At 40.1% G+C, this 144,179-nt stretch overlaps 4 protein-coding genes across 12 annotated transcripts; 2 read left to right on the forward strand and 2 right to left on the reverse strand.

Moving 5' to 3' along the window:
• The first annotated feature begins 3,786 nt into the window (after positions 1–3,786).
• On the forward strand, positions 3,787–23,102 carry mapk10 (mitogen-activated protein kinase 10). Of its 6 annotated transcripts, XM_054612964.1 has the most exons (13): positions 3,787–3,858; positions 5,056–5,225; positions 9,542–9,671; positions 10,158–10,216; positions 10,673–10,811; positions 11,438–11,603; positions 12,358–12,429; positions 15,918–16,100; positions 17,778–17,902; positions 18,757–18,783; positions 19,676–19,739; positions 19,836–19,913; positions 22,431–23,102. In XM_054612964.1, the coding sequence occupies exons 1-13, from the start codon at positions 3,793–3,795 to the stop codon at positions 22,571–22,573; spliced, it is 1,422 nt and encodes a 473-aa protein (XP_054468939.1). In that variant the 5' UTR covers positions 3,787–3,792; the 3' UTR covers positions 22,574–23,102. The 6 variants fall into 6 exon arrangements, with proteins under 6 accessions (XP_054468939.1, XP_054468933.1, XP_054468934.1 ...); XM_054612958.1 differs by lacking the exon at positions 18,757–18,783 and having other exon boundaries at positions 3,793–3,858; XM_054612959.1 differs by lacking the exons at positions 12,358–12,429; positions 18,757–18,783 and adding an exon at positions 14,650–14,721 and having other exon boundaries at positions 3,793–3,858.
• A 4,742-nt stretch (positions 23,103–27,844) lies between these two features.
• arhgap24 (Rho GTPase activating protein 24) lies at positions 27,845–87,842 on the reverse strand. 4 transcript variants are annotated; one of them, XM_054612658.1, is made up of 10 exons: positions 87,767–87,842; positions 79,348–79,572; positions 66,763–66,850; positions 39,475–39,597; positions 35,422–35,629; positions 32,982–33,114; positions 31,852–31,925; positions 31,638–31,759; positions 30,377–31,553; positions 27,845–29,940 (listed from the first exon to the last, which is right to left on the reverse strand). In XM_054612658.1, exons 2-10 carry the CDS (start codon positions 79,555–79,557, stop codon positions 29,676–29,678), a joined length of 2,400 nt encoding a protein of 799 aa, XP_054468633.1. In that variant the 5' UTR covers positions 79,558–79,572; positions 87,767–87,842; the 3' UTR covers positions 27,845–29,675. The 4 variants fall into 4 exon arrangements, with proteins under 4 accessions (XP_054468633.1, XP_054468636.1, XP_054468634.1 ...); XM_054612661.1 differs by lacking the exons at positions 66,763–66,850; positions 79,348–79,572; positions 87,767–87,842 and adding an exon at positions 54,344–54,759; XM_054612659.1 differs by lacking the exons at positions 66,763–66,850; positions 79,348–79,572; positions 87,767–87,842 and adding an exon at positions 47,801–47,952.
• A 9,664-nt stretch (positions 87,843–97,506) lies between these two features.
• Positions 97,507–99,227, reverse strand: esm1 (endothelial cell-specific molecule 1). Its single transcript, XM_054613055.1, has 3 exons — positions 98,794–99,227; positions 98,208–98,351; positions 97,507–98,112 (listed from the first exon to the last, which is right to left on the reverse strand). The coding sequence occupies exons 1-3, from the start codon at positions 99,101–99,103 to the stop codon at positions 98,018–98,020; spliced, it is 549 nt and encodes a 182-aa protein (XP_054469030.1). The 5' UTR covers positions 99,104–99,227; the 3' UTR covers positions 97,507–98,017.
• A 1,871-nt stretch (positions 99,228–101,098) lies between these two features.
• Positions 101,099–141,475, forward strand: LOC129102062 (probable E3 ubiquitin-protein ligase HERC1). Its single transcript, XM_054612004.1, has 80 exons — positions 101,099–101,187; positions 104,388–105,390; positions 106,443–106,538; positions 106,635–106,817; positions 106,930–107,142; positions 107,456–107,554; positions 107,659–107,755; positions 107,860–108,003; positions 108,228–108,355; positions 108,882–109,026; positions 109,167–109,338; positions 109,540–109,674; positions 109,935–110,100; positions 110,319–110,444; positions 110,920–111,144; positions 111,357–111,509; positions 111,600–111,732; positions 112,423–112,626; positions 112,804–113,025; positions 113,488–113,661; positions 113,912–114,026; positions 114,135–114,252; positions 114,530–114,731; positions 114,897–115,197; positions 115,321–115,369; positions 115,447–115,492; positions 115,967–116,220; positions 116,497–116,694; positions 116,889–117,009; positions 117,344–117,584; positions 117,714–117,880; positions 118,001–118,153; positions 118,266–118,363; positions 118,512–118,607; positions 120,060–120,227; positions 120,364–120,603; positions 120,707–120,790; positions 120,971–121,187; positions 122,248–122,542; positions 122,889–123,589; positions 124,312–124,525; positions 125,232–125,401; positions 126,015–126,098; positions 126,728–126,914; positions 127,038–127,165; positions 127,376–127,599; positions 127,720–127,979; positions 128,125–128,177; positions 128,286–128,483; positions 129,832–129,997; positions 130,087–130,336; positions 130,849–131,068; positions 131,169–131,446; positions 131,839–131,966; positions 132,403–132,530; positions 132,717–132,944; positions 133,523–133,650; positions 133,784–133,983; positions 134,185–134,299; positions 134,473–134,604; positions 134,758–134,856; positions 135,129–135,302; positions 135,396–135,680; positions 135,814–135,879; positions 136,057–136,182; positions 136,278–136,416; positions 136,585–136,766; positions 136,907–137,062; positions 137,160–137,282; positions 137,426–137,528; positions 138,005–138,174; positions 138,279–138,417; positions 138,518–138,687; positions 138,825–138,994; positions 139,192–139,357; positions 139,472–139,548; positions 139,662–139,914; positions 140,045–140,197; positions 140,518–140,823; positions 140,931–141,475. The coding sequence occupies exons 2-80, from the start codon at positions 104,419–104,421 to the stop codon at positions 141,114–141,116; spliced, it is 14,385 nt and encodes a 4,794-aa protein (XP_054467979.1). The 5' UTR covers positions 101,099–101,187; positions 104,388–104,418; the 3' UTR covers positions 141,117–141,475.
• The last annotated feature ends 2,704 nt before the right edge of the window (positions 141,476–144,179 follow it).

The raw sequence follows: 144,179 nt of genomic DNA on the forward strand, positions 1-144,179 counted from the left end.
ACATCCTGCATGTCACTGCTGCATTCTTAACTCTGATGCAACACTAAGCAACACTCCTGAGCTAGTTATACAGGAGGGAAAACCTATAACTAAGTGTATTTGATGCTGACATCATGTAAAAGTTATTTAATACCAATGCCTTTTAAGGGATATCTCCTCTAGGAAATTTTGGCACAAACGTCCACTTCGGACTTGAGGATGGTCTGATTCGATTTTGGCAGCAAAAGGTCATAACTCAATAATTTATATGCCAGTCATGATAATTTGACATTTCATACGGGTATGGATGTAAACAGCCCCTTGAAGAAGAGTCATTGTGGGTGATAGCTGCAGGATGTCTGTAGTTCAGGATTTCCTTTCCTCTATTCCTCCATTGCAATCTTTTAAGCTGATCACCCAACAAAAAAGCTCCACAAAAATTTGAAAATCTACATTTAAACCAAATTGACCCATTAGCTGCTCCTTCACAGTGAAATACTCCCAGCTTTGCCAAAACTTACTACACTACTTTATGCAAATGCAATACCTGATGGTACATTCTTTTGTTTTTCGGTAAATTAAAGGAAAAGATTTTAGCCAAAAAAAAACTGCTACGATTGCTGATTGTTGCGAAATAAACTCTTTAGTAGCACTGACAAGACCGGTGCAGTTTGAAAACACACAGTCACAGCTTTCATTAAGTGTAATTGCGTCATTAATTTGAAGGTAATGTCTCTCTCACTCCACCCCTGATACTAACTGATCCTCACCACTAAACACTTTACTCAGTCTCTGACAATCCTTCACAGACTTAACAGCAGGTCTACAGACGTCTACACACACAGCTGAAATGTGGTTGAAACATAACGAACCATACATGCCCATATCTTGTATATTTAGGTAGTTTGTGTTAAATATATTAGAAGTTTATGTGAATAATGATTTATTCTTTATTCTTTTTGAATATGTCTTCAGCTCTCTTGTAGAAAAGGGAAATTCAGCCTCTTCATCCTTTGCCAGTGGCTTGTACTGATGAGACATATTGTAGTCAAAATAATATATGGGCGTTTTAAGGAGTGGTGCTTAGTGTTGAGTTATCTGCAAGCAGAGCAGCATTTCAACAACGGTGACCACTATCAGCAGAATCTGGTCAGAGGGTTGAACAAGCAAACATAGAATCTGATGTCAGCTTCACTATGGAATAAATAACTGATTTGTCATTTCCGGTGCATCTTTGATTAAATGTCTCCATAATTACAAATGTTTCTTTTTCATGACATGGCAGTCAGTCGCTTCCATATCATTATTTTTGTTAAACTGTGTATCAGCTTCAAGGCAATTTGTTTATGGTCTTTATACAGTTAAGATGCGGTGAGGTTTTATGGTTCTATGTTCAAATATCTACATGACTGACATCACATATGAAGACCCAGTCCACTTATATATATATATATATATATATATATATATATATATATATATATATATATATATATATACTTAAAGCACACCACTGTCATTGCTCGACATAATTGGTTGTTTGACAGTTATATTTTGTGAAATATAGAAAAAATCTCCACAATCTACAGTGTTAGTGTATGAATGAAGCGCTTACTAGCAAGCTACATGTGTTCAGCCTAATATCATCTTCAGGGATAATCTGGGTGGTGTTTAAAGTATTACAGTGTTTACTGCTAGAAGACAAACATTTTGGCAATGTGAGAGGTTAAATATGTTATGTACACAGATGGCATAGATGTAGCTGGTTAGGAGGCGAGGTGTATTCATTGTTGACCGGTTAGATTAATAGCAAATATTGTGCAGAGATGTTTGTCATGTCAAACATACAGCTGTGATGTGAAATTACAACAGTGGATGGAGGAACTGTAACTGATGTGTGGACACACAAGAATCACATCTTTAAGCCCCTTTTCCTTTATAAATGTACCCTTCTGTATTATTTCTCTCTCGTGTCTCCCGTTCATGTTTTTTTCTGTTTCTTTTTCCCCTTTACTCTTATTTCCGTCGACGTATGATTATTCTAGTTCTTCTGGTATTACAGGTACACTCTTCAAATTGCTCGACATATGGCTCACACAAATGCAGCACTACAAATGTCAAAGTACAGTAATGTCATCCATTACTGTGCTTTGACACTGCAAAAGTATAAAGTAAAAGGTCTGGCTAAATAGGCCAAAGCAGAAATCTCACGCCTTTGTGTCCCACATCTCTTTTTTAAACGCCACCCAGCTCCCTTTGGATTTAGCAGAGACACTGAAGCCATCACATTATAGGAGGACTGGTGGAGCTAAGTGATACATTTGTGTCTAGAAAGTCCTAGATTCACCTCCTGAGAGCAAAATTGCAAAGCCACATCCTAGATTTTGGGAACATTTGTTGCTGTTTTATGACCACACGACTACTCTCCCCAGACCAGCAAAAATTGCTTTACTATTATTTTCAAGAACATTATGAATCAATTCATTCAGACAGGATCATCAGCACATCAGCACTTCACTGCCTGGAAACCCCTTGAAGAAGAGTCATTGTGGGTGATAGCTGCAGGATGTCTGTAGTTCAGGGTTTCCTTTCCTCTATTCCTCCATTGCAATCTTTTAAGCTGATCACCCAACAAAAAAGCTCCACAAAAATTAGAAAATCTACATTTAAACCAAATTGACCCATTAGCTGCTCCTTCACAGTGAAATACTCCCAGTTTTGCCAAATCTTACTACACTACTTTATGCAAATGCAATACCTGATGGTACATTCTTTTAAAAGGTTAGCGGCTTGTTTGATAGCGGTATTAAATGTAACCCTGTGAAACAGCATGCTTTATAAGGTTGAAGAGGTTAAAGAGTTTAGTGTAAAAGTGATAAAAAGTGAGTGTGGATACAATGTTAAAGAGGATGACAGAAGAAATGTGTATTATTTAGGTAGGTTGTTGATATTTTTATATGTATTTGCAGTGCTAAGATTGAAATCACTCACAAATTAATGGGGTTGCATAACTCACAAGTCACAGATTTTATTACTTTGACATGTATGTATTCTTTCAAAGGAGTAGCTCAAGATTTTTGGAACAAGCTCATGAGAAGTTTGAGACAACTCTTATGTTTGTATGCTTAATACGAAAGTACAGACAGCAGCTTGTTAGCTTAGCTTAGCATTAAGACGGTAAGAAGGAAAGGAAGAAAAAGAATATGCAGAGTATTGACATGTTGACGTGATATCAGCTGCAGATAAAGCGGAGTACTTGTTTGCCAAAACCTCATCAACAAACAATACCATATTGTTTTTTACCTCTTGACAGCACCAGCCGTATTCAGGTCTTTTTTTTTCAACCCACGTTACACCAGCATCTTGAAACACAAAGACATTGGATCAGGGTAGCTATGCTGTATTGTACTCTGATGAAGAATTGATTACATTGGTCTATTGTAGTGGAGCGAGTAGCGGCGACATGATGGTTTTCTCACTTATATTGAGAATGATGGGGACAGAGTAGAGAGAACACAACAGCAAATTTAATCCCACACCAGGAAAACATGGAAGTACAAGAACCCAAACAGCTTTTCCATCATTGTGCACAGGGTATAAAACAGCTCTACTGTATATTTGTGTAGTGTTGCAAGGGATTCAGGTTACATCCAGATGTAAATGAATGCACCACTACTCTGTAGAGTACGGTTAATATGTGTATAGATATTTATATAGGTGAGAAATTGCAGCTCACATACAGTAAGTTCCTGTTACTGATGTCCACATGACTTTTCACTCTGGCTCTGCTCTGTTTGTGTCTTGCAGGTATTTATGAGCAGACATTTCTTATATAACTGCAGCCAACCAATCCTGGATGTGAAGATAGCCTTTTGTCAGGTGTGTGTTCCTTACAGGTAAACAAGGTACAGTACTCATTCACTTCCATTTCCCCTTCATTGACCTATGTGTTGTGGTATTGTTGTGTTTCTCTGTGTCAAAAGCGAGATAAACATTAGCGACATTTACTTAAGAATAAACAATAATCCTGTTAACGTGAAGCTCAAAATAGTTTCCACTTTGGATTAGGAGCTTTAGTGTAAATATCCTGCGGAAAATATGTCTTTTCAGAGTGTCTAGCCTTTTGTTGATAATTAATTTCATGCACTGACACTGAGATCCTAACTAAAGACAAAACAGTGCTGAAGCTTAATCGCCCCTTCTCCTGTTGAGTTGTGACAGTGTATAAACAAACCTACTGTGGAGATGTGATTTCATAAACTGTGCAGTCTATAGCACAAGTCTGCGTTTGAGAGGACTGCATGCTTTGCTACAGGCTATTCTACTGTAGCTCAAATTATTTAGACCCTTTGCATGGGATGTCTGCGTTAAACATGCATGTGTTAGCTTGATGTGCAGTAGCCACTATAGCTGTCTGTACAGTAAAGGCTGCAGTCCAATGTTTTGAAATAATTCGATTCGATTAGCTTTGAATGACTTGCCAGCCATGGTGAAATTAAAATGTGTTACATCACATATATAAATTTTTCATGGTGTTTTATGGGAAGTGTTTCAAACTTGTGCCCCTCAGTGAAGCACAGTGGCACAGCTTTGTTTGGTGTGTGAGCTGTGTTGTAATTACCCCGTCTGTAATTAGCTGGTATTTTTGTTGTGACTCTGTTTGTTCGACTGCTCAGCCCAAGTAATTACAGCCTGATTATTATTATTGTGGGCACATTCATAAAATAATAATGTCATTTGTTCAGTGAATACAGTAGAGACATTAGTGAGAGAGTTTACATTTCTGCATGGAAACAGTCTAAACTCAACTGTTCTGTATGTCCTATCCTGTTTTTCCAGTTAACCTATTATCCCCTGACACACACTTTGTTGTTGTATCTTTTTTTATTCATGGTTGATGATTTACCAATAATAACTTGATAACATAAAATGTACAATATGAATTTAACCTTTTACTGTTATTGTGTAAATGAATGATGTCCTTCCAGATGTTTTATTACCTGCCAGGTAAGTAAATACATACATTTTCTTCTGCATCACTGACACAATCTCTCTGTTTGCTTTTGCTTCATGTAGGGTTTTGGAAAACAAGTGGATGTGTCATATATCGCCAAACATTACAACATGAGTAAAAGCAAAGTGGACAACCAGTTCTACAGTGTGGAAGTGGGAGACTCCACTTTCACAGTTTTAAAACGTTACCAGAATTTAAAGCCCATTGGCTCTGGAGCTCAGGGAATAGTCTGGTAAGTGCTCAACAGTGTGTCTCTTTTATGTCCTGTTTTACATCATATCCCGCTATTTGATGTGTTTCTTTATGTAATATTTATTGTGTGATTATCTCATTAAGGGGTTAGTTGTTTTTCTAATTGTTTGTGGTTTATTGCTGTGGGAGATTATTAAGGGAGGAGTCTGCTTCTCATTTTCACTGTTTTGATAGTTAAGGGAAGCAAAAAGTAATTTTAGGAAATTGCATGAAGTTTCCATGATTCATTCAGCAATCGGAAAGTCATCTTTTTAAAGTTCCCCTGAAACCCTGATGTGCCTCCATTATGCCTGATAATCATAACATCTGAAGGCACAGCATGCAGCAATGTGACTCATCTTTGAAGAATTGTTGTGATGTGCAAAGTGAAAGAGAATGAATCAGTTTGTTAATTTAGAAATGTCTAATTTCTTTGCAGGATTATTTTTTCATACTTTGGGTTTTAATATTTTTATGATATAGATATAGATAAATATTTTAGATTTTGATCAGGCACAACAAATTTGTATTTTAAACTATGTCAACATTTATAACTGTAAATATACTTGTGATTCACATGGTTAAAAAAGCCTTGTTTAGGGTTTAACTAAGCCACAAATTAATGAAGTAGTGCTGCGTTTGTTTTCCCAAAAGTAATTCAGGAAAATGGCATCAAGCCGGTGGTAAAGATTCAAAAGAATCTTTTCATCTCTTGATCGTTTTGATGAATTTGAATTGCCACTGATTGATTGACCTGATGGAGCTTTTTGAAGCAGAGCCCCCTACTGAGAAGCCCACCTGTTTCTCCTCATGAACTTATAAATAGGCCTGTGATATTTATTATACAGTTGAATTTAAAAGGTTAGAGGGACAAGGGACAACAAGAGAATTAAAGTAAAAATTTAAAACACAGTCACTATATTTAATAGAGGAATCATGATGAGCATTTTGGCATGATTTACTTATAAATGCAGGCTGTGGGTTGCTTATGATATTTGGATTCACTATAGGCTCATATCCTGTCCGGCGCTGTGAGCTGATGACTTACTGTATCTGTTGTTATAGAATGTGGATGTGTCGACCGTAAGGGCCTAACAGGATGAGCACTTAGGTGAATCCTTAATCCGGATTGCAGAGAGAGCTCATATTCATTGTAATTCATCTCACGCCGGCCGTGTCAGAATGCAGCGGTGCGGCTGCCAAGGCTCCACTTAAAGGAATGCATCTTACAGTCTTTGTCAAATGACCAAACCGATCTATAAGTTATATTTATGTTAATGCATGTCACTGAGGTCTTATAACTGCCTCAGAAGCTTTCGTTGGATGAGCCTATATTTGCATTTCTTATAGAGTGTTTAAAGAATTACTGGCTCTCAACACTCTAAACCCCCTTGCCCTCCATTCGCCCTCTTTCATTGTCCTTCCTTTTGCTTCCCATGGCCTCAGCCCTTCTCTCCTTCCGCTCCAAAGCAATTTTGTGCATTTGCAAAGGAGCTTGGGCAGGCTGCAACTGCTAATGCTGGGATTGTGCCCGTTTCAGGGATATTGTAGGGATGGATGGCAGGGAGAGACACTGCAAATCTAATTTAACCTGCTCCGCTGTGTGCTGTTTGGCTCTACCTATACAGCTGCCATCTGGTGTCATCTGGTGTCATCTGGTGTCATCTGGTGTCATCTGGTGACGGTATTACCACGACCTAAACCGCATGAAACCCCAAAGTCTGATGTAATATTCTACTGATTATAGAGAACAAACGGGACACACTATGGAAATAGTCTTATTTAAATGTTAACCGGCACATCAACAAAGTACAATGAGACCGTGACATATATTTATGTTTGAAGACATAATGTAATGATCAAATTATTAAAGTGATGTGCTTACTGTGCATTATGATCAGCATAATCCCCAATTGGATTACATAATTTCATCTAACATCTGTCTGATTTTGCACAGACAGTGGAATTCTTTTCTATCTACAGTTGTTTTATTTATCCTTTACTTACCTAAAAGTCCCTTTGAGATACAATATCTCTTTTGCAAGGCAATCCTAGTGAAGATTGGCAGCAAGTTAAAAGTTTGCTACAGAAAACATCACAAAGAAAATACAAACCGTGACAGATATCATTACAATGAAAAACACAAAACCTACAGGACTCAGAGGCTAAACATAACTACAAACATTACACATTTTAAACGATGTGCATTGGCATCTTCATGCCAGCCTCTCCTCGTCTAGGTACTGCTGTGCTTTTCATCTGAAACAAACATATATCTTGACAAAGAGGCAAAATCCCAAAGGTTCTCAGAGGCTTAGATTGTGTTCAGTCAGCAGAGAACTCACTTTGCTGTAATGACCTGCAAAATGGGTTGAGCCACTATGTGGATAAAAGAAACCATCAACTCTTAACTAACACTATCCCCTATATTTCACTGCATTGCACTATTTATTGTTGTTTATAATACAGCAACATCAATAATGTTTAGCACATAATATTAGTATAAAATATTAAGTATAATCATATATATATAATATTAAGTATAATCATATTAACGGATATTTCAAACTATGATTAGAAATGGGAGAAGTCAGCATTTATAGTAGGCTGTAGCATCTGAATGTGGAATTAAAGGAATAGTTCAACATTCTGTGAAGTTTGCTTTCTTCTTCTTAAAGTTAGATGAGAAGATCATAGCCATATCATTTCAAGACAGGAGAAAGATTTAAAGTTAAGTTTACCTTGCAGTTTGTAAGGAATCCATTTCCACTTTTAAAGATGGCGGCAGAGTTATAACATACTTCCGCTCACAACAGCTTGTATATAAATCACACTATATATACAAGCAGGGACTTATCCAAAAGATTATCAACAGTAAGTACAGTAAGTGTGCATTCTGCCTTTCTTATGCAATCAGACACGTCCTGCCCCTGTAAAGGCCGAGAACATGATAATGAGTGAACGCTTGTATCACTGGCCCGGCTCAGACTCACTCTGCCAATGTTGTCGCCCACGAGCATCCCAATCTGTGCACATCTCTGCCCTCCTGACTTGTGTGCTCGGTCAGGATGAGCTTTCAGAAGCATCTTAGGAGGGATGAAGGCTTTAAGTAGTTTAGCTGGTCATGACATCATCTTTCACTCAGCCGGGAAAGTGATGACAGGCTCAAATCCCTATTGGATCAATGCTTTTATGAAGGCTCCACTGTTTCCATGGTCACACACTATCCCTGGCCTGCAGTCTCCAGAGACATGACGGACCACAGTCGTATCCCATCCAGCCATCCACAAGCCCACACACCGTGTCTTATGATTAGGGCTGAAAGGAGACCTGCATACAGCATCGAAACTCAATTTGTAGCATCTTTTAGGGAGAATTTAACAGAAAGGGTGCAGTCTAATATATGGCTGAGAAATATAGATGAGAATGTGATGTGCATGACAGTTTCATGGCGGCCTTTTCTCGTCTAGGTACTGCTGTGCTTTTCATCTGAAACAAACATAAATCTTGACAAAGAGGCAAAATCCCAAAGGTTCTCAGAGGCTTGGATTGTGTTCAGTCAGCAGAGAACTCACTTTGCTGTAATGACCTGCAAAATGGGTTGAGCCACTATGTGGATAAAAGAAACCATCAACTCTTAACTAACACTATCCCCTATATTTCACTGCATTGCACTATTTATTGTTGTTTATAATACAGCAACATCAATAATGTTTGTCACATTATAATCAAGTATAATCATATTAACGGATATTTCGTACTAATGATTAGAAATTGAAGAAGTCAGCATTTATGGTAGGCTGTAGCATCTGAATGTGGAATTTAAGGAATAGTTCAACATTCTGGGAAGTTTGCTTTCTTGCTGAAAGTTAGATGAGACGATCAATGCTGCTTTCATGTCTGCACATGAATATGAAGCTTCTTCCAGGAGCAGTTATCTTAGCACAATAGTCGGAAAATAGAGAAAAACAGTTAGCCAGATATAAATATATATCTGCCTTCAAGCTATATGATCTACTGAAGTATAAAAATGACAATAGTGGTTTTATGGAAATGCTTACCAATACAACCTATAGTCCTCATAACAACCACATTGAGTTTCTTTTTTTGCTGACAACAGTTTTCCATATAAAATTCATGAATTTTAAACATCTGTCATCTATTTTCAGGTGTCTTTGTTTTCTTGGAGTTGTGAAAAATGATCATTTTGTTTTTGTGACCAATGACATTCAAGGTGGATTGTCACAGCATCTTGCAAAGTGATTCATCCAGCCGTAAATAATAGAGGAAAATTGTTTTGTTTGTCTTCTTCTACAGTGCTGGCTATGATGCTGTCCTGGACAGAAATGTAGCCATCAAGAAGCTGAGCAGACCCTTCCAGAACCAGACTCATGCCAAGAGGGCATACCGGGAGTTGGTGCTCATGAAATGTGTCAATCACAAAAATGTAAGTGATTCAGCTGACAGGGATTAGGAACGAATGCAAGAATAATGAAAACGTCTCCATTGTTAAAATGAAAGGCCGTTTCAAGCCATACCCCAGTCACTGTCTATTTTTGGTCCTTAATAAATCCCTTCGCTACAAAAACTGAGACGAGCGACTGCAACTGCGACTGTGCTAAATTCGATGCCTCCAGAAATGTACCGAAAAGTGGCAGGAGAATGAAACAGAGAGCACTTCAAGGCATGAATGTAATCTCCGGTGCCACATGTTATGACCTCCTTTCTTCTTCTCCATCTCTGTTTTATCTCCTTCATGTTTATCTCCGCTCTTTTGTTCCAACTTGCTTCTGTCTATTACTCAGCAGCGTCTTTCAACAGGGTCATTATATACCAACTCGTATCCCCGTCCATTACTGCCACTCAGATGTGTATGTGTATATTTACTGTCACAGCTATGTGTTGATCCTCTACATGCTCTTTTCTCTTTCAGATTATCAGTTTATTAAATGTCTTCACACCACAGAAATCATTAGAGGACTTCCAGGATGTGTGAGTATAGTTAACCCGTCTTTGCATTATTACATTTCCATGAAAAAAATGAATTTAGCTCATATTACAGGCAAAGAAGGCTACTTGTTTTCATTTAAATGATATCTCCAAATGAAAAGAAGGGGACTGATTTAACTATGTATTATGTGCTTGTTACTCCTTTGCACCTGCACTTGTGTGGTAGTCAGGGAAAGTACTGTAGGTGTAACCGGAGGCAACTGGAGGTATCCTGTTCTCATACTTAATGACAAATGAGAGTGTGTTCACGTTTAGAGCAATCTCTATGTAAACCGTTATGCCGAGGTATCCATGTGTCTTTTGTGGCACTTTTTTTCTGCCCAAATGTTAGGAATGCACAGTTTATGACTTTGACTTTAATTATTTAGAATTATTTTATTAAACAGCTCTGATAAGTCTGTCAACCACTCGTAAATATATTTTAAAAACTTTTTACAGGTACTTAGTGATGGAGCTGATGGATGCCAACTTGTGCCAGGTGATTCAGATGGAGCTTGACCATGAGAGAATGTCCTACCTGCTCTACCAGATGCTGTGTGGTATCAAACATCTGCACTCAGCCGGCATTATTCACAGGGTAGGTAAAGCAAGGCACAACAGTTTTCTTGTGTAACGACTAGATATGGTTTGGGTTGTGTTTCTTTTTTGGGATAGGAATTTGTGGTCCAACATCAGTAGCCATAACATTTGTCACCTTGGTTACCCAATTGGCAATCAAAGCCACAGAGGAAACATGGGTTCTAGTCCCTGATTCTTTGGTCTTTACTGGGAGTCCCAGCCAACACGTCTGGCAGTGTTCACAGGGGTGGGGTGGGGGGGTTCTGTGTCCCTGTTCATGTCCTTGGGGGGGGGGATCAATGCAACAGGAGATTTGAGGGAGGGATCATGTCCTTGTCAATGCAACAGGAGATTTGACAGGTTGGCCAGAGCACTTAACACAACAAGAAATGGGTCAACAGTGGTTGGCAGACAGATTGCCAAAGTGCATGGGGAAATGGCAAATCCACATTAAGAGAAAAAGTAATCATTACTATAAGAAAAATAAAGCTGAGAACTACCAAATCATGGCCCCCAGTTTCACTAATCAATGTTCATTTACATGACAAATAAGTAACATACCAGAGACCATTAAAACTTGTCAACAGAAAAGAGGGTTTGTGAATAAAATATACAGTTTCTCACACCAGTCTTTCCCATCTCCAGGACCTCAAACCAAGCAATATAGTGGTGAAGTCAGACTGCACCCTGAAGATCCTGGACTTTGGTCTGGCCAGGACCGCAGGCACCAGCTTCATGATGACCCCTTATGTGGTGACTAGATACTACAGAGCCCCAGAGGTGATCCTAGGCATGGGGTACAAAGAGAACGGTGAGAGTGCATCATAACTGAGTGTGTTTGAGCTTGCATGGATCAAATTCAGACATATTTAGAGCAGAATAACACTGAAGCCAATCTATTGTTTGCTCAATTTGTTATTGCACACAACCAATTCAAATTGTGCTTTGCCAAAGTCAGTTAAAACTACTTTGGGAGCCAACATGTACCTGTAGTTGACAATTTTTGAAGCTGTTATGTTACAAAGTCATTTTACTGTCGATAACATAAGTCCATGTGAGCTTTTCATGAGCGTTAATGGTCAGTTTAAAAAAAAGGGATATAATTACAAAAGTGTTATCTATTAATGATCCAAATTAACTGTGAAACTTCACAAACAAATCTGCTGGAGCCTTTGCAAATGAGCCGAAGTGAATTGAAGTGTTGGCGGTGTGAGTCACTGATTAAAAGCCCCCAGATCGTCAGACTTGTGATTGAATGCCAGCCCAAGCTATGACTCATTAGCCATATTCCTCCCACGTAGAAGCCTGTAGGCTCCAGGGCTTTTGAATTTCCTGCCGCTAGTTAGTCCTTTTCTTCTGCTCATCTTCTGCTCTCTGTCTGTATCTGTTTCATTCAAGTTTATCTCTAAGTCACACGCTCCTCGCTAATTAATTCTGCCTCACTGAATGACAGCTAATCACCGTTGCTTCTCCCAGAAAGCTTGATGTGTCTAACACTAACCGTTGCCTTTCCTCTCTTTTTCTTTTGCTCCCTCTCCGTCTTTCTGTCACCTCTGTGCGTGCAGTGGATTTATGGTCGGTGGGGTGCATTATGGGAGAAATGGTGCGCCACAAAATCCTCTTCCCTGGGCGGGACTGTATCCTTGTTATCTAATGGTAAAACTATTTCTGTTCATGGGTTTGTGTCTGCTTCTATATAATGTAGAATGAAATTTCAAAATCAATGATTCTATTTTTTAAATACGTCCAGTCTGGTTGGGTTTCAAGTATCAGACTCGAGATGGATTACGGCTTTTTGAAACTCTCTTAGAGTCAAGTGCTTGAAGCGTTTGGAATTAATGAAACAGTAGCCTCAGGCGAGTCGTCCATTATTCCTGTAAAGAATGTAAATGTTTAATTCATACGGTAATAACCATAACATACTTTGGTATCTTGGTCAATTCGTGCTTTAATTCCATAATTTTTCATTTCTTAGTTACATTTACTTTGAAGATTATTCTCTACCTGGCCTGATGTTCTCTGTATGTGACAGAGGTGAACTAAAACCACACTCACATCTGGCTTTGTCTTTATAACACATGTCCTCTTTTAACCCTTTTTATTCAACCTGCAATAACATCATAAAATAAGCATTGCACACTCTTGTTTTTCAAATCAGTATATATGAATCATAAGCTTCACTCAGTCTCATATTTCTGCAAGAGGGAGTCCTCTCTCTACTGTGCAATTTAGAGAGTTTCTGTGAAGGATACCTGGTGTGTTCTCCTGCAGTGAGGGGGCTGTAATCACATTTCCAAGATGCCTTTGTTCAGATTTGGATAAATAGTCCCCCATGCTGAGTTTGTGCACATGTGTTTAAAGGTGATGTACATTTTGCCATCTGAGGGTGCCCACATATATGAGTCAGAAACAGTTATTAAGCATTCAGTGAATTAATAATGAAGGATTTATTTAATAATCTTGAGCATCTGTAGCAGCTTATATGAACTCACTTTGTGGTGTTAGGAAAGTTGAAATGGTAAAGGCGTAGTCTGTTAGCATGTTAGCTAAAACAATTAAGACAGCTGCCATGTTGGGGAGGAATTGGGATGCTGCAAGACTGAAATCAGTTACATTTTATATTTTCCCATGTGTTTTCATGGGATTTGTTGACAATAACAAAAATATAGACCATCACCAGCCTCATTCTTCATAATGATGACACTGTGAGATGTTTAGATAAGCCGTGTGTGTCGGCAGATACTTGTGTCTAGTACTGTGGTCTCTCCATCCCCGAATGTGCAGTCCCTGAAAGATTAATGCTCTGGAGAAGTAGAAAACCCCTGCAATGAGCTCAGCACTATCTCTCTCCCTCTGTCTCTGCTCTCACAACGACCTGAAGTTCTTATCAACCTAACCCTCCATCCTTTCTTACTGTAGATCAATGAACTGTAGTCATGCACAGTTTTTTGTTAATCTTCTGCTTATAGATCAGTTTCTGGACTGGTACCCTGTCATTTCTGATCTTAATTCACTTCATTGGGTTTTCCAACCTCAAGTATTGACCTGGCTGAAGTTATCTGCACTTTCCTGATCGTTTGTCAAATGATGATATAGAAGAGCAGTCTGTCTGCACGGGTCACAGCACAGTGAGCCTCAGGGTGACTGGTTGTTCGATGGCCATTTAGTACAACAGCGTGTTAGATAAGTGGCTATGTGATGGAAAGGGAACTGTAGTTGTTTTTTTGGGTTTGGCTGACACGTTGAATAAATATAGACAAGCAATTACTGGTAAAATGCACAGATATGAGATGCCATGTAATGCATATTGTCATGTTGCAGAAGTAGTAGAAGTATAACCCAATTTTAGGATTTCATTACTCATTTTTGCTAATATTAGTATGTTAAATAGAATTAATAATGAATGAGAGGTATTTTAAATTAAATTCCACACATTTGATTGGAATCGCTCAACGGTAGACGTGACTTAGCAAATACAGAACGATGGAGCTGCAGAGGACTGTTGGCCTCCACGTTCAACTCACTCACCTGCTTTGTGAGGGGGAGGATGAGGGTGAAAATAATAAATCAGAGCTGTAATGTAAGCAGAAATGTAAAGGGACCATTAAAAGAAGTGACTCATGTGACATATTGGGACCCTACTTTTCCCCTCATGACTCATAGACCTGAGGTTCCCAGACATGAGGTCCGCAGTATTAATTATTATTTTGTCACATATTTAGCATGTAATAAATGAGGGATAGGATGAGCACTTAGGGAATGTATTTTTATGTACTTATATTTAAAGTAGTTAGGATCTAGTAGAGTGATTTATAATGCGAGTGTGCTTGTGCATGTGCCCGTGTGTTCGACCCCAGTGGACATGTGGTCAGTCGGCTGCATCTTTGGAGAGGTGATAAGAGGGACAGTGCTGTTCTCTGGGACTGACCGTATCCTTCCGACCTTCCACTGCTTTATCACTCTGTTTCACATGTAAAACTGAATATCGAAGAAAGCCCCATGGCATTTTCTAGAGGGCAAGTTGCATTCAGGTGCGTGATGTTTCAAGACATAAATAACTCCAAACACAGCGGCGCGCCGTGTCTTTTTGGCACTGCCACCTCTGGCTGTCTGAGTGAAACCAACAACTTGCTAAAGAGTCATGGATAAGAACCTTAGTGGATGAGAAAAAATTGCCTCTCATCATAGTGTGGATCATAGCCAATGTGCAACGGTGACAAAAAAAAAAAAAAAAAGGAGGTGGAAGTGTGCAGCGTTCCAGCAAGATGAAGTAACGGGGATCTCTGGTGGCCCTGGCAGCTAACTGCCTCGACTGGCACCCTCTGTGAGAACTAAGGGAGGGGGAGGGGGAGTCATTTGCAGTGTGTGGAGGGTTAAGAGAGGAAGCATTCGTTGCCAACACGGAAGGGAATCACAAGCTGACACACCCCGAAACCGTTCATACACAAAAACACAACCACATGCTTCATGTCTCTTGTTAATAATAATCCTGCTTATATTGGGTTCATTAGCAGGTCTGTTCTTTTATGACCCAATGGGTATTCAGTAGGTATTTCATCTATATTAAGCAGATACTAAATGAATGGGTTGTATGACATAATAGAGCACTGGAGATCTATTGGATTCCCAAGAAAATAATAATCCCAACAAAACAGTGTTTTTGGGGAAAGTGAAGGTAATAGAAATGAAGGAAATCTGGCGCATACAGAGGTCAAATTCTCTTCACTTAATAAGACAAACTTCAACCCTTTGTCATTTCCCACAGATGCATGTTTTGGGGTTAGATGGGACTCATCTGTTTGAGAACAAAAATAAGAGCTTGATGCGACTTGGGGGTCTTGCTTTTTAGCAGTCCAGTTGTTTGTATCTTTGCTGATGATATTGTGTCCAACAGACCCAGTTCTTTATTTATTTATTTATTTAAACATTATTCATTTTACTTGGTCTCACAACCTCCATTTTCATCAGTCAAACATTTTACGAGTTAATCAAAAGACAACCATGTTTGTCCTGAATACATAGACAACTGTATTGTGTGGTAGTAATACCTGAGTGGACACTGAGGCCTACAGGATGCTGTATATCCCACGTGTGTGTTTCCCTTAATCCTGACCCGCCACACCAGATATCGACCAGTGGAACAAGGTGATTGAGCAGCTGGGCACACCCTCACCAGAGTTCATGAAGAAGCTTCAGCCCACAGTGAGGAACTACGTCGAGAACCGGCCAAAGTATGCAGGGCTCACCTTCCCCAAGCTCTTCCCCGACTGCCTTTTCCCTGCTGACTCTGAGCACAACAAACTCAAAGGTGAGAACTTGGACTGCCTGAATGGACCGTACTTTAGCCATTTTATTAGATTGTAGTTAGATTATTTGACTAATAGAATTTGAAATCTCTGCATGTGCTATGCTGGGATTCTGTAATGTAGAGCTCTGCAGTATTTCAGGGAGGATCTCACAAAGTAGGTAAGAACTTCGTAATATCAGTCATAGGACTCTTAGGATGAACATCTTTGTTAACTACAGAAGCCCTGAAACATAAGGTGTAGAAAAAATACAGTGTATCTCCCATATATATATATGTATATATATACATATACATACATGTTCCTCTAACTCAGCGCACATCAATATTCTGCTGTTCTCCTCACCCGTTCTGTTTATATATATATATATATATATATATATATATATATATATAAAAGGAATAACATTTTTGTTTGTTCAACTTTTGCCCCCAAAAAATAATAATTGTATTTCACATTTTGCCTTTGGGCCTCCACATTTAATGAACCCCACTCTGTGGCCCTCAGTGAATGCAATCTATTCTTATGCAGAGTGTTAACCAAGACATAATTTATTTTTTCCTAGAGCATTCTCTCCTCCCAGCATTTTAAAAAGAGGAAATTCCTTCCATTGAGATATAGAAAAATATGCTTTTTTTCCCGTCGCCCTGCTCCTGCATCAAAGCTCCTGTCTGGTAAAGTTCTCATGAATCACTTTTGTATTCATGGCTGCTCCCCGCTGGAGTGACAGTGTTAAAGGAAATGCAGCTTAGAGAGAGAGAGGGAGGGAGGGAGATAGTGTGGGAGGGTTGTGAGGCCGGACTGAAGTGCTGCTGTTTTGTATGTTTTGTAGGTAGGAACTGAGACAGACATCCTTTGGGCTTTGGTTATTTTGAACCGTGTGAGGGAGACACAGACCGACAGTACTCGAGGATAGAGGGAGATGGGATGATGTATGGAATAAGGAGAGGTGGAAGGAGAGCCGTAGAGGAGTCGTTTTACAGGTTTACCATCCGTTTGTTATTGACGTGCTGATGCTGAGGAGAACTGCAGTGGTTGCGCCCCGGCTCATCTATCTTTCTGTTCAGAGTCTCCAGTCCTTCGCTGACGTAGAGCTATTTATAATGGGGTCAGTGTGTGTAGGAGAAGAGACAGTGTGTGGTTTAAGGGTTCTCAATTTTCGGATCATTCCAAAGAAGGCTTGAGCGACTGCTGATGCTGGTGCCATTCTTGTATGTTGAGAAGCTAAATGTTTTAAATAAAAAACTTTGCATTCTTCATACTGATGTCCTTATAAAACTACATTTAGAAAGACACAATTTGGAGCAGGTGACTTCTTAGATTTAATACATTACTTCACATCGACCTGTAACAAGTAGCACCAATACAATTTGCATTAATTAGAAATAAACAGTACATACATATTATCAATTTTGCAGTAAATACTCTATTTCCAAAGCTCTCACTCTGTAAAAAGTGTGTGTTTGTTCGCTAACCCACATATGATTGAGGCTTTGTGAGATTCTGGTTCCCTTTGACAAGCTGCAGTTGATTATTATTCTCTGACATTTCTCTCTCTTCCTCCCGTTCTGCCTTATTGTGTTCCAGTTTCCTTTTGGCATATTATTAGCAGAGAGAGGAATATTGTCTTGCCTCGTTATCAAAACCACATGTTTTTTTCCTTCCTTTTCAAACCACAGCTAGCCAGGCCAGAGACCTGCTGTCTAAGATGCTGATCATCGATCCTGCGAAACGGATATCGGTGGACGATGCCTTACAGCACCCCTACATAAACGTTTGGTATGATCCGGCTGAGGTGGAGGCGGTAAGTAGGCCTTTTGTCAGAGCAGTACATTGAGTACCATCCAAAGCTCCATCCTCTCCTCACTGTCTTTGATTGGTCAGCACTGTTTACTTTGTATTTGAGTTGGCGTACAAAAAAATAACGGTTATGATGACTCCCCTCATTTTATTATTATTATTTTTAATCAAAAGCACTTATAACAAATGTACAACACTTATATTGAAGTTTAAACTACAGTCTGTTCTGGATCAGTGTTAATTGCTGCATCAGTTCATTTATGATTGTGTTTAAACATTTTGGTTCACATCTTATTTTAATTTTCCTCTCACTCATGGTTTTCATTTTTATACCTGAACTCGAATACTTTTTTCTGTTCAGCAAAAAGAAACATTGATTTTTAGGACTCGTAAGATAAAGACTATTTGTAAAAGAGCGACTTAGTGCATTGTTCTGTTTTGTAATGTAAGAGTGGTGGTGTTTCTGGTTGAAGTCTAAGTTCTTCATCAGTGCCTCATTAGTATGAGGTGACAGTGAGATTGGGAAAAAGAGCCATCTGCAGCACAATACAGTTGCATAGATACCACTTCTACTTGCAGCAATACACTAAAGAGTAAATGACCAGCTGATGCATTTCAGCGTTAAATATCCTGCTGGTTAAAACTAGCTTTTGTACAGACGCCAACACACCTCCATTGTAGTTCATCTTCAGAGGATTTCATGACTTTGCACTTGACCAACTTGTTTAGCTGTTGATGGTTTTCTATGATGATACTGTTGTTAGAGTTGATGTGGTTTGTATGACATGGCTGTGAATGGCATTTAAACACATTTTCTGCTGTTTTCCCTTTCTCTAATGTCATCTCATGCTGATGAAGGCCAGAGATCTCATCCAAATATCCATGGTAAATAACAACCGCCCTACATCAAAGAAAATAATATAGTGGGTCTTTTGTTCATAACGACTGAAGAGAGACGATTAAAGGAGACATATTTGGTTCAGCACTGTCAATCATGAATTATGATTAAAACAACAAAATGATAATAGAATAGAATACAAACTGCATATTTGTTATGGATCTTTATTAGGAAAACTTCTTACATTCTGTCTTGCTTTAACTCCTGAATGCAGACATGTAACTGTCCCTGCAAGGTCATGTCAGAGAGGTTTATGGGTGGTCCTGTCACATGACGTGAGATAACGGTGCCAGAGTCCGGGGCAGGATCCCAAGGGTTGACTGATGGCATGTGTGTGTCCTGTTAGATAAAATGACAACCCTGTGGGGAAAGGATATAGGCTCTTTAGCCGGACAACCCACCAGATTTCCTCTAATCTCCCTGTCTGTCAGGAATCCAATGCTGATTTCTCTGTAATATTTTGATAAATGTGACATACAATGTATTTTGTATTTATGTAAATCACCATTTGATGTGATGACGGCTATATAAAGCACAGACTGTTTTATTTTATGTGATTTACATTATTTATTTCCTTCATAATCCACATGAGCCTACTTTGAAACCCAGCATGTCTTTGTTTGCACATGTTAAAGTGTCAATTTAATGGCAGGATGTGTTTCTGTTGTGCATTTTTTTTTTTACTTTCCCATCTTTGTATTTATTTGTCAACAATTGCATTTTGCTAAATTTGATGCATCATTATGTAAACTTGTATTTGTATATGTCTGGATTTTCCACCCGGAGATATCAGCCGTATAAATGTCAAGCTAAATTAATCACGTTGAGTGGGTTGTTAGCTAAACCGTTACTAAGACTTTTATACTCTCTCCCGTTTAGCCTCCACCTGCGATCTACGACAAGCAGCTGGATGAAAGAGAACACTCCATTGATGAATGGAAAGGTGAGGATTACTTATTTAAACCATAAACAGATACTGTTTTTAAACACTTTATATGTTTTAATAACCTCCTCTCTTATCTTTGCTCCTCATTTACAGAACTAATTTACAAAGAGGTGATGAACTTTGAGGAGAGAACGAAGAATGGCGTAGTGAAGGGACAGCCTTCACCTTCAGGTACTCTCAGTGCATAACCCTAATCGCTCTGTAAGTGAATTTACTATAACCTTACTGGAGTTACTTGTAAATAGAGAAACCCATCGTGTTGTTGACCATGTGTCTCTGTCTTTTGCATCTCCTTTTTTTTTTTAAAGTTAAACGTTGTTCAGTGTATTTGTGTATTTGTTAAATGGTATTATTGTTTGACAGCTAATAAGTAATTGCTAAGCTTGCCTCTTAATATATTTGATAGCAGACGCTGTGTGCACTTTAATGAGTGTGTATGTGTAAATGTATAACATGTCATGACTTAAGATTTGGGTCCTTTGGGGTCCATCACAGGACATTTCAGTCCTCAGCTGCAGGTGACATTTTAAACTGTTCTGCTGTCTGCTAAGGACCTCCAAACACATTAAATGCTGTTCTCATTGTTTGCCACATGGAGGCAGTATTGGGTCATGTTAGCACAGTGACCAGGCCGCCCAGACATCACTGTCAAAATCGATTATTGTTTTGTGAAAGAACAGCAGGCATTCTCCATTAAAAAACACACACAAAAAAAAATCCATTTTGGAGAGTAGAAAAGCAAACTGAAGCTAACTCCTGCAGAGACATTAGCATCTGCTAACCAGGAGAGGTAACGGCCACATGTTAGTTAAAGGGGATTTAAAAATGCAGTGAAGTCTGAACTCCGTCTCACACAATACACAATACCAACCCAGTGTATAGGAACCCTCTTCTTGCCTTGAGTATGTTTTTTGTTGCATCTCTTCAAGCTGACATATTAAAAAGGAAAGATGACAACATAGTCAGTGAAGTATTCATCGCAGCATTAATTTAACACATAATGCAACAGCTATACGTTTCATCTCTTCATCTTTACTCTGTTTCTCACACCGCAGCAGACACAGTGCAGGAGCCGCAGACGGCAGTGTTTTACTGCAGCAGGAAAACACAAGAGTTTATTGACACGCGATGCATCAGTCGTAACCAGACTGGCCCTGGAGCTCTTTCTGTGGTACTGCGTGTGTGTGTGTTAGAGATAGTAGCATCTTAAAAGATGTAATCATTATTTATAGAGATAGCACCGGGCCAGTGCTACAGTATTTTTATACTTGTATTATCTGTTATGTATTATAAACACATTACCTATCCTGGACTACAAAGATGAAAAGGTAGTTCACTTGAGTGCAGAGGGCGGCTCTAAAGTAAGATTGAGAAAAACCTTCAGGCCTTATTAGTGGTGACACAACAAAAGCTATAATCTCCCATCACAAGCTTTAGCCAGAGTGTCTCCCTAAATTAGTCTTCATTAAATTATGATTAACAAGCTTCAATAATCTTATGCTCAAATCATCTTTAAGATTAAGATTTTGATTCATATTGCACCCGCATGGTGACTTTTAACAGATATTTCTAATGTATTTAATGTGAGTAGACTTAGAAGTGAAGTGACAGCTGTAATTAATGCCAGCCATTAATCCTGCTTTGTTCTGTTTTTATTTTGGGTCAGCTGAAGTACCCACCGGCCTCCATTAAGCAATTACCTCCAACCGGGAACAGACACAAACAGCAGATTTACGGTTTCCCAGCACTGTACATGTCCTCTGTGAATAAAAAACGTGGCTGTTTTTCAATCTCCTCATACTGGCTTCACACGTATGTTCTCATCCTTTTAAGCAGAACCCACTCACTGAGGATTGGTGCTGTCCAAACCCACTGAGGTTGAGCGCTGTGGTTCCTTGACACCCTCTGATTCTCCATTTTAAAAATGGAGACCCTTAATAATGTGTTAAACCTTAAATTGACCTTTTCTATTAATGATTGAGTTCAGTTAGAGGATTGTCTTTACAGTCGCATGTCAGGTGCAGAAAGAGTCAGTTCATGCAAGAAAATCATCAATCAGAGATGTTGAAGGTCGTTGATGAAGAGTTAATCACATGATTAATGACAGAATAACAGCTGAGTGGACTGAATAAAGAGCTTTAATGAAGTTTTAAAAAAAAGTTTAAAGCCACCTGCTTCCACCTTTGACTTCAAACCAGATCAATATGAGAAAATAGGATTGTAATTAAAAACAAACAGTGACCCAGCCATAGCAGACACCTTTAGTGATCCGTGAATCATAAACGCTGTCATAGCAACACATCTTTAGGGCATCAAAATAAAATAACAATATGCCAGTATAAGATAAAATCCTATCAAAGGTTTATACTGAAACTATCTAGTAGCTATTTGCTGACATGTAATGCAAGCCCACCGTTATGGGCTGTTGAAACGCTGCAGCCTTTGACGTATTTCCTGTGAAATCCACTGGACCCAAACCTTACTTACTCCTGTTTCACTATAGACACACTGTGATTGTGGTGTCCCACAGGTGTTGTTCATGTTGTTGACATTTTGATATCATTGAACAAACTAAGTCACAAAATGTCTCATCTATGTCACATCTCCTCTAGTTGTATTCTGCTACTGTCCTTTGCCGGGACTCTTTTACGTTGTAACCCCTTTCTGCCGTTGATTCCCTTAGCACAGGTGCAGCCGTGAACAGCAGCGAGAGCCTCCCTCCCTCCTCCTCCATCAACGACATCTCCTCCATGTCCACCGACCAGACCCTGGCCTCAGACACCGACAGCAGCCTGGAGACCTCCACAGGACCCCTGGGGTGTTGCAGGTGACTAGCAGCCTGCCTGCGCAACCCCATGTTCTTCCGAAGGTGAAGAAACCCCAACCGAAATGACCAACTGAAAACACCAACACACGAGTAAAGATCAAAAATGAATATATTAAGAACGAAAACATGCGTTTATGGGAAAAACAGAATCTGAAATGATGAAATCTAAAGCCTGTGCATTGTCATTCATAAACACCAGTGGTATTTAAACTGAAGTAAATGAGATATATGTTAATGATCCTCTAGTTGCTTTGCTTATATTAGCCCACATCTCTTGTATATGGCTTCCAAACAAAAATGATCAAATGCTTCAACTTGCATCTCCTATAAAGTGCATACTGGCTGGCTGCTGGTCTCTCCAATTCCTTACAAAAGCATTTCTGCTCCAATCATCGTGGCAAGGTTCGGCTGCCATTTTGCTAATCATTACTGTACAAAACGTTCTCCCTCTCCCCTGTCCCTATCAAACCCTTATGTATTGACACGGCTGTATTTTAACCTCTAGGCTTTGTCTTGGTCGCCCTCATAACCACCCAACACAACCTCCCCCCCCCCCCCCCCATGTAAGGTTGCCTGATTAGTGTGTTTTCATGTGGTTATTCTGCAGGGATATGTAGTCGCTCTCACCCAGAGCGGCGCTTCCTGCGCTACTTGTAAATAATGTAATTCTGTACAGCTGAAGGGCACACAGAGTGGGACTGACGGCCAGTACACTGGGAGTTATTATTTTCTTCTTCTGATTAGCGCACCTTGCCACATCACCGCTTTCCACCTCAGTTGCCCCCTGCCTATCGCTGTAGTCCTGCATGATTAGATTTAACTCAATGCTAATCTCACTGTATGCTAAAATGAGTCTGTATACAGACTTTTTGTTTATATGCGATGTAAACTAACTCAACTCCAGACGTAGGGGGTCTGGCCACATAGGATAGGACGTGTGAGTGTGTGTGTGTGTGTGTGTGTGTGTGTGTGTGTGTGTGTGTGTGTGTGTGTGTGTGTGTGTGTTAACCACAGGCAAGCCATTAAGACATAAGTAAATGTCAGGGCTGAGTTCGGGACTTAAAGGGTCAGTACACTCTGAAATGAATTATCTTGATTGTGCTCGGACTTCATGAAGTTAACCTTAAGGGGTTTAAGAAGTCTGATTTGTGTGTAATGTCCCTTTTATTTCTCCTGGTAGTGTATGATCGGTCCCCCCACCACCACCCCACGCTGGCCCACGGCCCTGCATGTCATTGTGTACCTTTAACCCCTCATAGGCACAGCAGGTTGGTCTGTTTCGCAGTGGTGTCGCCACAAGGAGACTATTCTTATTTATTTGATTGTCTGAAACAAGCTTTTAGAAAGGAATACAAATGATACAGTGGGTAGTTTAAAGGCGGGGGATGAGTGTTAACCTCGTAGCAATGTATCATTTTGTTCTCAAGAAAACCCATGTACATCATTGCACTACACACCGCACACAAACAAAAAATGTTTTTGTCAATAAAACTGGATAGAGGCAACCCAACCGTTAAGCTGACTACATTATTTCTTAGCTGGAAGATTTATTTATTGAATTATTTATTTTGATAGATGGAACCTGAATATGGCAAGTGCCTTTTGGAATGAAGCATTGCAAGTGCAGAAATTATATTATTTTTGGTAATTTTTCCTCTGCTTCTTCTTTTTCTGCCTTAAAAACTATCCGAATCCCCAAGATAACAATGTTGGTGGAAACGTATAAAAAACAATACTGTTTGGCCAGATGTTGGCACTTTTACTTTAGGTTCTTGCCAGTGACAGTGACTTTTTGTGGTGTGAAATCAAATTGCTTTCTTCAGATTGTATAGCTAAAGACATACCTATGCTAGTTTTCACACGAAATGAAAGGTTTCCTACCATTTTGCATATTGATTTAATCAAATTTCTCCTCAAACTGAATCTCCATAAGATAATGTGAGCAGATTTTCTTAAACTGGGAACACTTACACTCACAGCCTACCACTGTAGGTCACTTCAAACCTTTGATATTTCACCCAGAGACAAGACCATCTGATGTCCATCCCATTCAAAACATGATATATTTAAACTGCTCACAACAACAACAACAACAACAACAACAACAGTTTTAGCTACAGTTATGAATATGCAATAGCTGATTGCATTCAAGGTGTTCCTACAGCTACTAAAGCGTTTCTTTCCTTTAATGCTTTAGATACAAAACACTCAAACTAGAAGTAGGTGATCCACAGTATAGGTTGTTCACTTGTGCATGTGTTATTTATTCTTAGTTAAATCGTTCACATTATCTCGGTTTCTGCTGCCATGTTCAATGTTCTCACGCAGGCTTGTGTGGGTTTATGGGCAAAGAACCATTAACAGATGCTGGGTTAAAAATCACATTTTACAAGCAAAGGAATAATTTCTGTTCTAATAATTCTTCAGTCTGATGAAAAGACTTTCTATAAAACTGTGAGCTGTGTTTGTTTTTGGAGATGTCTCTCCGCTTTATGCATAGTTTGCATTGTAGATTAGATTTCCCGTCACCACTTGACAATCAGGTAACTGACAACATACAAAGATAAGATTTTACACCTTCATGAAACAAAATCTGTGTCTGTATCCAGCACGTCAAAAGATTATTTACATTATTTTCTCTTTCCTGCTTATGGAAACTGCATGACTCAAATGTCTGCTATTTTAGAATGATGGTTCAAAGCCAGTCATGACTTTGTTTAAACATCCTAGAGGTGTGATAACAGCACTGTTTAGTTGGACTTCTAATGTTTTTTGACAGTCTAACCGTATGTCTGGTTCAGATGCTATAGCACAGTGGTTTACTTTCTGCATGGAGCATCCTGTCGCTGTACATGCGATGTCTCAGAATGATATACATAACTTCTAATAGCTACTTTGTTAACACTCTTCCTGCCTGTGGCTTGTGTGCAGTAAACCTCACACACAGACTTACAGTACCTTTGCAGAGCTAAGAGGGTACCTGAAGGTGGCGTCTCCAGAATAAGCTACGGCTGGCTTGGCGTTGTGTTCAGGGTCTGGCCAGGGCAATCTTTTAAAAAATACAGGGTGCAACTTTGAAATTTGTTTTGTGTTTTTGAAAATGTTCAGATGAATCTCTCACAAAAAGGGGTCTAAGTGTTTTTGAGTCGACTCCTACACCACAGATACGGTATCACAGTACTGCAGTTATAACTACAGGGCATTCGAATCCATCCCAAATACATTCTTCTTTTTTCGAGTCCAAATACTGAAACATATTCCGTCTTTTCTTTTCTCTGAATGTGATCTTTTTATAAGACATCCCTCCAGACAATTCTGTTGTAATAAAAAGGTGCTTTTGATCCTTTGTAATGCGCCTGAAATAGAGATGATTCTTACAGCCGGGTCGTCAGCACTGAATGTAGAAATGAATTGTTTCACTCACATCACTGCTGCTCTGATTTGTCATCAGTGTGTGTATGTGTGATTTTCAAAATTAACCAGCATTCAACACAAACTGTCTGTAAGGTTGAATCGGAAGATGTGATCTGGACGGATTATTTAAGAGTTCATGCTTTTCACGTTTTTTTCTTTCAATTGCTTGTAAGAATGTTGATGGAGAGTCGGTACAGTCATGTGTTTGAAAGTAGCTCATGTGTGTGTTCACGTTCAGTCACATAAACCTTAGAATTTAGAAAAATGTGTCAACTACTAATCCTGCTCCTATTTTCACAAGGGATTTAAAGTAATCTCTTGTGGATTCAGGATTCAAATTCATGTCTGTTAGCCATTTATTTGTGATCTGAAAATGGCTGATGTGTCATTCAGCCATAATGTTATTGCTGATATCACAAGTTAGGATGCATCTCGTACTCAGCTGTGCCAACATAAAATCTTTGGACTCAGTACTTGTGACCCCCAGTATATTGATTTTCACTTCTTTCTTTCAAGTCATATTGTATATAACAACAATCCAACAATGCAATAAAAACTTTATTGCACTCAGACAGGGAGGCAAGCTACTGCAAGGGTCAGGAGAATCTGAAATGTTTAGAGTCTTTAAATGTGGAACTCTACGGTAAGGAAACCCTGTATAGCTCATCTGAATCAGGTGATGTTGTTCTTCAATTCTTTTACAAATTACCTTCTCTCTTGTTTCTTTTACTCTGTGCTGTTTTAATGAATCATTCTTTTGACATTGTCAGGTTGAAAAAATAAAATAAAAATAAATTGTATCTGTTTTACGCTGATCTCAAAGCTTCAGGCTATAGCGTTTCAAATAAAGTCAAAACAAATGCAAAAGAAAAAGATCCAAAAAAAAATACTGAAAGCTGTTACTGTAAACACAACATTTTAAAGGAACTGTGTATGTAAAAATAGTATATGTATGTGATTGAAAATAAACAAAATCTTTGACCTTGGACTACGTGTACCTGATTATTTTTTCTCCTGGAGCCAGTGAGTTGATTTCTATGTATTTATAGTGTTTGTTTCTTCTCCATAGGAACCATCTGTTTAAACTGTAACAGTGACATAAAGTCCAACCTACACAAACTCTAATTCAGTTTCAGGCTGATCTAAAGGCTGCCATCTATTAGCTATTAGTTTCCTGGTGGTGCAGCATGAAAGCAAGTGCACTGACCTTTTCTACCTAATGTTCATAATATTTGTTTACTATCAGATATTTCTCGATACCTCTCCTTTTGCGGTAACTATACCTTCTCTGGTTGTATTTGGCAATGATGGGCAATGTTACAAGACATTTATGTCCCTGTGACAATATATCAATATTGCTATATCAAATTATGTATAATATGATAAATTGCTAATATCCATATCGACTGCTACTTTTCTCCAGTAAAAATCCTATAAGACATATTGTTTAGTTTTTATGGGCTGTTTCATTCGTAAAAAAATGTTTGGGACTACAGTAAAAAAATATTATATGAGATGTTTCTATAAATGTCGTTGCCCAACAGGTATATCTCATGTCAAATACTTTGTATCACACAGCGTTGACTTGGAAATAAGTCCACAATAATTTGATGGTTCCAGCTTCTCAAATGTGAGGATTTGCTGCTTCTTTAAAAAGATATATAAAGTTATAAACCAGCCATTCATGTTATTTATAAAAAAAATGATCTGTAATGAAAAAACTGTAATTGTTGCCAGTCTTAATATCCGTCATCATTTAACCAAATATTGCATCTTCTCCACACCTGTTAAGTACAAAAAGTAGTAAGTACTAGTAGACACTAGTAAATAACAAAGAGAAACTCAAATAAAAATGCTTTTTTATTTATGTTAAGTTCTTTTATGTATCAAGTATCATGTCATGAAAATATTCCACTAAACCAGTCCTCCTGTCCCTCCTGTCCTGTGTCCATAATCTGCTCTTTTGTGTTGAAATCGAGAACGAGGTGCCCGCTGTCAGCTCAGCTTAAGCCTTTTATTTCCCAGGTGGAGGGTTCAAAATGAGAAGCACAGGCTCCGCCTCCATCCTTCAGTTGTTCAGGCACTTTTTTTTTTTTCCCCTTCGTGTGCACATTCCAGATGTCCTGCATTGACCAGCAGCAGGTTTTAAATTGTACCTGGTCTTCAGAGCTTCTTTTGAGAGAAAACCAGCACAGGTCTGTACTCAGATGTTTTGTACCCATCAGCAAATCCACACACTGCGTATGTGCATTTGGCTTAAAGCTACATAAATACACTCATAAAGACTTCAACAATATGCAGTCACGTTACAGACATTCACTTATTGTACACCGGCCCGCACGGACTAAAGCACCATCATGCACACAATGCTTGCTACTGTATCTAGCCACCAGGCTTTTCATTTCTTCAATGTTGACACTTTTGATTTCATTGAATTCTTCACAGTTATGACCCAAAAACAGAACTCTGAGTTGGTACTTTGTTGCTGCAGCTTGTTATTCTGTGCTAGTTTAGGATGAAAACCAGTTCTGTCAGGTGGATAAATTGTCAAAAAGACGACAGGAGAGTATTTTTTTTAAAAGGAGGTAGACCCTGAAGTGTAAATCCAAAGAGCATTCAAAGAAATACGGTAGCTACACATCTGCTAATAGGGAGAGCGAGTATTTGTCGACTGAAATTCTGAATTTATGACACACATTTTTTTTTTTCCTGGGATTTGTGCCAATGACCCATCGTGCAAGTCTTAAAATGTAACGTTACAAACTACAAAACATTCCTAAAATCCGTATCATCTCAATACGTGCCATATCCATCTGCATTTGCGTCACACCACAGTGCGGACTAACAAGTTGTGACTACGATTATCTATAAAATATTTACATTACAGGCTCTTTTTTTTTGGTCATGGGGGTAAATGAAGCAGCACAGAAGCACAGGCACATACACAGTATATTGTCCAATTTAAATGGTACGCACATTGACCGACAGAACATTCAGTACCACCTTGCTGAGACTAAAACAAACATGTAAGTGCAAGGAGAAATCTTAATATAAAATATCGCACATTGATAACTTTGCTTAAATACCAGATACACATTTAAGTATTACTTTCATTTCTTTACATACATATGACTGTGTTTTTCTGCATTGTTTCCCCTCTATGTACATGAGCAGATACAGAATTACATGGAACAATATGAAATGTTTTTGGTTAGATTTTTTAAAGTGAATTATGATATGGAGACGTTTTTTTTGCATGGTCTTATCTTGTTTCCGGGTTGTTGTGTTTCTGCTGAACACAACCACTCTCAAAATGTTGCTTTCCCTCCTCTATGGCTCCTGGAGCTAAAGTAAAATAACAATAATAGTACTGTGTATCATCATAAACCATGATGTACTATGATTACCACCACGGTTTCTGAGTGTGAGAGTGTCTGTGAGCTGTTTAAATAATGCTGTATTTACAGATAATCAGTCTGGCATCACTCCAGGTGATGTCCTCATTTATACGAGCTCCTTGCATTATTAGCCCTGCACCTCCATACTTCTTAAATTAAAACATGCCATTAACCTTTGCAATGCAACTTCCCGACTTTCCCCCTCAACAACCAAATCCTGTTTGGAGCCCTCGTAATGTTCACATCATATAATAAACCATTTCCAGTCTTGGCTAGCATTTCCCCGCCCCTCCTTCACTGTATCCAGATGGAGTTGTTACGATCCGGTCGACGGGGGTCGGCGGCCGGGGCGTTGCCGGTCGCAGTGAGGTCGCTGAAGGTGGAGAAGAACTGCTCCATCTCTTTCTGCAGCATCTGGTTTCGCCGCTCGGCGTCGTCCTTGGCGCGCTCGGCGTTGCGCAGCTTGATCTCCGCCATGGTGTACTTCTTCCTCTCCTGGTCCAGCTCTTCGTGGAGGCCCACCATCTCCGTCTCCAGCTCCAGGTTACGCTGCTCCAAGCTGCAAAAATGAGGTCAGCACAGGGGTTAGGGAAAGAGACAAGAGACGGCATTCACACAAAAGGTAATGGCTCATCTGAGAGTGTAAAGACAAAACAAACATTTCCGTTTTCAATGAGCTAAATTAATTGTAATTTAGATTACCCTAAAATGGAACTGTGTTTAATTAATACTTAACTTACTTAATACTACATTCTGCTTAAGGAAGTTAATCACATTACACCCAGTCCTATTTATCTTTTTAAAGTGTAATATCGTTATAAGAGTAAAACTCCTAAAAGACTGAAATTTGTCATCTTTCAAGTGATGGTTCAACATTTGGGATTTACGTTTATTGGATTGATGTCTGTGCAATAAGTATGAAGCTAGAGCCGGCAGCCATGTTCATTTATCTTTAGCAATTTCCTTCATCCGTCATCAAAAAACACATTTCTCACCTCTTTATCCTGGCCTCGTACTCTGTCTTCTGCTTTTGCATCTCCTGTTTAAGACTGGCCACTAAACTGTGCAGAGCACTGTGACTGCCGGGTCCGTTACCGACGGTGTACCCATCACTGTTATTACTGCTGCTGGTCCCCCCACTGCTCCTCCCTGCTCCACCTCCACTTCCCTCTCTATTGCTGTTTCTGCCCTCCGCCTCGCCTCCTCCACCGGACTGGGGAGGCTCAATGTCCTGTACCGGTCCATCCAGGTCTTCATAATGACCCCCATAGAAGTCCTGCTCGGGGCAGGTCGTCGTGGAGGAGCGACAGGAAGTGGAGTTGTCGGGCAGAGAGATCTCACAGGAGGAGGTGGACCAGGTGGCGCTGTCTACGCTCTGCTTGTCCTCGTGGCTGGTGTTCAGACACGTGTTGGTGATGTGGTTCTGCTGCTGCAGGTTCTGATGGTTCAACTGGACGTTGTCATACGTGGACAGACGGTTCTGGTTGGACGTTTGATCCCCGTGGGAGCAGTCACGCGTTTTGTTGTTCTCGCGTAACGTCACGCAGCCGTTTGGTACCCAGAGACCACTGCGGCCGTTCACACTCCCTGTGACCGCATCGGTGCCGGAGATGCCCATTCGCACGACTCCGGTCCCGTTCCCTCCAGAGCAGCTTCCACTCGTCACGCCACTGGTGCCCATTTTTGTGCCGGAGCCCTTGAGCGTCCCGGGACGCCGCACAGGTAAACTCCCACAACCGTTCAAAGTCTGGCTCTTTTCTTGACTGGGGTCTGAGGAGGGCGAGGAGCTGAAGGAGCCGTTTGTCACAATCCCACTGCCTTTACTGAAGGCCGGGTTCTTTTTGACAGTCAGCGGTGGACTGCGGGTGACGTCAAAGCGTCCCAGGACACCGTTACGAGGGCTCGCCGATCGTGGGGAGCCGCTGTTGTCCACCTGCTGGCGGTGCGAGGGAGACTCGGGCGCCTCCCAAACACACTGTCGCACCACCTGCGTGTTGTTGTTCTCGGCGTTTTGGGACACTGTGGCGGAGGTAGCTGTGGTGGCTTGTCGCCGTTGTAGCTCGATGTTGTTGTTGACGAGCTCGAGGGCCGTGGGGCTGTCCTCGTCCAGGGGGAAGAGCACGTCGTGGCGGCCGATCAAAACGGCCATGAGCTGCTGGACCAGAACAGTACCTGAATACATGAGACCAAATATTAATCAATTAAGGTCAGAACTTAATGTCAAGACACTCACACACGACCAGCAAAGACACATACCTTCCATAATAGCCACTGGATCCTCGACCTTCGGCCTCAGGATATTTGGCCCAAAAACTGTGGCCAAGTTTTGGACGCTCATTTTATTCACTCCTGAATATGATTGGACTTCATCTAGAAATCTGGCAACAACAACAAAAAAAACAATCAACTTTTCACTCTTCAGTAATGATCAAAATTAGAAATATCACCCACTTCAACAATCTATTCATACCTGCAGATGTACTTGAGAAGGTTGAAGTTCACTGGAGGTAGATTTTCCACAAGCTTTCTCATTTCCTTCATACCCTGCAGATGATGCAGATTTAGTTAAAGTAAGTTTGATCAGAACAAAAATGTATATAAATTCATACTACAATTTCGGATGAATCATGAACAATTTACAGCACATCAAATACAACAATCACACCCACAGCCCAAATAACAAACCAGTGAAAAAGAGGCGTAAAAAAAGTGATCATGAATCTTTTATTAAAACTGAAAGAACATCAAAGTTCCTTTCAAAGATTCATCAGGCTCATTCTTTTTTTTTTTAAGAAAGCAATGATTTGTTTTTTTAGGCTAACAAAAACATAAAAGGATTCATCATCTGATAACAATACAAAATGTATTAGTACTAATTATTCATATCACTTTCTGAGGTGTTCAAAGGGATGTTTATTCTTCAAGCTGAGGAAATGTGCTTTTGTCTTTAAGAGAAGATTTTATCACTACGGGAATTAATATGTCATTTTATTTTTTTTACAAAATACAAAAAATAGTCAAATAAAAAGTTTATTAAACAAAATAAGTATTTCTATAATTTCTATATTTTTCTAAGTGTTCTCACAGGATTACAAACAACCAAAAACCTGCTGCTTTTAACCTTTTTTCCAGGAATATTGCTGTATTGCTCCTTTAATTCAAATTTGTTTGAAGACGTTTAAAATGCAGAGGAGCACTTATTTCATGCTTGAAATGTCTAAACTTAAATGAAAAAACAGAATCAATCACATGGATACACAAAGTCAAAAAGTGTGGGTGTATCTCAGTGAAAATGAAAGAAAGATGTTTACACTGTGAGGAAGCCAAATACTTGTCCCCCCCCCTGCTGTGAAGATTTATCTTTATGGTGTGAAAAAGAAAATCCTATTTAAATGGGCACAACAAAGTCAATGCGTACTGAAACAGCAGAGCAGAGTATGGATGACCACGCAGCAGGAGACCAGCTTTAATGCCACAGAGCAGGACTCTGGATGATTTATGAGAGAGCTTTTTCAGGGATCACTCTGGTGGATATAAAGTATATAAAGTAAGTATAAAGGAAAAGAAAAAGGAGAAACTCAAAGAAGCGCCCTTTCTTACCATTTCATCATCTTTGCTGAGGAGCTTGGCACAGGCCAGAAAGTCGTCATACTTGTGGAAGGGGACGACGGGCTCTGGCAGCTCTCTGAGATACAGCTTCAGTAGAGAGGCTACTGTATGCACATCTGTGTTACTGCACAGGAAAGAAAAGAGGGTTGAGGTTATTTATTATTATGGCGTACATGGCATGGAGGCAAACATAAATCATCATGAATTTTCCTGCAGCAAGGACAAATATTGTAAAAATACCGTAAGTGGCATAAAACAAACAGCACTTTCATTATGGCAACACCGCAAATCAAGTGTAGAATTTAAAAGGACGTTTTGGGAAACATGCTTATTCATGATTTGGCAAGAGGAATCATACGACTATTTTCTGGTTGTGAAATATGAGACTATAGCCAATAGTCATATCTCATAGCTTAGCACAAAGAGTGGAAGCAAAGATAACAGCAGTGTCCAACACTCACAAAATCAACCAACCAGAAACTCTGTAGCTCACTAATTAGAAAGTCATATTTGTTTGTTTGATTCATACAAAAAAACAGTGTTTTACAGCAGAATTTGCAGTTTTACAGCAGGTTATGTGCCGGACTATTTCCTGGCTGGGAGCCTAATCACAACGCTCCCAAAACCAAGGATTTCAGATGAGATATTTAAGCCCACTGTGGGAGAATCATCAATTTTAACAAACTACAGAAAGCAAACAGGTCATAAGCAACAAAGCAGACAGGTAACAATGAAAGCAACAGAGGGAACAACAACAACACTGTGGGGGCTCAGATGATCTGCCAAAAGGCAAGAGAACGCTCAGAGACACTAATGAGCCACCGAGGCAGCTGGAGAGGCAGGCAGGAGGTAACAAGGCAATCAGCAAGGTGAGGAGCAGGTAGCAACAAAAATCAGACATAGGTAGAGCGCGAGATAAGGGTGTAGTTGTTGCCACTGCATGTGTAGGTGGCATATTCTCTCCTCCCGAGTTAAATGATGAAGTCACATTTAAAAAAAAAAAAAGAAAACAGTACAGCCACCAACAGACATCAGAGTGTGGAGCCAGATTGTAAATCCAATTTAGTTGCATGCTGATTTTTAAGATTGTAGAAAGTTTATTTCTGATTAGACCTCTGACCAGGATTTAGTTGTGTGGAGCCATGCCACTAACAAGAATATGCAATGTATTTATTGTCCCCAAACGGTTGGTCATACCAGCATTTAAAGCTGGTATTATGTTACAAAATCAGTTCCTTTTATTGGCATGAATGTGGATTTTGGATGTGATTTTGCTTAACTTTGATGCAGGAATTCACACTTCTGAATAAATATTATACTAAACTATCTGGACAGCATTTACTTTTGAGGAAAAAGGGATGAAGGAATGTGACCCTGGAATAAACTGTGTCACAAAACATAGTTTTTGGAGAGAACTCCAAAAAAAAACTGTTATGAAACAGGAGTCAATTGCACACATATGTCTGACAGTAGACAGTAGAGAGCTTCTCTCGTCTTCAATGACAGTCCTGACACAGTAAGAGGAAGAGAGAGAGATCTCAATCAAACACAACCTTTATGCACCCACACAGCCTGAGGTGAGGTCTAATCAAGCAAGTGAAAACACCTGTGTGTCAGGTCCTAAATAGTCAAATGTGTTCAGGTCCTGCATTTGCTAAATATATGATCCAATGCTGATGCATTTATACACATAAAAGTTAGAGTGATTAAAAAGACTCATTAACAATTTAGAAAAGCTAGATTTAAGATTTGATGACTTTTAACATTGATATGTTCTAAAAAGCAAAAGACCCCAATTGTATTTATTAATTTAGTATAAATCAATACGTAACTACCACCCTTTTCAAACTGTGACACCAACAAACATTTTTGACTTGTCATGGCGGGAAAAGTGCAGGTGGAAATGATAACATAATGACTGATCTGGTTCAGGTGTCTCTGTGAGTCAGCAAACACAATAGCAGCCGAGAACTAACATTAATTCCACCTGCTATGACAGAAGTGGCATGAAGTGACATTAGATCACTGTTTTGTACTGCTGTGTTTTACTAAGCTTCACTGGAGAGGTACAATGGGGATGAGAAGGAGCAAAGAAGCACAATAACTTTGACATTCATAAAAAATATCCCTTTTTACTCCAATTTCCAGCCTCAGTGTGGTAAAGGAATTACATTCATATCTATCTGCCAGTTTTGCTAACTGGCAGATAGATAGCACAGGTATTTTAAAAAATAAAAATAAAACAAGAGAGTCTCTTAACTAAATGCAACTGAACCTCATGCCCACTTTGTTTTTTGTAAACATCTGGTGGAATTCAGGCCAACAGGAACACCCATGTGGTCCCAGAGGATCAGAACTTAACCAGACTACGTTCTGAACGTATCAACTTCACATTGAAACGCATTGAAATCCACGCCTACTGTTTCCTTACCAATCAAAAGAAGGTTTCTCTCCACAGTCAAAGGCATCCTGCAGCTCTTTGACCAGGTTGGCCTGTCCGGGCAGCCTGAATAGGCCCTCCTCTCTGAGGCCCCACTGCCGGATGAAATCCACACACTGCTCCACCAGCATAGGGGCCAACTTGTTCCCAAACCGCCGCTCAAACCGAACAGTTTCCTCCAACTTCTGACCGAAGATCCCTGAAACACAAGATACAACATTGATAAATGTCAATGCTTCAAAACATCTGTATTGTGTTATTTAGTTTTCACCCCATATTTGAACATTTATGTGTTATATTTCATTAATTAATTATTAATTAATTAATTATAATATGGGAATCAGGGAGCAGTGAGTGAGCTCATCATATCGAAGAAGCTATGGTTTAATAATGTCTTTAACACGGATATATACAATGTGTTTCTCTCTTTACAGCTTAATAATTTAGTGCATGATTTAAAATGACAAAAACTATAGTTTAACCTTTGAAATATAACTTTTTTTTTTACATCCTTTACAATTTAACTTTCTCTCCTCAAGGAGAAAAGAGCATTTTTCAAAGAATTAGAAAACCCAATACCCTTGCATCTGCAGCTTAAGGCACATCAAAGAGAGCAGTTCAATTGAAAAAAATATGAATTTTTCTGATAAGACAGGCTAGACAGTCCAAGCATAAAATATGTACACCCACAAAGCTTTAGTCTGATGATCAAATCTCTAACTTCCTGCTGAGTACCTTGCCTTTTGTCTGAGGGAATAGCTGCTAAAAAAAAAAAAAAAAAAAAAAAAAAAAAAAAAGACTGATTTCCATTTGCAGCCGTCTCATGTGGATGCAACACAAGAGGGGATTAAGGCAGCCTTCTTGAGAGATTTGGATCTGCATACTTTTCCGGTCTCCAGAGACGGACAGAGGCGACTCACACACACACGCACACACACACACACGTGGTACGACAAGGTACCGTACGGTGACGGAGTTCCACTGAGCTTACCAGGATGCACGTGCTTTTGACAGCATTTAACACAGCAAGCAGCAGCTTCAAACCAGCTGGTGTTCATGTGAAATTGTTCTTAAAATCACTGTTTTTGTACAGAGCATGAATTCAGATTGCAGCTTTTCTAGTAAACTGATGCAAAAGCTTGAATACAATTATCATGAAATACAATTAGTTTTTTTTTTATCAATAATAAATGATATATGGTATCTTGTCATACTCACCCCTCTTGAAACTGACACATTTTGTAAGCTTCCGGAACAAACGCCTATCAATACATTTGTGATACGATAACACACCAGAGGTGCAGCATTTCTGCAAGTGACGGCGTTCTAGCATTTTCCAAAAAAACTGTTTTGGCAGTTTTGGCAGAAAAAAACAAAAACTATACGGATATAAGATAGAAACATCAGGTTTATAGCCGGTCAGTCATAGTATCTCGATTTTCCATCTGACAGAAAATGTTTTCCTTGAAACATCCTTTACAGGAAAATAAGATGCTCAGAAATGAACAGTGGAGTCTTGTGCTCCTGTCTTTTCCCTCAGGGTCAGTTGCGTCTGGGACTTTTCCACTTCAAACTTAACAGCAACACAAATCTGTAAATAAATTCAATAGAAATATTTGAAGCTGTGTATCCATTTTCCCAAATCTTGGATCTGACTGAAATACAGAAAAGTCAAGTTCCACCGGAGTAAAGAAAGATGAATATATCCACACGTATCGAAGAGAGCATCTGAGAACAGGAGAGAACAAATGAATGGATGAAAATGAGGTCATCGCTCCAGACAGTTCTGGTCATGAGTCTGGGAGTGTTTTCCCTGGGTCACATGTATCTGTGTGTGTGGAGCGGTTATGAAAAGTGTGTGCGTGTGTGTCTGTATGTGCGTGTGTGTCTGTATGTATGTTTGCATAAGAGTGACATCTCCACCCTGCAAACATCCAGCAGGTTTCTTCAACACACTCAGATTCTCGCAGCAAAACAGGCCAACTCCTGCACACACACACACACACACACACACACACACACACACACACACACACACACACACACACACACACACACACACACACACACACACACACACACACACACACACACATAAAACAACACATAGTCAGATGTTTGCCTCTTTTGAGCATCCTATCTGTCTTTGATTCTTCTGCTGTGGTTTGGTGGTTGAATGTTCCTGAAATATGTGATATGATCCTGATATCAACATCTCCCTTACTTTGCTCAATTTTACATGATTTTGGTGATATACAGTGAATCAAAAAAGCCTCAACTGTGTGCAGATTACACACTGACCCAAACAAATCTGAGTCATATACTGCATGAGAACTCTGATCCACAACCAGAAGGCAGGAAAACATCCAATTTACTGTGTTACACTAAACTAAATATTAACTGTAGTTTAAGTTGAAAACGGTGGCTGTTGAACGTCAAAAAGCCAGACTGACCTTACATTTTTTGAAATAAAACGGGAAAATCTCCCATTAGGATCTAGAGAACATGGCTGGAAATAAAAAAGTAACCTACACAGTATGTGTTTTAGCATTAACAGTTCAAAATAGTCTTTTTAATTTTCTACATAGCATTAATCCAACAGCAACTACAGCTCAAATTAAAAATCTTTACAAATAAACAATTGGTAGTTACCATGAAATAAATCTCCAAAGATCCAGATGGAGAGGCCACAACTGCACATGACTTCCAACTCTCCCCTTGTCCAACTGTTTGTTCAAGCTGTCCAGTAATTAATTCAACATCATAGCAAATGTTCAGCACAACATGACAGCAAACCCTTTGGGCGCTTCGAGCTCTTCTGTGGATCAAACACAGGCTTCGGTTTTTTTGGGAGCTCCCCTCCCTGTCTGTCACCCTCTAACCAGAAATTTGTAATCACACTTCAGGGGCAATGACCAGCCAATCAGGGCTCAGTCAGTCTCTGTTGCTGTGAAAGCCTGGAATATGTGTGTGCTCTGTATGTGTGTGTGTGTGTGTGTGTGTGTGTGTGTGTGTGTGTGAAAGTCCGGCTCCGCTCCAGCTTGGAGAAACCTTTCTCTTGGCATCTTTGACAAATGGCTCGTCCTTTTGAAGAGCAGTGAACTGCAATCGACATCAAACTCCCTGCACTGAAAACAGAGGGGCCGGCTCAGCCTCATCCATTCATTGTGTCACAGAAGAGCTCCGGTCTCAAATGCCACACTTGTGCTCCGCTCAAAACACAAAGTGGGACAATGTCAGCCGGTAAAGTCAACAACAAGACTCAGCGGCGCAGCAGGGAACTCAGTAATCACCGCACTGATCACAGGAACAATTACAACAACATGCACGTCAGCTATGAATCACAGCGCACTTGCTGATAACTTCATCACCATTGTTTTTTCTGTTTTATTTGACGCGTGTAATTGATTTTAACAAATCAATGTCCTTTGTGCATAAGCATGAACAGGATGGATGGGAAGGGAAAGCAAGCTTGAACGATGATGATATACACGAAAGTGTAAATTCAAGCTTCACAGACGTTCCTCGCATGTGATCTCGTCATGGTGAAGTCATGTATTGTAGTGATGCAACCAACATGGACACCCACAGTCTAAACTGAATCATTAATGAGGGGAAAAAGGAGGACTCTGGAAACACGCCTGTTCTAGATACAACTTTGAACATACCGTACTATAAGAAATATTGTGTGAAAAAATTAACTATTTAATAAAAAAGCAAAACCCTGTAATATGTTATCACCTCTAGACATTGTGAAGATAAATGGGGTATTGTACCTGGAACTAACAGCTAAGTCCCGTCTGTGCACCAACACATAGATTTAGGTTATACCATTATTGTTGTGCACAAGGCGGCAAAAGGTTTGTGCTTTAAACACATTCTCTGCAATATAACAGATGCATTTTGTCAGTGGGATCAGACCACACAGCCAACAGGCCAACAGTTTGATGGCCTTGCTCAAAAGAACCTAGCAGAGACGAAAGTGACGGAATATTGCATTGCTACTGGAAACTTAAAAAGCCACCCATGTGCGTGCATACTGACCTCCACCAAAAGGAGCCCAGATGACCCTGCGGATCGTCTTCACCCAATCCTCCATGTCATTCTGGGTGCTGGCCATAAGGAGGTAGGTCTCATGGTTGGCTGTCATCCGCTCTCTGTCTGCCCCTGTTTAAGTGAAAGAGACAGAAACATACATGATTACAATATACGGTAGATTGCAGTAAACGTCCTCAAACTCTCATTGTAAATAAGATAAAATAAGATAATCCTACATGTGTGGAGAATCAAAAATGATACATTATCTTATGAAATATTAGCTTATTTTCATACATTTCTTGAACAGAAATCTGAACATTAGATAGAGCCATGTTGACAAATGTTTTTACAGAGAAGATTTGGGATATCTCTTTTTACCACTCCATAAATCCAGAAAATACTGCCGACAGCAAGAGAAAATCAATGTTCCCATGTGTTTATCTATAAAATGTTGTATAAATCAGGCTGTGAAAACCTTCAGAATTTTTATAGGAATCAAACTGTTAAGTCCGGTGCATGTAAGTGCAACTGAGGTGGGAATTTCTGCCACAGAAAGAAAAACAACTCATTTTGAGAAATCGTCCTTTAGATTGTAAAATACCATCCATTTAGCAATCCACTACAGGTGAGTAGGGTAACATATTTGAATTAAAGGATATCAAAAAGAAACTCCCCCATTTGATTATTTACATTAAGATAATAGTTTTTTCTATTACAAGTTTTCTGAAATGTTATGTTTCAATATGCACATGAGGCATTATCTAATGCTAACTAAACTACTGATGTAAATTTACAAAGTAGTAAAACAAACACTTAAATGTGCATTTTGTATGTTTTTCTTTCCACTAGTCTGATGAAGTCATGTTATGGAAGCAAAATAGCCCAAACACTCAAAATTGCCCAGTGCATGAACAATTACTCTGTAGTTACTGACCTCCTGGTAACCGACACAGCACTGACTTAAAGTGTCCTTGTCTGACAGGATAATGTACTTGAACTTAACCAGTCGGCGTCTCTTAAAAGTACGGCAATTTTGGACCCACTCTGCCCTTTTAACTTTCCTGCAGTGATAAATCAAAATAAATGTTTATATGTCGGGGCAGAAGTGTGTGTTCCATTAGAGGCCGGCTCAGCTATCCGGATCCGACTGGTGGATAATGGCCACGAGCACTCTGCCGTCATGTGATACCGGACAGCTTGGAGTGGAAGGTCTGGACCGGCTTCACATAATGAATCTGGTTGCAGGGATTACCATGACAACAGAACCATTAATACCGCTCTGCTTCATCCTTAGTGAGATGGAACAAACAAACAAACAAGGACTCGTGGCATGTGGCAAGGATGCACCTGCTCTATTATAGGAGGAGACGAGCAATTAAGGGACAAATGGTGTGTCACACAACTGTTGAATTATTCATGACTTTGACCACCAAGGGATCCTGCGCCATTGATTTTGTTCCAGGTTTGAGATCTGTGTGTTGCATATAAAACATATTTATAGACTGCTACAACAGAATATGACACTTTACCAATATGAAGTCCTAATGGCTTAAAATGAAGCGAAAAATTGATACTTAAGCTGTTTTCTGATTCAAACCGAGAGATCCATTAATTCCATGCAGGCTTTTGAAGGGAAGTTCAAAACATTAGTATGGGATTATAAAAAGCAAACTTAGTTTTAGACACTTTGGTACAAATGCAAGCGCACGTATATGTCAACAAATGATTTAAATAAAAGTTCATTATTATCATGAATTAACAAACATGTTTCCAGGTTTGGGCTTCATGACTTGTTGCTCTGACAACAGTTCCAGATGTGAACCAGTTCCACACAATTGTCAACGTTTTAATCATGATAACTCGTACAGCTAATATCTACAGCCACACTTTGACCGTGATATTGAGGCTCTCTTGCACAACCAGCTCTGCTCCCAGCAGACCACATGACACATGACAATAATAACATGACAATAAAAACCTGTGCAATACATTACACATTACACTGTGCAATATAGTTAAAAAAGTTAAAATAGTTTTTTTCTGTCTGTAAATATAATATTTCAGTTATTGTTGATTCTCTACTGTTTTTTTTATTGCTTATTTATAATACTTGTTTTTTATATTTTCATTTTTATTTTTTATCTTGTCTTCGTCTCTTGTGTGCACTTTACTCTATGCTGCTGTAAGCCTGCAAATTTATCTCTGTCAGTCATAATGAGATCTCATTAAGCAGGCAGCAGATGCACGTTCACAATGTTTATCCACTTTATAAACACACGGCATGTATTTATTTAGTGAGTTTTGTTTGTGTCAAAGAAGTCACTGTTGGTGCCATTTAAGGAAACTAGATCTTCTGGCTTATTGGCTCAGGATGACAATAAAAGTCAATATACTCTTTAGAATCACTGATATTATCCTTAACATTACTTTTACGTCTTTGCATTTCCAAGCTGTTCCAAAGAACTAAGCCGGAAAAGATTAGCTGATCAACAAACACCCCAAATGCTCCACTGTCCCATCTTTTCAAATGTGAGGATCTGCTGCTTGTATCCCTTTGAAGTAATATACAGCGTTTGTAATTGACATATTGTAGACAACACATTGAGAACATTTTCAGCAGATTGATAGAAGATGTTCATCAGCTGCAGTCGTAAATAAAGCAGTCACAATACAAAATGATCCATTAACAATCTGTGATTTTTTTTGTTGTTTTGTTTTTATAACAGAGCAGCTATGACATTTTCTGGTTTGAAAGTCACAGATAACACAATATTGTTATAAAGCAGATGAATGTTGCTTGTATGGTGTCCAGATATCATTGCAGCCAGTTTATGCATAACATCCAGCCATCACTCCATTCACATTGCGCCTGCAGTGACAGTGAAGATCCATCATAAAAACTCTCACATTAAAGAAGACATTTTTTTTAGTTTTGACCCATATTATGATCTGATATCAAGTATTTCCTATTAATAGGAGGCTCTGTCCATGTTCCTGATCCAGTGATTAGCCACTACTATTGTCTCCAGTGCTCCCATTCATTCATTTACACTTCACACTGAGTTGACGCAATTGATTAACTATGTCAATCAAATCCTATTATTTGAATCCTGCAGAACAGCATTGGTGTTAAAGATATTCAAACGTTTGATATTTGAACCATTGCGACTAAAAACATAAACACAAGAGTCAGCTTCATCTCACCTCTCAGGCGCATGGATCATATTCATAATGTCGTTTCATCTCTCGCTGCGACGCGCAACAGATTGCAATGAAACCATTTGTCAACAAAGCTTAACGCTGCACTCACTTACATTCACACATGTGACTTCCTCAGCTGGAGGAAAAACACGCTCCGCCGCTCCAAAGACAGTGCTTCACCTAAACAACCCGGAGTCCTTCATCTGCTGATAAAACTGTGGATTTAATTCAGAGATCGGGAGAGGAAGAGAATATCCATGTGTCGGTGTGTCAACTGTGTGTGTGTGTGTGTGTGTGTGAGACACAGAGAGAGAGAGAGAGAGAGAGAGAGAGAGAGAGAGAGAGACTACCAGGGGCGCGACAAGCTTTTTCAAGGGTCCCAGGCAAGACAGTCCAAAGGTTCATGTTCCTACTAAAAATGTTGGCATCTTTAAGAATGGCTTACATTTAAAAAAAATAAAAAAATAAAATTAATAATTCCCCTAAAAAAGTGGGGCAAGGTTGTTTTTAGCACATGTTACTCAAACAGGAGTAAATTGTGCATTTATTGGGGACTATTTTCAGCTGTGGATTAATACACATTTGGCAGTTCTAGTGAGAATTTACAGCACCAGGATGATAGTGTGTAAGTGGGAAATAAACTGCAGTGGCCATGTGCATGTTAATAATGTTACATGTCACACGGTGCAGCCGTATAGCTGATTTATGTATTTACAGTTATTTGTGGAGCTCTAAGGCACAGAGGAATACGTTACGTCAGGCTTTGGCCACACGGGCAAAAACGTATTAATAGTGTTGGTGACAAGAAAAATAGAAAATATGACCACTTTTACCCTTTAAGCTATAGGTAACGACTATGACGTGTTTAAAATCAATTTCCAAACACTTTATGATTAACTTTGCTAAAGTGAAGAACAGCAATCAAGTGTAATTAAACATATCAAAACATGTCCAATTAATTGTTCGGTACAATTATTTTCCTGTAGTGTTGCAAACCTGTATCAAAATGATACAAATGCAATAGGAAATATTTAGATTATTTAAAATAAGTCATAAATGGAACTGTCAGTGTCCATGCGTACTTTAATAGCTAAAAGGCAATAATCCAACTTCAAATTAATGATGACAGTGATATTATGCTGGCATTTTGTGCTCCTTGAGTGACAGATCAATCAAGGAAGCTTTCTGTCTGTTTAGCTACAATCTCCGGTTACCATGTCACAGCAGCTGCAGGCTATTTTTGCAGTAAGTTGTAAGGCTGTGTGTGCAAAAATGCACTTTCTTGTAAAACATGTGCTTTGTACATTAACCACTGTTTTTCAAAAGCTACTGTCACTATCTTATAACAAGACTGTATGAGCCTGCACACATTTTGGACTTTTGTTTAAAATGTCATATGGTAATGTATTGATCAGAGAAGTGGATCTGTCAGATGGATTCCACAGTGACGCCAATTAGTCCTATTGGCCAGCTTGGCACACAAAAGTTTCACATTTGCATTGATTGTCATGCAAAGCCATTGTGATTCCCCGCTGCCCCCGCGAGGGCTTTTGTCCACGTTTTAAACCAATCAGCCCTTTCTGTTTCCATTACTCGCATTGAAAGACAATTATTAAACAAGCGTGCAACAGGATTATACAGCATACCATGGCTATTACAACGCACTCCTGTTCCTCTCTGCCATTTCCTGTTGATGCTCAACCTTCTTCCACAGTGGCTGAATTGTCAACATTGTTTATAAAGACGGGGAGATATGTCAAACTCACATAGTACATGGACAACTTTCTAGACTAAACGTTCTAAACCAGTGAGAGAGCTGTTCCTGAGATCTCTTCATGACTGAACATATTTGTATTTTTCTCCTTATGTACAGATCTGTAGCCTTGTACCCGCTATTATTGGTATAAATATTCATCTGAGCACATTTGCACATCACAGAAACAAACAAATATCAGGAGCAGAAGGCTGTTTGAAGCAGATGACAACACAAGTGACAACAAAATAATGCTGTCTGTCTTTGCGTGTATGTCCAGATATTTGGAGAGGTGTCTTTTTGCCTGAGGCACCAAAGGAGTTTACAGGAAAAGCAGAGTATAGTCTAGCTGCTGCAATGATTGAGTCATCGGCTTGTGAATGACATAGGTGCTATAAACTGCTCCATGCTTTTATGAAAAGTGGACATTTGCATACGTGGCAAAGATGATTTTGAGTTCTATGGTACCTCTTTTTAAGCCAAATACTATAAGAGCATTTTTCTGCAAAAGTTCTAATTGTTTGGATACTCGTGTTTAGCCTAATCGCAAACACACAGCGTTCCCAGATAACTCTTGCAGCATTGTCTCCTGTTGTCAGACGCAAATGGGTCAATCAATGATTTGTCTGCAGGGTAAAACCACCATCAGATAAACAGATAAACACAGAAAAAACACAAAGCCACATTCCTGTGAAGAACAAATATTAGCATTTCAATCCCCGCTCTGCAACTTTCACAGCCGTCGGGATTTTGGTCAAGTAAGCATTAGCTGCAAATAAAAAGATAAAAGCATTCAGCTCAAATATCAACTTGTCGCCTGAAGCTAGATTTTCCATATCTGTCCACTGAATAAAATGACTGGAGGCTCCCCTTTTGACAGATTCTTTCCTGGCTGTGGTGATGCTGCCTTTAGGTATTATTCTCCAGCACACAATTCTCCATGTCTTTGAAAAAAAACCCGTAATCCCTGCTTCTTAAATGAGACCAATTCCAGCAGGGGTTTGCTTCCAAAGACATTCGAGGTTCTTCACTTAAAGCACGACTGTACCTGAAGAGACAACCGTGACAGCTGTCACAATTCCCCTGATTCGCCACGCTTCAGCACACCGCTCCAAACTTTTATAAACTCAGCGGTGAACAATTGTCAGCGTTACAGAGGACCGAGGACGGCTTGTTTTAAGGAAGGATTTTTCTATTCACCTTGAGACTCACGCTTGAAAAAAGTTCAGGAAAAAAGAGAAAATGGCGCACCCTTTCACATTTCAACTTTTATTCTATTCACCATGCCCTCCTACCAACGTGACGACTTAGTTTACTTCACTTCTGCTATTTACATACAGGAAACTACTCCAACTGGATCATGCTACAGCGTAATCACAGACTGATGGTTAATATAATCAAACTCAAAACTGTATACTGCATTAAACAAAGGAAATATGTGGCTAAATTGAAACATTACCTCTAAAGAATTGTGAGTCCTCACACAAAACAGTAATATATCACTGACAACCTCGCATTATATCAAATTATATCTAACTTTTCAATTATTTACAGCCACCCTGTCATAATGACACTCACAGTTGGGTTCAAAGAGCTAACAACTGTTCATTCCAGTTCTGACCACCAGCCTTAATAAGAGGCCGAACCCAGCAGCAGACTGGTCTTTAACTAATGGCTCAAAAACAGGTGGGAGACAACAAAGGGTCCCACTGTGCTGTAATTGCTCACAAATACCTGGAGCCCCGATACACTTCACTCTGACCTGTACTTCTGTTAGGAAGTCCTGTAAAACAACACGCAGTGCAGCTATTCCACAGCGTGGATAGTGTTGCATGGGATGGTAGGAATCACAGAGTAAATGGTTTCACTTTGTGCAGATAACAGTTTCAATATTTTGACATCCACTGCCACCTCTACAGGATGCTAGCACCAGATTTCAGTATCATATTCACTATAAAATGTAACATAAATATGAACATGCAACCTGTGCGTATTGCTTAGACTATTGTATTTATCGCTGAAAGGAGAAGATGGACAATATTCTAGTATTCTTTGATACCGGTCTCAAATGTGTCAGTTAAATAAAGAAACTACAGCAAAGAGAGAAGCTTAGCTAACAACAATTGCAATTTTCAACACATAAACCCCATTAAAACTTTAAGTTGTTGACTTAACGCTTCATTTTTTGTACATTATTAACGAATACAATATATCGTAGCAGTCTAGCAGTTTCTCCCTGCCTCCAGTCTATATGCTAAGCTAATCCAACTGTCTCCTGTTCTGTAGTTTCACATTTAACGAACAGATATAAAAATGATCAATCCTCTCATCTTAGTCTCGGCCAGAAAGTGAATAAACACATTTTGCAAAAATGTAAAACTATTCCTTTAATGTGGTCGTTTTCAAAAACGAGCACCTTGTTGTTAAAATGATTAAGGTGCAGTACATTACAGGGCAGAGTATAAACCTGAACCTATTAAAAATATGCTGTCTCTCTCTACCGTCAGAGCAGTCTAGCAGTCCAACAATGTGATAAACCTTGTGCTCACCTCAATGCAAGGCTCTAACAATGAAAAATGGTAAGTTTGTTTTTGGCAGGCTTTGCCCCAAAGAGAGAGGGTGTTAAAGGATTATATATTACTTTAAAAACATTCTGTATCCTCAGAGGCAGAATACATTTTGTGGGAGACTTGTTGTGAAAATGTTCTTCCAGACTTTGAATGTGCTGCTTGCCAAGTGGAGGAAGCAGCTGCTGCTGGCCTCAGAAAACAATGCAGACACTGTAACGACCTTGTTTAGCCTTAAATGACCAAAATATGTCAGAATTCTCCCAGAGTTTTTGTGTGTGTGTGTGTGTGTGTGTGTGTGTGTGTGTGTGTGTGTGTGTGTGTGAGTGTGTGTGTGTTTGCAGAGGGAGATTACATGACTTCATCACTGTCTGCTCTCTCTTGTCTGCGAGAGGATTCTTGTTTGCATGCAAGCAGGGGCAAGTTGAGATTCAATATTGTGTCTAAGGATAGTCTTCTCAGAAGTCCACACATCATAAATACCTCCAACAGAACAGGAAGTCAGTCGCCGAGTGACAATGTAAAAATGTTTCTTCAATCGATGCGGAATGATGACGAGTATTTAAAGTGGAAACAAAAAACTACTGTTATTTCCTTTCTTCATCTTCGGTTTACAAATGAAGGCGCCTCCTATACACAGAGTCTGTTTCATTCATGAGTGATATCACCTCTCCAGAAGATCTAATCCATCACCAAAGTGCAACTGTTGCAACAAAGACTGTCTGTAGGATGGGTTTTTCGAAAATTGCATCCATCGATTTGCAGTAGAGATAGATGATTCAGAATAGTCAAAGAACACACTTATTGTTACCTTGATGCGAGGATAATAAATCACATAATCCGTACTGTGGTAAACTATGAATCGCCTGATGAACCACCTCCATGTCTCCTCCACACTCCTATCTCTGGCAGTCCAGAAAAGAGAGGCTCCCTGAGTGGGTTGCAAAAGTCCCGGCCGCCTGGGTTAACTTGAGGACGGGAGTTCCTGACGGAGGAGCTGCTCTGCCAGTTTTTTTGGCCTGGCTCAGAATGAGTGAGTGAGCACAGCTGAGAGGGTGTGAAAGAGAAAGGGAAGGAGGGGAGGGAGGTGAGGATTGTAGAGGGGGTGGGGGAGTACACACACACACACACACACACACACACACACACACACACACACACACACACACACACACACACACACACACACACACACACACACACACACACACACACACACTCACATACCTCTCTTAAGAACTGTAATGGGAACAATAGGCAGATCTCTCTGAAGGCTTGGGTTTAAAAAGGCCACTGGTTTGACTCAGGGCATGACCCCATAAGCAAATATAGGATGTCCCATTCACACTGCAGTGCTTTGTTAACATCTTCAACCGCAAACTGTTTAGACCATAATAATGGCATAATATTGACTTTTGGCATGTGGTGGTGAGAGAGAATATACCACATTATTAGTACTATTATTACTATTATCACGTATTTTTGGTATTGTATTGAAACATTTAGAATAAAAAGGTTCATTTAAATTGATTAAACGATTGAACAATTAATGCAGACTTTGAAAATGTAAGTTAAACTAACATAAACAGTTAAAGTAATGACTTTTTTGTGACGTTGGGGATTTTGGAAATTGGGCACGCCTTTTTTATAAAAAATAATTCCGACATTTAATGGATGAAACACAACAGCTTAGTCAATAATGAACAATATGTGTTACTTGCGGACTGCTTGATCAAGAGGAAATTAGTTAGGCAACTATGTTGATAATCAAAGAATCATTTAAGCAAAAACACAAACAATCTGTAATTCCAATTTCTAAAAATTTCTTCTAAAACTTTTTTTGCCTTGTTATCATTGGAATGACATTTTGTTTTGGTTTTGACGGATTAATTAATAATAAAAATGATGTAAGTTGCAGTGACAAAATGCACCTATCTTTTCCATTTAATAAGGTCCATGATGATGTAAAAAAAGTCATCAGAATGACACCAAATCTTACTCTTTCATATCCAAATACCCTAAACTCTCATTACAACTTTAGAAACATTGGTCATGCTCACAACTTCCTGTTGTATAGCTCCTCTCTCTCTCTCTGCTATATCTTCCCATGTATCTCTAATGGGTGTCCCATTCCACCTGACCCCCAGTAAGGTATCGATGGCTAATTCTCTCCCTCGTGTCACGGTGGTCCTTGCCTGTCAATCGGCATAATCTGAGGGCAGACACCACAACATTAGCCTCCCCAAAGACATTGTCTGATGGAGAACACAGACTCCTAAGAGTTACTATGGCTATCCATTACCATCTGATGCTGAATGAGTAACAAAGTGAATAGGAGTGGGGGAGGTCAAAGGGGACAAGGGTTGTTTGGCTCTACTGTCCCTCTACAGGCGCCTATAGGGAGGAAGGTAATCACGGCACAGAAAAAATGGAGAATAATGGCCACATCAGCTCCAAACTTCTCTGTATTCTTTGGTGCTGAAAGGCAAACATGATACCTCGCTGTTGAGTGAACGGGGTTTTAATGAGTTGTCATGAGGACAGTCAGGTGGAAGCAGTGGGTCAGTCGAAAAAGAGTGTCTACTTTCTGATTTCATGCCAACTAAATAAAGAGCTGTGTCTGTGTGTCCTGCCAAGGCAGCTGTAAATATACCATTATGTAAGGGGAATCAATTTCAACTTTGGGAAAAGGAAACACACACATGACTTTAAGTCCAGAGCTTGTGTTGGAACATCAGTCGGCGTGATAATTATTAAGACTCGAGACTAATATGGATGGAAAAATGATAAATGTGACTGCCTTTTAGTCTGTTTCACTGCATTTACTACAAACTGGGCAGTTTCTAACAATGCAATCTTCTTCTTTTTCCAATTCATCTCAAACACGACAAGACTACAGTACATCATGGTTACATAATTTGTGATGGTTAATATACTGTATTTTAAGAAAGTTTCGAGTTTCCTCAAGTTGGTGTTCATACTTCACTGAAATGGAAACCAGTGGTAGCCTTCAGGCAGGAAATGTGAATCAAACAAACCTAATATAAACTATGTTTGTGTTGGAAAATGGCTGTAAGTATGTTATTTGTAGCAAATGTAAAGAATAATACAAAAAAAAAACTAATCCTGGAATTATACTTAAATGTTTGACTTGGTTCGAAAGCCAAAAAAAACAAAAACTGAAAAGTGTAAAAATAAATCACAACTGACAATTAAAGCAGCTCTGGTCCATTGCCATAAAAACATCAAGCATTATATTTAACCTATTTCTTTCTGTGGTGACTTATATGACGAGAAGTTAATTCAAAACATCTTTAAACTATGGACGACAAGACTTTGAGGTTTGTTAAAATACCAAAATCCTTAGGAGTCAACGATTAAGAGCACTCACAGCTTCGGTGACTACTGACTGGGGGCTTAACATCCCATTAAAACGTTGAGGAGTGTTGAGTTTTGGTGACGGTTGGCAGCTGTTGTCACTTGAACACTTGCACGCAACTCTGGGAGGCTGAAACATAACATCCATGATACAAGCAGACTGATACTGCAGAGGAAGCTTCTGGAAAGGTGCGGTGCATACAGATCCAAGAGAAAAAAAACCCAGAGCGGCTCTGCAGGAGAGCTCTCTAAAGTCAAAGCTGGCAGAAGTTTCTGAATGAACCTTTAAGCCCGGTATCATCACCGTATTAATGTCAGAGAACTCATGTACAGCCAGACACACTTTAAACCAACAGTTATACCCTCTGTGTTTTTCTTGTGAAGCTGTGCGTCCGTGTAAAACATGTAGGCATCCTCACGGTTATGTAAACACATCTTACTATGACAGATCCCCCGATTGGACAAGTGTATATATCATACGCTCGTGACCGTGAGACTGTAAATCTGTGCGGCGTGCATGCCAGGAATTCATACTTGTTGTGAACTCCGTGACCTTAAACGGATGATCGCCCATGATGTTTGTCCGATATCCAAATTTGTTTTGATTTTGACGCAGGATGTTGTCAGTGCTAAGCTTCATACACACACACAGAGAGATGTAGATAAGGATACTGCTGCTTAAATGCCTTATTGTACGGTAATGTTTCAAGAGGGGTTTTTTTCCCAGCAGGAGAACATGTCATTCTCCTCAATCTGCTGCTTTGTTTTAGATCTTACAGCTTTCATCTTAATTACCAAGAAAGAATAGACGCAGACAAGCTTCCTGGCACTCTGCAAAAGGGACTGAACCTCCCTTTAACCAGACCAGAGCATGAAACAAGGAGCGGACTTGACAAAGTACCTGTTGCTCGGCTCACTAATACCTGCTAATATCACCTTTCAGCGCTGATGAGGGCTTCAGGGCAGATGCACACCTGCACTCCCCACAGCCAAAATTGGTAGTTTGAGTCAGCCTGGCCTCTGGGAGAGATGTTTGAACTTTTCAAATTAGGTTATTGAAACCTTCTGACTTCTGTTTTGGTGTTTGGCTGCTTACATATTCTGTCTTTCCTCATGAGAACCAAAGAGAAGCGGCAACAAGGGAGGATCAAAAAGAAAAAAACATAAATAACTTGAGTCTGGCTGGAAATGCTGTTGGTGAAGACCTTTAACCAGAGAGATGCAACAAAAATGTGAAGGAAAAAAAAGATCCTGACAGCTGAGTTTTAAGACAAATGTTTCCTTTGATTTTCATTCACCTGAAGTCATTTTCAAGATGAACTCACGTTGGTTATGTGTCACAGAAGCATCAATCAACCTTTTTCATTTGTTTGATTGCTTTGGGAGATTGAAGGGCCTGTCAGAGGTGAACATTATTGTTGATGGAGAGCAGAGAGACGTCCATCAGTCACCAACCTGCGTGAGCCTTTTTCTAACACTTCATATTTCTTTGTGGTGACTGATGAGGTGGAATATAAATTACAACATTTTTTGTTTTTCCCAGAGCGAAAGCATCCCTGTCACTGTGTAATAAACTCATAATTGTGTCTGTCTGTGCCACTTTTTCTTTTGATAGTTGATTCTGCACACACAAAAAACTCCCATCTACTAGCTTCGCAATTATTTAGACAGCTAATGGACTTCAGCGAGATAAGCGCGTTTTCATTTTGGCCATCGCAGCAGTCCTGTCTGTTTTGCCGCTCCACATCCGCGTTGTTTTCTCTGACAAAGCTGGCCAAAGCACTGTCAGTCTGAGAGGGCTGCAGGGGTGGAAAGATTGGTGGTGATCTAAGTGGAGAGACAGAGAAACGCTGACAACGGGGTTAGCTCTTTGTGCGTTGCTGAACTGTTGCTGATGTTGTTCGGTGGGTTCTCTCGGTTCAGAGCTGTTCTCTGAAGCTAAAATAAAGCTGTCGTTAGTTAAAGTCACCGGTGTCGCTACTGAGTTACCACACATGCTTGTAGTGCTTTTTGAAATGAGTGTACAGTGATGTATAGATTAACAGAAGATTTTGTCCAACATTGTATATAATGTTGATGCCCTTTATGGCAAAAGTGAAGTGGTCTTAGGGCTACATCTAATAATTGTATGATTAGTGATTAATCTGCAGCTTTTTTCAATGTATCAATTAATCCTTTGGTCCTATAAAAATCCCAATTTTCCACACACCAAAGTGATGTCTTCAAATTGCTTTGTATTCCAACAGTCCAAAACCCAAAGGTATCCAGTACATTATCATGTAGGACTACAAAAAGCAGCACATTCTTACATGTGGAACCAGCAAATGTTTGGCGTTTTTCCTTAACTTTTACTCAAACAATGAATCGATTAACTTTCTGTCCATTTTTTGGGATTAATTGTATCAACTCTGCTCTTTGGTATCACCCCATCTGACCCTGTGAACACACTGGATCACTTCAACATTGCAGTCTGAAATCTGAATGTCGAACAGAGCTGGTCACAGTATAACAACGATCATTTACTTTTATTGTCTCATCATTTATTACTTGCTTTCCCAACAGGCAACTAATGAAATATGTTTTGAATTCAACAAGCAGATTTTTCCGACGTGCTTTCTACCAAAACAGCTCTTGAAATCTCATTTCTGCTGGGACATTCACAGTATTTCTCCTTTTCTCACACATGTTGCTTCAGATTGTTCTGCCTGAGAACGTCTTTACCAGGATGGATTTACAGGCAGCCTGGGAGCCATGAATTCAGCAGCGTGTTCGCTTATCTGCCTCAAGCAGTGAAGCAAAGTGAAATGTGATCCAGCTATGAGAATGTTTTTCTCCTTAGCATGATTTTCCCTCCTCTTGCAAGGTTTTTTTTAAAGCTACATATCTTGTACAACCACACCTGTGTGGTATTTACCTACTTATATGCTTTAAAAAGCTTAAGCTATTATACAAAGTTATTTCTAATAGCTCAGGTGGTTGAATCCAATTCACATCATTTCTGTGAAGTCAGTCTTGCTTAGTACTAAAAAGTTAATAGTGTGTGTAGTAAAAACCTAAACTTTGTATTTACTCTTGCTTTTGTTGAGTTGAAATATGTTATATATACGTTTTCCTAATTCATGTGTCATGATCAAAAGGGTGCAGTGCACTAAAACATAAAAGAGGAGCTAATGAGAAATGCCTATGTGGTTTGTTGGTGTCTGGCTGCATATGTGAAAAATGTTGTCTAAAGCCTTTTGTGAACTGATCCTCATCTCTGCTTGATGTTAGCGGCTCGAGCCAACATTGGCAGCTAGCCTCACACACCCGGATCTCTGACCAAACTGTTGGTAGTTGACTTGCATTGTGGGTAATATACTGCAGAATTTGTGTATGAATCAATGCATCAATTCTGATACTTAACTTTCGTTTTTTACAAGTATTAGAGTTTTATACTATATATATATAATTGAACTGCAGCGTAATTAATTATTTCATTAATGGCCGTTCCCATCCTTTCTAAAAGTTCTACATGACAAGCCCCTATTGAGAAGATATCATTGCATATAAAATTAAACATTTTGCGAGAAAGAATTACTCATTTAGTCAGAGAGAAGGTCTGGAAATGTTGGTCTTCTCGTCCAATAAAAAGTAATCTGCAGCTGCATCACCTCAGCAGCAATAAATAGGAATGCAAGCATCATAAACTGGTCGTCTGAAATCACAGCTGCAATAAACACAAGCTACTAACTGTAACTTGTAAAACACCTCTCTGCTGACATGATGAATGGACGATATAAGGGAAAGATACTTTCTCAATGAGAACAGAGTTTTGTTGTTAAGACAAGTAAAGCTGTCTCAGAAATCCTTTCATCCCTTCCTTCAGTCGGAACTGCAACTTAAAACAGCGCAAAGTTAATAATAATATCGCCGCCATCATTCCAAACCAGATGCAAACGTGTTAGTATTCATTACTGTTGAATGCATAGAGACAGACCTGTGTTGGAGTTAAGATCAATGCGGTGCAGAGGAAGACGTGCCCCCTTCTCAGCTGGAGGTTGAGGGAGCAAAGGCCACGCTGTCGCTGCTCACCGCCGGACCCCCGGTGCCACTTCTTCATCTGTTTCTTGTTTTTCGGTGCCACAGATAAATCTATCTACTTCTGTTTCTGCTCAAACACACACTTCACGCTTCCACTCCCTGCCTTCCTTTGCCTCTCGCTTCCCTCTTTTACCTATAACTCTTTCCCCTAGAACTTCATTCTGTCAAGTCAATGGCAGGTCAATGTGACACACCAATCTGCAGCACCCAGGCGAGGTCAGGCTCAGGCTACTCTGTCTGCCTTTCAGGAAGCCTTTCCTCTGCATGTACTTCTGTCAAAAGGAGCCGAAAGAGCAGAGGAAGCATGTTTTCTAAGTCACACGCTGAAAGAAAAGCGAGCGGCCGAATGAAAACCCAGTGAGACAGCAAGCTGAAGGCAAGATGGTCTCTGTAAGGAAGGGAGAGGGGTGGGGTGGGAGCTGCTGGTGGAGGTGGAGGGGGAGGGGGAGGGGTGCGTTGTAAATTAAGCAGCCCTCCCCAAAGTGGGGACCTGTAAATCTGGTGAACGAAGAGTGGGCACTCTGCCAAATGACTCATCCACAGCGCTCTATAAATACAGCCGTGAAAAGGGGTCGACAAGGCTGCTGCTGCTACCGGTGGCCAAGAAGCCCAGAGACACCGGGGGTTTCTCTCTGTTGGAGGAAGGCTCTTTAATGGCCTCCTTATCGGTGTTTTTTTTCAATCTGACCCAGACTTGAAGGCGAACCACACATCATTGACTTACACCAAATGGCAGAGAGCGGCCCCTTTTGAACCTGGACATGAAGGGGGGGATTTAAGACCGACACACTACCTGTTTAATTTTACTCAGAAGAAACGGGGTAGTGTGGAGACTAAATATTTATCCAGACATAAATCCGTTTACATACCATTGGTCTGAACATTCAAGTCAAGTGTCCCCCAGCAGACAAACATACTGTAGTAGCCAAGCTGAAACCTCACCGGAGGCCGAATTGCGCCCCGGCCAACCTGATACATGGGATCAGGGGTTGTGGACGGGGGTTAGAGCGGGAGTCTAATGGAGGACGACGCTATGTGACATGTCAAATACCGATCCCTAAGGCTGTTGTGTAAGCATCTGAGCTTCCTGTCCCGTCCCTCTCTGTGGCCTGAGACTTCAGTGCATTTCCTCCAGAGGATGTCACTCATGCAGACTCTCACACACGGGAATAATAACGCACAAGAACGGAAGAAGCAGCTCCTGGAATTGTCTTACAGGAGCGTAGATGAGAATGGGGCGGATATTCCAAACAACGTCTCGCACGTACAAAGGTATGCAGCTTATTGTTCGGACATGCTGAATTCCCCGACCTCCTGCTTTTTGTCAAAAATCCTTTTTTGAATCAGCAGTTCAACCACGCATCGCATGAGAGTCTGGTTGAGATGCAAAGAATGTATGTATGGGTCAAATAAATGTGTGGGAAAATTCCAAGGTTGTGTCTTGTTTGACTCAATTCTTCATTCTCAATATCTTCCGCACCATTTGTTGTCCTTCACAGCTCAGACACAAAACCTTTTACCACCACAAGGCGCTAGTTTATCATCTTTTCATTATCTGACAGCTTTGTGAACACTTTGTTGCCGTGCACAATATGAAAAGTGGAGCAGGCAACATTGCATGTCCACTCAACCTACACAATATGCTCTTGTGTTGTTGTTGCAGCTGCCTTTTACCATTTAGTGGTTGATCAATCATGGCTTAATGAAAAATGGGCTTCATCATTCACTCTGCAGTTTGAGTCATTTTTGCGAGCTCCCACGAGCTTTGGTCTCATCGCTGGAATTCATAAACAGCACACTGTGTATTTACAAAGATACACAAGAGGACCGTAGCCACTGATCAGACTGATGTTGAAGACACTGACAAAATATAAAGACATCAATCATATTCATGTGCTGTTAAAAAGTTGTCACCTCCCACTTACGAAACAAAGTGTTTTTAACTGTCAAATCCTATCCCGAGGGAAAACATACATATATGTCATCTTTTCTTAGAGGATTCTTCAACATTTTGGGAAATCATTAATTAATACCACTGTCATATTTGACTTATAAATGCGAAGCTACAGCTGGTTAGCTTAGCTTAGCTTAGCTTTAAGACTGGAAAGTGTTTCATAGGGGGTAATGTGACTATTTCTTGATGGACTTCTATGGTCAAAGGTGTCAACAGGCTAGATTTTGCTAGCCTTGCTAGCCTGTCAGCTGCAGTGACTTTCTGGTGTCTCTGCTGGTTGCCATCTTATGCTAAGCTAAGCTACCTGTCTGCTGGCTGAAGCAGTCAGCAAATAAGGCTATATATATTATAAGAAAATATTCTTTCAAATCATTTAAGCTCACAACAAGAGTCAATATCTTTGATTATAACCTCACTCTTGAGCATAACCCCCCCCCCCCCCTAAAAACCTGACTTTTCTTCCCTCAGCTGGATGTGACAGTCCATGTCTTTTCTAAACATGCATTACTTCAAACTAAGAGATGTTAACCATCACACTCATCATCTCCTTAAAAGGACAATATTTTCCACAAACTGCAGATTTCACCCTGAACTTAACACTGTCCAGATCGTCTGCCATAATGAGCAGTCTATCCCACGCAGAAGGGAGGCATACAGAAGGAGTCCAATGTCCCCTTTAACAAAGCTGATCATTATAAAGATCACCCCTTTGAGTCAGCTTGCTTCTGCAGCTCTGGCAGCCCAGACTCCCACAGCACCTCCTGTGATGACACCTTGGGTAACCTGGTCAGTGACCTTTTCCTAATCCACAAAGACATATGTAGTCAGGATTTGCAAACTCCAAACCGTACAACAATCTGTGAGAGGGTCAAAAAGATGTTGCCTCTGCTTTGAGGAACCAGCAGGTGTCTGCATTGTTACTTTAAATCCATTTGACAGTCCGACAGTTTCCTCTCCAGCACTTTGTCACAGGCTTTCAGAGAGAAGGAGTTTTCTGAGGGCTTTTTGAGGACAACATCCCCTAAATGTTCTGCTTCCAACATCTGTCAATACAGTGGAGATGCTCCTAAATTATATGTGACACTGAAGAGTCTTTTCAAACACTGCACTGCACACTGATTTCCTCTATGCCCACTGCTTTAGCATTAATGCGATTTATAATTATCTCAGCTACCTCTGCCAAGGAAATGTTCTTACACTCCAATGTTTTCCTCCTTTTTCTGAATTTTCTTTTTTGAATGTCAGCATTTCCCTGCCTCTGCAAAGGCACACTAAGCTATGTCCTGACTTCGCCTTCAGGGAAACTGAATGAACCAGAACTCCAATGTAAAATATAAAAAAATCATCCTCCATTGCCTCTATTATCTGCAGCCAACCCGAGCTTCTGCTTTGGCAAATAGGAAGCAGCAGCCTCACTTCCATGGAAATAATCATAAACCAAATCCGTGGACACATTACAAATTCTGACCTGATGGTAGCAATAGATGAAAAGTCAAGGGATTACTAAAGTTAAAACCAATCCTCCTGAGGGGGTCATGTGTTTATCAAATCCAATCGCAGTCCGTAAATTAGTTTACACTAAACCACAAGTGACAACTTCATGGTGGAGCTAAATGAAAAGTCAGGGGTTCAGCAAAATTATTAGAATTCATCTCCTAAAAAACTAAAATTTCAGTACAAATATTGGTCCCAATCCATGTTGTAGGTAAAGAGATATTTCACAGAATAATTAAAAACTTTGACCTGCTTTGTGGTGCTTCATAGAAAAGTCAGCAAAGTCATAGAGCCACGACACTAACATGGCTAAAAAAAAACCACAGTACATGTTGTTTACTGTAATGTCAGCACAATTCACAATGAACACAATCTCAAACATTTCCCCTGAGATCCTCCCTGGGGAAATGTTACTTATTAACAAGTTTGATATGAAAACATGTCTCTGTTGCTGCGTTACTATTTTCTCACTTCTTGCCCGCCAGGACATTGATATCCACTGTATGTGTTGGTCAGAGATGGCCCTCTGTAACACTGGGTGCTTGGGACCATAAATCCAGCTATCAAGAAAACAACAACAGGGGATGTGAATCTCAGAGGCCCCCCATATGTCAAATGTCAACAGAAGCAGATTGCCAGGCCACAACTCCTCCAAGGAGGCCGTATGCTGCTGTGTCACAGACAGCAGGTTATTGACTTCATATGCACGCTGGTAAAAACATGGATGTGCATAAACATGTCTATACACACATAAACATGTATGCACGGAAGCAGAGAGGGAGGAAATAGAAGTTCAGTTTCTGACCTTTTTGAAAATGTCAAATCACAAAGGGAATTCTTGAGAGGGACAGGACACGCGGTCTGAACGGACGGACTAGAGGAGGACCTACAAATACAGATAGTAGACACTTTTATGTGCAAAACACAATCTTGTCACTCATGCTTCTCCTGCTTCCTCATTTTTGCCAGTAATATCCATAAATTTCACTGCTTTCCCTCTTAATGCATGCCTTGATACTGCTGCTTTATTCCTCCTGGATTTATTGGTGCACTAGAAGCTTTGAGGGTTCTATGCATCCAATTGCTAATTAAATCAATACATCAAAACGTGGAAACGGAGAGCTGCTTCTTGTTTATACACTATGTGTCAGATTAATTTGATCAAACTTGTATGGATTAATATATATTCTATCTATGGCAGTGAAGTGGGTGTAGGAGCTGGAGAAGTAATTTTATTTCCTAGAGCTTTTTTCATTTATCATAGGTGGGAGGCTTTCCTGGGAGTTTGATAGCTGAGCCTGCATTTTACTTATTTATCTATTTACTTTATTTTTTTCAGTTTGATTTATATTTACGGGATTTATTACTTTTAGCAAATTTATTTTCCTTTTGATATATGCTTGTCTCATCTTGTATATTTTATATGCACTGCCACACCTTTTTCTTTTAAATCTGCCCTATGTGAACTATTTCTAACGATTTGTTTTAATTCTATGCAGATGATCTGTCTGTACTGCTGCTTAGCTGTAATCTTCCTGTTTGATTGATTTAATTCTATTTTATTGTATATTTCAATTAACTCTTTTAAAATCCTGTCTTTTTATTTTGTCTTGTGTCTCTTTGGTATCTTATCTTAAGGCCTCTTTATGTCTTATGTAAAGAACTTTGAATTTTCTCATCGTTAAAAGGTGCAATATAATTAAACCTGCATTTGTTTGATCATAACCACATGTTTAAATGTCCATGAACTTTGACATACCTGCACACCAAGACAGTATTATCAAATGATAATACTAATTGTATTGTAACTGCATGAATGAATATACAATGAAGAACAGGAAGTCTAAGATTGTGAGAGCAAACCAGTTGCTTCTCTTTGGAGGATGCCTTGAAATAGAGCTGCAAAGGAAGGTGTGAGGCTGTTGTGGGATTAAAATAGTCCAAGGTCTTTACGGCACTCCATAAACACCACTTTAATGTGTGCATAGTAGTTCTACACATAACATGATATGATAAAAATATCATCACCGTTAAAGCTGCACCAGTGGTCATTGAATCGTTGTTTATACGGAAAGGCACAAACACATACACAGCACACATGGGTGCCTATTTGAAAAACCCCTCAATACGTCCTGACAGTGAAGTGTCAGCGCCACAGATTAATATGTGTTCTCAATTACTCCACTGGGGGCTTCCTTAACCTTAAACACAGATGCCTTAAGCATCAGCCTGATATTTATTAAAGAACAGGTGGAATAATTGTTTGGTTTATTAAAGCCCGCCCTATCCCATATGCTATCTTAGCCTTTTTTAAAATGTAATTCACCCGTCTATCTTCCCATCATCATCTTTAGGTGCTTAAAGTCTACATGCCAATTTATAGGGAACTTCTGGCGTCCTCATAATGAACAGTACAGTGGTCCGTGGTCTTATAATAGCACGTCTGTCTTCACCCTCTAATAGTAATCATTCAGTCGTTACTTTTTAATTAGAAGTCTGACTATGGAGGTTCAGGTAAGATTAGATAAAGCACATCCCTAGACCGATCACACTATGATGGATTGTTTTCAGTTTTCATTAATTAAACAGATTAATAATGATAAGCAGATGGCTCTAAACATCTCTTCAAACGTCCCTTCTGTGCTTGTCTAAGTCTGATTTACTCACACTCTGCCTCACCTGCCAACTCATATTTACTGTGTAATTATCACAAGTCAATCACACAAAGTGTAAATTAGATTTTCACCTCAGTGACATATGCCACTCATAAGTCACTGCAGAGGTCACCAAGGTGACTGCCTATGGCCACCCATCAGACAAACATGTCATGATAGTGATAGAGCATTAATCATGGCGGCACTAAATAAAAAATTGTTTTAAAAATAAATTAATATATGCTGATTAAATGTTATCACTGTGGATATTGTGCTGATGGCAAAGTAAGAATAAAACCAGGCTGTAAAAATGTTTAATAAAATGAAAGTATGAAGTATTTCAAAAGTAAATCTGACAAAAATGCGAACTCAAGGTGCACAAAGTCGCTTTTTCCAGAGCTCTCAACTCCATCTCACAGTCTTCATCAGCAAGTCGTCATTATGGTACATGTATATACACATTAGCTCCCATTAACTGTCAACACAAAGGCTACATTTTGCAGGATTCTTATAGACTCAATTGTACAATTGATTTTGTGGCAACGTGTACCATTCTATTCTATGCAACAACAACAAAAAAAAACATTAACAGGGCTGGATTAGAGGATTATCCCCAGTACTGCAATGCCTTAGAAAACCACATGAGGGCACTATCACCTTAATTTAGAATCCCTCGATTCAGCATCACGTCAACTCACACTCAAAATGATGAAATGTCTAGACATTACTTTACTTTGTACAATAAGCTGAAGCCAATCATTATCTTTGATGCTGCCAGAAGAGGAAACCTTTCAACTCTTCATGTGTCATAGACTCAGGCTTCACCCTGTAAACAGCATTCCTGCTCCAGGCCGTCCACCTGCACCATGGCAGCATGATCCCAAGGTCCTCTCATGAATGAAGGGGACGGTGGCCTCTGGGGGATGAATGAAGGGAAATATTCCCATAATTCAGCAGCGGTGTGACTTGCCGTGGCCTGACCAGCCACTCTAACTAAACTACCAAGAGAAACTGAGAGAAGGAGGGGTAAAATCCTGGGGCAACTAGAGAGAGAAAGAGACATAGTGAACTCTACAGCCAAAGCCCCTTGTTTATTAGAGCTCAGGGATACACTAGCACACTGTTTCTCCATCAAAAACACAACAGGGAATGTTTCCTGTGTTGATTCTTGTTTCATAGGATTAGGATGATTAATCCCAGTGGGAGTAACATTTAAGGTACAGGTATGTACGCAGCTTTCACAGGAAAATAGATGAAGAGTCTCTGCCATTTTTGTCTAAATGCATCACTTGCTAAAGGCAGGCTCTGCTCGTTCATTCTATTGCAATCTCATAACCGAGAGTTATGTTATATCACACAGCTGTGTTCAGATCATACTTGACATTCTTAGGAGGATTCACTAACATCAAATAACACTGCACGCTGATCCTGAGCAGCAGGATGTGCTGATATGTATTCCAGATATATGGACTGAGAATTTTTTTTTTTTTTTTTTCTGTCAGTGCTGCCTGTGTATGAGAAATACACTCTCAAGAAGCTACTTTTTCCTGTGATCCCTTAGGAAGTAGCAGAATTTAGAAAGAGTTTGCAGGTGCATCCAAATATGGCTACATGGAAAATGTCCTCTAATGTAATCCTCAAGCATGGCATAAACTTTTCCTGCATAATAATCTGCGAAATAAACATGTAATGCCATAAACAGAAATGTTGACAGCTGTAGTCATGCTTTTTTGTTTGTTTTTCCTCCTTCTCTGTCGCTCAGGCCCATGTGTGCTAGCACATGTTGTAACATGTCCGTGTGATGGAAGAACTCCACCGGCGCTTAAAGTCTCAAAGTGTGGGCGAAAACAAAACAAAAGGCTCATTGTGTCTGTACCTATGTGTCTCGGTCAGACGGTTACAAATAAAGACATAACCATGATTCCAGTCTAAATATTGTTTCCCATGTGGTGAATCTGCTTCATAACTCCTCCTCCTCTCTATCTCATTGATTCTTTATGCAGGATTAAAACACATCAGCCAGATGTGGATTTTTCACAGCGAAAAAACCCTAAATACGAGAGTAGAACAGAATTTTTTTTTGATTGTGCCACACCTCATGTTCTTTTAGCTATTTTGCAGAATTGTCAAGCTTTTCAAGGCACAGAGTAAAATGAGTAAAACTTTCCAGAAAAGCTAAAAATATAGAGTCTCCCTCCCCATGCAGATGTCCTGATGCTGCTATTCAGCCACTCGATACCCGGCTCGTGTTCGGACCTCACCAGCATCCTTAGAAGACAACGGACATCTCTGTACAACTCTGACTTCCACCCCATTTCCCTTGCTCGAACCCCCCCCTCATCACATCCCGTCTGTCTTTCTGCCAGAGACTGTCCATGTGTTGTGCTCAAACTGCACAGCCCCATTTAGACCAGTGGAATATATGTGTTGTGTTTTCCTTTCATTTGCTTCTCTGAGACCTCTTTATTTGCCGTTTCACAACAAGACTTGTTCTTGTTTTCCAGCAGTTTGAGGGTGTAGTGGATTTTGCCGAGAATTAGTGGTATTTTTAAAGAAACTCTCTTCGAGTCTGTTGAGTCCTCGTTTTTGTGTTTAACAACCAGCGAGGCCCTTGTAGTGAACATGCTGGTAGTCACATTTTAGTCAGAGTGAGTAATTTAACAGCGTTTAAGACACAGCCATAATAAGACCCAGGCCTTTGATGGTTTGAAGAGGAAAGTTTACTGCAGACATTGTGGCCGTTGGAGTGAAGTGTGAGCAAATAGAGAAAATCATAGCTGTGAATAGAGCTTGTGTACTGGAACTACACAATAATACTAAGAACAGAACTTGACATTTTGGGGTCTGCAGCTTCATATTCAGACATGAAAATGCCAAAAATATTTCTTGGAAATGAGACTAAGTAACCTTTGAAAGAGGAAATAACTAAATCTCAGTGGTACAGATGGAAAAAACACTGCAGCTTTACTTGGTCTGGATTATCTTATGATGGCAAATGTTAGCTAATATTAGCAGACTTTAGCGTGATATTGCGGTCATGTTTGCTGACCAAGCTGCAGTATGTGACTCGTTCAGGGTGAGAATATGTTGGTATACCTCCTCTCTACTTCTGCAACTGTTACACTTTGCATCAGCATATACTCTCTTCCTATATATGTCACTTGTGGGTTAAAGGTAAAAACACACTTTGGGCATACAATGTAAAATGATCTGCCTCTTACTATAATTCAAAACATTTTGGGAATAAAAATAATGTCAATAAATCAGAAATCATCTGGGTATATATTATCTAACAGCATTTTATTCCAAAAAGTAAGAAAAAAAGAAAACAACACTACTGAAAAGGGACAAAATTATGCAAATGTTACTCATACATTAATGAAAGCCTCATTAGTCAATTATGACCTCGGTTTGAAAAAAAATGAGATCCAAGGGTGAAACCATTAATTATTCTGGGCATCAGGTAACCTAGTAGGAAAAAAATCCTCTGATCCTCTGTATTTGTCTGTAGTATTTATTCACTAATGGCATAGTAGTGTACCTACAATATTCCCAATGTATCAGGGACAAAAACCTGTAACCGCCGTGTGTTAGCACATCCTTCAAAGCACATGATCTGTCTTAATTTGTGAGTATTATGACTTTTTGTACTTTTGTACCATTTGTACTTCAATTACCTCCCCGGCATTAAACAATACACTGAAGTGAAGCTATTTACATAAGTATGATTGTTAGCAACAATTCAAAGTGAATCATATGGTGCTACATCAATCCGTTAACATTTAATTTACAGTAACTGTATTTGAGTAATACATGTATTATCCCTGCTGCCTTGAAGTCATGCAGTACTCAAGTTTTAAACTGCTCTCTTTCAAATATTTGACCACATTCAATACATTCTAATAAAAACCTTTACATCCAACATGGATGACCAAGACACTCAAGACAGATGACGGCCTTTCAGGTGAGAGGAACATGGCAGCTGGAAGCAGCACACAGTGGAAGTGATGTTATGACTGCTATAGAGAAAACTCACTCACTGGATTACAATTTTCCTTTTCCGCTTGTTCATTTATTCTGGGAAATGAAACAGGGACTGAAAGAGGGCGAAATGAGTCAGCGAGGCATGTGCTCAGTACTTTAGAGTCATACTACTACAAAATTCAAATTGCACGGGAACAGGACTGACGTCACCCGGCAACTTGGTGCAGAACAGAGATCACATGCAGAAGTGCCATAAAAAACCATCGTATTTCCAGAGAAAAGTATTTTTTATGGATGTCAACAAAGCCTCATGCATCTTTAAGTAATGTTGAATTATGTGCCACACACATTTTCTCTTATAAACATCAGCACTGTAGCTACAATTGTTACATCAACAGCATAAAAATACCGTTTTACCACATCAAAAAGAGAAATGAAGATATAAAGTTTTATTTGTGAAACTTCCCTTTGCTCCTTTCATGACAGATTAGTTTTGTTGTGCAAAATAGCTTCATCTAGCCAAGTACTGCCCAAATGCACAAGCATAACCGATTATTGAACACATTTTTACATCCTCATGGATGAAGCTTGAGAAAGTCTTCCACTACATGTGTGCTGATACATAAAAAATGTAATCTACCATGGCGAAAGCATACAAGAATATGGAAACTCAACTGTTGTTTTGTTTCTCTATAACACCACCATGAGTATAATTAATCACAATTTGACAAGTTGACTTTGATTCATTTCAATGTGAACATGAAGTGGCTGCAACTGAAAGTGCATCAAATGATCTCTATAGGGAACTGTTAATCATCATCTTATGTGGAAGCTATTAAAAAACCAGCAAGGTCATTCTCAACCAAAAAACAAAAACACCATCAAAATCTCTCAGGCGAACCTACAACACACCTGGACTTTTCATCTGTCAGCTTGGGCCAACTGCCCAAATTACTTATTTAATCCTGGCTCAGTCTCAGCTTTTAATTGACCTTTTACTGACAAGTGTTATCTGCACCATTATCTGCGAGGTCACACAGTTTTTGAGTTTGTGTGTGTCCAGTGGGAGCCACAAACCATGTGAGAAAATGTCTTATATAAATATATAATTTGGTTTCCTCTGAGAGAAACAGTAGTGGCGAAATGAAAAGATAAATAAAATGCAATCGTTTCTGCACACATCCGGTGTGTTTTCCTCAGTGTTTTTACTGTGGATGGATCAACTGGTGCTACTGTATCTTTTACCAGCTGTCTCTATGTCCCAAGTGTGTGAATGTGTGTTTTAAATATCTATTCCATAGACTCACATTCCAGGCATCGCTCCGCCTGGGAAAATACCCCTATTCCTTTGTGTTGTATTCGACCAAGTTTCCATATAGTCTCATGGCGTCTGTGCATGTGTTTGTGTTTGAGTGTGTGTGTGGGAGTGTGTGTGTGTGTGTGTGTGTGTGTGTGTGTGTGTGTGTGGGAGTGTGTGTGTGTGTGTGGTCAGTGGTTTCAGTAAACTTGTGAGCCAAGCTTTTGAACTAAATGATTAGTTTTGAAAAGTGTACTTATTCTCTTTATTGCAGAGAGTTAGACGAGATAATCGATACCACTCTTATATCTGTCTGTTAAATATAAGGGTACAGCAAAGCAGCAAGTTAGCTTAGCTTAGCATAATGGCTATAGACAGGGGCTATATGGGGTGTTGTGTCACTGTAAAACAAAAACTGACTTTTTTTAAACTCTAGGTTTTTAAATCTGTATGGATTTAACATACAAAGGCACTGATAGACATATATTTTTAGACCTTTGTACAAAATCAGGCTAGCTATTTCCCCCTGATTCCAGTCTTTAAGCTAAGCTAAGCTAACCACCTGCTGGCTAAAGCTCCATATTCAGTGTGTAAATAGGAGAGTATCAGTCTTCACATCTCTCTTGGCAACAGTTGATCATATTTCCAACAAAAATATCCCTTTAAATTACTAACAGTATATATCAAAGTTCATATATGCAACTCCAGCAAACAGCAGACAAGCAAATTACTTTTTTCTGCCATGGAAAGCAGCATGTATACATTTCCTCCTTATGATTCTCACAGAGTTTATGACTTCACTTAAATGTATTTGCTGCAGACAGGAGTGATCATAACATTGTGTTTTTGTTGCCGCTCTAGCCGACATTGCTATGATCATTTTGCCAAAAGTAAAGATAACAAGGGATTAAATTGCTCCCATCTTTTCCTACCTGGAATGACCTCGAAGAGAAATTTCCCCCCTTCATCGCCGCTGGTTGGATGCTCTGTGACTTTGTTTCCAGGTAAGAAAATGGCTCCCTGCAGAGAACAAAGAGCAAACTGATCAGATGCAATCAATATCCCAAACAGAGTATTTTAGTTCAAATATTTAGGATTGAATGCTGACTCACTGACTGTCTTTTGAAGAGTATATATAGTTGTTTTTTTTTTTACATATGACACATGTTTCATTTTCACAGTATGATTTTAAAATGGTGCATGGTTTAAGACCACACAGTAAACATTTGATTCATATATGTATTTAATATATTTTCTTTACATGTAACTGCACATTTGATCTAGAACAGGTTATTCTGAACAACGTTCCTGGCTCTTCCCTTGTAACGGCAGCATTCCCGAGCTCAGCATCACACCGACTTTCACACATTATCACAGGAGAAGTATTTTTAAAACACTGACAGGTTTGTCAAAGGATTTTGCGTTGTCATGTGCATAAGCTGGTGCATAAGATCGCCAGGGGACGGGTCTGGATGAAGGAGCTGAGCTGTTGCAAAATGTGGCAAAGTGGCAGCATTATAGAGGATCACCGTCTGTCCACAATGATACATCATCTGTGTGACACTGAAGGCCAAAGATTCTCTGCTTTAAATAGCAGGAGCATCAGCATCAGCTTTTCCCAAAGTCAACCTCTCAATAACCTTAGCGTTGATATCTCCTGTTTGTTAGAAAGGCTGTGAGCCAGATCTGTGTAAGTAGACTTCAAAGAGACTGAAGGACTCATTGACTGGACCAGAAATACTATTTTGTGGTCATATTAGTGATAGCAGTGTTACTTATTACTTTCCTGATTAACATTTTACCCACAAAACACGTTATGAAATACGATATATTGTTATTGATTAAATTACCCAACAAGATATAAAGAAGTTAGAATTAGCTCCACTTTGACTGCATCTGTAATAATAATCAAATAATATATTAATCATATAAAACTGATAGAGGCCATTCAGCTGCCTAATTTTTTACTTTTATTTTAGTCACTTTAAGTATATTCTGTATTTTTATTACAGTGAAATTATGCATGCCAGACTTTTACTTGTGAAAGAATAAAAGTGTTATTTTCATTGTGGTTCTTCTGCTTTTTACAGGCACGATCGATTAATTAATCTTTAAACTGATTAACCTAAATCAATTAATTGTTTAATGCATTTATTTAACCCCCAAACTCCCTGACTCCATCCGCTTATGTATGAGTATTTGGTTGTTTTATTAGTATACCATGACAGGTAACTGAATATATTTAGGTTTTAGACTGTTGGTCACACAATTTGAATGTGTAATTCTTGGGGGGTTTTCTGACATTGTATGAGCCAACAATCTATTGATTATTCGATAAAGAAACTAATCATTAGTTGCAACCAAACTGAGGTAAAGGATCTGAAAATGAGTTGGAGACTCTATATCTATAAACTGGATTCACCTTACACTCAGCATTGTGGTTACTTTACCAAGTGCTTGCATGTGTTGATCCTAAAAGACACAGAGTAGTCACTTCGACCCTTTATGCATTCAAACTGTGCCTTTTCACCTGATTAACAACGTGGACGTCAGAGCCACAACGGAGCATCTGACAGTCATTAGAGGGCCCTCTATCTGGGTTCACGTTAACGCAGACAAGATGTGCATCGGTGACAGTGCGAGTATTAAGGACCGGCACACATTAGGATCTGAAGGGAGTCAGTTTCCTTCCTGCTTAGAGAGAGAGAGCTCTTTAATGAGCCATAACTGTGACATCCAGGAAGTAGAAACTCTACCTGAAGCCCCATGATGAAGTGCCTTAAAAGGGGGTTATAAAGACGGGACAGACAGACTCCAAACTGGAGGAATGAGGGAGAGAAAGCGCGTTTGATGTGGTTGTCAGCAACAGAATCTGTTCAGCTTCGGTTTCTTGGGATGAAATGGGGTTTTTTTTGTCATGTACTGATTCCAGGGAAAGAAGAGATGACTTAAATCAAACGTGTGTGGGTGAGATAGACTTCAAAGATATGTGCCTTTTGGACTTCATGCATTCGAAAAAAAAGAGCTGTGTAGTCCCTCCATATTATAAAGCCACAACACCACTGATATTCCTCCCCTCTGTTTCTAAGCCACAGCCACACTTTCCATACTGAAGTCCTCCCTGGTGGTCTGTTGTTTGCTGCAGACAAACCCTACCACAGACAGGGTAATATTTACCAAGCAAAGAGTACGGTAGCCTGGCCCAATCCAACAGGGAAAAAAAGAAAACAAAAAAACTGCTTTTGGGTGTTTGCTGCATTTTTATACTGTTGTTAACAAAGATGAGGTCATTTTTTTTGGAAACCCTATAATGACATAAACCCACTTATCTGTTGTTCTCAACCAGAAAGCTGTACACACACACATTGGGACGGAGGAGGTTTCAGAGGAATCTGTCTGAGGAAAGTGACAGCAGGAGGCTTAGGTTTGTAAGCAGCAGCCTGGCCTGTCAGGAGAGGCTGTTTCTGAGTCCACGTCCAACAATATGCTTCAAATGAAATCAAATTTAGAGTGGTTCCTCAGACTGCAGGCAAATACCAGAATACTGAGTGTGACTCCAGCTCTGATCAGAAAATCACATCTAAACAAGTATGTCCGACCAACCTGCACGCACTGTGGCAATTAAATCCAAATGTGAAGCCCGTTTCGGTCATAAACCAGACATTTGTTTCTCAAGTTTGTTTGGAGAATATTGACAGTTATGGGTTTAATGTCACAGTGTGCCTTCTTGTTCCCTGCAGCTTTGGATGTTTCATTAATAGGTCAGATTGGCTTTCTCAATAAAATGATAGGAAGACACAGTGACATGTGATAGGCTTTCCTCTGTCAATGTCTACATCGTTTAATGAGTTAAGAATAGCATTAGCGTTTTGTTTTAAGAAGATAAGCTCATGGGAGTTAACAGCTGGATTGGTCAGCTGGAAAGTTGCCCCAACAGTGAATACCTAATCTGATTTATTGGGCAACCTTTACCTTCAGTTGCAAAGGTTATTTGTAATGATTTATTTAAAGTTAAAGTTTTCCTCATCCAGCATGTACAGAGCAACATAATCATTGAATTGGAGTGGTGTTTCTGGCCACATAATAAATGTAACTCCAATATTCACTCTCCTTTTCACTCTATTTTTGGTCTCCACCAACTCCTGAAGGAAATATCTGGCTTTTTAGCTGCTAAACGCTAATGTTCAACAGCTAGTTGCTAACGTTGCCTGCCCTTTTATTATGATCATGTAATGTACAGTGTTTTGTTTTACTTTTTGCAAAAAAACAACTGCCTCCTGCACATGAAAATGATGATATGAAAGCAGTGAAAGTGAACCAAAACGGTGATATTTATAGATCAGAAATGCATGAGCTTAAAACTTCTACAAGGTTAACTGCACGAATGTGTGATAATTCTCTGGGCATTCATCACTGTCAGCTACCCCCTCTCTAAGTAGATCAATTGTTAATATACACATATTGATTATAGAAGATTTAAGAATATAATGATTGCCCCCCTGGAATTTCTCCTGGTGACTGTGTCTCTAACATGGGCTACTAAATAATTAAGTTGAGCGGTAACCTTGGTTTTCTTAATGATCCGGTTTGATGAATAAATGTAGGAAACAGGATATGTGACACAATAATGAAATACAGAGAAATATATTGTGGAGCAGAAATTGATTTCAGATTGCAAACAGATAAATGCTCACACTGAAGTCAATTAGGCAGAAGTTATTGGTGCAACAGGTCGTTTAAGTGCTCGTTAAACCTTGGCTGGTTGATCAGCGGCCCTTTTATCCAATAATTACTGTTCTCCAGCGTCCGTGACCTCTCAGACACAGGAAGTCAGACTCAGTGGGAGACCTGGAGACGTTACCTTTATTTTTTCCCCCTATGTGGACTAGTAAGTGTGTAAGTGCGTCTGTCTGCCTTTTTTGTTATTATTTTTACTCTCCGAGTCTCCACTTTTAAGACCTGTCTACTCAAGTGGCAAACACAGATGGTTGTTCTGCTCTGACCGCTCCACTGAGTCCATCAATCCAATAAATGTCATCATTATTTCATAGTTATAAAACAGGTAGCTCCAATCTTCAGCTCTGAGTGGCTGAGCCTTGTTCAAAAGCCACAGTAAAAAATATTCAGTAAACCCACGGCTACGACTGCATGACATTTACTACAAAAATTAAAATGCCAGTCAAACGCAATAGGGTGGAAAGAATAGAGGACTTCTACATTAATTTTTATTGACTTGCAGTATTTATTGTTGGTCTTAATGATTTGAGAAGTTATCCATAATAAACCATGAGATGATGATGATACAGGGACGATTTAAATTAACAAGAGTGGAATTAAAAAGTTATATCACAAAACAAGGCTGTAAACGTTGAGCAGAGAATGTGAAGTGTTTGCTAAAAACACTGACTGTCTACCAGGCAGACAACAAGGACAAGAATCAGCAAGCCTATTTGACTCACACAGCAAATCCATCAAAAACTAAATCCCTAAAACAAAAAAATATGAAAGCCGCCAGTGATTTGTGTGCAACCAGCTGGAAAACACACATTGTCCTGTCAGTCTGTTGCAGGAACACCTATCACTGCTGCTGCTGTTGCTGCCAGCCCGATGCAGATACCTTTTATCTTCCTCCAAGAAAAACTCCCATATGAGAAGTTTTTTAAAATACCGTCTGCCTAAATCTGAGCTTTCTCAATTCATGAAATGTAAGGATGGATATAGGGAAAAAAACATTATTTGGCAAAGCAATTACTGTGAAACGTTATACAAATAAAATGATAGAGATTGAAGGGTACACAGTCTGAATAAAAAACCTTAAGAGGAGATGAATGTAATGGTTCAGGAATGTTAATTACTTGTAGTTTTAATGTCTTTATTTAACCTTATTAAATATATTTCTGTCTTTATGTAATCTTATTAAAGTTAGAGTGCTCCCTTGACTTTGTGTTTTATAGATTAATCTTCCTCTAAAGCTAATGTTCAGATACACAGTGCCATGTCATTGTAAGGGCCATGCTGTATCATACCCTATCATACTGCATACTGATGGTGATTAGTTTTACGTTGGTGTAATCTGTGGCTAACATAAGAGAGTTTTTATCAAAAAATACCGTGACAATTAATGACATTTCAGTTGCAAATGTGCAGGCTTGAGCATGTGGATACACGTTTATGCAAAGAACTGTATAATACTATCTACTAACTACTGTTTGAAGATATAAATTGAAGATATGAGTTCACGTGTTTCCTGTGAAATTGATCTTTTGCATATTCAGCTGAACTTCCAGTATATCTACACCTTTAAATCTAGAGCACAGCTGCAGGAGGCGTCACTACTTTGCCTTGCAAAGTATACAAATAACCCACCGTGAAACAGGCAGATGGGCATCCTGCGCAGCAACTATTTCCCAAATTATATTAGTTTGCAGCTGGACCCTTGGTCCCACCTTTAAAACTAAAGCACAGCTACACAGATACAGAGAGAAACCATACTTCTGTTTCATGTTCATTTACTATTCTTCCGCTGTAGTTTGGTTGTGTGCCATACTGCTTGTGTGACATCTCAAAGCAGACTGACTGGAGTCTTAAATGGTAAACAACCCCAAGACCTGAAGATAACAGGCTACCAAGAAGAAGAAAAAGTAGTGATAATATGACATTTTGCTTGTCTGTACCAAAAAACAAGAATGAAACAGATTGAAACAAGGTTGGTTGGTGCGACGAATGCATCATGACGGCCTAAATCATTTTTGAGTCTTGGTCAAGATGAATATCCATGTACAGTTGACAAAACAACACCATCAATTACAACAATATATAAAAAAAATAAGCTTTGTGGTCCAGTACTTTTGAATGAGTTTATTGCAATAGCTCAAGGTCACTGGTTAAGTTACCTTCAAAACATCTTTGGATTTAGTTGATGGATTACATTTTTGTTTTGTGCATTGTGACCGTCCGTTTCTATGTGTTTGTGAGCATTTGTTGGCTGCATGTGTGCATATAGTGTATATTGATATGTCCCTTTGCACATGCACTCTCCCTTGATGTACCCTTAGTAATAATTTAAACCCTTTCCTTCCTGCTACTCATTAAGCGCTCTCTAAAGCTAATGATTTAGAGCACTTTACTGAGACATGCTATACTATGTACTATAATACCAAAACATCAAGCATGACTTTGATTTACTGGTCACAGCAAACAGAAATAAAGAGATGACTACAGGATTATAACAGATATCCTTTGTGTATTTCTGATACTCGCTTCTGCTCTCAGCTCCTCCTCCAGGGCATCTGAGAGGACACAGTGGAAATGATTATATGGCATCAACTGATACTGCTGATGCACATTTTTGTCTGACAGGTCACTTTTGTCGCAGACTGCGGACTGACCGAGCAGTGACCTGGCTGCCACACAAAATAATAAGCAGCTAGTATCTTTAAAGTCTCTGTTACCACATTTGTTATGATACATTTAGCAAATCATCAGATGGATTAGGATATGAGAAGACTTCTAATTTCTCCTCAGATAAGATTTTTTTTTAATCAATATCACTACAGGTAAGTAACTGGTACCTCCTTATGCCAGAAAAATCTGAGCTATCCCTTTCTGAAAGCTAAATCTTAAAATGATTCAGAAAGTAGAACAGCCAAAACAGTGAGTCAAATCCCCTTTCACATAAAAGTTGCCATGTGATCCTTTGTTAATATAATAATTAATTGATTAGAGCCACTTGCAGTTCAATTTCTTAGTTTTTTCTTATAATTATATTCTGTGGGATAATACACAGTATAATACATGTAGCTATTGGAAAGTGAAGTATTGTAGGTTAGACATGGTCTTTTGCCCGGGGATACCAACTGAATATCCTGTTGTGTTTGAAGAATTTCGATGTGATTCCAGAGAACTCTTGCGCCAGCTGCACACTCATTTATTGCGAGGAAATGGGCTCTCCCACTCAAATACCACTGCACCTGCACATACCTAAAATGTATAGTAGTACCCTAATGCCGGCTAAGGTATTAGTGACAGAGAAAGTGCTCAGCAAACTGAATTTGCCGGAACTTATTACATGTCCAGTAAGAGACGTTTACATCCATCAATACAGAGATTATTAAACACAAGGGAGTAGTCTCTATATTAAGTGTGCATCCTAGAAATACAGACAGCAAGAACTGTCTTATGATTAATGTAATCTTACTCTAATGTATTAATCCTGCTGAATAAAATGCCTGTTCGTAAATATTATTGTCAGGAATAACAGAAGAAAAGACATTCATGCTGACTTTTGTGTTAAATTCATGCCCAAATATGTGCATGAAGACTTAATGTAACACTTAGACGTAAAGTTTGTGTTTGGATCTGTTACCAGACGATGATGTCAGTCGTGCATTTAATGACGTACACAAGAGGGTGCTTGGATAACGTCCACGTTATTGTCCACATTCCTTTGACATTCAAGTCAGATCACGCCTGGATGTGATGTGACTCACTGAAACCTTCGCACCATAAGAGTACACATACAAGTATACATTTCTGCTATATGATCAGATGGTTCTGTAGAAGCCCCAAGTGTAACCATCGTCTTTGTTGTGTCAATGTCAAAAGTGACTTTGGAGCAACTGCAGCAGCGAAGGTCAGACAAATGGTACAGTGTTAATGTTTCATGAAGAAGGCAGCAAGACGACACAGTCTTGCAGTATGAATAATTACAGAACCGCAGTGGCATTTTATTTACTCCCGTTAAATGCCAAGGTCAAACGGTTTCCAGCTCAAGCAGGGAAAACAAAGGATTTTCGGTACATTATTGCACTGTTGCATTATTGATTTATTGCAATTCCTCATTAAAGTACTTTCCTTCAGATCGTTTTGTCAGACCTCGGGTTATGGAAATGTATCAATGAACTTGTAAGACTTGTTGTGACTAGAATAGTAATGTCCTAATTACATTTGAACATGTCTTTCATTTCTACTTACATTATAATATAATAAAATTGGTTCAATGTATTCATTCACAAAATTCTCTCATTAAATCTCTCATTACTTCACTGGAATACAGATTTAATGCTAAGTGGTTTAAATTACAATAATCAAACCATTTCAGCCACTGAATGAATCCTGTCTTTGTTTACGGCTCAGCCAGATGAAAGCTGAGAGCATGCATGTGTGTGTGTGTGTGTGAGAATGTGAGTGAATACATGCATGCTTGTGCGTGCATACATCTCCACGGGCGAGTAAGGGCAGGCAGATGGCATGTTGACGCTAAGCCCACACGTGCCGTACCCTACGCATGCTTTTCGGTGACCTTTCACCTCCATTTGACTCCCGTTCTTCAGATTCCAGGCATTTCTCAGAGAGGTTTCTCCAGACTGTATAGGACACAACATGGTCCAGTGCTGACAATAACAATGCACTCTTTCTAATAATGTTATCTGCAAACATCAGAATTCATCTGGGCGGCTCATCTTATGTCTGTATAAAGTTTTTAAGTGCTAGTACTGCTTCCTTTGTTTTCTGAGGACCAGTTCAGTACAGAAGATCTACTATGTAATGTGTATTGCACATAAACACACAAATGGTGGACACAAAAATGTAATGAACATCTGGCCAATACAGCATTCCTACAAAAAATACTATCACTGATTCAACTGAATCCTTATGTCTGGAGAGAATTAATTTATCTCCCTATTATAACTGTTACAACTTATTGGCGGGAATTTCAATGTGATCCCAAATTAACCAAAACGATCATTACAAAAAAAGGCTATAATCAAGATTATTTTAATGATCAAATGACTAATCATGTTAGTGTTTAGGGTTGACCTGACTCTATAGTTTCCCTCAACTATCACTCGTAATTGTTCTATTAGCATCATTTTTGAAGCAGTAGACAGCTGTTTTCAACAATTTAAAGCAACAAAAAGACAAAACATAAAGTCGCATTTAGCTGCTAAAGAGACAGATATTCCCTCATGAGGTGGTGGAGACCAAAAACAGAGCTAAATATCTGCTAAATAGATATCTGACTTACTTACACTCACCAGAAACACGTGTAAGTAATTTGGTAAATAACGAGAAACGTAAGTATTACTTTTTATACCAGGTAATTAAAGTAATTGTATTACTTTTTATACCAGGTAATTAAAGTAATTGTATTACTTTTTAAATGAGTAATAAGTAGGGAGGGGCCGCCCACAAGAGATAACTTATCAGGAAAAGAAAATGTAGCCTCCTGTTTGAATGTAACTGTTCATGTCTAATCAGCGTCTGTGTTTCCATGGGCAACGGAGAGGGGCAGATGTTCCTGCTCCCACTGAGGAAGCAGCAATTAGGCTAATGTGACAGGTAACAAATGGAGACTTCACAGAATGTGAGAGAATTAATTAATAGCTGATCTAAATATGGCTTCACACCAGTATTTTTTTTTTGGGTTCAGGACAGCGAGATATAACTCCACTGAACACAGTTTTCTCCTGATCTTGAACGTCAGTGTTAAAGGTTATAGGAACAACTCGCTCTCCTATTTGCCCTACATGTATTTTTTCTTTCGGGACAGGAAACTCTAGACTAGTCACCTTGTATCCTGCTGGGTGCTGGGTCTTGTTAGGGTGTTGCTTTTAGGCTATATCCATGCTGCGCTGCTTTGGAGGTCACAAAGATTTAAGGACTTTGAACGCACTGCTCTGTACCTGACCTCATTTTACTCAAATTTCCCATTCTCTGCAAAAAAAAGTAGCAGTTCTAGGTATCTGAAATCTATGTTGGCTTTGTTTTAGAAGTAGGAGAGAAAAGACAAAATATCAAAGCGTAGCTGAAGTTTTAGGGACATATATAAATAATATTTCTGGGTATGTAAATATAGACGGCGAGAATGTTTAAAAGGGAAACAAATTGCTTCCTGTCAGCGTCTGTAAATTATTCTAAGGAAGTGCTCCAAAGCATATTCATAGCACCAACAGCTTAGGCAAAACAAGTTGGTGCTCCTGTTTTAACTTAAGAACCGGAGCAACCCAGAAATAGCAGTGAAGAGTATCTCCTCTCCATGTATCAGCCTTCAGGTCTGGATCTTTAACCTTCAGAGACTTCTGCTGCTGGTGTGGCTTTGGGTTTGGCTGAGCTGAGCATGCTGGGAAATCAGCCAGACGAACATGTGTGGGTAGTGGAGCAGAATGAAGATTTCGGTTGTGCTCAAGTGTTCAAGTTTCCTCTGGAAAAAGAGGATATTGTTTGGGTGGATAGTATACTAGAAATGGTTGTGGTCATCTGTGTATTTTTTTTCTTTTTGGTGCAGACAAAGAACAGAGCTTCTGGCGTGAAACAGCTGGCTTCTACTATTTTCACAGCAGCCATTTTGACAAGTCATTGCAGGGTAAACACAGGTGTAATTAGTTACATTAATTAGGGCCCTGATTCATTTAGGTTGGTCAGGTTCCTAGTATTCTGCATGCTGGCTCACTGGAATAACTGTGAGAAGTTAATTAGAACTGGGCCATAATTAATTTGATCAATTACACCTGTGTTTAATCCAAAAAGTCAAAATGGCTTCAGTTAAAAAGGACTATTGAAAAAAGGGTAACACTTAAATAACTGGGTAGTCAGTGATCAGGAAACAACTGCTAATGTATTAAAAGCTATCAGGTTGATTGAATTAATTGGAATCAAAGATCACACTGTGAATTGTGAGCATCATCTCTCTCTGCAAGAAATCAAATAAGCCTTTTCCCCAAGATGTCGAACTACTCGTTTAATATCACTTGTAATCTGTATTCAGTTGTCCCTGGCTCCCTGACACTCAATCCCAGCCAACTGATCCCTGAACAGCCCTAAAACAGAAGTAACATAAATCGATGACAACGGATTTTCATTTTTCTGAGACTCAGTTGTAAACTCAAGTTTGACAGTTTGTTGAATAAAAATAAATTATTCATTTATCCCTCTTCCACATGTCTGTGTTTTTTCTTTGTAATGAGAAGGAAAAAGTCTGTGTGTCTGCCTCTTTGTTCGGTCTACACATGCTCAGTGAGAGAGGCTGCCCGGCTACAGTAACGTTAGAGACGGCCTTATTGTCTGCATCACTCACTGTCTCCTCTTCTTCTTTCAGGGAAGCTTTGTGTGTTCCCTTCAGTGACAACAAGCTCACCACAGTTTAATTTGACTTACAGTTACGTAGTCGAAACAACAACCTGACTCGTTTGGCTGTGAGATACATCTGCTCTGTAAACCCCAGGTGTCCATATATATATATATATATTTGCACAAAATACCATAATTACAGGAACCACAGGTGATCCTTTAGTTTGCAAGTGTTCAGTAGAGTAGTTATATATTCATAAAAGTAAGTAAGACAGTGGGACATTAGCCAGCTACTTGATGATGCACCACTGTTCATTCTGAGCTTAGGAAAGTGATTTAAATAAGAAATATAAAACCTTAAAGCTTTGTGTTATTTACCTTAAATAAACATGCTATCCTAATGCAGGCTTATACTATTAATTGGTACTATATACAAGAGTTTTTGTTAGTTATTGAAAATATATATCTGGTTTAACAAAAAATTAAGTCTGCTTGTTACGTTACGTTACCTAAGAAAGACCACTAAGAGCATTTGTCATTTATTGTCGCTGGCTACCTTGTTACATTATGTTTTTACGTTAATAATAAAACACAAACCATGTTTTTTTTTCAACCTTAACCGAGTTGTTTTGTTTACGAAACCTAACCAATCTTTCCACGAGTTTACCACGAGGCATTGTGCCTTTCTACAAGCAGGACATGACGCTGAGATGAAACATATTTTTGATCGTTATCGTTATCTGCCAAAACATACCATACAAACATTTTTTTCTGTGTTTGATATTTTCAAACTGATATCTGATCTGATATCTCCTGTGGTATCAATACTTCCAATAATGAGCAAACTGTTGGCCTATTTATCGGACTTCCTAACGTACAATGAATGTCAGGCTAATTAACATTAAGACACTTTTACTCACATTCACTCCTGGACTGGGAAAAGGGCTTCAAGTCCAGATGTGACTCTTTCCCTCTTGTGTCTCTGTGTGGCAATGTGCAAGCACACTTAACTTGTTCAAAATCAAACAACCTGACTAGGAACAGTTGCAGCAGCCGACACAGTAAATGGGAGCCAAAAGATTCCCAAATATTATCAGCTGCAGCATGCACCTCCCTGATCTGATCAGCTGCTCATAATCAATATGAGCTAACAAGTGAGTCGGCTGCTGGAATCACATCAATATGACAGCTTGACCGGCTCAAAACAGATTCAATTAATTTGTTGAGACAGTACATTGTTGTATAGCAGCCCAAACTCAATGTTTGTTTTTGTGTAATTCCATTTACTTACTTCTGGTATTTGATAATGCACAAAGAATAAATATGAATGTATTATATTATAATAGTACTAATACATGTTCCATTATGTAAGTTCTTGCATGATTAAAGGACTTGGCATTTAATAATTTCGTCTTGGTTTAGTGTTTCAGTGTGTTGTGCAGCCTTACCAGGACCTTGGTCTCCTCCTCGTCTTTGTAATAGTGGAGCTGGTCCCCTCGCAGAACAAACCAGCGACTGTGCCATGTCTTGACAAAACCCCCTTGCTTCCTGAGCCACCCACACCTGATGACACTCGGCCGTCCCTGCCTCTGGATCTCTGTGCTGGCCTGACCTCCACCGCGCTGGGGACTGCCGTGGGCCACACACTGGTCGTCCATTGCAGAAACTCTAATCTGCAAAAAAAGGAACAAAAAAGGCAAAAGAGGTTAATTCTGTTTAGGTTTGCAGAAGTTGTAAGTTCCAAGTAGGCAAAAGGTGAACAGAATATAAACAAATACAACATATTACAAACAGATGCTGCAGAATTCATAAACGCTCCCTTTTCAAATTCAATAAGTGTATTTACAATAGACATTTTCATGGAGGGCTGTGTAACTTGAAGCAGAGTGTTGAGTGCAAGAAGGCAAGAGCAGAAGGGGAAGTGTGGGAGGAGGAATTCATAAACCAGATAACAAGACCACAGACCAAACCTCTAATCTCTTTTATCTTGTGTCACCCACCTACACATGTTGGCCCGCCAGGCTTTCTCCACTCTCTGTAACATTTTGTCCCTCAGTCTCTTTAAACCCCTCAACCTTTTAAAATGTTTTGAAGTTTTAATATGACAGAATATTTAATTTTCAAGTGATGAAACCTGATCTGGAGCAATACTGTATGGTAAGTGTATAGTTATGTTTAAGCAACTGAAATTAATTGTTAAAGGGGAACTTTTATGATATTCTTTAGATTTACACTTTTGGGGTTTTGGGTTTCTACTATCTGGTTGATTGTTATTCAAGGGGCCATGTACTGAGAGACTTTGTAGGGTTGACTAGTGCATAAAAAAAAACTGGTTAAACTGCTGCACAGCTGGGTTGATCTTTTTGTTTAGGGATAATTAGCAATTACCAGATAGACATTAGGCTTGCTTTGCATCATCTTACTAACATTGTCATAATGAGAATAGTAGCATGCTGGCGTTAGCATGTAGCTCAAATCACCAAGTTATGAAAAGACTACTGGACTGTTGGTACAAGACAATATGACTTGTCAAAGTCAAGCCCACAGCAGAAGATTGCTATAATATATCCATGATTGCAAACATCTGATCAGTGTGTGCAGTCGGCTGTAAATAGAGGTTAAAAAGAGGTTACTTCAAAATAATGTGTTTCGTTATTAATCCTCCAAATGGACGTCCTGTTTTTGCCTTCCCCTTTCTACAACAGAGAATTTAAGCTCACCTAAAGAACAGTATTCCCAGTAGTTATCCGTTGTCTTGCTCATAGGTACATCAACAGGGGTAGCACAGTTAATATACATAGGCGTTGACCTTCCTTGACCCTCTGAAGCAAAGGGTGTTCCTTTTAACAACTAGGCCTCCCTGCGCCCCCAAAGTTACTATACGGTTACATACTCATATAAAGACAGATAAACAAATATCCTTGGCTGGACATAAAACCTTCACACATGTCAATGCATATAGTACATACATGAGTGCACTTAGAAACAACACTGTGCATGCAATGAATCACCCCTCACGTATTGTTTCTATACGCATAATAGTTTGTTTAAAGCTCTGCGTCGTTCAGGGAGATATGCTACTACTGGACAAAGGACTGCTGCTGTCAGCGCCAGGCATTGCCGTGTTGTCAGTGGCTCTGACTGAGCTTGCCTTGGTGGAAGTCCAAACAGCCCACGGGTCCAGATGAGGACCAGATGCAGCCCAGCAGTATTCCAGGCAGCAGTGAAGCAAGTGCAGCAGGGCTGCTGTTGTGATTTCAAAACTTTCTCGGGTCCCATGCAACCAGTCCAAGAAAGCGAGTCCTGCACGCATGTGCATGCACAGACACGCTCATTACACTGCTTGAAGAAATTAGCAATTTTTCATCTGTTTTGCAATGTGAAGGCCAAAACCTACTCATAGGGATTTGTCCATCTTTATCTCATCTTGCGTCACTTTAATGCTGGATCTGTGAGGGAAAAAAGTGGGTAGTGCTCTCTCATTACAACAGCGGTGAAAGCTATTATCTGAGCTACGGAAAATCTTCATTTTATGGGAACAGTTAACACTAATATTGGAGGGAATAACCTCTGTATCTCTACTGCTACCGACACATGTGATTCTCTTAAACCCCTAAACACACACACACACACACACACACACACACACACACACACACACACACACACACACACACACACACACACACACACACACACACACACACACACACACACACACACACACACACACTCACACACACACAGCATAAATCACAGCCTAGGTTGATACACACATCTGTTGATGGAGTCCCCTGCTATGCTGCCAATCTGGTGCCACAGCCCCTTTACAATTTCATGCCTCCTGCACAGGTCCTGGTTAACGGCACTGCTGGGACTGGCCTGTGCTGCTACAAAGTGAAATGGTAAATAACTCAGGGGTTTCTTAATGTGAATAACTTGGAGCTTGCTAAGACTAGAAACAATATATAAAATTTACATTACACTGTGGTCTAGTCCAGTGGTAATAAATTGCCACACAGGGAAAGGAGGCATAATCATCTATAAATCTATAAATCAACAGACAAGTGGAAAAAGAATTGCAGAAAAGTTGGTGTTTCTTGGCCCTTGCAGGAACAGCATGATGAATTGTGACCTTTAGAAAGTTACTTATTTTAAATGTTATATTCACACTAAAAGCCAGTTTGTGGGTTCCAGCATCAATATCATGAAACAGAATCAAAGGGAAATGATGTGTTAACAATAGCCATAAAGAAATGAATCATGAATGGGTCATATGTTTTATGAACAATATGAAGATGAACTATTGCGGAATAAGCAACTGCTTTCAAACGGGCTTTAGAAAATGAAAAACAGGACAAGACATGTCGTACTTTTTTCATTTCATTGTTGGTCTTTTGGCCAAGCAACGGGTAAAGGTCGGTCGGTCTACGACTTTGGTCCACATCTCCACACCTCATTCAAACCTTAAATAACTCTACCTTTGCAGGCTTGTGACTCTCTTGTAGATCAATATACTGACAGTGAGCTGTGAAAATATAACACTTTGCAGACATGCATGCAACATTCTGCAAACAGTGAAATGCAATGTTTGATTCTTTTGAAGACTGATCCAACTGAATAGTTTGCTAAAAGTTTGCCTGCATTATTTAAATTTTGGTTTAAAGAGGAGAAAAATGTAAATAATGGTATGGAAGAAACCAACAGGTTAATTCCCACCACCAACGTACTACACCCACCTTTCTTCGTTAAAAGTAGGTGACATACTGTCGCCCTAACTTCTCTCCTGTCTTGTCTACTGTCCCTGAAACTAAGACATTATTCTCCAATGACACTCTGTTGGAAAATACCATTAAACTGAACCGTTTAATGTAAATAGAGGGTGGATTGAGCTATACAGAGGTACTCTGGATGTCTACTTTTTGCCAAAGACAAGCAAAGAAATAAAGTGTTTTTTTTAACTCTCCCGAGCCCAAGTGAGCTAGTTAGTAAAGCAAATAGATTTTGGCTATAGGTAAATGTACCTGATTAGTATGAAACAACAACTCAACCAGGGCTAAATAAATGGTAGTTTACCTATTTTCCAAACCAGGATTTTATATGTTGCCATTCTTCTTACAGACACTTCTCCAGTGAACCTCCTGATGATGCCAGATATGGCTGTAAGCACATTTATGATACAACTGCAAAGTCTCTGCAAGAACACATCACTACAAGACTTTTTTGTACATTCAGCACATTGAAAAGAGCCTCCCAGAGGTGCAGTCTGTGTCCCTGTTAAAACAACTGTGTGTGCAGGTGTGTGTACTGTATGTGGACGGCTAGTAGTGTGAGCTGTCCCTTGCTCCTCAGTCTCCATAATAAGCAGATATAAAACATTTCCCATCATCACAACAAGGTTGAAAAAGGAACACTAACACTAAAAATCTAACTTTCTATTTGGAAACAGATGCTTGAAGATCCTTGTTAAAATATATCCATACATGTCTGTTAAACTACAAATTAAGCAAGACATGTATTCAAAACTGCTTTTAGGATGAAGTAAACATTGTTAGAGATTGAAATGAAGCCCAATTCTCTGCTTTAAGTTTGGAGATGACATCATGTCTGATCTCGAGAATAATGACCCTGGCAGCATGATGGAGCGTTTCATTTCCAAAGCGGCAATTAAAGCTCTACGTTACCATCTGCTCGTGTCTAGTAACACTTGATTCTGTCTCTTCAGTACAAGAATATCCCAGAATTTTCTCACCGCACGTCAGAGTACTTTGACCATACTAAGAAGTCAGTGAGAAGAAACACCCTGACCTTCACTACAAAAAAAAAAACAGCTCAGTGTACAGCACAGACACACACACATACGCACTTACACACAACACAAACACTCGGAAGGACGACACAAAGATAGTCACGAGGTTGTGGCATGCATGCACTGTTATTTCTTAGCAGGATGCAATGCATTTGTGGCTCTGTGGCAGTGGAATAAAGAAAACATATTCCTCAAGTAAAATAAATAAATGGATGGTGTGACTTTTCTATGAGGGGTGCAAATCTTTTAAACCACCTTTAGTGTTTGTCTCCATTTTGGCCCTGGTATTAGTATTCCCTGTCAGTCTGTGTCCATCAGTAAAATGGATGCTGAGCCAGTCCATCTCAGGATCAGGGACGCCTTGCTGCTGCTTTGAAAATATGCATCTGTCAGTGCGCCCATAAAACAAAGCTACTGGACGTGTCTTTAGTGATGAAAGCTGTTCTCAGAGGCACTGAATTGTGCAATAAATCGTTTTTTAGATTGTTTCTTGCGACACAGCCATTTGATGTAAACTGATACTGGAGATGATGAACCTTTGCATGATAAAAAAAAGGGGTTCTGTGTTGTGGCATGATAAACTGTTCAGGATAATTCAGCATGCAATGATAGCAACCTTTACACATCAGCGAAGTATTTTCCTCATGTGTAATTGATGCCAGAAGCACCATATGTTGGCTGCGTCGCAAGTAACATTATACTCATACACGGAGGAAATAACGATATCTAGAGATCCGAACAAGAAGAGAAGTTTGACAAGATAGTAAAATCTATGAAATGCAGACCTTCATCAGGAGGCTGCTGGTTTTCAGTGCTTGCACAGACTGTTTGTTCCCCATACGGGAAAGTGCTGAAGCTTCCAGCACACAGAAAGCCTGAACTGCTGTTTGACACGTCTTTGTTTGCATTGAGCTGCTTTAGAGGAAAGGATATTGAGTTTGGCTCATCCTTTGGGAAATTAAAGTTGTGCTAGGGAAGTTTATTTTTTTGGGTGGGGGGTAAAAGTACAACAGAGTTACCCAAATCATACATTTTGGGCTGCAAAAAAAAGAGCATTCAATTCTCATAATTGGGACTTTACAGACTGTTGCCCAAACTGCAAAAATAAACTGTTGTCGGGGAGGTACAGTGGCAGGAAAATCTTTTGGGACCAGTCAAGCTAAGTCATGATTAGACAATAGCTCTTGGGGGAAGAACGGCTTAGCAAATTGTTGCTGAAGGTTTTTTAATAAATCACAATTTTCCAAAACATGTTCTTGATGAAAACCTATAAGTAATGTACAATGTGTGCTCCTAATAAAGCTTAGCAATGTTCACAGTGATGTAATAATCCTCTGTCTGAAGGCTTAATGATTCACGGATGAATAGCAGAAATGTATTCGTGTCCCGTAACATGTGGCAAACAATGCCATTACCATCTGTCTGTCTTCAGTCTCCACTTTTTTGCATGATCAGCAGCTGCTGTACTCCACATTGGCGCCGGTGCCAGTAAAGACTGTGCCAACTTTCCCTGGATGATGCAAAGGTCAATGGTGCATTGAGCAGAAAAGTCACTATGGAGGGTCAAAACAGTCCTACCGGTTACTCTGATCAAGTCTGATGAAAATATATCTATTTGTCTCTCTGGCTGTCTGTCTGTGTCCTATTAGCCACCATCTCTCCGGGGCTAATCCAGATCAAATTTGACAAAGTCCATGTTCACTTCTTAGACTGAAGGATTCTCATTTGTCTGTGCATGTATCTAAAAAACATGCAACAGAGGAAACATGAACTTCTAGTTCCCAGCCAACGACGTCAACCCTTTTAATATCCCTTAGCAACATTGCCCCTTAAAGTCTGCACAGTAGGGCCTCCATGACCCACATGTGTTAAAGACAAATATAACCCTCCGCCAGAAAAGAGAGCAGTCTGCTTCTGTTAGACTCCTGCTGAATAGTCCCAGAGGTGAGAGGAGGGCATGTTTCTTGCACTGCCGTTGGTGAGCTAGTCGTTGGAAAGGATGTGAAAGAGGAAGGGCTTCTGAGCGCTCACAGATGGAAGTACTCACACAACCATGAAAAAAAAACAAAAAACTGATCCATTGATCCATCCAAGACACGCACAAGTCAGGTCTGTTATGATTTACAATGCTGAAAGGTGGTTGAAGTGAGGTCGCGATCTGAGAAGCTATCCTTCATTATGGGGAAGTCCACCATCGGTTTCTCACCCACACAACCCTCTGTGAGTCACAAAGAAAAATAGGTGGATGGATGAAAGCAGGGAGAGAAGAAGGGAGGTGATGGTGGGCGATGTAATGTATCACAAACACAGAAGGATTGGTTCTAGGAGATAAATTCTCCTTTTTCCCTCCCGCCGCCGAACCGCCAAATAAACTCCCTGGTTTTACTTTGTGAATCAATGTGATGAGTCAGTGTCTATTTTGTCCACACACAGATTTAGACACCATATGTGTTGCCCCCCCTTCATAGTCTACAATGCAGCCCTTTTGGTATGATACCCTCGCTACCCCCCCATCACCAGCATCGCCGCCCCTCCCTCCCCATTTTCCTCCACGCCATGTGTCACCGTATGTCTGGTAAACCGAGCAGCAGCCCAGTGGAGAAGCGAGGCTGAAGACCTCTCGTTGGCTGCTGCTGACTCATTCTACATGTGTTTGACACACTGCTACAACGGAGTGAATGATACTGTTGATGTGGCTGTCCTTTGTCCATGCAGTAATCTGAATACAGGGGCGTATCTTCCAGACAGAATAAGATAAAAGATGCTTCGGTCAGAAAGTGAGAGGGCAAACTGAAAATCATTCAGTGATCATAGCCATTTTCCCCAGAGATGTTATTGTTGTTTGGGGAAAAGCTGACTCTGCATTTTCACCTTCATAAATGTCACCTTACAATAGATTCTATCTGTGAACTAGCAGACGTTAAAGGAGTAGTTCGACATTGTCATGCTAATTCATTCTGGTGGAAAGTTAGATGAGAAGATTGATATTCTCGTCTAACTGAGCTAAAAGGGAATTAGGTATTTCTCAAAATATTAAACTTTAATCTCCCATTCCAGTTCTGCTGCAGATTCAGTCGTCCTCGTCTCCATCCCTTCCTCCCCTACTCAATAAAACAGATATCACAGAGTTAGACCTAGGAACAGTCGAGTGCAGCAGCTGACACGGGGAACCTGATCCCCTGGTCTTTCCAGCAGCACAGCTTGTGCACTGCAGACATTCCTGGCGCTTGATTCAGATTATGCCTTGTTTGCTTTCACATCTTCCTTTTTCATCAACACGCCAGGTGGGAAAAACAAGTTGCAGGGATGTCTTTTCTGTCCTCAATGCCATTTTATCAACCACCTCATCGTTTTTATCCTTATGACATTATTGTCCTGAATTAGAATAAAGAAATACTGGTGTAACAGAGCAACAGCACAATTGGTGCACTGCATTTTAATAACATGACTAAAACCTACCCAGAAGTAGAGAAAAATTAATGCTGTCCAGCTGTCCAACAGTCATTTCTATAGTGACTTACAGTAAATTGGTGTTTCAGTTGTGCCGCTTCAGGCTGATAATGAAACTAACATACTTTAGATAAAGATAGCAGCATTGAGTCTTTTTCTCAGTACGTTTCACAGATCCGCATCTGGCTCATCCAGGTGTGACACATCTATAAATAACTTATTTCCTCTGGTCCAATCTCAGGAGGACAGTTACAACACAGCGGGATGAGTGTAGATAAACCACATTAATGAACCATTAGTGATCAAATCCTTTAAAAAATGTCTGGAAGTATGCCTGTCACCCAAAAAAAGCAGACGTATCTTACCATTGTGTCATAGCAAATGTCAAAACACTGCTATGTTTGAGAATGTAGTGTTGCTCCTGCAATTTGATATGAATTTAAGCTCATGTTATACCTGCTTAGACTATTAATTAGACAACTTAAAGTGTCAATCAAGCCCTCTTAGATTGGACCAGTGAGTCAGACCATTTGCCAACAGCATCTTCACACTGCCAAAGTGAGTAGAGATGTCAAGAAGCATATAGAGTAACTCAAAAGCAGACTCACCTTTCAAATTTACACCCTTGTTGAATCCCCTCAGCTCTGACGTGCGGTGATGCACACCTGTGGTATCCAGTCCAGTGACAGGTAATCAGTCAACATAGATCCTGGTAAGACACGAGCCGAAGTTGCACTCCAGCTCAACTGCTGCTTCTGCTGCTGTTCCCTCCCCCCTTCCCACCAACTAAACCAACTCAGTATGTGTGCAGAGTGGATTGAGTAAGCCGAGGTTTAGAAGAGCCGTCATAAACTTTTCTCCCCTGACTGCTCGCACCATCTGCAAGCTGAGAAAGTCTCCGCTGTGGACAGGATGGCTGTCGTGGTCAGCACAGTCACACACAGGGCAGCGTCACAGCGGGAGACCGCCCAAGACACATGCACATCCACACGTGCACTCACACACAAACACGCACACACTCACACACTCTCTCTCCCCTAACACTGCAGCCTATGCAGTCCCAACTGCTCCAGTCATCCTGGCTGGTGAGACACTCACACTCAGTCTGAGAACACGGTGTATGTTGGTTACAGAGGGGAGGAGAGAGGGAGGGGGAAGTGTGTGTGTGTGTGTGTGTGTGTGTGTGTGTGTGTGTGTGTGTGTGTGTGTGTGTGTGTGTGTGTGTGTGTGTGTGTGTGTGTGTGTGTGTGTGTGTGTGTGTGTGTGTGAGAGCATGTTTTAGGAAGTCTCAAGAAGAGAGCTCTCTGACTGAGCAGCTCCAGCAGTGCGGCTGACTTTCTCTTATATTTCAGATTGCACACAAGCAACTGGCAGATCTAAAAAAAAAAAAAAAAAAAAAAAAAAAAACTCTCACATTGTGTTCCACTCTTCAGCCAAGAAATTCCCAAAGTTTGCTATGGTTCATATAATGTGGAATATAAGTCATGAGTTTACCATAAATCATCTGTGAGTAATTCCACATACAAACACAGAAAGCTGCCCCAGTTCTAAGGCGTCCTCAAGATGTCGTATACAAATGACTGCGTGCTTGCAGCTCGACAAACATTTATTTAATGACACTTTGGTGCTAGCCCAGCTGTATACACACCAGTGGAAAGTGCATCTTGTTTACGTGGGAGTGGTCTAAAATGTCTTTACTATTTCTATAGTCCTGCAGTGGTTCCTTCTACAGAAGAGCATTTTTCATTTCATGTGTTATGAACAAAAATAGCAATGTTAAATTTGTATAATAAATTGAGACAATATTAAATTCTTTACACTGTAGTAATGGATGAGTGGAATTCACGATAATTACAGTGTCTGCTTTTTGTGTAGTACATTCCAGAGTTAAATCATGCAATCATTAAACTCCTTACTGACTCCTCACAACCTGCTTGATCACCTGACATACACTATTGATTTATGAAAAGAGAGCAGGCAAAATTAAATAAATGTTTCAAAATGTTTACTCTCTTTCAAATTCCAGCGCATTGTTGTCATGCAAGCTCTAAAAATAAAAATTGAGTGATTATGTGTAATTATATACCTAAAAATAGGTTTGCTGGAGAGAAAGAACTTAAAAATTGAAAAGGTGGGAAGACACTTATATGCAGATGATACAGAATGGAGGAAGTTATTTTTTTTCTTTGTTGTTTTAGCAAATACATATAGACTGACAAACGCTAAGCAAAAAAGCGTATGAAAATAAGAATATTCACCACTTAGTTTTCTACTTTCCTATATTATATATATAATTACAGAAACGTGAATGATACAATTTACATTATCACCACAAAACAGATGCAGAAGCCTCACACAACCCTAATGTGTCGCCCACATGCCCTGCTCCTGGAAAACGTACTCATTACTAATAAGGGAAGGGAAATTCCAATCTAGGTGGGAGGTGGCTGATGTGTCAGCAATAATTACTTCCTCAAAATCAAATCACCGGGATGAGATTTAGTTTATTTACAGACTCACATACATATGAGAATGAAAATGGGTAGTGTGTGTGTAGTCGGATATGATTCAACAGACGTGATCCTGGTTGGGTTATTGAGGTGGTTGGGTCGGGCTCAACACATTGTCTATTGATCTGTTTGATCTATAGGCAGGAGGGAGGTCAACGTAACACTTTGACCTTCCATCAGCATTTGTCAAATAATTGATCAAAGAGGCAGCAGCAGTACATTAATCTGCCCAAAGCTTAATACTGACGCTTTTTCTCCTCTCAGAAGGTTATCTGGTCAACTTATCTGGTCAAGGTGCCTGATAACCTTTCTCCACTTTTGTTTCCCATGTTTAACCGGTATTCTGGAGCTCCCTGAAATAAGTACTCAGAATTGTAAATCCTGCATTGATGGCATATTTACAGCTGCAGCAATGAGGTTTGTGAAACTTTTTTTTGTAACATCACCATCTTAGTAGCCATCTAGACCAGTGGATCCCACCCTTTTTGGCTCCTGACCCCTCAAAAAACAAACAGCTGTTTAGTTGCCACACCTCATCACTGTTGATGGTGATTTTGTGGCCTGATCTATCCATAACTGTACATTTAAAAGCACAAATAAGCATAAAGTAAAACTAAAATATATATAACTTTGTGCAAGCAAAATATTGTTGTTTTTTTCTATTTGATTTGTTTTAAAATCCTGAGACCTGTTAGATGTATCTTGGGACCCTTTTGAGGGTCCTGACCCCTAGGTTGGGAACCAAAGATCTAGATAAATCCTGGCACTAACTATGGTCATTGTGCATGACCTCTTTAGCCACTATTATGAGACTTGCACCTTGCATGTAACTTACTGATTAATCGAAATGTAGTATTTGTTAAAAATCAGTTCTTCATAATGACTTTGGTACAATAATGTACAAGAACCATTAACTGCACTCGGTAGAATACATTTTGCTTCGGACACCTCTTTGTTTCTTTTTGTTACCCTATATAAAAAGGTGTTATTAAATAGCATGTCATAAAATGCGTAAATCTTTTAATTATGTTTTTATTTGCAGCTTAACAAAGACATTTATATTCAACAGTCAACGGTGAGAAACAAGGTAAAATCCATTCCTCCTAATAAAGTTTAATCTCCACGCAGCGGATGAGTTTTGTAGGTGTTGTGAAAAGCCTCATTAGCTGAATAAAGCTTAAATGAAATGTTGAGAACAAACAACAGTGGGCTCTGAGCCATCTGTCCGCAGGCATCCTTCAGCATGTTTCATTATATTTGCCGGACGTGGAATGCTGAACATGAAACACTGTGACCTTGTGACGTGAGAAGTGGCCGTCTGTAAACAAACTGGAGCTGCATTAACTCCCATGAGATGCTCAGCGGCGACCTTATCCGATAGGAGATAACTCATGAGATAAGAATGGATGAATCTTCACAGAGGAAGCCTCTGGGAATTGAAATGTTCTCTATGGGTCTGCTGTTCTCATGGCCTTGCAGTCAAAGGTTTTGGACAGTTGGTGACTTCTGGGAAGATAATGGAAATCTTTTGGAGGCCTGTAGCCATCAGACAAAAAGCCTTTCCCTTTCTCCTTTACTGGAACTCATTCACTTTGATTAGGGCTTCTAATAACGCTGTATTTATAAGTGGTACGCCTTACTGCTCTATAGTTAGATAGTTATCACCTGACTGCAGTGCCCAGACGGAGCTTTATAGCTTCTTTCAGCTCATTGTTATTTGCTTTACAGCCTGCAATCCCATGCTTTCATCATTATCGTTTTTGGACGCAGCAGGCACATTTATTTTCAATGAAAAAGCTTTAATAACCCACTGTATACTACATCTGCTCTACACCAAACAGCAGATGGTCAAAGATAGCATTGAGCATTGAGCAACTAAAGAGACAGATATTTCCCTCATGAGTTGGTGGAGACCAAACAAGAGCTAAAAGTAGAGTGAATACTTGACAAACGTGAATGTTAATGTTTCTCCATATCTGCTGGATGTGTAATTAAAGCAACTGTCAATTTAAATTAGGTGATAACGTGTCAATGATGGGTTTATGGCTTTAGTTTCTGATACCTCTAAGTGGACAAATCAGTTATTGCAGGTTTAATAGCCAAACGGTGCAAGTGCAAAAAAAAGTACAGAAGAAAAAAAGATTGAGAACTGTAAGCCAGCTGTAAAGGTTTATGTAAGAAGTGAGAGGTCATCATCTTGAGTAAGATTGTTATAGGTAAGCTTCTGTGTGAGGGGGCACACTCTGTGGTTTCTCAAAGTCAAGGTCACCCCATACAGTACATTATTTCGTTCCTGTCACTGTCCATTTTGTGTCCTGACCTGAATGGAGACAGAATAATATGATGCAGCTCTTCTCTTCAAGTGCTGATTGTTGTTTTGAAAGGCTAATGCAAAACCACCACCCTTCCTCCTTCCTTCTGTCTGCATTAAATTGAAAAATCAAGTTAACATTGACTTACATAAACTGCAAACATCTCTTAACCTCTACTTATGCCAATATAATGGTACAGGAGTTGGTCGGCATGGTAACAATTCTTTGTTTTCAGTCCTCAGTTATTTTATTTTGCTCTTATATAAAGTCCGTCATTTACTACTGCAATAGTCACATTTTCCATTAGAGGTTGATAAAGTTGATCTTTTCTTCAGTCAGTAAGTTTTCCTCCACACCAAAGATCAAGTCTCCTTATTTTTCTTGATGCAATATTGCTCTCTAGTGGTTTATTTTAAAACTTTTAGATTGGGAACTTAAACAAGCTTATTTATAGCTGTTTATCTTTATATATTTGTAATACTCATAGCTTTAATATTCAGTTTGAGTGAATTATTTATATTCTGGTGTAAGGCACTATGGCAGAGGCTACATTTAACATTGGGTCAGTAATGTAAAGTCCTTATCAGACTTGTTAGAAATGGACAGAGACATAAACCCAAATTAAGACAGTAAAAGTAAAAGCTTGTATTCCAAAAGTTTCAAGAAAAATGATGTAAAATAAATGCAAAATAACTTTATATGATACAATACCATCAAGGAGCCACCAGAGGTCCATGTGTTACAGCAAAACAGCCACTCAAAAATCTGGACACTCATTTCAAAAACCTATTCTGGTCTAAATCACTGTATAATTCCACTGCTTTGTGAAAGAATTATAAGTTTTATTATTCTTCAAAGAGTGATAATTGTGCAACCTTTGAGTACATACTGTACCAAATATACAAATTGTATCAATAATTTAAATAGTCAGTCACCCCACCAGCTACATCACAAATGCTTCCTGCCTCTGCCTCACACCCTATTCATGAAAACTGCCTGGAATATGCAGATGATCCTAGTGTACCAGCACAGTGAGAGTTGCTTATGATAAACTAAACAAACACAACAGTGCCCTACTCTGTAACTTACTAAGTTCATGCCAAGTGATGTGATGAGTTTGTTACCTCATTGAACTAGGAACTGAAATGTTAAGTTCTTTTTTGTGTGTGTGTCTCCATAAGAACAACATCGCACAGTTTCTAATAATGAATAACCACCTTCTTTACTTTAATTGTATTTGGATATTGGTCCTTTGTGAGGCATAAAATATATCCAATTTACTGTAATTGAAGCTTTTTAAGTGTCAAATTTGCAAGTAATAGTTAAGATATTTACTATAACATTGATTTAAATGTGCTGTATTTTAAGATGAAATTCAATAATTAGACCTTTGAACACCTTTTACCTAATATCTGCTTGCTACTACTTGCTACTACTATTTGCCTTGTGTGGATCTGATCACATGACATGATATTGTAAATTCAGTGCAACAGTTTTAAACAGAAAGTCATTGGCTCAGTGTTCTCTCTGACAGTATTTTGGACGTAGTAAAAATAGCAGGATGTGCTGGTAAAAAGAAAAGTATCTGTCCTATTTATGACGCAAAGAGTCACACAGAAAAAGAGACAGCACAGAGAGGAAATTGTTTTATGCTCCAGTCATTTTCAACAGGAAAAGACCCTTAAAGTAGTGCAATCACATCTGACAGTTACAAATTTAAGTTTATTCTAATGTGTGATAATAAACCTCCTCATTCACAAGTACAAGACAATCCCTCCAGGGGACAGAAATCCTTCCGGTCGCTGATGTCGAGGCTCCAGACTCTTGTTGCTCCTGAGAACTATTGACATAAGGAAGTGAGGAAAAAGGAGTCAAAGAGTCAATCAGGCTGCCTCCCATTTTTAATTAAGTGACATGAGAGCCTGAGAGTTAAAGTGCTCCTAGCTACATTTCATAGGCCTCAGTTTAGATATCTGCTATCAGTGTAATCAATCTCACCACTTCATTTCCTTGTTCACAGTGTTTACGTGTTGTCTCCATTGAGCCTTGTCAGTCTGCAGCTACAATAAACAACCTGTTGAGGCGGGGCTAAACTGTAAATACCAGAACATCTATTTGCAGTGAATCAGTGTTATTTACTACTCCGTTCACGCACCTTTGTTTCTGCAGAGGCGGCAGTGACGTGTTCAGGGAGTCAGATAAAGGGTATTTCTCACCAACGCTTTCCTGTTATTTTCCAGGGTCCTTTGTTTGGTTGCGAAGCCTCGGCTTGTCCGTTCTCAGGGGAACCAGAGGAACATTTGATCCCCGAGCGCTTATGAAGACTCCTGCTCTCATACACAGGCTGATCCCATACCTGTTTGCATCACTGTGTGAGTGTGTGTGTGTGTGTGCGTCATCTTGTCCTTGGATTGAGGAGATGCATCCCTGCAGTTCATTTTTGTCTGTTTCAGAGAAATTCAGCCTTTCTATTCCTCTATATATAAATATCCCCAAAAAGATCTGGTTTGAAATCATAATCATTCATAATAAACGTCACAAGGAGAAGAAAGAAATTACCTATATACATTTAAATTCTGATGCAGCAGCTGCAACTTACATATTTTGTGTTTCAAAGTGAAAACTGTGTTCCTGCAAAATTGCAAATTTCTCATTCACCACTTTGTTTACTGAAGAGATGATTTGAAAATACAAAGTGGATCATGGTGACGAGTTTGATTAAGGGACAGCTTGTTTGTCGATGGGTGTTTTATGTTTAGATTAAATGGGAATATAAATCAATAAAGTGGATGTGAAGTGTCCTCCTCTATCCTTCGACAAGAGGACACAGCCTTTGTCGCTTTTTCAAGTCTCTTGGAGAAAAAAAAAAATCCTGGCTTTTAAATTCCTGTCCTGGGCAGACACAACAACAACAGGAAGAAGGGACATTTTCACAGGTGTCAGGAAGCACAGGAAATAAACAAGCTGAATACTGGAAAACATTTTTGTAAGAGTCAGAGGTGAGGCTAATAAGGATATTTTTAGCTGGGACAGAATTCTGACAAAATGTTGAAGGATGTGATTTTAAGGTTTCGCACTTTGATTCTCCATGGTGATGTATTAACGGGGACTTGAGAGAAAAAGCATTTTTGTTTATCAAGAACAACATATCATGTTCAATAATGGGTGACTTTAGGATTCAACTTTTAGAAAGTCAAAATTACAAAGATGATGAGTATTTAATCAAATCATTGTTATCAACTGGTTTACTGCATTTATCACAGACCAATGTATGTGCATATTTAACTTTTTAAAGGTAGGTAGACCACAATATAAGACTTTGTTGAATATCTTTACAAAAGGCATCATAAACTCAGATAATGTATTTCTGATGATTGCAACTTATCATTAAATTCATCTGTGATCAACATGTTCATAGAAATACAACTTGATTTTCTAGTTAACACAAAGCTACTTTTCCTGTGTTCCAAAGCCAATAAATTATTCAAGGATTTGAGACTTTGATAAATCAAAATCTTGAGGAAATATTACGTGAAAGCTGTATTCTTTATGCAAACAGGAAAATTATTTATTTCATTTCTATTGTCAAAGTTGAAAGTCTCAGTAAGAGGCTGAGTGACAAGTAACGACTTTTATGAATGTTTTTCTGCAGGTGGGACATGTTAAAATGTACCGTTCTCAAGAAAGACTTTAAACAATATCTCAACATTTCAATCGTTGTATTCATGCTTTTCCCCCCATGTTGACTAACGTAAGTCCTGTCTGCTGTGGCTGTATTCTAGTACAGCTATAAAGGCAAAGATGAGTTGAGAAGTTTCTCTCTGTAGCTGCATTGGCAGAGAAATTTTCCCAAATTCTCTCCCATCTGTGATTCCTTTTAAAAGCGAGTAAACCCAGTAAACCCAGTCTGTGCTCTTCAGTTCTTCTCATGCTATCAGTGGTGAAAGTATTTTTCCATGACTGACAAATGTTTTTTGCATGGGACTAAAGAATATTTGGCCATTTGTGGAAGTTGAGTAACGAGGTCGTTCCAAGATTTATAAGAGTCAAGGATGCCTGAAAGAATTCTCAGCACTCTCTGCTCCTGTGTTTGGATGTAGTGTCCCGCTTCACATCATCATGGGAAATAAGGATTCCTTCTACTCAGAAGACATATTTCTATCCAGATATTTCTATGCTGTTCAGAGAAGCCTCTTCCACCTCCCATAAATAAATACCGCTAATATCATCCTGAGAATATCTATGTCTTCTCCTCTCTTTTTCCCACAAAAATCCTTTTCAGACTTTCGTGTGCCTCAGTTTCTGGGCAAATCATTTTTTTCAGGTGCAATGTATCTCTAGATATGTCAAATTCTTCTACAAATACTATATTAAGTACACGCTGGTACTAAAGTACACATGAAAGAGATCTCAGTCTTCCTACTCAAAGTCAGTCAACATTTGATTTGAATTTAGTTATTTATGGATCAATCCATAACATGTTTAAGTGAGAACATTAATTGTAACTTGGACGCAAAATCCTAAAAGACATGCAAAAAAATACGCTTCACGTTTTGACTTTACAGATTCCCCATCCTTTTCTCAGTTCACAAACATATGAATTCCCTTCTAAAGTACTGGGAGTGTAACATCATAAATTATATTACTAAAAGTCTTCTGTTGACTCCAAGTGTGAATCTATCTGAATCACATCAGTCTCTGCAGCATTCATGCAACTATCTTAACGGGAAAGAGGCTTTGGCAAAGCAAATGAAAATTCTCAAAATACTCATAGCAAAAGAAAACATATTATCTTGGTTTCAATTTCAACCTTACTTCTGATGAAATCCAGATTACAGCTCATCAACTGGATAATACTAACAAATAATGCAAAGAGGTCCTTGAAGAAACCCCAGCGAGGACGCGGCTGCAAGTACTACCCTGAGCCTTCCTCGTAGCACTTATTGCATTCGTATTAGTTGTTGCACTTACTGTATTCGTATCAGTTCGCTGCACTTATTGTATTCGTATTAGTCTGTTGCAATTATTGTTTTCGTAGTAATTTGCCTCTGCACTATACTTTTGCTCTGGCTTATGCTTTAAGATGCTTGTTTAAGAAAGGAGATGCACTTATGACTTCTGGTGACTAGTAGTTCTCTTGAATACCTATGTTGAATACACTTCCTGTAAGTCGCTTTGGATAAAAGCGTCTGCTAAATGACTGTAATGTGATGTAATGTAAATTGACTTGAGTTGTGTAAACATGGCATTTAACCGAATATATAGTATATAAGTATTATTTGAATTCAACTTAGGTGATAGTTTATGTTTTTTTATTTTACAACATTTATATTTGTTTCACTACACAGACGTGTGTAAGTCACATTATGATGAATTAATCAGCATTTATGGACAGAGTCCAATGTATATTCCACTTATTTGGATGCCTTTAACTTTCGCCTGAAATATAAAACATAGAAAATACAATCAGTGTATAAAATGATTAATTAATGATAAGTCAATGAAACAAAATGAAAAGAGTAAGTGATAACTTTGGTTTAATTGTGAGGGCTTTCTTTACATTGGCTGGTTTCACATACATGATATTTCCATCCATGTCCGCTCTTCATATATACAGTACAAATAAGACATCACTATGGAAAACTTCAACATATTTAGTGGACTACAATGAATCCATGAAACATGTTGCTGTGTCCAGTTTGAAAATAAATGCAAGATCCTTTTCTTGTGACATTAACATTTCTTTTTCTCAACAATAATGTATGAAGGCACACTAAATGAGGTCTACACTGACACTCGTGGGAACAGAGTCCAGGATAATCTTGAACAGCAGACAAAGAACAGAGAAAAAGAGAATTTGAAGAGAATAACACAGTCCTGTGTATTGTGTGACTAGAAAAGACCAAACGAACAAAACAAAACTTCCAAATGCTGTAAAAAAGTTTCTCATCGTTTAACATAATAAAATATATCTTTCAGTTCATTTATAAGTTAATGCTACATTTACACTGAATAGATTCAGTCTTGTCAGCACTTGTCAGCGAGGTTCGAGCCGCTTCGGAGCGGTGGATCTGTCCGTGAGTTGATCTGTGTTCTGGGCAGTGCTGACCTCTCCTGAGCCCACATCTCCCCCTGAAAAATAGAAGTGTAAGAATCCATTACTCTCCCAATTCATGCAACTGGGCAATTTCACAAATCACATTATGAACAATCATCACTTTTTGTACCTTCTTGAGGGTCAGTCTTGAGTTTGCCAGCGATTTTGGCAAAGAATTTGAGGGTGAGACAAGCTCCTGTCTCCCTGTCACATATGCTACCTTTGCAGTTGCATGTCTTGCGGCACTCCATCCCATAGGTTCCATACAGACAGTCTGTAAAGAAGTGCAGAAGGGTTAGTTTTCCATGACTGGATCTTATATGGGGCCATAATCTATAGTGTTAAAGATGCATATTCATATTCAAAATAATGAAATGCCAAATCAGTGATTAAGAGAAATGGATAAACTGCAAGAGGGGTAGTTGCACAAGCATTAATGTTTGAATGTCACTTGTGTGAGTCTCCATGGGCTAAATATCAAGTTAAATGTCCAATTTTTAGAAGGATGCACAAGTCTGCAAATGGTCCTGTAAAAGAACATTGGTTATATGGCAATTTCCCTTGTGATAATTCAATAAAAAGAGCTTTAAAGACTGAAATAACATGCTGGGATACAGTATTTGGTGCAGCAGGGCATCACATATTCAAAACGCAGCATCCAGGCAGAAACAGCACACTGTATATTATGCACATTCAAATGCTGGATGTAACCGTACCTTTGCAGATCCCATATTCGTCTCCATAATCGTCCTCGTCCTTGTAGAACTCGCAGAATAATCCCGGTCCGCACTTCACCCCGTGCATCCCCGACACTGTGCGGTAGCAGTGCTCCCCTCGGCCGGCCGCACAGACCTGGCAACAGCCGCAGTCATCCAGGACAGTCCGTGCGCACCGCTGCGTCGCGCCGCACCGCTCCGGGTTGCATCTGTCGGGGCAGTTCACCGCGTACTTGACATTGGCGCTCCACGCCTCAGCAGCATCGCGCACTATGAGCGAGGACAGCACCGTGATGAGGAGGAGAGACATCACCGGGCGCTAGGGGTGCTTTGGAGAGCTCTCGGACCGGGGCTGCTGTGTGTTGGATGGTCTCGGGGAGGAGACGGAGAAGCGGAGCACCTCTGGGGAGACTTGAGTGGAGTGACCTCTGGGTTCATCAGGTTGGACGGTTATCAGAGATGGACAACTTTGTTTTTGCACATGGCTTTGCCCCCCTCGTCAATTTCCTCATTCCGGTGTTGTCGTCAACCTTTTGCCAGTCAGCCCCCTTTTTTAGAGATCCGGCTTGGAAGTGGGATTAACTCTGGACCGCCATCCAGGAATTGAAATGCGTGTGACCTGATGTCATAAGTTATCTTTGGTTTGTTTTTGTGTTAGTGACTGATGGAACCACCCCCCCCCCCCCCCCAAAAAAGAAAAACCCTCGTGACTGGCTCGACTTTGAAGAATCACATTTGAAGTTAGGATGTTATTTTTTTCACAACATCCTATGATTGGACATAATATTGACATTGTTGTTGACAATAAGATAAATCAATTAAAGCATCTAGTAGGTTCACATAACAGTTAATGAGGGGATTTCTATGTATTAAGGTTGTTTCTAAGTTTAAACGTGAAAATATAATTAAAGATAAAAATTAAAAAAAAGCCACGTTTATTTAACATAATATCTATAGGCCTATTGGATCGTGCACAAAAAGAAAAAAACATAAAGTTATGAACATTTAGATCATAATTTTTTTGCTGTTTACTAAGCTGCAAACTACCATATTATTATCATTATTTCAAATAGGCCAAAGTAAGAAGAAGATACTTAAAATAAAACATAACTTTAAATACAGCAGGTTAAACAACTCATTGGATATAGAGTGTTTCTAAGAGTGTGTTGTTGTTGTTGTTGTTGTTATGTTCATTTTGTTTTAGAATTTGATTCTTCTTTTTAAAATGTTGTAAGTTTTTTAATGGCTTTAATTAATTGATTGAGAGACGATTACAGCACAAATGGAATGTTATCAGTGGATAAAAGAGACAAATAGCCTAAAGGCCTTCTCATGAGACATGCACACACAACAAGATTATAAATGCCCTTTTAAGGGGCACTTCAGCAATTAAAGTTTTGCAATTCCATAAAGTTGGACGACTCATAAGATTAAAAGTGAAATGATCCCTCCTGAGCCAGAGAGGAATTCATTTTTTTCACTGGCCCAGTAATATACATATATATATATATATATATATATATATATATATATATATATATATATATATATATATATATAATAAAATATAATCTATATATATATATATATATATAAATAATATAAATATAATCTAGTTTAGTATCCTAAATCTACTGCTTTAATATTTTACATCAATAATATATTTGTATCTCTCTCTCTGTCTCTGTCTCTCTCTCTCTCTCTCTCTCTCTCTCTCTCTCTACAGAGGACATCATTTTATAAATATATATATAATCTAGTTTAGTATCCTAATTCTATTGCTTTAATATCTTATATCAATAATATATTGTATCTCTCTCTCTCTCTCTCTCTCTCTCTCTCTCTCTCTCTCTATATATATATATATATATATATATATATATATATAGTAGCTCTCTCTCTCTCTCTCTCTCTCTCTCTCTCTATATATATATATATATATATATATATATATAGCCACAGAGGATATCATTTTATAAATATATATATAATCTAGTTTAGTATCCTAATGCTACTGCTTTAATATTTTATACCAATAATATATTTGTATATATATATATATAGCCACAGAAGACATCATTTTATAAATATATATATATAATCTTCTATTGCTCTAATATATTTATATCAATAAGAAAGAAGCTGTGCAGAACAAAGTTGTTGTTTTATTTCCTTATAATGCTCTTTAATAAACATGGAAAAAGAAACAAAAAGTAACTAATAATAAATAAATCCATGAGGGTGATGATGGAGATAGTGATCCTCCACTCCGAGACACAAGGGGGCGGCATCCGCCATCAGTGGTCAACCCTCAAACAGACGAAGAAGAAGAAGAAAGAGGAGAAGGTTGATATGATATTCACGTCCAAGGGAGACCTCACCGGGACGGGACAGGTAACACAAACCACTTATCAGCTTGGGGGGGTGTTACAGCCAAGGTAACTGAGGTGTATTTTATTTAATTTATCAACCATGTCAGTGTCTTAATACGTCGTTAACGAGCCACGGGGCTGTTCTTCTGGGAGCTGTCAGCCGACCAGCGGAGGGGCTTGGTCGGTTTTGACAGCCGTGGACCAGACTAGCAACTGCACTGCAGCCAACCGTTAGCTCCGCTGTCGCCAGGCTGCATGATGCCGTAAAGTGTGCTACGTTCCACCAACCGCTCCTGGTGGCTAATGTCGTTAGCATGGATGCTCCAGTTAACGCCTAACTTCTGACACATTGCGGTGTGTTTTAGCTGACTGCCTTTTTTATTTTTTTATTTATTATTATTATATATTTTTTTACCTCCAGCATCTTAAACATAGTATGTTAGTGTGGTGAATTAAAGTGTGCTGTTTAACACATTGTTTCGAATGCTTATGTGTGGTCAGGGTTGTCGTGGCAACGGGGCGAAAACCCTGACGACCGTTGGCCCAGCAACTTCACCTCCAGCTGGTCCTGGGTCAGCCTTCAGTCAGAGTGAGGCAGGATGGTGGAGGTCCTCCCAAACAGCTGAGCCACTCACTCCCTTGTGGATTGAGGCCAGAATTATTATATATTATTATTATTATTATTATTATTATTATTATTATTATTATTATTATTACAGTATCAGGTCTCATTTTAATGTATATTTTAATATATTTGGGTCTCACAAGTACAAGTTACATTTCTCTCTTCATTTAACATATGAATCGATGAACAGAAAAAACAAATTTGCAAGATAAATCGACAAGGAATACAACAATTGGTTGGAGCCAGTATTTAAATATCATATATTTGGTCCAGTAAAGAACACAACAAATACAAATATGACATTTAAAATATGATGTTCAGTAACATGTTACATTACATTACAGTTATTTAGCAGATGCTTTTATCCAAAGCGACTTACAATAAGTGTATTCAACATAGGTATTCAAGAGAACTACTAGTCACCAGAAGTCATAAGTGCATCTCCTTTCTTAAACAAGCATCTAAGAGCATAAACCAGAGCAATAGTATAAACCAGAGCAAAAGTACAGTACAGAAACAAACTAATACGAATACAATAAGTGCAACAGACTAATACGAATACGATAAGTTCAACAGACTAATACGAATACAATAAGTGCAACAGACTAATACGAATACGATAAGTTCAACAGACTAATACGAATACAATAATAATAATAATAACTTTTTAATAAGCACCTTTTAAAAACAAGGTTTACAAAGTGCTTCGACAGACCAGCCAGCAAGACAGTACATAAGAAACAAAATGAAATAACAAGTGACAATCAAATAAACAAATAAACAAACAAAATAAATAAAATAAGTGCAACAAACTAATACGAATACAATAAGTGCTAAGTGGAAGGCTCAGGGTAGTACTTCTTGACATAGCGTTGTGTACTGTAAATTGTCACCCTTCCGTAGGGTTGGGCGATATGTAATAAATCAAATATCGCAATATTATTGACTAAAATACTCAATATTTACTTGCAGTTTTGAAACATAATCATCAGTAATGTGGATATCATGACAAAGTAGGTAAAGGCAAATCATAGAACAGCTTGAACAGTATGATTAAAAATGGGAACTTTTCATCTCTAATGTGATACAGCCTTTAAAACCAGGAAAAGACAACACTTTCCCTCTGATCATTCATGCTTCATGCATTCAAAGTCAGTCACTGATGTTGATTTTTATTGTATGGATGATATTGAGTTTCCATTCCAGCTTCCAGGCCTACACATTGTATAGCTTACTGACAAATTACCGTGGTATTTGGCTCAATTTTTGATCTGTAATAAGAAGTGGTACTATATGTTTATTATATGTGTGTGTGTGTGTGTGTTGTAAATACTTGGTTGCGTCTTACGTTGCTGCTGGTTGCTTGCTGGTGGTTGTCTGACACGGAGAGTCCATTGCTATATCAATGCTTGCTGTTATTTTTGGCCAGAGTGGAAACCATATAGCCCCACAGGCCTCAGGCAGTGCAAGAGAGATGACTGTGAAATATGGGGGCATGCTCGCATGTTTAGCAGCAACTAGCACTCTCTCACTCATACCGGTTCATGTTTTTGTACAAATGTAATCATAGAAGGCGTATCAGCCTTGAGTATGGGGATTTCTACTTCACAACTAAACAGCTGATTTCACCAGTTAGTTTTCCCTCAATGTGTGTGTTGCTCTGGAGGAATGACAACGCATTTATCTTGGGGACATTGTAGCACATGATAGAAATGCATTTGAAGGGCACAGCAAATCTACTCTTTTATACAGTTTAGAATTGGTACAGTGAATGTGGATAACGCCATGGAAATGTACTGCAACTGATATCCACATGAAATCCCCTGCTAAGATATGAATTATGTCTGTCATTGGGACACTCGCATATTAACCTCCATTATGGGGATAGGAATACACAGATCTGTATTTTTCGTTCCAGAAAAGCTGTTCCTGTGAAAATGTGCAGTGCTCACTTAAGTGCACCAGCAGACTTGCTCTTTATTTGTTTAGAAAGCAGACAAACAGGCTGGTAGTTAGGTTTTCTTTGCATTGGATTGTCTTTCAGAGCAGCAGTTGACCATCTTGGAGGCTATTACTATGACAACTGCATTGAGAATATTCATTAATTTCGAAGGGGGATCAGATTATTGCCCCGCATGTGCCTTATTTAATTATTTGACTGGTTATATTTTGAAACGAATACTTTCAAATGTTAATTAACCAAAAAAACATCCCTTTGTATTATGTAGCATATCAGCTTGTGAGACAAAAGCCTCCTCATTAGCGTGGGTGTGTTGGTTAGCTGTTATCAACGGGTGAGCTGACCTATTTCAGCGATACCCACTGGGCCTATGCCACTAACCTGGATGTACTGTAAGCTGATAAAGTTCCAACACTAAGGAGAAACTTGACACCTTTACTCTGAATTTACTTGGGGAAAAAAACCCATTAAATCATTGGCTTTCAGCTGCAAATGTTGACTGTAAATTTCACGACAGAAGAAAATAAAAAGCCATTTCATTATGTTAATCAAGTGTGTGGGATGATATGTGTGAATTTTTATAAATCTGACAGCCCTTATTGGCTCTTTCAATCATATTTCTCTCTCTGTTTCCTAGGTGTAAATTAGAGTATAGATAATGCTCAGACATGGTGCCTTGTCAGACCCATGTGTTGCTGAAGTGGCAGGAGCACTTCAATAGCTCCTGGGCAGCAGAAGACAGTGTACAGACAGCCAGGAGGCATGGAGCCGCCGCGCTCTACAATAAGCTCCTTCAAAACAAGGAAGTGGTGACTCTGGCCCAACCCGTCCAAGAACTGGTCGGTCCACGCCTGCCAGACTTCGAGTGTGAGTCCAGCGCCTCGGCGGAGAAGGAAGAGTACCTGTCGTCCCTGCTCCACAGCCAGCGATGGCTGGCCCACCGGATGCTGACGCAAACCTCCTACACCTTGGGCCTCCACCACAGGCTGGTGGTCCTCCAGAGGATCTACTACGCGCTTCACAGCAAATACCATGACAAATTCCGCGTGCAGCTGCCCTCCCAGTCCGCTGACGGTGGCACCGAATGCGGGCAACTTGAGCTGGCCTCAGAGCCCTGCCTGCCAGGGGGAGCATCCAAAGTCAAGTCGGGCACAGATGTTCTGATAGAGATGGGCGTGAGGACGGGTTTGAGTCTGCTCTTCTCGTTGCTGCAGCAGAACTGGAGATACGCGGCCTCCGTGCATCCCGAGTCGGTTCTCTGCAATGACGTGCTCGCCACAGCGTCCTCTGTGCTGACTTCTCTGCCGCCGCTCTCTCTGGCCAATGAGAATAAGATCCCGTCAGTAGGGCTGGACTGCCTGTCACAGGTGTCGGACTTCCTGAAGAAGACATCTGTGAGCAGTGGGACTGGCGGGGCCGACCCGACCGGTCGGAGGCTAGCACTGGAGCTGCTGCTCGGCCTGGCCATGCAGAGAGGCTCTCTGAAGTTTCTGCTGGAGTGGGTGGAGGTAGCCTTGGCTGCTTCTATGTCCTCATCCTCCTCTACACTGTCTTCCTCCTCCTCACTATGCTCCCAGAACTCAGCTGGCGTGGGCTTTGATGTCATCCATCAAACGCTTCTCCAAATGAAGCAATATTCGGTAGGTCTTCAAATTTGTTTTTTTGTCTGTTGATGCCTTCTCATCTTTTATGTTTTTTTGGAGTAATCTTCCTCTTACTGTTCCATTAACTCGATTCAGACATTACTGTTATTAACATGTGAAGTCAGAGTATTTTCTTTGTCCTTACATAGCATGGCTATTTGGATTTATTACTTTTTGGAGGTTTAACATTCCTAGACTATAACATAGGTTCACCTGGAGCTATCACCTCAGTCCTGATTGTATAGGACTCTTTTACTTGTATCTATGATAATAACGTTTTCTCTAACATGGATGACCTAAAGTATGGCAAACAATAACCTGAAAAAAGGAATTCAGATGTGTTCATGTCATCTCATTGTGAGTGGTTGTTCCGCTCCGCCTTGGTATTTTGCATTAATGTTTTGAGGTTAGTTCACAAGTCATTTGAGATAACTTACAATGCACATTTATGTACACACTGGTAAATGAGGCCCATTGATAGTAACGCAGGAAAATTGCTCTTCGCTGCCCCATCCATCGCTGCTGTAAGCTGTCCTTTTTTATTTGAACAGTCTCATTGGAAGCTTGGAGAAATGCATTTTGTGTGCAGATAAGGATTAAGATTGAGACCGGACTGCCTTCCCTCCCTCTGTATCTGTATTGAGTCATCTCTCATCGCAATATTTTCTAGACAAATAACAAGTGCTGGGTATTGCCAACATCCTCGTGATTGATTTTGCCGATCCTACACACAATTTAGAGCTCTGTAATAGCTTAAGATTAAGTCCTGAAGGAGAGCTCAACATAAAACACACTGCATCTAAAGACTAGGATCTTGAATTTGTGCCTCTTTGTCTTTCTTGACTTGACCTGATGCCTGATCATGCAGTTACTTGTCACTGTCTTTTGGAATAGTCTTTTTTTGTGATGAAAGAATCTGGCACAGAATGATTGTGAAAGGTAAAAATGTTAGGAATGCAATAAAACAGATGGACTGTATATCCAAACAAACATAATATTTACACACAGCAAGTCACAGGTGATAGTAAAAACACTATGTTTTTTCCCAGGGTTTCCGAGGGGATTCCGTCAATACTCAGGTGCTGAAAAAGGATGCAGATGGACTTTGCCGACTCTCCCAGGCCGCTCTCTGCCTGTTTGAGGAGGTACATACTCTGTAACATTTAGGCACGGTTAAGAAACTAATATAGCTTTCCAGTAACTGATTTTATGGACCTCACCCTCCTCCCTTTTTTTAACAGATTTGTAACCTAGCATCCTACTGCCTGTGCTCCTGCAGCACTAATGCAGCTGCTCCTGGTTCAGAGAGTGACACAGTCATGGTGTATGTGTGGGGCAGCAACAGCAGCCATCAGCTGGCAGAGGGGACTCTGGAGAAAATCCTGCTGCCAAAGCTGACACAGGGCTTCAGTGATGCCCAAATGGTATGGCTACCCATAAAAATGTAACATAATAATGATAACATAATATTGCTCTGCCTCTTTGCATCTCATCTTTTGACGTTCTTGTTTTTTATCCATTTGGTCCGTCCTTTAGATTGAGGCAGGCCAGTACTGTACATTTTCAGTATCTGCAGATGGTTCAGTGAAAGCGTGCGGAAAAGGCAGCTATGGCCGCCTGGGCCTGGGGGACTCCAACAACCAGTCCATGCCCAAGAAACTCGTGCTGGAGCCCCATAGGAACATGAAGAAGGTGTCCTCCTCCAAGGGCTCTGATGGTCACACTCTGGCCATCACTGTAGAGGGAGAGGTAACAAGTTAAAATGACTACTATATGTACTGATGCATAGCTCACAGGTCTGCAGACTTTACGCTTGACTCTACTCTATTTGTTGTCAAATAATACATCTAAGAAGTGTTTTTCCCAAATGTTTTAGATAACGGATAATGACAAAACAGTGTTGAATCAGACAAACCAACTTACATCTTAGACATCATGATTTACACACTGCTTATTCGCTTACTTCCACTTCCTCTGTTAGTTACTGGGATTTGAATAGAAACAATTCAATTCTTCACTTTCTTTATAATAAATTATTAAATGTTCAAAATATTTTTCCCAGGTGTTCAGCTGGGGGGATGGAGAGTATGGGAAACTGGGCCATGGCAATAGTGCGACACAGAAATACCCCAAAATCATACAAGGACCGCTGTTTGGCAAGGTAGGCATTCAGCAAACTTTTTCATGTATATATTCATGTGTATATTTATTTGAAAAGCCATGCAATTTAACATAATTTTACATACATTATGGTATCCCTGCCAGGTTGTTGTTTGCGTGTCTGCTGGCTACAGACACAGTGCTGCTGTGACTAATGATGGAGAGCTTTATACCTGGGGAGAAGGCGACTTTGGCAGACTCGGTACAAACATTATTTCTCTAATTGCTTTTCCTCATTTGTCTCAACCATTTAAGTGAAGCACGTTAGCGACGACCTCTGTTGTCCTGTGATTCTTCCCTGAGCAGGTCACAGTGACAGTCAGAGTCGGAACGTGCCCACGCTAGTGAAGGACATCAGCGGCGTCGGGCAGGTGGCCTGTGGCAGCTCCCACACTGTTGCCGTGGCGCAGGATGGACGCACTGTATGGTCCTTTGGGGGAGGGGACAATGGTATATCATTTTTAGCTTGATTTAAGCCCATAATGCAGCATCTGTGTGAACTAATATAAACCACATTTTGAGGGTAAGGTTATAATTTCTGTAAAATTTACAAATTGCTCAAAAATAACAAACACTGTCTGATGAGGATCATTTGTGGTCTGTCTTAACAGAAATGTCTCTACTTATGGTAGAGTGAATTAATGCTGATTCTGGGACATGTCTCACCTTTGCAGGTAAACTAGGTCATGGAGACACCAATCGTGTATATCGCCCCAAGGTCATAGAGGCCCTGCATGGATTCATCATCAGGAAAGTGTGTGCCGGCAGCCAGTCATCTCTGGCCCTTACCTCTGCAGGACAGGTGAGATCCAGCACTGTGGGGGTCAACTTTTAACTAACCTTACCTTAGCTAAGCTCACTCAGCTCTGTCTACACCCTCCTTGTGGAAAGCTTTTATTTTGAAAGAGCATACTAACCTTAAAGTGAGATTTTCTATTTGAGTAAAAACAAAGAGAGTTTAGCAGTCTGGAGTCTTGTTCATACATGAGCTTTAAGTTTTCAGAGTGTTTTTTTTTGTTTGAATTCAACGGGAAAACCCACTTTGTAAAATTGCAAATATGTACATTTTTAAATACTTTCATCAGTGGGCAATAGGCTCAATCACTACTGTGTTACCTCCTTTAGCAACTTAACAGACATTTATTTAAATAATAGTCGTCAAAAATTACACTTTAACAACTTCCATGCTCGTTTTTTCATCAGCTCTTGATATGTTTAGTCTTAATAAGGTATTTGTATTCAGTTCCATCCTAAATACAAGGATGGAATACAGTGACATATAAAGAGATACAGAAAACACACTTATGTTAATCTTTGTTTTCATTTAGGTGTTTGCATGGGGCTGTGGCTCATGTTTAGGATGCGGCTCCTCTGAGACAACCTCTCTGAGACCCAGGTTCATAGAAGACCTGAGTATCACCAAGATCATTGATATCTCATGTGGAGACAGCCACTGTCTGGCTCTGACGCATGGTAAGAGACCTTCAACAGTTTCATCAGTTTTTGTTTTCTTTCAATTGGGGGTAAAGTTAAAATTTTTATAGATGTGTTAAAGGGATATTACAATTGTGACTATGCTCTGACTGCAACGTCCGCTGTTCTCCTTCCATCAGAGAATGAGGTGTACGCCTGGGGGAACAACACGATGGGCCAGTGTGGACAAGGACACACTTCGACACCAATTACCAAACCCAAGAAAGTGCTCGGCCTAGAGGGGGTGTCGATTCAACAAATCACTGCTGGCACTTCTCACAGCCTGGCTTGGACCGCAGATCCAACGGACAGGTAAGGCCTCATGTCGTCTGAAACAAAGTCCATGTCTGCTTTTATGTTATGGTTGTGTTTCCTTGGTTTTCCGTTGATTGTTCAGCATTGTTTTATAACGCTGAACTCTTTATTTTCTCATCCCCTGTCTTATTAGTTATGATATGTTTGTGATGTTTCCATATATATGTATACATTTACATATAAACATATATTTTCCAGGCAACTGGTGGCGTGGCACAGGCCCTTTTGTGTCGACTTGGAAGAGAGTACATTCACCTACCTACGCAACTTCCTAGAGAGCTACTGTGACGGCATCGGGAATGACACACCCCCTGCCCCGTTCCTATCTAAAAGGTATGAACATAAATTAACATTGCACTCTATCTATAATATAACCTGTTACAGAAAATTGTATGCTATTATTTGTGTTTGAGACCTTATTCAGTATAGAGTCATGTGCAAGAACTGTTCTTGTGCTCTTTGTTGCCCGTTGAGCTCTGATCAGTTTGAATGTTTTTAATCTATTACATCACCACCAACAGGAGGACACACCTTTATGTTCCTTCCCATCCACTTAACCATCATTCCTAATGCTCCCTGTGTATATATTTCAGGGACCACCATCAATTTCTTTTGCTGTGCATGAAGCTGCTGTCCATCCACTTATCCTTGGCCCATGCTGGGGGTACTGGCGCCATGGTTTTGGGAGCTCAGGGTCGGCCCCTCAGAAACCTGCTCTTTCGGCTCATAGATACCAATATGCCAGACTCCATACAACAGGTAAACTAACGGTCTTTCTCTTACTAGATTATTTTCTTAATATTTTTAAGCTGAGTTGAGAGGAACTGGAGGAATTGTTGGTGTTGTCTGCAAACTGTGAAGTGGATTGATAGAGCCTATAGAATCTATTTTTATTTCATTTATTGCCCGCATTAAATGCTATCCATTGATAGCCAAGGGTCTTTTCATGTTGTGTTGACATTCCTGTCCATCCTCAGGCAGTTCTCAACACGCTGTCCATCGGTGCATCCCTGCTGCTTCCTCCTCTGAGGGAAAGAACAGAGCTGCTGCTGTCCCTCCTACCTCAGGGCCCTCATAGCTTAAATGTCCCCTCAAAAGGACAGGTATGTAGAGCTCTTTTGTACCATTTCAAACATTGCCTATGTGACGTTAAAAAAGTCTCAACAAATTACCGCTCAGGAGGGTGTTTTGTTAAAGAAGATGTTTGTGTAAATTCAGAACATGCATAAACAATAGAACTGCCATTAAGAAGGACATGTGTTCTTCCTTTGCTGCATGGCTTTCTTCATTTAAACTGTAATACTGATCCAGATAGTTGGCTATAAAATGGATGGATGGATGAAGCTAGCAAACAGTGTGTTTGTCCAAATCACAGCACCATTTGGAGCGTTGCTAGGCAATATGTGTTGAAGACTGCTTGAATGTTCTGGAAAAAAATGTTTGCTGTAAAATAACAAACAAAAAACCTTCTTCTCCACAGATATAGAGATGTTTTGGGTAGGCTCACATTTAAATGAACAAAAATAAATATTAAACCAAGTATTTCTCTCTTCTTCTTTCCACTGTATCTTTCAAAAGCGCCTGCAGTTGGACATGGTCCTCAGCAGCCTTCAGGATCAGAGCCATGTAGCTTCTCTACTAGGTTACAGCAATTTCGGTGAGGTGACATCTCTGGGACCCCCTCTGACACCAGCTATGTCCGCCCGGCCGCCCTCATCCTCCAGCTCTATTGAGGCCTATAATCCTCTGCACCTAGCAGAGGTGCTGCTCAGAACCCTGCTCCTCAGCATCGGCTTTTACACGGTATGGAAAGAGGACCCTGTGGATGTTTGTGTGCAACCTCGTGTCTCATGTGTTGAATAACTCTTTCACTCTTTGGCAAATTACGTGCATTGTTTTCTCAGTCAACTCTTCTATAATTTCTGGATATTTTTAGTGCACATTGTTACTGTTGAATTAGAGTTGATTCTTCTACTCCTCAACACCATTTCAGTTTTTTGTGTGTGTCCATACAGGAGCGAGCATTTGGGGAATTGGAGAAAAACAGTGACAAGCAGGTATCCAGTGATAGCCAGGGACAGACTGATCCTCCTTGTCACTTCCACCAGCTGCTGTCTGGACTACACAAACACCTGCTCGCCCATTGCTATATCCATCCTAGCCCTGAGGTACACTTGTATTCACATATATACTTAAACCTAATAGCTCTGCAGTCATATAGTTGCATTTATGCTCACTATGATTCTGCTGTTCTGTAGGATGACAGCAGTGTAACGCTGCTTCGTGAGCATCTTTACCTGCTGCTTCCCTGTGCTGCTGAGACACTCAGGAGATCTACCAAACTGTTGAAGGAGAGTTCCCTGGATAAACAAATAATTAAGAAGCTTCACGGTAAGAAGTATGGCTGATAACAAGTCTGTGCAGTTATAACCTGCTGTAGACATTCTACTGTCCCACATACATTTTATTCAGGTATGTTGTATGTTGGTATAAAATATAGCTAGACCTTTTTATGAAAGATGTGATAAGACATTAATTCAAACTAACATATTTTGGATTGACATGATGGCCTTTCTTCAAAGAAGAAGTTCAACAGTGGACTTTGGAGATAAATGTGTGATGTTTGGAACAGAAAAGGATGATATCAAAGACTGAAATATCAAAGACTGTGATATTTCACAGTCTTTTAATCTGCTTGTGGTCTTTGGGAAGTACCATATACACAAGAGAGAACCAAACTTCAGTGCATTCAATGCCACATTTAGTATATATCCTGACACCTTGAAATGTAGGTCAGAACAACAAGGCCATAAAAACTGAATGTGAAATGTCTCTGAGCTAAACCTGTACTTACAGTTTTTATATGATGATACCTTCAGGTTCACATATTTAGACTACTTGGGTAGGTGTCAGTTGATCTGAGGAGAAGCACATTATAAACGTTCTATAAATGTGTTTTAAAATCAATGATTTAATCTTCTAGTGTGCTCTTATGGCTGTTGTCCATCTGTATTCTCTCAGTTATTTTTATAGTCCGTCACTCTAATCCTAAACCCTCTCTCGTCTCAATCCTTGTCTCAGTGGTGTTGTACAACTCAGTGGCTGGCAGCCTGCTGTGCCAAGTAATGTACTCCTTGCTGCTGCTGCCCCTGGGCACAGTTCAACCCCTCCTGAACCATTTACTGGCCCTGTTGGAACAACTCAATGATTTCAACAGGTTGCTACCAGAGACAGGCCTCCTGGAAGAACAAGAACTGAGAGTGGAGTCTCATAAAACCTGTTCAGGTCAGTGGAGTTTTAATTAACGCTTGACCCGTGGATTTATTCTTGATACTAGCGGCTAGAGCAGTATCAAAGGTTTAGATAATAAAAATAAAAAAAGGATGGCACATTTTGACACCAAAGATGCCTCTTACAGGATAAAAGAAGTACGTTTAACCATACAATCGATCTTCCTAACAGATAAAAGTGAAGAAAACACATGCCTAGGACAGCAGCAACAGGAGGAGGAGAGCAAGTGGATCTGGCTGTTGGATCTGGAACGGTCTGTTGCGTTGGCAGTCGGCCGTTGCCTCGGTGGTATGCTGCAAGGCCCGCCGCCCTCACTTCAGGAGAAAACATCAGAGTTCTGGCTATCAAATGTCCTCCTTAGGAACGGGCTTGAGATGGACTTTGAGCAGCTGGGTAGGAAAACATACTGGATGCTTTCATATGAGCCAATGTTTTGGCTAGTGGATATGAACTGCATGCAAGGTTCATCCCAAGTTTAATGTTGCACCAATGTGTTCACACTTTGTTTGTTACCACTAATAATAAAACCACAGTGTTTTCCAAAGGGTCAAGAGGATGTTACAGAGACTACAAATGAGATAAGAGTACAGATTTTTTGTTGTTTTATCAAGTAGTTGACAGTAGAGATAAAATACAAAAATAGGAAGAGGTTTAATCAGTTGACAAACAAGGAGTTACATAGTTTACCTTATTCTGTATATATCATAGAACGTAAGTACACAGGGATAGCCTGAAGGGCCTCCTTAAATAAAGATATAATGTTATTATGCGAATTAAATTAAATAAACTTTTCTAAGTATGTCTTTTTTTACTTGTTCGCTTGTCATATGTCCCATGTGATTCTTTGTCCTGTAGACTCTAGCATGGCATGGCTGACTGAGGTGGTACTGCTGAGCAGTAGTGATGCCAGGCTGGCAGAGCTCAGTCTAAATGACGAAACCAAGACTTTACTGGAACTGGCTCTGGGATCCTCCAGAGGACCAGCGGGTGGTCTGTGGCGGAATATGGAGGAGTACGCTCACAGCAAAGGTACTTTGTCTTGCATGTTTGTGTACGAGTACATGCCTGTGTCAATATCCAGATGACACTTGACAAACTATCTTTTTAAAAAGAAAAAATATAAATGTGATGCACCTGTATTGATAAACTTTCTCTAATCATTACTGCACAATTATATTATATATTAATTTGATTAAGTTCTGGTCTTTAGGTTGTGTGTTCTTTTGTTATTTTTGTGACTTTGTTGTAAATTAGTTGTGTTGTTTTGCTGTGAGAGCAGAATGGGAGAGCGGAGGCTCTACAGGTGACTGTTTGCTGCAGACGGTCTGTCGCTGCAGTCTGGCTGCTCTTCTGAAGCACACTGGACTGCAGAATGAGGCCTGCTGGCAGGAAAGGTCAGTAACACAAACGAACTGTAATATTTACCGAAATACCTGCCCCTGATCATTTTATTAACTGCAATGCTAACTATCTACTTTATTTATCCACTTCCGTTGAGACAGATTTGAGCCCTGTGAGATGCTGTCGGACGTCTATGAAATGGTTTATAAAATCAGAAGCACACTGTTGGCCCATAAAAACTCTCCAAGGGTTACACAGGTGCAGACTGCTGTCAAACAGGTACTAATACTAAAATTACTTTATTTCACAACCAAATATTATGTATTGTGTCTATTTTTGAGAAAGTTTAACAATTATAGACCAAACCACTTATTTATAAACATTATACAGTTTCATATTTGTTCTGTAAACTTTTGTTTTGTTGAATATGAACAATTATTGCATTCTACTTTCTATTCAAGAGGGATTTTCCCCCACTATTCTAACAAGGACTCACACAATCTTGATTAAAAATGAGGGAGAACACAGGAGTATTTAAACATTTCTTGTATTGCAGACCACTCAATCCCCCCAAAGTCCCGATACAGACAGTCAAGAGCCAGGCACCTCAGTGGAGCAGGTGGGGAAGGATCATGAGCAGCAGTCAGGAGGTCCCTCCAACTGGGAGGTGCAGGTGCCTCCAACCCCCACAGCAAACCACAACCAGGAAGAGGTTGCGGAGGAGGACACATTTGGCAACAGTCATATGTACCTGTCAGGTTAGAAACGCTGTCTGTATTTCTTCCCTTCTTACAGCAACGTTGAATATGTATTTCATGCCTGAAGGCAGGCAGGCAGGCCAAGACATAAATAAACATTACACACACATAAACATAAATCTTTTTCATCATTACGATACATCTAATCCTGACATGTCTCTGCAGAAGTCCTAGAATCATTCATGGCCACCCGGGAGGCCATGCAAGTACAGCAGAACGTGACGGTGTACGAATCCTTTGGCACCTCCACCCTCCCCAGCAGCATGGAGAGCCCAATCAGCCCCGAGAGGGAGCTGGATCCCAAGCAGCAGTGGGACAAGCAGAGGGACTCTGAGGATGGCTTGGGTTTCCCCGCTGCATGCCATCTGGTGGTGTCCCGCTGTCTCTTCCTCCTGCTGGGGGTCAGGCCTGCTTGTGTGGAACCCGGCGAGAGGGAGAACAGTCAGACTATAAACACTGGAGCGAGGTTAGAGTTTGTGTTAGGCAGCTATGTTTGTTGTGGTGTCTGTGTTCCTGTTTTTGTTGTGCATTTTTGTTTTTTTTGTGGGCTTCTGTTGCACTAAACTGTCCTTGTCATCCCACTTTTTAGGAAATCACCAGCAGATGTCTTAATGATGGCTGCTGATGGCCGTAAACAGGTGAGTCTTGTATTCCACCAGAATTTGGCCCCACCCCTCTTTTATTAGTTCTAATGTATTGTCTTTGTCTTACTTAGTCTGACCAATCCAAAAACTCATTGGGATCTACCAAGAATAAAATGGGTAGGTGGAATATGTTTACTCCTAAATATTTGTTCAATTAATGCATTTTTTTCTCAATCATGAATTAAAGGCATAGTTTAAAGAATTTAAGAGTAGATCAAGACTACTCTCATAATAAGGCTTCAGTCAGTAACCTGTTAGCTTATCTTAGCATAAGGACTGGAAGCAGGGAGAAACAGCCATGGCCTGGCTGTGGTCCAGCAAGAAAGCAAATAAACATATTTCACAAAACGTCCAACTATAACTTTTACAAATGTGTCTAATGAGTATACTGTTTGTTTTTTAATCTTCTTATTGTGTTCTCAGTTATCTCCTTGGGTCAGCCAATATTGTGACACATCATGTCTGAATAACACCAAGTATTTTTTCACACATAAATAAAAACTGGATGAATAACTCCGTTAGAGGTGTTGAAACATAATATCAGAAACGAGTACAATCCTGGCCTTTATTCTTGTTGTCTGTCTGTTCCAGGTTTACCTCTTTGTTCTCTCGGTATCATGAAAGACGCTTGGGATCGCCTCCGGCAGTGTATCAGCCCAACCTCAACTATGTCCCACTATGGCAACAACACTTTGCCTATTCTTAACCAGGTGTTCCACTTTGTCTGTGGGAGCCTGATCCACTTGGCAACCCCCTCACCAACACTACCAGGTGGACAGACATGCAGTCAGGCAGATCCGAAGGCCATTTCTTTTGCTATTCTGCAGCAGCAACAGAGGGCTGAGGTAATACCATTTTTTTCCTTTTACACAATAGTTAATTATTACTGCTGAGGAATTAGAACTCTTTGACACCTGCAGCTATTTGATCGTTTATTGGATTCCTTTATGTTTTTGGTGTTTTTAAATCTCATGAATGTAATGGCAGAAGTTATCAGCCACAAATATAGGTGGAAATTATTGAAAATCTGCAAAAACAACTGCAGTGCTGGACATTATTTTTGATATGATGACGCAATTAAAGGTCCTTACTAACATAACCTTTCCCTTTGTTTCGATCAGTTGCGTCTGGAGGCCTTCTGTCAGATGTCATCCTTCCTGTCTAAGATGGAGGAGAAGAGCAGTGGGTTCACCGTCTCCCCTCAGTGTCCGGCATTGTTGCAGTCCGTGCAGCTTCAGTTTCTCTCTGGATGTTTTGCTCTTGGAACACAAATCATTGCCTCTCACTCTGGAGCTAATTATGAGATGCAGCATTACATGGTACGTCTAGTAATCTCGCTATCACACTGTTTGTGACGATGCTTATGAAAGCTGGAAAGAAAGAAATAATTAATATTTGATTCAAGCCAGATACGGTAAGGAGAATTAATGAATATTGTATAAAATTAATATTATGCCCTACATTATGCTTTTTTCATATGAATTACTATCCAATCTATCTTTTCTTAATCCAGTCTGGTACGCATTCAGCTTCTATGGATACGCAAAGAGAGCTGCAATCTGCAGCCCACACGTTCTACCAGCAGGTGGTGCGGGTCCTCAAACAGAGGGTCCTGTGGGAGAGAGAACATCCAGGTTTGTTCATTATTTACTAACTAGAATTTCATTATAATCTAATTTCTCACATTTCATCCAGGACGAGTGCAGAGGGCATGCATGATGCTCTCTCATGGCTTAAAGTTGCGGACAGATTTACCTACTTTGGCCACGTCTAAAAGCTTACACTCAAAGATTTCATATTTCAATGACAGACTTTTCTCATACTTCCACACAGGTAACACAAGGTCATTTAGTAATTCCTGCACTTAGAATTTGTGCAATGCGCAAAACACCCTGCACAACTGCCTGTTGCAGCAGTTTTTTTATTATATTTTGCTCGTACTTAAGATTGTGTCTCTATCATAACCAGGTTCATGCCAGCAACTTCTCCTGGCCACAATGTTTGCACTGAATTTCTGCTACCAACCTGTGGACCTGGTTCTGGTCATCAAATGTGGCATCCTTGAAATCCTCTCCATGCTGACCAACAACAGCTGTGCACTGATGAACCAGGGCTGGTTTGCAGGCTCTAAATCTGGATCCATGCTGCTGAGCGGGGCTGTTAGACTAGCTTGTGCCCGTCTGCTTCAGATATTGACTGTGGCTGCAAGGTGAGAATGAAGAAACTGCATACAGCTGCAACAAAGTGTTCATTACTACTTTCATTATTATTTTCATTGATTCAAAACTGAAAATACACTTTAGTGTTACATTCATAACACATTGTCCTGTGCTCTCAGCTCCTTTGAGGATGTGCTGCCGATGGAAGTATCCCACGCTCTAATGGAAGTGCTGTGTGAGCAGCTCCAAAATATCCTATATACTTTCCACCAGCAGCAGACAGCAGAGCGAGGAACTGCTGAGAGGACAGATCTGGACTCCTGCAGCAAGAGCACAAATCAAATTGGTGATGCATAAGCTATTAAGCTATATTAAACTTTTTTTTTTACATATAGCACAACACAATGAAGTCTGTTTTTGTGAAGCCTTATTGAGTAAAGCTTTCCTTCTGTTTTTGTTGGTTTAGGAGGGGAAAGCAGCAAAGTGATTGAATCTCAGCTTGCAGATTTCTTGGTGTTTCTAAGGCGTGTACTGTCATTAAGAGTAATGAAAAGACTTTCTACTTTTGTCAAATGGGTTGATCCACTCATGGCCATTATTTCACACAAGTGCTCTTCAGGTAAGAACATTAAAAATAGGAATCACAAGCAGGATTGATATTATTTACAGTGCAGAGCAGTTTGTTTTGGTTCCTTTTAATTCCCTGTTAATTTCCACCTTCCTCTTTTCAGGATCCTCATGCTTCCAGAACCTCCGCACTAAGCTCTTGGCCTTCCACGTTTTAGAAAGACTGTTGCCTGCTTGTTCAGAAACGGCTCAAATTCAACAGGTATGATGTTTACTTGTAAATTCAACACGCACGTGAAGTAACTAAAGAAGACATTCAATTCAACATTCAGTATTCATTTGTGAGTTTGAAAATGTGAATGTAATAATGAAGTAGTTATCCTTTACATTTTTTCTTTTCTCCATTCTAGATTGTTAAACAGCTCTTTCAGCTCGTGTCTGTTTATATGTGGAAGGAACCGCTAACTGAGAAGAACCACAAGGAGACTGCTGAAAAAGAAAAGGGGGTAATACAGCAGAACTACACAAATACACCCGCTGGTCTCTGCCAGTTCCTGAGACATTCTTACAATAATGCTACTATGTACCTTTTACTATATAATACTGCTATATGAGCATTAGTATTTCAGTGTATTGCTATGAAAACAAATGGGCTTTGCAGTTCCATGGCATTTTGTCTTTTCTCACATTGTAGCCACTGATCTGCTGTCTGGATTCAATAATGTACATGGAAAAAATAGGGCAGCCTTTTCCTTTTTAATGCAGACAAAGGATTAACACATCTTTCTATAGCTAAAAAAGGTTTGGGCTATTCCAACTCTACTGTACTCTGTCAGAGAAATATTGTCACTAAATACTCTGGCAAACCCCTCAGCTTAAGTTGTGTTTTCTTATTTAGTGATCCTCTTTTCTTGATATAAAGGTATTATTGCAAAAATACATTTTAATGGTATGACTGACTTGCCAGCCTGAACTAAAAATGCAACTCAGCTTAATTATCTCAAAATATTTCCATATAAACAGCCCGTCATAACCCACATAACTGTATCAGAAAGTGTGATGATGTTGTTTGACAATTGTGAATGTTTCTAGTATTCCAAAAAAATGCTGAGTTTGGGTAGAAGTGAAATTCACTCCCGGCAGTAATGAAATTGAAAACAGCAGGGCTTCTTGATGAAACAGATGGGCCTGTTCTCCATGTTGGGGAAGGGATGGGAAGTGGGAGAAGACAGAAAAAAATAACAACAAATGTGTTTTTTGTCACATTACAAAGAGCATGAATATAAAACATATCCCTCCAGTATAATGTGATAATTATTATTTCACTGTGTAATTTCGCTAATCACTGATAATTTATTCACAGTAGAAGTCTGTCAGCCAGTTAGAATCGTTTTCACCAGTAACCCTTTCCATGGACTCTTACACTTTAATGGCGTTTGTAATTGTGTGATTGTGTTGGGTAAAGCACTTTAATGTCCACTGTATTCTACAGTTGACTGATAAGTGTTGTCATATCATTCATGAATTATCCATAGCCGCTTATCCTACTCAGGGTATCGGGGGTGCTTGAGCTGATTCCAGCTGGCATTGGGCGAAGGCAGAATACACCCTGGACAGGTCGCCAGACTAGAGTAGGACACCTAGAGACAGACAACCATGCACGCTCACATGCACATCTACGGGCAATTTAGAGACATCAATTAACCTAAATTGCATGTCTTTGGACTGTGGGAGGAAGCCAGATAACCTGGAGAAAACCCACACTGACAAAAGGAGGAACATGCAAAGTCCAAACACAAAGGTGTGGAGGGGCCCTGATGGAACCAGGACCCCTCTTGCTGTGAGGCGACAGTGTTAGCCACCACACCACTGTGCAGCCCATGTTTTCATATCGTGTCGCTTTGGTATTACACATTGGTGGTAAAACGTTTTTTTCCCCCCCGACTAATTTTTTGCAGAACCATGGCAGCTATGATGAATGTATTCCCATCGGAGATTTTTCATTTGACCCACACAAGCTAATCTGCTGTTCTCTGGAGAGTGGGAACATCCTCTCCCACGGCTCGGGAGGGAAAGGATACGGCCTGGCAACCACTGCCATCACAGCTGGCTGTTTCATTTGGAAGGTAAGTAACTGATATATTCATAAAGAGAAGAAAAAAACACTGATACAGTTAATCCTTCCTTAATGGTTATTGTCTAGATCGTACCACTGAAATGTGAGAATGTGTTTAACAAACTGATCAAAACTTCTCTCCTCAGTTCCATATCACCAAAGAGAACAGAGGCAATGAGGCCACATGTGTTGGCGTTTCCCGCTGGCCAGTCAGAGATCACAACCACCACACCACCACTGACATGTGGCTGTATCGGGCCTACAGTGGCAACCTGTACCATGGAGGGGAACTGGTCCGCACACTGCCCTCCTTTACCCAAGGGGACACAGTCACCTGCATCCTGGACATGGAGGCTCACACCATATCATTTGCTAAGAATGACAAGGTCTGACCGAATATTCACAATCAGTATTCAGGGCTTTTACACTTATTGACTGTTGTGGGTTTTTTAATTTTGCAATCTCTGCGTTTTTCTGTTTTTCTGCCAGGAACCAAAGTTGGCATTTGAAGGTGTGGTTGCCTCTGAACTGTATCCGTGTGTGTTGTTCTACAGCAGTAACCCTGGAGAGAAGGTACTTGATATACTGTGCATACTATAGGCACTTACTCAATAGGGCAAGTGGCACGTTTGCTTAGTAATGTGTAGAGCAAATGAAGATGGGTTTTCTTTGGCTATTAAATTTCACGTACAGTAATGTCATTTGCAGAACATTTTGTAGGACAACAGAATTGTGTCTCTGTATTTCTCAAAGGTGGCACTGCGTGACCTCCAGATGCGGGGCATGCCCTGTAATCTGCTCCCCGGGGAGCCTCTCTGCAGCCCTCGGACCACGGTGCTGCTGGAGTCAACGGTGCAGCTCCTTCGTAGGCTCCATCAGTGTGACCAGTGGGCCTCGCACATCAACCAGTACATCCACACCCACCTGGAGCTCATTGGTCCCCTGCTCAAAGAGGATGACTTCAATCCAGGTCAGATCACAGCTTCAGCATTGGTCTGTTTAGCCTGCTCTTTAATAGACCTTGCTCTAGTTTCGTTTTATAACACTTGGCTAGCACAGGAAACCTTTTATATCGTCATTATCTTCAAATCAGGCAAAATAATAAATAGACTGTAAGCAGTAGTGAAAAAAGGGTGAATTATACTCATTAGTTTGTGAATGCTTTTTTATTTTCCACACAACAATCACTCTTGAACATGCTCCTCTGCATACTTTTTCGGGAGGATGGATAGTGATCGTGGACATATGACAGGAAACAAGGGAGAGCTAGATGCAACAAATGACCCTGCCTGGATAGGAACCAAGGAAGTTGCGGCTCATTTTCTTTCCATTTGATCCCAATTTAATCAACTCGTGACTCCTCAGATGTGTGTGGAAACTACTGATTTAGAACACTTTAAATACATAAAGTCCTAATGAAACCCTGACCAATGAAATACTTTGAGGAAAATGATCAGAGGAAGACTAGTTTTATTGTAGGTTACACTCTAAACACCTAGTATTTGTCCCAGGAGAGAGCAGATACCTGAACATTCAAGAAATCTGCATCGATATTCTGACACTTCTTAGGCTAAATTAAGAGTTGCTGGCAGATTGCACCTTGATGCTTTTGGTTACTATGCTGCGCCTCCACCTTCATCGTTTTCCCTAAATCTCTGATGCTCGGCTCACAGTATCACATTGATATGCAAGTGTGTTATTGCAAATCAACAGGCTTGAATGAACTGCCTTGTCAGATTTGTGTGACATTTCTCCCCTAAGATATTGACAGGCCTCTCCAGCACAATAGATACACACAATAGAGCCAATTTAGGTTTTTAATTATCCTTTAAGTACGTGATACAATTCTAAATAAAGCTCGCAATTCCTGTCAACCACAATCAATCTACATTGGACTAAGGAATGACTGGCGGGGGTAATGAACAGATGGTTGAAAAACTGTTTGAAACTTTGATGTGGTACTTCTGTAGCTTCATGGCTATTACTTATTACTCTTTGTTTCATACTCGCTGTCTGACTTTCTGCTACAGCCGTCAGTCCCACACACTCCGAGAAGGACGAGAATGAAAGAGACCCAGACGTTGCCTGTGACGACACAGGAGAGTTGTTGGGACATCGTCGGTCCCTGTCAGAGGCCAAGCTGGCTGCTCTTTGCACTGAAGTGTGGCCGGTTCTGGCTCTGATCGGAGGAGTGGACAGCGGCCTCCGGGCCGGAGGTGTGTGCCTGCACAAGCCCAGTGGACGCAGGGCCATTCTGCTGGGAGTCCTGAAAGAAGGAAGCTCTCTAGCCAAGCTTCAGTGGGAGGAGGCAGACCTCTCCGTCAGGTATTGCAAATATATATTCATACGCCACCTAATTTATGATTTGACATGTTGTTGTATGTGTTTCTTAAATGATTAATCTCATTAACTTCCATTAAACAATTCTTATACTTTTTTCCGTTCAGCATGTTTATTATTACTCTGTATAATTCTTTTCTGTTAGTGTTTTAATTTTCCTCTTCTTTAATCTCTAAACATCTTACTTCATTTTCATCATTTACCCCCCTGATCTTACTTTCTTTTTGCTTCTTCCTCTTCATTCTTAAATCCATTAACCCCTCGTTGAATCCGTCCTGGTGTCACCCCATGCTTTATCTGTGGGTTCTTCCCATCCTTCCCAATAACTAAGCTCCATGAATTCTTGGTCACCCAGCGACACGCCGATCGCCTCATTGGAGCCCTGTGGCATATCCTGCTGCGATGTCGCCCCACTCGGAGGCCTCAAACCGACGGTTTTGTTGGACCTGATTTATCTGATGGGGCTGCTGGAGGAGCAGGGATGGGTCGGGTCTTATCCCACCTCCAAAAGGAAATACTCAGAGGAGAACATGAAAGAAAGTGAGGTGGTCGAGACAGACCCCTGCCCATCACCGACCTCAACCAAAGATGCCACGAAGATTGTTGATCATCAGGAGTTGACCTGTCTACCCCAACCTCCCCAAACATCCCAGACATCCAAAGTGGAGGCATTTGCACATGAACTGAGAGCAGTCAGAGTCTCATACCTACTCATTGGAGCTTTGAAGTCCCTGACTGTCATTTTTAGTTGTGAGAAGCTATCAGATTTGCTCCTAGCGCCTAAACATGACCCTTCCAACTCCTCAACGAGTCCCCTTTCCAGCCCAAACCCTGATCAGGCCAAGACCAGCAGCAACCAGTGGGATGAGAGTGCTGAGCTGAGATCTGTGCTTCAGTACGTGGTGCAGAGCATGGTGAAGTGGGCAGTCAGGCCCTGTCCCATCAAACAGAGTGTGTCTCTTGTTGACCTGGAAAGGGCTCAGGTCATGATCTACAAAGGAGCCCTCCGCAGACAGGACAAAGAACACAAAGGTATCTAGATTTATGGATTAGATTTAAGACACGTTTATATTTGTTAGTTGTTCTTTGTTGCAGAGCTGTAGACTAGAAAAATTGGGCTTGAGGCCCCTGAAGGCAAATTTGCAATTATGATGTTGGGCTTTATAAATAAAATTGATTTGGCTGTCAAATTTTGGGACATCACAGACAGCATAATTATTTAATCATTTGACCTTTGCATTGAAAGGAATTGGTTGTTTGAGAGCTACAAGTAGTGATTGTTTTCATTGTCTATGGTTTAATCTGCTGTTTATTTTATTTACGAATCGTTTGTTCTATAAAACGTCATAAATTATGTAAAATGGCCATCACAACTTCCCAGTACTCAAAGATGACAACTTTAGGTGTCTTGTTTTTTTTGGATAACAGTAGATAGTCCTTCAATGGGAGCAGCTGGAATTATCAAATGTCAAATTTAGTTAGTTTTCTGTAATTCGACTTATTGTTGCAGCTCTAGTTGGTATGTAAAAAACACTATTAAAATACTACAGCTGTATAATGAAAATGTTGAAATGCTACGACACGTTAATAATCAACATTCAGACCTGAAAGACTTGAATCCAAGGGAGTTGGACTGAGTTACTAAAAAACAGCTCTGTTACATTGTATTCAGGGTCAAGATATAAAAAGAATATTATAGTGTTATAATAAGTATTGGGTGTTATCTGACCTTCCTCTCCTCCTTGTCCTTACAGAATCTGGCCACCACTCGTCCTCTCAGCCCATTTCCAAGTCCTCCAGCTCTGTGTCTTTGTACAGCGCGGGTTCAGAAGGCACTGCCATATTTGGCCAATCGAACAGAGCCTCTGTCTCGTCCTCCAACAACGACCTGGCATCCTCTCTGCCAACGAACCTGCAGGCAGAGGGCCTCGAGAATTTCAACCCCTTCTTTCCCATCAGCCTCCTCCAGTGAGTATAGAATGGATTAATCACGAATGATTTTAATTTGATTGAACTGTTGGTTGAGTAATTCAAACTATACATCATGAATGGACACAAATACAACAACTAGAGTTATCTTCCATTTTCAGAATGTTACTGATTGCTACAGACCTTTTATCTTTTGACAGCAGCAGATTTTCTGAAGTCCAGGGAATGGGTGAGTTAGGATGTATATAAAAAAAAAAATAGAGTGAGGATTCTGCCTGCACTGTCTTTAACCTCAGCTGCAGCTCTGCCTGCTTGTTCTATTAACCCGGCCAGCTTACCACAGTCTCAGTATTAAACCTGCTTTCAAGGGACAGACAAACAAACAGCCTCAGTGCGTTATGATCAAACAGAAAATAAAATCAAAGCCGTCCAGCAAAGAGAGTTTTGACAAGAATAGCCCAGAGCTATTTGCTAAAGTCTGTCACGGTCGAATTACATAATATACAACATTCTCTGAATATGAGTTGACCCCACAACAGACGTGAGCATTTAAATAATTGACACATAGGGATGCATTCTTGGTTCATTGTGATTTGTTGGCATCTTCAAGTGTAAAATGAGGTTAAATAAAACTCACCCTATTCATTCAGATACATTATAATGTCAGGTCAGGTCTGAACACTGCCAGTCAGCACCACGTGCACTGTGTTATTACTGTATATACTTTATCTTTTACTCCCTCCAGGCACATGGTCTTGACTCGGTTCCCCACGCTTACCGGCCTGGTTAGCGCTCCTCCTGTGCTGCACCCTTGCTTCAGCCTGGCCACCTCTGCTTCTTGTGATGCCTTCACAGAGCAGCAGACTAGCTTCATGGAGCCAGGTCCCTGCAGCACACAGGCCCGAAGCAGCCTGGGTAAGAACAAGCGCAGAGAAAAGCTGTCGGACATCAATACAAAAAAAACTAATTCTAATTTACAATTAGTGACCAATGACATACTGTGTTAAAGAGAAAAGCTCTGCTAATCGTTGCAGTCCTGCAGGTTAGTTCATTTAAAAAAAATACTTTTCTCCATTCTGGCTTCAAATTCAAACTCTTCTACTATCATTTGTAAATTAAGTTATTGTAAAAAATAGTTGGTATTATCATTACCAAGTGGGATCTGACTGTCTCTTGCATGGGCTTATATGTTCACCATTTGTCTCCAAACAGCATGCATTTTGCTCTGCTTTTGTAAGATATTTATACAATAAAATGCATGCGTGACACAGTGTGTGCCCTCACATGCTTGAATGGCACCATATTTTTTCACCATCAGTTATGTTGGCTTATTTTTGGTAATTGTTATAGTCAGTGAACTCATGAAGCAGAACATAAACTGAGGGGGATAAAAAATAAAACAAAATCTGAAATACATTTATTATTCACTACAGTCTTCACGTACAGTATAAACTTTATACAATTTAGCTTTGTTTTTGTTTTTGTTTTCAGTTTTTTGTGTACATTTCCTTTTCTCCTCAATCACCAGAACGGACACAAATGTTTGTCACCAGTCGGTTGCTAGAAATGGGATTCTCTATGAGACATATCTACTGGGCCATGGAGGCAGCAGGTACTGCTTTGTGGACTGTCTGATATCACTAAAAACATTTTTCATATGCTTTCTATTTTAAACATCTGTCTTTCACTCTGTGCCGCAGCCTTTTTGTAGTAGTTAGAATTCAGAGAAAAAAAAAAATGCATTGTGTTTCTTAGATAGACTCTTAAATTATTAGTTTAAGGGATAACATGATGCTGTTACTCATGGAGCAATTCAGTTTAGGCTTTTAGATTAGACCTATTTCTCATGGGAAAACTTAATATATCGGCTTCTAAGATTATGATTTCACCACATGGTAAAGGTGAATAAACTCAAAATATATATATATATATATATATAAATATATATATCTCAATCAATCAACATTATACATAATAATAATGTTTTCTGCATCACAAACCCTCCACATTATTAAAATTGTAGACCTTCCCTCACTTTTTCATAATTTCACATATTTCACACTAACCCTTGTCACACACTCTGTATCATCAGAGCAGATGTGCCGGTCTGACCTCAGACAGCACACAGAGGCGTGATCATCTGGCGGTGATGTCAAACACGAATTAGAAATGCAGCACTCCATGATCCATCTTTTTTTTTTTTGAACTCTGACAGTTCACCTTCCCTGTGGTCCCTCCCAGATGTAGCAGGTGACTTGGACTCTCAAACCATTGAGGTGTTGGCCAGCTGGATGCTCGAGCACCCCCTGACGGAGGAGCACCAGGCAGCTGAGTCAGCTAGACTGGAGGGTGCTCCCGAGACCCCGTCACCAGATGGGCCAGAGACGGTACAATGTCCTGAGCGCCCCACCAGCCAAGCCAATGAAAGGTCAGGGATTTGACTAACATACTGACATTTTTAATTGTATTTCTTTTACACTGGCATTATGATATTATCACTGTAATAAATACAATGAGTTTAAAGATGGGCTGTATGTTATTTTGCTTATAGTCTGTTGCCTGGGCTTGACTGGATAGAGAGGGAGAACTTCTTGGATGTCCACCTCACTAGGAACAGGCCTCCTCCAGCACGGCGGCGACGCTCAGGCCCGACTCAGAGGACGTCTTTCAGAAGAGCAGGTCAGAGTCACAGCTTTGTTCCAGAAATAATTTGTGCACATGTGCTAAAAAGCAGATATTGTAAAAACAGAAAGACAAAAGAACAACAACACAAATGATAACATGCTGGATTTGAGCTCACATTACCTGATTGAACTTTTCTGATCAACCTGTGCTGTGGCTACAATAAAAAACATTACTATATATTTTCCTCTTCATTTTCATTCGAAGCAAACACCATCTTTTCAGACCTGCCATCACCCAACCCCCTCCCGCAGCTGTACCAACAGCACACATCAGTCAGTGATTGGCCAGAGCAGGTGGAGTTTCATCCCTACTCTGCTGAGGAGTCGGAGTTGGGCTACATGGATGACCCATACCATGAAGAGACCTATGAGGATCTGCTCACCCCTTCATTCTTCAGCTTGGAGAGAGACACACTCCAGATAGTGGAGGTGACACACACACACACACACACACACACACACACAGGATTTTTTTAATTACTTTGAATTTTAAATATTCACCGTGTTCTTGTGGGCCATTTTGTTTCATGGTTTGTTTGATACTTTCAGGCTGGAGAAGAACACAGTCAGATGGTGAAGTGTGAGCTGTGCAACACCCTTACGCTGCAATTTAACAATCACATAAAGCGGCGTCACCCAGGTTGCGGTCAGAGTGCTGCACGTAAGGGTTACGACAGCACCGGAGCCTACGTGGACGTCTGGTTCAAAGGGGAGTGCGGCTCCAACTTCCCCTTCTATCTCCTCTGCAGCTCCTGCAGGGAAAAGTATCTGGCTGCAAACCAGAGCGATCCAAGTTCTAAATATGAAAGGTATAGCACACAATACAGGAAATGATGGATGCATGCAACTAATAGTGATGCCTCTAGGCTGTTTCTTGTTCTCATGCTTTTATAGACTCAGTTGGTTGAAGTAGATTGGTTATATAGCATGTTATTTGTCTTCCTTTTGCTTCAGGATTAAAGGCCTGACATCTGATTTGATTGGCCAAATGGAAAGCACGTCTGATGGTAGGGAAGGTCACTTTCACTCAAAAATAAAAGTTGTACAACACTTTTAATTTTTAAAAAGAATTTTCAATAAATTGTATTATATGAATGATACTTGTGTTTGCTCAGATGATTGGGAAATGAGCCACCAAGACGAATGTGACGCAGACAAGCTGACAGGACTGGAGGACTTTGGGCTTCTGCTGAGACCACTAGGGCTGACTGAAAAGAAGCTGGTGCCGGACCCCATCGCCTTCACTGAGCCAGATCCCCTCGGGGCTCAGGTTTACAGCTCTGCTGACCCGACAAGAGCGGCTGCTTCCAAAGGTATTATTTTTTGGTATAGAAAGACCAAAGTCCTGTCATTTGCTAAATGCATTCTTGTCACTTTGAGTTCAAAAGTGTCTGGAAATATTTAATTCAGAAAAGTGTTTATATTTAAAACTGATTGATATTGATAACCCAATAAAAATGATGTGCTTTGACATATGATGTATGATATTAATGATATCTATGGTGCAGTAATGAATAGGGAAAAAAAGAAAAAAAAAACTGTTCTATGCAAGCCTTTTCATTATGGGCCAGACATGCAGTATCCTGTTTAAAGGGCAGAGCAGGGCCTGTTTCAAGGACAATAGACTGGCATTGCGTCATCTTGCACCAATTGCCGAGGCCGTGCCCCCTTTTAGGGGAAGGATGGAGCTGTCACATAAGGAGAGAAACAGGAAAAAGCTGAAAAGATGTTGTGTAGTGAGTTGTGAGGCGCAAAAAAAATGTGAATATGAGCTGTCAGACTAGTTAATCGCTTGATGATGCTGGTGACAGTTACTGCTGATGTTTAGTTAGCTTGAGTGGGAGGCTGTTGCAGTAATATCTTACAGTATAGCAGCATCAGACTGACTAGATCAAACTGTTGGCTTTTATCAGGTTGTATAGAATGTATGTGTATATGTGCAAATACGCAATATCTGTGTTGGGTCATTGATCCACTTGATAAGGGAAAGGGGCATTCCAGCAGACCGTTTAACCTTAATTCATTAATCTATTATTATCTTTAGGATCCTTATTTTTAAGATAAATACATATTTGTGTTGAAACTATATGTCACATTGATACTGAGGGATAAATGTAAAGAATGGAATGAGTAATGCGGTGAAAAATTGTTTTCTTCAACGTAAAGATCTTGATGTGAACAAAATACACACCTATGCATCAGTCGACAATGCCTCTGCATCATTTTTCTGCAAGTCTTCCATTAGTCTAGGACAGTGTGACACCAAGCCAACCACAATTAAAATAAAGTTATCCACACACCTCTAAATATGAAATTGCTGGCCATATGACTGTAGCTAACTGTCCTCTTGTTCATGTTGCAGTGAATGTTACTGTAACTTTATCTCTGCTGAAAGATTTAGCCCACTTGTTGTAACACCCACCCACAATCCCTCTGTGCTTGCTGGCAGCAGAAGAATCCAACCACAGTCAAACTCACTGCAGCATAGTGACTCATCACTCATTCATCATAACTGGGCATCTGAAACACGCAGCAGAGTACTCCCAGTTGTCTCATCTGATCCATTATTTTGACTCTTTTGCATGCCCACACGAGATGGTGTTTGTCCAACGATTTACCATAGTAGCATGCCTTTTGATATGTGTTTTTTTTCCTCACCAGGGAATGCACTTGTTGAGCAGAAAACCTCTCTGAGCCTTGGACAGCAGGCAGTGTCACTGAGGGACTCTCATGATAGACTAAAGGCTTTAAGAAGAGTCACCTCCACGGCCCAGATCCTGTTAGCATACAGCATGGTGATGAGAGCTCTGTCTCAGACTGCTTCCAGGTACATTTGACCAGAATATATAGCCTTTAAAATATTATTTTTTTTAACAATTCAATGTGGTTTCAAGATTATTTAACCTTCCTCTCCAGTGCATCGGTGAGCAGCCACTCTAACGGACTGGAGTCCCTGGGTTTGGCTGACATCCGTATCCTGGTCCGTTTGATGACTCTAGCAGCAGGGGGCCGGGCTCACACCTGTGTGGACCAACAGTCAGGTGTGAAGGGGCTAGCCTCAGAGCGCAACAACTCCAGCTGCCTCAGCTTTCTTACCTCAGCCATCGGAAGTGTGGTGTCCCACAGCCCTACTGCTTACAGACAGCTGGTGGAGATATGCACTCAGGTCAGTTTTCTTCAGTTAATCCACTAATTATAAATACAGTATCATGCTAATTGGAATGGGAGATATGAACTCAAATTTACATCACATTAACTGATTCACAATAGCACTTGTGTTACATGTGTCTTCGATAACAGTAAATTATTATTTATTTTAATAAATCTGTAAAATACACTTCCTTTTTGGTGCTGGCTCACTCTAATATAATTGTATGAGTTATTTACAGTGTTCAGTTTGATTATGTGGACGTCTGGTCTGAACGAATTTTGGTAGAAAATCTGCTCAAATATCATTGGTTGTTGTAGCTTTTCTCAGTTTGAAAGATTTACTATTTCAGTAATTAATAACTGTGGTTTATTTTTCAGCCCTACTTAATATAATTGATCAAATTAAAACCCATTTAAACATGTAATTATCCTGGCTTTAAAGGATTATTTAATTGAGAACAAATGTGACTGAAAGCAAATGAATGGAGGTTCTAAAATATATATTTTTAATTACTGCCTGAACTGTAGGACCTGATGGCAGCAGCTACGGGGGTGAACATCGGGGCCATCAGTGACCCGCAGCAGAGAAGTTGTCTAAACTCCAGTCAAACAGCTGCAGCCGAGCAACAGAAGGACTACAACGAGCAGACGCCTCCTACGTTCCTGGTCACACAAAACCTGGTGTCCCTGCTCACCGAAAAGGGAGTTAACTGCTACGGCCTAGATAAGATAGAACACGAGGCTAATGGTGAGAGGAGGCAGATGTGTTGTTATGTGTGATTATTTATTACAGTGAAATCTAGTGATTTTGGTATTCATCGTGTCTCTCCTCTGCATATGTGACCCAGACACAGGAAGCCAAGGGGTGTCTTCTGCGTCCTTGCCTCCCTCCCCTTTACCCCACCTGAGTGCCAGAGTGGGCCCTCTGGAGCTGGCTAATGCATTGGCAGCATGTGTCCTGTCTGCCAGGCTGACCAGTAAACACCGCCAATGGGCAGCGCAGCAGCTGGTGCAGGCTTTGGCCGCCACAGGCAGGGATGGTCCTAATCGGCCCCAAACTTACAGTGACCTGGCTGGCGACTTACGCAAAAGTCCTCTTAAGAGGCTGGAAGGACATTACAACAAGGTGAGGGACTCGCAATGTGATCTGCATTATAACTTCTTCTTTTTAAAACAGGATATGTGTTGTTTTTGTTCACACTTTTTTGCTGTTATCTTATTGACCAAATAGTGTTTCCTTTATTCTCACAACAAGATCTGGATAGTTTTTCTCTCCTTTTTCTTTCTTAAAAAAATGGCCATCCATTATCCATGTTAACAAATTGTATGTTTATTTCTACTTATCACCAACATTTTAGTGGTACCCTTTTAAAAACAGTGTTAGAAAACAGTCAAGTCTCCTTAGGAGAACATGGACACTGGTACATTTCAGTAATAGTGGGAAACGGCAATATATTTCACAACCTATCATGAGAAGTGGAATTAAAAGAAGCTTTCCATTATTTCTGTTCTGCTCAGGTGACTAGCTGTTCCTGGAACAGTGACCAGAATTTGCTGGCTACCTGCTCTCAGGACAAGGTGGTGCAACTGTGGAGCATCAGTCAGAACACTGTGGAGCTACACACCACCTTCTCCTGCATTACCAGGTTTGTCTGATTGTTTCTGTTGTGTTTTGTACAGTGAGGGTTTTACAGTGGCATGCTAATTTTAAAAGAATATCCATTCATATTTATACCAGTGAATTTTAGGTCACTTTCAAATGAAATGGACTGACATTCATGTGTTGGGTGATTGAACTTGATATGATTGTTGATTGTTTGACTATAATTCATGCTGTGCTTAAGCTTGTAATAACAGTTTAAAGACATGTTAGCTTTGATCTTTATAGATCATCAGACCTTTGGTTATAACAGAAAAATGCCACATTAGTGCCTAACTGTCAAAACATACATTTTATCCAAAGGATATGTCTGAGAATATAACAAACCAAGACATTTCTGAGAAGAGGTTGCAATTCTATCAAAGAACTTGGATTACGTATAGTTGTAAACTTTTCCTTCCTCTGACTCTCCCTCTCTCCAGTAAGTTGGACAGATCGAGCAGTGAGAGGGCCGGTAGATGTCATCTCATGTCTCCTGTATACTGGAGTACAGGGGGGAACTTCCTGGCTGCCCCAGATAACAAACATATCACCATCATGAACATCAGGGGTGAGTCTGACTTTTGTCTCTTTACTATGTCAGCGTATCCCTAACTTCATCAGTACTTTTAAAGCAGGACCCTGCTCTATCCCACTTTTTCAGTTGTAACTTGAAATGTTGCTGCTACAAAGAGTTGTAATATGACCAATAATTAGCACAGTGCTTTCTACAATTAAAATTTTTGTGTTACTTCAGGATCTCATTGTCATGTGGAGGCTCAGGTGTCTCGGGTCACAGCCCTCTGCTGGGCTCAAACCTTCAGCTTGTCGGTTCTTGACCAGCCACCCGCCTGTCAGAACCGACCTGCTGAGAGTCTGCTGGTGGCCCGGCTGGACGGCTCTCTCTGCTGGCTGCAGGTCACAATGCAGCAGATAGACCTGCATGTAACCAGCACCGAACTCACCCGCTGCCACAGGAAAGAGGGTGAGGAGACATCTACACACACACACACACACACACACACACACACACACACACACACACACACACACACACACACACTGGTATCGTTTAAAACTATAGCTTCTTACTATTGAAACCACTGTCATGTCTATACAGTAAATATAAAGCTTTAGCTAGCAGATGATAAATTAAGCTAACCATACAGTCTGGAAGCAACGGTAAAAAAAATCCACCTACCAGCAGGTCTAAAGTTCACATTAACACATGATATTTAGTTTGTTTAATATGTACACAAACAGAAATGTAGAAGCCTCGAGTTACAGGTTCACAGTGAGTAAAGTGCTGGAACATTTCTTGACTTAACACAGTGACTTCCTGGAGTTTTTTTTTTTAGGTTTGTACAGCTAGCTGTTTCCCTCTACTTTCACTCTTTTTTTCAGTTTGCTAAGCTAACTGCCTGCTTGCTGAAATTTAATATTAGACAGACAAGTTTTTGGTATCAATTTTTTAGCATCTAAGTCTCGGCAAGAACAAGTTTATTTCTCAAAATGTCAAACTATTCATTAAAGAGATTGATCTTCTCCTCCCATCTCTCCTAGCTCCCCAGTGTGTCGCCTGGCACAGTGAGGACAAGCCTTTTGCGGTGGGCTACCCCAACGGAATGATCCTTTTGTCCACAACTGAGACCTATGAGAACGAGCAGCCTGTAGTGCTGACTGTCTTTCAGGTTTGTCTGCAAAATGCACTCCAGAGTACAAAAACAGCCCACAAATAATTATATTTACATGTTGACATATGGGACATAAAACATTTACATAATTTCCCACTATAGTCTTACTCTCCCTCCCTTCACTCTACAGGACAGTGTGTGTTCTCTAAAATGGGACCCAACAGGACACCTGCTGCTCTGTTTGGGGAGGTCAGAGGTCGTGAAGATACTGGGGCGCTCTGGGGGAAACTGGGTGACCCTCCACTCGCTCATTCACTCCAGCACCGTTAACATCGCCGAATGGTGCCCACTGGCTGGCAGAGCACCCGATCCCAGGCTCATGGTGGCTGCGTGAGTCTACAGAACTAATTTCTTCTTTCTTTCTCTGTTGAATGTTTTGCTTCTTTCCTAAAATTCTTAACAACACTACAGTACAAAAAACGAGAAGGAATTAGTGGAAATCTGTTTGTAATTGGATATATGAATAACCTTGAAATGAATGTTGGTATATTTTTTGTAAATTCTCATTTGATTATTTCCATGTTTCTCTAGAGGTTGTCAGAATGGCTCTGTGCATGTCTGGACACTGCCACAGGGCGGCACTTTTGTATCTTTGCCCAACATACTGAACAGCTCCCAACGCCAAGACAAAAGCGCTGATGCCAAGGTCAGTTTGGATTAAAGGTTGGAGCTCCTTTGTGCAGCTCTGGTTCTACAAATATCCTTCAATTGTAGTATGATAAAAGCTTATCAGGATTTTATGTGCCAGTTAGATTTTGACTGGTGGTGTTTGCCTTTGATTTAAGATAATATAATCATCCAGTTCTGCTTCTCTTACAGCAGGACATTGCAAAGAGTGTGTTTGTGCTTCATGGCCACATCACGGCAGTGAAGTCCCTTTCATTTTGCTCCAGTGGACTGGCTCTGGTCTCTGGAGGGATAGGGGGACTGCTCAACATCTGGTCCTTACAGGTCAGAAAACAACATTCACTGTTTGCTTGAAACTGAAGTCAGTGCAAAGATTACTTTTTTTAACAATGAACATTGCCAGACAGCTAAACCATGATCTGTCTGGAAGTCTTATTTCAGAGTTTTAATCCTCCTGCATCTCTGTACATCTTGCAGGATGGTTCAGTCTTGCAGACTGTTACAGGTTTGGGTTCGGTCGTCAGTACCACCTGGATACCAAATATGGGTGTAGCTGCCTGCTTTGGGAGGTCAAAGGTAATTTGGATCACTCATAACTTTAATTTCTAAAGCTTGTTTCACGTTTTTATTCTCATTCAAGCAGTCTCCTGGCTTTACCTTCATATTTAGCATACAGACAATCTTTCCATCACAGTGCTTTTCTTCATACTGTTCTATGCTAATGTTAACTTTAATATAATTTATCAGTTTATTACTATAAAAGGAGATGTAAAAACATTTTTCAGATGCAAAATTTTCTCTTGCCTGTGTCACATTACAGTTCTGTTCTGTCATTGTTTCTCTTCCAGGATGTTTTGCTGATCTGCTGCACCCCTGACTGGATCAGTCAAAATCACGTGCTAGCTTCCTGTCGTATGGTCCTCAGAAGCCAGAACATCCTGGGTCTAAATCGAGCACCTTGTTTGGCCGTGTTTCTGGAGAGGCTGCCCTTGTTGTTGCAGGAGCAGTACAGCTATGAGCGGGTCAGTACTGCACCAACGCTTTAAAGTTGTTTTTTTGTGTTGTTCTGTGTGCTTCAACCGAAAAGTGATTTTGAATTCCCTCTCTTAATGCAGACCCACGTGGCGGCCGGAGACCAGCTAGTCCACAGTGCCTTCCTGCAGAGCCTCTCCTCCCTGAGTGTCGGCTTGTCCTTGGAGAAACACCTGTGCCGTTACCCACGCCCTCCACACCACACGAGTCCCGATGCCCACTCCTGCCCGCCGGAGTGGAGCTGGCTCGCCACTTACGCCACTACTGTCCGCAGCGCTGAGGCTATTGCCAGCGGCACTGCCTTCCCAGAATCCTTCAATATTTCCGAGTTTCAGGAGGTGGATGTCACTGAATTCAGCAAGGCGCTAGTGAGTCACAATCGTCTTTGAGCTATTGTTTGTTTAGGAAATGGGTTGGATATGTTTCATGAATCTGAATTGACTGCAATATATACAAGTTTCCAAATGTAGGTATCTATTGAGAGACTTCTCTGTTTAATAGGACAATAGTAAGTGGAGCTTCAGGATGGATGAACAGCTGATGTCATGGGCCACCACCAGACCAGAGGTAACAGTTTAGCCATCTTGAAACAATGCACAGCATGTGCAATAAAGTCTTTAAATGATATGTCTCTCTGTCTCTCTCATCTATCTGCACATTAAGATAGTATTTTATTTAAGCTGGAAATGTTTTATATATATAGTAATATATTTTCATTTCTTTTTCACCTGCTGTGTTTCTTAGGACTGGCAACTAGGGGGGAAGAGTGAGGTGTACTTGTGGGGGAACGGACGTTACGGACAGTTGGCAGGAATGGGAACCAACCTCACGATTCCTACTCTTGCACCCTCTCTGTTACAGACACAACAGGTAGCAACTTTCTTTTACACAGGAAACAGACTTTTCCCATGATTTCACCTGTTTTCAAATTTTTTTATTTCTTCTTTGTTGGTGTTGTCATTCAGGTTGTGTGTGGACAGAACTGTTCCTTCCTGGTCCAGTCCAACGGGACAGTGTTGGCTGTAGGAGAAGGACAGTATGGCCGACTGGGTCAGGGAAATTCGGACGATGTCTATGTCCCCACTATCATCTCTGCTTTTCAAGGTACAGTATTCATCCAGGTGATGAATTTTTATTCTTTCCTCAAACAATGTCTTTACCAAAAAACAGGAAGGTAAAAAAGAACAGTATTGCAACATATTGCAGTATTCAATTTAATCTAGTAGCTTTTTTTAGAAGTTGAGTTCTACTGACTCTCTGATCTGTGTGCAGGGTATGTGGTGACTCAGCTGGTGACGTCCTGTGGATCTGATGGACACTCAATGGCCCTGACTGAGACTGGGGAGGTGTTCAGTTGGGGGGATGGAGACTTTGGAAAACTGGGCCACGGCAACAGTGAAAGGCAGAGGAGACCTAAACAGATAGAGGCCTTACAAGGAGAAGAGGTCATTCAGGTAGAGATAAACCTGCTTTGAACTCTGATGTGATAGGAAAATAGTTCTAAAAGAACTAAAGTTTAAGTGTTAGACACAGACAAATCCATTTATCTCTCTGTTTTCTGAAATGTTTATATGACTTTTCTTCCTCTTCACAGCTTGCTTGTGGTTTCCGGCACTCGGCTGTGGTAACAGCAGATGGGAAACTGTTCACTTTCGGCAGTGGGGAATCTGGTCGTCTTGGTCAAAGGTCAACATCCAACAAGATGCTTCCCGAAAGGGTGGCTGCCCTAGAGGGGTATCACGTGGGACAGGTGAGAAATGGACTGTGTTTGTTTTAACTCAGATGATGACACAGTTTCCGCAGTGAAAAAGGAAACTATAACACAACAACTTAATCAACTCTCTCAGGTGTCATGTGGTCTCAACCACACACTCGTGCTCTCCCTCGATGGAATGGTGGTGTGGGCGTTTGGAGATGGGGATTATGGCAAATTGGGAACTGGTTCCTCTACAGCGAAATACTACCCTCAGGTAAGTTAATGCTGACAAAGGCTCAAATTCAGGAATCCTCAGAAGACAAAACACAGGTTATTTATGTTGAAATGCACCCATCTTAATTTAGTGCTTTTATTTAGTATAGATAAAATATGAATTTTGGCTGTTCATAATTTCAGAAAGTGGAACAACTTTGCAACAGAGGGATAAAGAAGGTCAGCTGCGGAACTCAGTTCTCTGTGGCGTTGGCCTGTTATGGACATGTTTACACATTTGGACAAGGTACGTTTTACTGTGAAAGTGGATCGTGATATTGTGTTGTTGTACTGTGTCTTCATTTAGCTTTTGAGACACCTACAGTGTTTCTTGTATGTCATAACTATGCTGCATTCTTTTAAGTGTAAATTAATTGATCTGAAATTCTTAAATCTAATTTGTATTTACATCTCAAAAGTCTAAATTAGTTTGTACTTATTGTATTACTGTCATTCACAGTGTCTTTTGTTTTTGATGCTACAACTTAGTCACTGAAGCCTGAACTTTTCAACTCTGACACATTTGGTATTTAAGTAATTAATTGTTCTCATTGGCAAGAGAGTGTAAATGCGTGACAGGGAGGGAACAAAATCCTTCTAAATTAATTACTTACTTAGCACAATAAAAGCTGCATGCGGAGATTAATATACAATTATCTCGGTTTATTCTTTGTGCACGCTTGTATATGCTGATGTGTTACTTGGCTTCCTTCTGTCACTTAGAGCGTCTGATTGGCCTGCCGGACTCGATGCTGAGGAATAAGTCCCGCCCCCAGCTGGTGCCGTCTCTGGAGGGGCTGTTCATAGAAGACATCGCTGTGGGCTGTGAACATGTGCTCGCCCTGTCCTCCACTGGAGACGTCTATGCCTGGGGCTGCAACAGTGAGGGACAGGTAAACAACATCCTCTAGAATAAAATCAGACACTTCCACAATCTCAAGTGTGCTTTCATTGCACATCAGAAGCACAATTGTTGACTTTTATGTGGGTGTTCCAGCTTGGCTTCGGGCACTCCAACCCGGTGAAAGAGCCCACGCTCATAACGACCCTCCAGGGGAAAAACATAAGACAGATCTCCGCTGGCCGCTGCCACAGTTCAGCATGGACCACCCCCTCTACCTCATTGAAAAACTCAGGTACACACTCAGTCCTACAGTACACGCAAATATACTCTTTGTGGCTATGATCCATGAAAGGCAATACACTCGGGACTCCATTTGTCACCTTCATCTCCAGGTGGCTCTGGAAGTTTCCAGCTAGGCCTTCCCCAGTTAGTTCCTCCCCAGTACAACACTCTGAAAGACTGCAACCCTGACGTCCTCTGCATGCGCCTCCGGGTTCTCTACCACTTCTCTGATCTCATGTACAAGTCCTGGAGGCTGCTCAACCTGGACACCAAGAATCCGGTAATCCTTGATCTCATTTTCTGCCCTTTTCTAATAATCATGCTTGTCAGCATTCTTTATGCCTTGCTGTCATTTTTTTCACTGTAATGCCTCATTCACTTTCTCCCATTTCATTCCCTGTCCTGCACTCTATCCAGGTGTTCACGTCACGCTATAGTTCAGGGACGACAGCCATCATCCGGGGTGATCTCAGAGGTCTTCTGTCACCCAAGGTCAACACTCTGCCTCTAGTGCGCTCCATTGGCAGGACAATGACCCAGGGCAAAACATATGGGCCACAGATCACTGTGAAACGGATTTCCACAAGGTAATGATGACCCTGATAATCAGTCTTTAGGGGTCAGCTGGTAGAAAAAAGTATTTTCAACTGGGCAACAGGACTTATTTGCATTTTAAGATTACCGTCTGTTCTTTCTATGGCGATTTTCCATTTTATTTTTTTATATCTGCTAGTTTTTGTTCATCATAACTTTTGATGGATGTTCTCTCACTTACACTCCACAGAGGGCGTTCGAGCAAGCCCATCTTTGTGCAAATCGCCAAGCAAGTGGTGAGCCTGAATCCTCTGGAGCTGCGGCTTCCATCGCGGGCCTGGAAGGTCAAGCTTGTCGGAGAGGGAGCTGACGATGCCGGAGGAGTGTTTGATGACACCATCACTGAGATGTGCCAGGTAGGATGGAAACCATGCAGAAAAAGGTCTAAGAGCAACAGAGATATTTAAAAATGAAGCCTGGATTATTCTCCGCTGCTTGTAAATTGACCAAATAAAATGTGTTTTCACCAGGAGCTGCAGTCTGGCGTGGTGGAACTTCTGATTCATACTCCCAACAGCTTTGCAGATGTGGGCAGTAACACTGACAGGTGCACATTTTGTACTTATCACCAACAGAAAACTGTACTTTTTTAAGCATAACTTAACATCAAATTTTAAAAAATCCTCTTTTCCTCTGGCATTGGTTTGTGTACCCTGAAAGGTTCCTGTTGAACCCAGCGGCTCTCTCAGAGGATCACATGGTCCAGTTTCGCTTCCTGGGTATCCTCATGGCTGTGGCTATCCGCACCAAGAAACCTCTAGACTTACATCTGGCTCCTTGGGTGTGGAAACAGCTCTGCTCGATGCCACTGGGAGAGCCTGACCTGGAGGAGGTGGACCTGCTCACTTACCGCACCCTCCAGGGCATCCTTCACCTGGACAACAGTGGAATCACGGAGGATAATTTCCATGTGGTGAGATACTGTGCACACTCTCTTATTGCTGAGTTCACCTACTACCTTTTCATTTTTTTGTTTCCTAACCCCTCCCTTTGTTTTGCTATTCTATAATTTTTAACACTCCTGCCGTATCTCCCTTTTGAAGATGATCCCGCTGGACTCGTTTATGGCCAACAGTGCAGGTGGAAGGCTGGTTCCTATAGTCCCCGGAGGTCAAAACATCTCCCTGACCTTCACAAACCGGACTGAATATGTTGAGAGAGCTCTGGACTACAGGCTCCACGAGATGGATTCACAGGTTTGGAAATGTTGAGGATTGATTTTGATGCATTTAGCAGACCTGTTAAACATATCCACATAACCTGTATGCATACAAACTGTTGCTCATTATGTCTTTAAAATATGCCAGAGTGGCAGGTTTACACAGACCCTTTTATTGTACAATGAAATGGCGTGTTTATTTCTACTGTATCTGAAACTCATGCATTTTAAACACCCAGTCTGCCCACCAGTTTCCATTAGTGCTCACCAGACAGACTGTTTGTTGTGCTGTTGCTGTTGTCCCCTTCATCTCGTCCTCAGAAGTATCAAAGCCGACGTTGTTCATGTTGTGTCCAGGTGGCAGCAGTCAGAGAGGGCATGTCCACCATCATCCCCGTGCCCCTCCTCTCTCTGCTGACGGCACAGCAGCTGGAGCAGCTGGTCTGTGGCCTGCCGGAGGTCTCCGTCGAGATGCTGAAGAAGCTGGTGCGTTACCGTGACATCACCGAGAGCCACCAGCTTATTGGCTGGTTTTGGGAGAGCCTGGAGGAGTTCACCAACGAGGAGAGGGTGCTCTTCCTACGTTTCGTCTCCGGCCGGTCCAGGTTGCCTTCCAACCCAGCTGATATCACACAGAAGTTCCAAATCATCAAGGTTGATAGGGTGAGGTCATCGCTAACGGAAATAACAAGCCTGTTCAAAAGGGTAAACATATTAATAGTGCAAACAATAAATATTTCTTTTTTTTACCCCCTTTCATTTCCTTTCAGCCAATCAACGGCCTCCCCACCGCACAGACCTGCTTTTTCCTCTTTCGCCTGCCCCCTTACACGAGTCAGGCCATCCTCGCTGAGCGCCTGCGTTACTCCATCCACAACTGCCCCTCCATCGACATGGACAACTACATGCTCACCCACAACACAGAGCCAGTGGACAGCTCCGACACAGAGGACTGAAGCGGGCCAGCTGTGGTCAACCTGGTGATGAATGTATCTTCTCCCATGCCATGCACATTATGCACTGAACACAGATTTTTATTCGCCAAACCTGTAAGGTAGTGTACTGTACTGTTTATATGTTGGTTGAATTAAAGAGATATGTGTAGTTTTTGGTTTTCCAACTGTGCAAGGTGTTGTAATTAATGCAGTGCTTACTCTGAATCGACACTACAGGGATACAGAATAAGATTTTTAAAATATATAGGTGAATAAGCCACAAAAAAGGAGTTAATGTGCCTGTTTGTTTGAAAATATGTAATAATTTAATGACCTGTCCAACACAGACAGTATTATTGTAAAATAAAAGAGTGTTTAAATAAGGATTTTGGTGTAGGCCTATTATTATTATTGAAATCTCTGCATCCAAATAAATTGTATTTATTTATTTTTTGGGAAAAATATACACATCACGAGAAGTATTTACACTCATATTGTGAATTTATTGAATATTCTATTAAGTAAGTGAATACAAAAGCTAGCTTGTTTTAGTGGGTGGGCTTTCACATACATGGCAACTGCATATTGTGCATACAGAAGACCAACTGAAAAAAGGAAACGTAATTGTTGCCCCACCTGCTGTCAGAAATAAAAAGTGTGGTTTTGGTGATACAGAATAATTATTGTACAATTCTGCATTATTAAATGATATAAAACATCCTTAGTTGCTGCTGTTATTTAGCAATAATCCTCAATATAAGGGCAGTGGCTGAATAGACTTGGCACACATGGTGTAGCCTCACGCGCAATGTCAAGTGGCCCGAACGTCTGAAAACAACAATGCGCATGCCCAGAGGCTGCCATCTGATTGGCCGTTTCCCAAACGCTCTTGTAATGTGCTCGACGCTGTCAGAAGTTTGTTGCTCATTTAAAGAAGATGGTAAAAAAAACTTACGATTAAACACCTCGGTTCCTAACAGACGCGGGATATTGTTATAAACCAAACCGCTGATAAAAAATAACACATTTAACGTGGAGTGGTGCTGAAAAATGGCTAAATGCTAGCATGTCAGAGAAGACACTTTCTTTGTTGTTCGGAGATATACTTTGTTATACTTTTTTAGCCTTAAGGGGCTCAATAGGAGATGGCACTTGGTCAAAGACAGACTTTTAGAATCCCATGTATCATTCTGAAAGGATTGAGGCTAACAAACTTCAGAGCAGCAGGCCAGGGCGGTGAAATGGGACAAACAGCAGCGCACACAGTAGGGCCTCGAGCAGGAGAACCGCTATGTCATCCGCAAACTGTGGTGGGAAGTATGAAATAGTTATTTACGTCAAATTCTGTAATTTTCTGCAGCAGCATCCAATGTCCCAACTTATTTCCAATAAAAAAAAAAACTCACTGCTCATACTAGCCAAAATTTTCACTCACCCTGTTAGATAGGATAATTGTTTATTCTGTTAAACATAGATCAAGATGATTTATTCACATATTTTTGACGGAAAACAATTGGCTAACTTTTTGCTGTGTGGATTTCTCTGAAAATGACTCAAACGTGCCCAGAAACAATCAGTTTGTTGACTATTTAGATATAAGAAACACATAGAATACAGTATATTCTAAATTTGTTTGCAAATTAAATGAAAATGCTCTTTTCCTTAGGAAGTAGTAGGAAATATTACATGTTTAACATGCATTAATTATCATTATCTGTACTGAAACATTCTGAATATGTCCTGGGTCATTATAAGGTCGAGATATCAATGATATATCAACCGTGTTACTGTCTAATGTGACTTATCTTTACAACACTACTAAGAGGCAATAGATGCTATCATCTTAAGTACTGCTATGCTTTTAGCTAAATGCGAATGTCTACATGCTAAAATACACATATTGATAATGATAATGCTAGTATGTAGATGCTTAGCAGGTATATTTTTTTAAAGCAGGCTGAAATTTGCAAATAATTATCAAACAACACAATGTAGCCTACAGCTTTTAGGTATTGATTACCTTTGCAGGTATTTAGTTACAATTATTTGACAAACGAATATTCTGACCTTGACCTTGATCACAGTTTTTACAAATCATCCTCTGGGGACCATGCATGTCTGTACCAGATTTTAATGCAATTAATGATTTTGGAGGTATTTTAATAGAAACAAAAGCTAGTATTTTTTCTTTTCTTTCTGTAATATCACTTCTCAGATGTTAAACTGTTGCAACTTTGGCAGAATATAGTTTGTTTATGTAAAAAAACGAGCATCTAGATTAAAGAAGCCGATTGAGGACGTCGTTTTCAGGGCCTTTTCATTATATTTCCATTTACTCACAGCCTCCAAATGGAAGGCAAATAACCCACAAAGCAACAACTTCCCTTATTACAAAATGAGATCTTAATTCAATTCCCCTGAGTCCAATGTTGTCCTGAGTCAGCACAGCTGGTGCGTCTGCAATTTGTCTGAGCTAGTGAGAGGTACGTCTGCTGTGACCTTATTACCCATCTGTTTCCCTCTGAGCGGTGAGGCCAGTAATGCTGAATTCAACCTGCAGTCAGCAGCCCTGCAGCTGAGAGGGGAGGGGGTGGGGGGGGGGGGGGGGGGGGGGGTGGGGGGGGGGGGGGTGTTTCATTAGAGCCCTCACCATTTATAAATATAACATCCATCTATCAACTTAACAAGTACAAATCATTTTGAAATAGACCAAGGCAGAAAAAAAACGATATTTTGTACGGCTGTAGTAAACAGAAGTTTTCCTGATATTGTGTGGATTCAGGTGTATTATAATAAATTCCATTGCAAATGTGTGTAGACACATGATTTATGTAGACTGGAGGGGTCATTACCACACTTAGTTATAAGGGATATCCAGCCACACTCATACAACCACAAACAAAATCCTGGCTAGAATTATATGCTTGAAATAGAAGCATTATTTTGTCTGATTTAAACAAAAGAAGGGGGGCAAAACTTTTGAACTCTTTGCTTTTACATTTACTTGTTTGTCTACAGCAGTAGGTCTGGGCATAAGGAAAGTAAGACATTGCAAAGAGCAGATATGGTTTGGATTGAGGAAAT

Source organism: Anoplopoma fimbria, chromosome 14 (assembly GCF_027596085.1).
Source record: "Anoplopoma fimbria isolate UVic2021 breed Golden Eagle Sablefish chromosome 14, Afim_UVic_2022, whole genome shotgun sequence".
Lineage (NCBI taxonomy): Eukaryota > Metazoa > Chordata > Actinopteri > Perciformes > Anoplopomatidae > Anoplopoma > Anoplopoma fimbria.

Excerpts from the sequence above, each read along its gene's own strand:
- mapk10 (XM_054612964.1), top strand. The coding sequence starts at position 3,793 with ATGAGCAGACATTTCTTATATAACTGCAGCCAACCAATCCTGGATGTG. Across the intron at positions 3,859-5,055 it reads TGAAGATAGCCTTTTGTCAG|GGTTTTGGAAAACAAGTGGA; the intron begins GTGTGTGTTCCT and ends TGCTTCATGTAG. Across the intron at positions 9,672-10,157 it reads AATGTGTCAATCACAAAAAT|ATTATCAGTTTATTAAATGT; the intron begins GTAAGTGATTCA and ends TTTCTCTTTCAG.
- arhgap24 (XM_054612658.1), bottom strand. The coding sequence starts at position 79,557 with ATGGACGACCAGTGTGTGGCCCACGGCAGTCCCCAGCGCGGTGGAGGT. Across the intron at positions 66,851-79,347 it reads AGGAGGAGACCAAGGTCCTG|GGAGCCATTTTCTTACCTGG; the intron begins GTAAGGCTGCAC and ends TGTTCTCTGCAG. Across the intron at positions 31,554-31,637 it reads TCCAGTGGCTATTATGGAAG|GTACTGTTCTGGTCCAGCAG; the intron begins GTATGTGTCTTT and ends TCATGTATTCAG.
- esm1 (XM_054613055.1), bottom strand. The coding sequence starts at position 99,103 with ATGTCTCTCCTCCTCATCACGGTGCTGTCCTCGCTCATAGTGCGCGAT. Across the intron at positions 98,352-98,793 it reads CGAATATGGGATCTGCAAAG|ACTGTCTGTATGGAACCTAT; the intron begins GTACGGTTACAT and ends ACTTCTTTACAG. Across the intron at positions 98,113-98,207 it reads CAAGACTGACCCTCAAGAAG|GGGGAGATGTGGGCTCAGGA; the intron begins GTACAAAAAGTG and ends TCTATTTTTCAG.
- LOC129102062 (XM_054612004.1), top strand. The coding sequence starts at position 104,419 with ATGGTGCCTTGTCAGACCCATGTGTTGCTGAAGTGGCAGGAGCACTTC. Across the intron at positions 114,732-114,896 it reads CAGTCATATGTACCTGTCAG|AAGTCCTAGAATCATTCATG; the intron begins GTTAGAAACGCT and ends ATGTCTCTGCAG. Across the intron at positions 136,183-136,277 it reads CTCTGTTACAGACACAACAG|GTTGTGTGTGGACAGAACTG; the intron begins GTAGCAACTTTC and ends GTTGTCATTCAG.